The sequence below is a fragment of the Capricornis sumatraensis genome, chromosome 20 (assembly GCF_032405125.1).
Source record: "Capricornis sumatraensis isolate serow.1 chromosome 20, serow.2, whole genome shotgun sequence".
Classification (NCBI taxonomy): Eukaryota; Metazoa; Chordata; class Mammalia; order Artiodactyla; family Bovidae; genus Capricornis; species Capricornis sumatraensis.
The window spans coordinates 60,689,938-60,821,305 of record NC_091088.1 but is presented as its reverse complement, the minus strand read 5'-3'; the positions used below and the strand labels follow the sequence as shown (position 1 = coordinate 60,821,305).

The 131,368-nt window shown below is 49.3% G+C and overlaps 7 protein-coding genes across 10 annotated transcripts in view; 4 read left to right on the top strand and 3 right to left on the bottom strand.

Annotated features, from left to right (window-relative positions):
• Positions 1-8,282, bottom strand: part of DHDH (dihydrodiol dehydrogenase) — a 10,613-nt gene extending 2,331 nt beyond the window's left edge. The window contains exons 1-4 of the mRNA XM_068993107.1: positions 8,170-8,282; positions 7,626-7,737; positions 5,512-5,675; positions 2,559-2,811 (exon numbers count right to left, since the gene is read on the bottom strand). Coding sequence (XP_068849208.1) covers positions 2,559-2,811; positions 5,512-5,675; positions 7,626-7,737; positions 8,170-8,259 — 619 coding nt within the window. The 5' untranslated portion in view covers positions 8,260-8,282. The remainder of the gene's footprint in view (positions 1-2,558; positions 2,812-5,511; positions 5,676-7,625; positions 7,738-8,169) is intronic.
• Positions 8,283-18,574: 10,292 nt separating this feature from the next.
• NUCB1 (nucleobindin 1) lies at positions 18,575-34,508 on the bottom strand. Its single transcript, XM_068991987.1, has 13 exons — positions 34,416-34,508; positions 33,895-34,031; positions 30,656-30,763; positions 29,335-29,467; positions 28,087-28,190; positions 25,552-25,737; positions 25,196-25,286; positions 21,327-21,385; positions 20,946-21,038; positions 20,762-20,854; positions 20,318-20,488; positions 19,777-19,873; positions 18,575-19,662 (listed from the first exon to the last, which is right to left on the bottom strand). The coding sequence occupies exons 2-13, from the start codon at positions 34,018-34,020 to the stop codon at positions 19,550-19,552; spliced, it is 1,374 nt and encodes a 457-aa protein (XP_068848088.1). The 5' UTR covers positions 34,021-34,031; positions 34,416-34,508; the 3' UTR covers positions 18,575-19,549.
• A 1,017-nt stretch (positions 34,509-35,525) lies between these two features.
• Positions 35,526-43,128, top strand: TULP2 (TUB like protein 2). The gene is made up of 12 exons (XM_068992751.1): positions 35,526-35,557; positions 35,995-36,046; positions 36,458-36,584; positions 37,237-37,374; positions 37,619-37,741; positions 38,546-38,667; positions 39,339-39,641; positions 41,227-41,339; positions 41,830-41,944; positions 42,029-42,127; positions 42,363-42,534; positions 42,995-43,128. The coding sequence occupies exons 1-12, from the start codon at positions 35,526-35,528 to the stop codon at positions 43,126-43,128; spliced, it is 1,530 nt and encodes a 509-aa protein (XP_068848852.1).
• Positions 43,129-44,272: 1,144 nt separating this feature from the next.
• PPP1R15A (protein phosphatase 1 regulatory subunit 15A) lies at positions 44,273-47,835 on the bottom strand. The gene is made up of 4 exons (XM_068991859.1): positions 47,641-47,835; positions 45,717-46,962; positions 45,037-45,614; positions 44,273-44,617 (listed from the first exon to the last, which is right to left on the bottom strand). Exons 2-4 carry the CDS (start codon positions 46,951-46,953, stop codon positions 44,273-44,275), a joined length of 2,160 nt encoding a protein of 719 aa, XP_068847960.1. The 5' UTR covers positions 46,954-46,962; positions 47,641-47,835.
• A 1,945-nt stretch (positions 47,836-49,780) lies between these two features.
• PLEKHA4 (pleckstrin homology domain containing A4) lies at positions 49,781-73,620 on the top strand. 3 transcript variants are annotated; one of them, XM_068992187.1, is made up of 20 exons: positions 49,781-50,043; positions 50,518-50,607; positions 51,709-51,816; positions 53,585-53,657; positions 53,773-53,873; positions 54,028-54,137; positions 55,664-55,882; positions 56,235-56,514; positions 57,144-57,218; positions 58,439-58,486; positions 58,616-58,696; positions 58,860-59,009; positions 59,914-60,012; positions 61,566-61,706; positions 63,119-63,218; positions 63,301-63,377; positions 70,296-70,457; positions 72,350-72,408; positions 72,804-72,916; positions 73,243-73,620. In XM_068992187.1, the coding sequence occupies exons 2-20, from the start codon at positions 50,524-50,526 to the stop codon at positions 73,503-73,505; spliced, it is 2,343 nt and encodes a 780-aa protein (XP_068848288.1). In that variant the 5' UTR covers positions 49,781-50,043; positions 50,518-50,523; the 3' UTR covers positions 73,506-73,620. The 3 variants fall into 3 exon arrangements, with proteins under 3 accessions (XP_068848288.1, XP_068848289.1, XP_068848290.1); XM_068992188.1 differs by lacking the exon at positions 72,350-72,408 and having other exon boundaries at positions 73,243-73,366; XM_068992189.1 differs by lacking the exons at positions 70,296-70,457; positions 72,350-72,408; positions 72,804-72,916; positions 73,243-73,620 and adding an exon at positions 63,611-63,677.
• An 82-nt stretch (positions 73,621-73,702) lies between these two features.
• Positions 73,703-92,893, top strand: HSD17B14 (hydroxysteroid 17-beta dehydrogenase 14). Its single transcript, XM_068992680.1, has 10 exons — positions 73,703-73,783; positions 74,085-74,220; positions 74,723-74,761; positions 74,951-75,033; positions 75,524-75,590; positions 79,732-79,823; positions 91,559-91,663; positions 92,033-92,100; positions 92,199-92,295; positions 92,386-92,893. The coding sequence occupies exons 2-10, from the start codon at positions 74,133-74,135 to the stop codon at positions 92,557-92,559; spliced, it is 813 nt and encodes a 270-aa protein (XP_068848781.1). The 5' UTR covers positions 73,703-73,783; positions 74,085-74,132; the 3' UTR covers positions 92,560-92,893.
• A 1,740-nt stretch (positions 92,894-94,633) lies between these two features.
• On the top strand, positions 94,634-107,985 carry BCAT2 (branched chain amino acid transaminase 2). 2 transcript variants are annotated; one of them, XM_068992678.1, is made up of 11 exons: positions 94,634-94,747; positions 98,020-98,094; positions 98,415-98,618; positions 102,695-102,805; positions 102,903-103,022; positions 103,170-103,333; positions 105,720-105,862; positions 106,026-106,111; positions 106,277-106,417; positions 106,494-106,568; positions 107,613-107,985. In XM_068992678.1, exons 1-11 carry the CDS (start codon positions 94,724-94,726, stop codon positions 107,649-107,651), a joined length of 1,182 nt encoding a protein of 393 aa, XP_068848779.1. In that variant the 5' UTR covers positions 94,634-94,723; the 3' UTR covers positions 107,652-107,985. The 2 variants fall into 2 exon arrangements, with proteins under 2 accessions (XP_068848779.1, XP_068848780.1); XM_068992679.1 differs by lacking the exons at positions 98,020-98,094; positions 98,415-98,618 and having other exon boundaries at positions 94,724-94,747.
• The last annotated feature ends 23,383 nt before the right edge of the window (positions 107,986-131,368 follow it).

The following is a 131,368-nucleotide window of genomic DNA, read 5'->3' as shown; positions in this document are numbered from 1 at the left end:
GGGAAAATTGGTGAGGTTTGTTGTTTTTTTGAGCAATGAAAATATTCTGGAATTGATTACAGTGCAGGAGAGATAAATTGGGAGAGATTGGGATTGACATATACACACTATATAAAATAGATAACTAATATGAACCTACTATATAGCACAGGGAACTCCACTCAATACTCTGCAATAACCTATATGGGAAAAGAATCTACAAAGAGTGGCTACAGTATATGCACAACTGAATCACTGCTATATACCTGAAACTAACACAATATTGTAAATCAACTGTGTGTCCATGCTACATTTGCTGTATGAGGCATGCATGTGTGTGCTAAGTTGCTTTGATCGTGTCCAACTCTTTGTGACTGTAGTCTGCCTGGCTTGTCTGTCCATGGGATTCTCTAGGCAAGAATACTGCAGTGGATTGCCATGCCCTCCCCCAGGGGCTCTTCCTGGCCCAGGGGTCGAACCCTGTCTCCTGCACTGGCAGACAGGTTCTTTACCACTAGTGCCACCTGGAAAATCCCATAAAATCAACTATACTTCAATAAAAATTAATTTAAAAATTGATTATAGTGATAAATGCACAACTCTGTGACTATACTAAAGCCACAAAATTATATACTTTCAATAAATAAATCGTATGGTATGTGAGTTATATCACAGTAAAGATGTAACCTAAATAAATAAAGAAAATATGCTAAAAAAGTAAAGAGAGAGAGACTTCACCTCTCTAAGCCTCAGTTTCCTTCTCTGTAAATACCTGTTGTATACGTTTGTGAGAATCAGTTACCTGATCTCTGAAATGGGGATAATAAGAGAATTTGCTTCATAAGGCCATTTCAGGTATTACATTAAGTGCTATAAAATGCACAATGTACTTAGAAGACTATTTAGATGATAATAAGTGATATATAAGCATTAGTTAAAAATTAAATACAGCAGGTAAAGTACTAGCCTGGTTCCACATCAGGCAGGCCACAGATGGAGGAGTCTACTGACTCAGCCCTCTCTCTTTTTGGAACTTGGGATCCTAGTTCCACCATGGGGGCCTGGGGGAGCCTAATTATCTGACCAGGAATCAAACCTGTAGCCCCTGCAGTGGAAATGCAGAGTCCCAACTGCTGGACTGCCAGGCAAGTCCCCTGACTCAGCTCTCTTTTAAGCCCAAGTTCTTATCCCAGGTCTGCTGTGTGACCCTGGATAAGTCACTACCCCTCTCTGTACTTCAGTTTCCTAATCTGTAAAATGGGGACAACTTTAATACATCAGAAAGGTCATATCTATAATAACCCTAAAGTTATAATCTATAATAACCTTAATATCTATTAAGGTAGCACTTAATAAACGGGATCTGCTTTTATAACTACTATTTAGCCTAGGAACTGGCCAGATGGTAGACGGAGACAGTTTTTCTAAAGAGTGACCTTCATCTCATGTACTATTTTCCTGGCTATTCATTGCTTTCTGCGGTTTGCAGAGATGGCTACAGCAATTCCTCTTGTTCCTCTGTGAGTGCCTCTTTGCAGTAGCTTCTTCCACCAAGAGGTAAAGTCTATTTGCCCACCTCTGAAATCTGAGCTGATGTTGGGCCATGGAACAGTGGCAAATATGGTAGAAGCAAAGGTCTGAAAAGTGTTTGCATGCTGAGGTCCACCTTCCTGTTGCTCCACCTGGAACTCTGAGACCACCATACGAATGAACCTGAGTTAGCCAGCAGGAGAGGCCATGTGAAGGAGAACCAAGGCTCCCCACAGAATAACCAACACCTGCAAGACATAGTGAGGCCACCCTAGAGCATCCAGCTCCAGTGGGCCAGCCAGCCAACTGCAGCTACATGACTAAGACCAGCAGAAGAACCACTCAAGCTGAGCCCAGCCCAAATTGCCAACCCACAGGATCACAAGCTAATAAATGATTGTTTTTTAAGGTCACTAAGTTCTAGGGTAGTTCGTTATGTAGCAAAGGCTAACCGAGACAAATATACAAAATAATAATTGTTTATATTCAATAACTGCTTACCATTTGCTTCAAAAGTTACTTCATTAACTCCTTATGATAACTGTATTATTGATATTTTACCTAATTAAAACTAATTAGGTAACTAGTTGGTAACTGATTAAGACTCAGAAATGTGTCCCTTGGCCAACATCACACAGCAAAGTCCCAGCACAGACCCTACTCACACTCTCAACTCTGAGCCCAGGCTGGGGGTAGCTTGGGTGGCTTCATATGGGAAGTTTCTCTAGCTGCCTAACCTGATACTCATCACGGAGGAGACTTATCCCCAGCTCACTGCTCCCAGTAAGAGAGGAGCCACTCCTATTAGTCCAGGATATTCCCTGGTGGCTCAGTGGTAAAGAACCCGCCTGCCAATGCAGGAGACGCAGGTTCGATCCTTGGTCTGGGAAGATCCCCTGAAGAAGGAAATGGCAATCCACTCCAGTATTCCTTGCCTGGAAAACTCCATAGACAGAGGAACCTGGCATGTTACGGTCCATGGGCTTGCTAAGTTGGACACAACTTAGTGACTTGACCAGCCAACCAACCAAGTCCAGGATAGACCATACCTGTTTCATGGCGCCTTCCCACAGCTGAAATCTTCTCCGGCTTCTGCCCACCGAAGACCATGGAGATGAACTGGAGGCAGTAGATGCCAAGGTCTAACAAGCCACCTCCCGCCTGGGCCCAGTCTGTGGCCCGGTGTACGTGGGTGAGATTCTTCCCAAATTCTGCCCGAACCACCCGAAGGTCCCCCAGAGTTCCCTGGGCCAGGACAGACCTCAGAGCCTCTACAGCAGGGAAGAACCGGGTCCAGATAGCCTGCAGACCACAGAGGGAAGAAAGCAGGATGCAGGAAGAGAAGGAAAGTGATCAGGACCCAAAAGTTAACCAACCAGTTTTTCTCTCTTCAAGGACTCAATCTTGAGTGGGTACCCACCGCTCCCCAATCAAGGCCCCTGTCTTCCTTCCACAGCCTGGCAGTGCCCAAGCTGTGTCTAGTCTGACCCTCTCTGCCACCTTCTCTCCTCTCCAGTCCTGCAGCCCCAAGGCCGGCCTTGTCCTTCCTCATCTGAACCATTACACCAGTCCCCCAATGTTACGGGCTGAATTGTCTCCCCACCAGATTCATGTTGAGGCCCAACCCCTCCCCAGAACCTCCTAATGTGAGCGTATTTGGAGAGTGTGTGTGTGTGTGTGTGTGTGTGTGTGTGTGTGTGTGTTGCCACATCTCGTGGCATGTGGGATCTTATTTCCTTGACCAGGGATTAAACACGTGCCCCCTACATTGGAAGCATGGTGTCTTGATCACAGGACTGCCAGGGAAGTTCCCGGAGGTGGGTTTTTTTAAGGAGGTAACTAAGTTAAAATGAGGTCATTAAGGTGGGCCCTCATCCAATAGGACTGGTGTCCTTAAAAGAAAAGGAAGTTAGGACACAACTCTGCCCAGAGGGAAGACCATGTGTAGACACAGGGAGGAGGCTGCCATCTGCAAGTCAAAGAGAGAGAGGCTTCAGGAGGAGCCAGCCCTGCTGACACCTTGACTTCTGTAGCCTCCAGAGTGTGAGAAAATGTTTATTTTAAAAAAACTTTATTTTTAACTTCTAAAAAATTTTATTATTTTTTGGGGGGCTTCACCATGAGGCTTGCAGGATCGCAGTTTTAAACCCAGGCCACTGTAGTGAAAGCCCAGAATCCTAACCACTAGGCCACCAAAGAACTCCCCAGAAATATGGGAAAATAAATCTCTGTTGTTTTAGTCACCTGGTCCGTTGCTGCTGCTGCTGCTAAGTCGCATCAGTCGTGTCTGACTCTGTGTGACCCCATTGACTGCAGCCTACCAGGCTCCCCCGTCCTTGGGATTCTCCAGGCAAGAACACTGGAGTGGGTTGCCGTTTCCTTCTCCAATGCGTGAAAGTGAAAAGTGAAAGTGAAGTCGTTAGTCATGACTGACTCTTAGCGACCCCATGGATTGCAGCCTACCAGGCTCCTCCGTCCATGGGATTTTCCAGGCAAGGGTACTAGAGTCAGGTGCCATTGCCTCCTCTGCCTGGTCCGTTAGTGGCACTTTATTATAGCAGTCCTGGCTAACTAACACGCCCAGTCTCTCCCCTCCAGTCCCATCCCCACATGGCCCAGAGGGATCTTTCCTTCTCTAAGAGCTGACCCTGTCTCACCCCTGCCCAGGCCCCTTGTGTTGCTCCCCATTGCCTAACATCAGCTTGCATTTATTGGGTATATATTATGAGCAAGACAATATGTACATGCAGTGCCTAATGAGTTCTCCCAACATCTCTGCCTGATGGCTATCATTATGTCCATTTTTTAAATCAGAAAACTAAGGCTCAGTTGAATCAAATTATTTGCCCAGGGTCACAGAGCTTGGAACTGGGCAACTGGAGTCTAGAGTTCTCTGACTCTAAAGCCAGAAATCTTGACCTGTCCAAGATAAATTTCATATTAATGAAATGAAATCTGTCAATTCTTGTTTTAAGCCTTAACTCTGTTTTTCCTCTCTGGCCTATTTACCTATGCAGTTTACTTTTCCGAAAAGCCAGCCTCTACCCACAAGAAACCTCCTTGATCATCACCCAAGCTGGGACAGGGTGTCTGTGCTCCATAAACTGCTCAATCTTATGTCCACAAAAGCCCATGCCCATGGACATTGGGGTTACCCATTTCCATGACCGAAAGTGATCTTGAGCTCCTTGAAAACTGAGCCTCTGTCTTGTATGTTATGAATCCCCAGTTCCTAAGATTGAATCTGGTATACATTAGGTGCCAATAAAAATGAAGAAATAATAAATTCACAGAATTTTGGCACTGATATCTTGACTACTCCTTGGGCACATAGAACTTTGCAGACTAGGAGGCTCAGCAATACTGAGCATATGATAACTAGATAGAACATGGGGAAGTAAGAGCATTGTGACTACTGGCAGAACCTATAGCAAAATGTTTAAAAACCATAATACTCAGACTTCCCTGGTGGTGGTCCAGCAGTGCTTCCGAAGGGGGCACAGGTTCCATCCCTGTTCAGGAAAATTCCACATGCCTCTTGGTGTGGCCAAAAAGAAAAAAGAACCCTACTACTCCTTAACATGAAAATAGCTTGGGGTGATGGTGTCATTTGGTGGCCATCTTAACTTCTGGCGTTAGTCATTGCTGCTGGTGGCCATTTTAATTACTGGCAATTTGCAAGATGCCAAAGGCCCCTATAGGTAGCCAAGTCTGATAAGGGTAAAAACAAAGGCAATTTGACATTGAGGTTTGGTAGGAGGTTCCTTGGTACTTCGGATCTCTAACTTTGTAAATCCACCCAATCTAAGACCATGTTGCTAGTAGATTACCTGACATAGCTCAATGGCATCCCGACAAACGCAAGGACCCTGGTTCATTTTGTGGTCATCTTAACTCTTGGCAATCCACCCTTATGTTCCTCCAAAACTGTCGACTGACAACCACGTTTAGCCATGGCAAGTAGCTCTAACGTGGGACGTTGGAAGGGCCCTCCACCCTCACCTCCATGAAGAAGAGGCCTCGGGATCGGGCCTCAGCAACCATTTCGCGCACTTCCGCAGCGTTTACACCCATGGGCTTCTCGCACAACACAGCCTTGCCCGCTGTCAGGCAGAGTAACACTGCGGCCTTGTGCTGGGGGTGCTGGGTGCCAATGTAGGCCACCTCTATGGCGGGAGGAAAAAGGTAGAGATCAATAGCCCCACCCACTGAGACCTCCGGCACCGCCCACCACTTAGAGGCCCCGCCCCCAAGTTTCCAAGAGCCTGAGTTCCTCCAAGCAGGTAGGAAGTCCTACCGCAGTGGTCAAACTCTAGCCTCTCATTTGGATGGAGCTAAGGGCTTCTGCTTTATTGACTAAGCCAAAGCCTTTGTATGGATCACAACAAACTATGGAAAATTCTTAAAGAGATGGGAATACCAGACCACCTGACCTGCCTCTTGAGAAATGTGTATGCAGGTCAAGAAGTAACAGTTAGAACTGGACATGGAACAATAGACTGGTTCCAAATCGGGAAAGGAGTACGTCAAGGCTGTATATTGTCACCCTGCTTATTTAAATTCTATGCAGAGTACATCATGAGAAATTCTGGACTGGATGAAGCACAAGCTGGAATCAAGATTGCAGGGAGAAATATCAATAACCTCAGATATGCAGATGACACCACCCTTATGGCAGAAAGTGAAGAAGAACTAAAGAGCCTCTTAATGAAAGAGGAGAGTGAAAAAGTTGGCTTAAAACTCAACATTCAGAAAACTAAAATCAGGGCATCTGGTCCCATCAGTTCATGGAAAATGGGGAAACACTGGAAATAGTGACAGACTTTATTTTGGGGGACTCCAAAATCACTGCAGATGTTGACTGCAGCCATGAAATTAAAAGACGCTTGCTCCTTGGAAGAAAAGTTATGACCAACCTAGACAGAATATTAAAAAGCCGAGACATTACTTCACCAACAAAGGTCCACCTAGTCAAAGCTATGGTTTTTCCAGTAGTCATGTATGGATGTGAGAGTAGGACTATAAAGAAAGCTGAGTCCCAGAGAATTGATGCTTTTGAACTGCAGTGTTGGAGAAGACTCTTGAGAGTCCCTTGGACAGCAAGGAGATCCAACCAGTCCATCCTAAAGGAAATCAGTCCTGAATATTCATTGGAAGGACTGATGCTGAAGCTGAAACTCCAATACTTTGGCCACCTGATGCAAAGAACTGACTCATTGGAAAAGACCCTGATGCTGATTGAAAGATTGAAGGCGGGGGGAGAAGGGGACCACAGAGGATGAGGTGGTTGGATGGCATCAACTCAATGGACACGAGTTTGAGTAAGCTCTGGGAGTTGGTGATGGACAGAGACGCCTGGTGTACTGCAGTCCATGGACTCACAGAGTTGGACACGACTGAGTGACTGAACTGAATTGAAGGGCCTCCCTGACGCCTGCCAATGCAGGCAACTCAGGTTCGATCCTGGGTCAGGAAGAGCTCCTGGAGAAGGAATGGCAACCCACTCCAGTATTCTTTCCTGGAGAGTCCCATGGACAGTGGAGCCTGCCAAAAGGGTTGGTCACTACTTGGCGACTAAACAACAACAAAACCGTTCTCTACTATCTCTCTATTTCCTGAAGATTATTTTCAGTCTTCTGAAATTATGGTATTCACTCACTTAGTCCTCACAACACCACCAAGAAGTAAGATTATTATTTTGCCCGTTTCAGAAATGGGGAACCTGAGAAGGGCAAGCAGAAGAGGGGAAAATGCCCACTCAGCCAGTCTGACTCCAGAGCCAGGCTGTTGTCCAACCACGCTGTCCTGCCTCTCCATCCAGGCTCCTCTGGAACGCAGAAGCCCGAGACACACGGGTCGTATTTAAAACCTGAAAGGCCTCGCTCAGAAATTCAAGCCCTGCCTTTACCGCGGAGGTGTGGCCCCTACTCGTTATTTCTTGCTGGACAGATAATTTTAGACGAAACCGGTTCCTATCGTCCCGCCTCCCAGCCCAGAGTCCTTTCGGCAGCCCAGAGGGATTGGCTCATCGCGCAGAGCCTCGCTTCTACGGAGCAGCCTGAAGGCAGCACCCCCGGTGACGCCCCCCCTCCCCCGCCACCGCCCGGGCCACTCACCCACGTCTGGGTCCTTGGCCAGTTCCTCATAGGATCCATAGGCCTTGGGGATGTCGTGTTTCTTAGCAAACTCCTTCGCCCGGCTCAGGTCACGGGCCGCTACCGCCACTACCTAGAGGGACGCCTGAGTCAGGCTGGAGAGGCTGGGGCAGGTAAGGAAGACGGGTGGATGGGAGGGAGGTGATGGAGAAGGCCTCGGTGGGGGAGGGAGAAATTGACAACTCCCAAAATCGGGCAGGGGGGATGTGGTCCTGGGGGATGAGGTGACACCTGGGTTTGGGGAAAAGAGATCTGAGGCAGACGATTATTCAACCCCGATTATCAAACTCCCTAATATTTAAATTTCTTCCTTACACAACAAATCAGATGAAGACTCTCCCAAACCTCGCGTAATTCGTGTTAAAAAGACTGAGGGCAGAAAAGAGCGATACGGATTTTGAGATTGTTTCACGGCCTTGTGGGGCTCGGAAGTCTAGAAGCCTAGTTCCCTCCTCCCTCAGACCCCCCGCCCACTCTTCCCCAGGTCTCTGGAGAGAGGGAGGACCTGGTGCTCAGAGCGAGGCAGCATCCGCAGCATCGTCGTGAAGTCGCTGGAGATAAGGCCAGCCGACACGATACCCCAGCGAAGCGCCATCGCCGCAACCCGGAGTCCCAAGTGTGTCTACCTTTTCTCGGCGAGAGTTAAGGACCTGATGCCCGGCGCTCCGGGGGGGCGTGGCCCTTGTCCCCGCCCCCATTGCTCCTACGCCGCTCCTCATTGGCCACGGCGCCTGTGCGCCCTGCCAGTCCCAAGGCAAAGAGGACGGATATTTAATTCTAGCATCCCCATTGGAAGAACGCACCGAAGGCTCCGCCTAACAGGGATGGACCAAAAACACCGAGAGTCTTCTTCCCTAGAGACTAGCCATGTGACACAAGGGGAGGCGCTTTCTTTTCCATTCAACTTCGAGCCTTTGAACTTACCTCTCTTTTGTTCAGAAAGCCGCATACCCTTAGAACTGTCCAGAGGGAGAGAGAGGATAATAGTAGCAAAGGTAATATAGTCACTGATTTTTACTAATATTTCTTAACTATTAATATTTATAGAACGCCCGTGGAAGTCCAAGGCCCCTAGCTCCGTGCTTTCCTTTCCCCATCCCTGATTTCTCACCACAAACCTGCGAGTGAGATTCTATTGTGCCCTATTTACAGAAGCAGAAACAGACCCAGAAAACCAAGATCATTTTTAGCTAGGAACGCGAGCAATAAATAAAAAGACTGGCCAACTTCACCCACAACAAATTTGTCAATTTTCCTTATAGACATTTAATCTGCTGTCGCCTCCTTCCCCTCCTGCCCTTAGTCTTTCCCAGCATCAGAGTCTTTTCCAATGAGTCGGCTCTCCACATCAAGTGGCCAAGTACTGGGGCTTCAGCTTCAGCATCAGGCTTTCCAGTGAATATTCAGATTCGATTTCCTGTAGGATTGACTTGTTTGATCTCCTTGCAATCCAAGGGACTCTCAACAATCATCTCCGGCACCACCATTCAAAAGCATCAGTTCTCTAACGCTCAGCCTTCTTTGTGGTCCAACTCCCACATCCATACACGACTACTGGAAAAACCATAGCTTTGACTATACGGACTTTTGTCAGCAAAGTGATGTTGACCGTGGCCGAGAGGAGCCACCCCGAGCCCGAGGCCAGGGGCGGGGCCGGGAGGAGCAACCCCACGTCCAAGGAGCGGTGGCTGGGCAGGCGCAGGAGGGCCTAGAGGAGCCATCCCACGTTGAAGATCAGGAAGGGCGGTGGTGAGGAGATACCCCTCATCCAAGGTAAGGAGCAGCGGCTGCGCTTTGCTGGAGCAGCTGTGAAGAGATACCCCACACCCAATGTAAGAGAAACCCAAGTAAGATGGTAGGTGTTGCAAGAGGGCATCAGAGGGCAGACACACTGAAACCATTCTCACAGAAAACTAGTCAGTCTAATCACACTAGGACCACAATCTTGTCTAACTCAATGAAACTAAGCCATGCCCGCGGGGCAACCCAAGATAGGCAGGTCATGGTGGAGAGGTCTGACAGAATGTGGTCCACTGGAGAAGGGAATGGCAAACCACTTCAGTATTCTTGCCTTGAGAACCCCATGAACAGTATGAAAAGGAAAAATGATAGGATACTGAAAGAGGAACTCCACAGGTCAGTAGGTGCCCAATATGCTACTGGAGATCAGTGGAGAAATAATTCCAGAAAGAATGAAGGGATGGAGCCAAAGCAAAAACAATACCCAGCTGTGGATGTTACTGGTGATAGAATCAAGGTCTGATGCTGTAAAGAGCAATATTGTATAGGAACCTGGAATGTCAGGTCCATGAATCAAGGCAAATTGGTAGTGGTCAAACGAGATGGCAAGAGTGAACGTCGACATTCTAGGAATCAGGGAACTAAAATGGACTGGAGTGGCTGAATTTAACTCAGATGACTATTATATCTACTACTGCGGGCAGGAATCCCTCAGAAGAAATGGAGTAGCCATCATGGTCAACAAAAGAGTCCAAAATGCAGTACTTGGATGCAATCTCAAAAATAACAGAATGATCTCTGTTCCTCTCCAAGGCAAACCATTCAATATCACGGTAATCCAAGTCTATGCCCCAACCAGTAATGCTGAAGAAGCTGAAGTTGAATGGTTCTATGAAGACCTACAAGACCTTTTAGAACTAACACCTAAAAAAGATGTCCTTTTCTTTATAGGGGACTGGAATGCAAAAGTAGGAAGTCAAGAAACACCTGGAGTAACAGGCAAATTTGGCCTTGGAATGCAGAATGAAGCAGGGCAAAGACTAATAGAGTTTTGCCAAGAAAATGCACTGGTCATAGCAAACACCCTCTTCCAACAACACAAGAGAAGAGTCTACACATGGACATCACCAGATAGTCAACACCGAAATCAGATTGATTATATTCTTTGCAGCCAGAGATGGAGAAGCTCTATACAGTCAACAAAAACAAGACCAGGAGCTGACTGTGGCTCAGATCATGAACTCCTTATTACCAAATTCAGACTTAAATTGAAGAAAGTCAGGAAAACTGCTAGACCATTCAGGTATGACCTAAATCAAATCCCTTATGATTATACAGTGGAAGTGAGAAATAGATTTAAGGGCCTAGATCTAATAGATAGAGTGCCTGATGAACTATGGAATGAGGTTCGTGACATTGTACAGGAGACAGGGATCAAGACCATCCCCATGGAAAAGAAATGCAAACAAGCAAAATGGCTGTCTGGGGAGGCCTTACAAATAGCTGTGAAAAGAAGAGAGGCGAAAAGCAAAGGAGAAAAGGAAAGATATAAGCATTTGAATGCAGAGTTCCAAAGAATAGCAAGAAGAGATAAGAAGGCCTTCTTCAGCGATCAATGCAAAGAAATAGAGGAAAAGAACAGAATGGGAAAGACTAGAGATCTCTTTAAGAAAATTAGAGATACCAAGGGAACATTTCATGCAAAGATGGGCTCGATAAAGGACAGAAATGGTATGGACCTAACAGAAGCAAAAGATATTAAGAAGAGATGGCAAGAATACACAGAAGAACTGTACAAAAAAGATCTTCACGACCCGGATAATCACGATGGTGTGATCACTCATCTAGAGCCAGACATCCTGGAATGTGAAGTCAAGTGGGCCTTAGAAAGCATCACTACGAACAAAGCTAGTGGAGGTGATGGAATTCCAGTTGAGCTGTTTCAAATCCTGAAAGATGATGCTATGAAAGTGCTGCACTCAATATGCCAGCAATTTTGGAAAACTCAGCAGTGGCCACAGGACTGGAAAAGGTCAGTTTTCATTCCAATCCCAAAGAAAGGCAATGCCAAAGAATGCTCAAACTACTGCACAATTGCACTCATCTCACATGCTAGTAAAGTAATGCTCAAAATTCTCCAAGCCAGACTTCAGCAATACATAAACCGTGAACTTCCTGATGTTCAAGCTGGTTTTAGAAAAGGCAGAGGAACCAGAGATCAAATTGCCAACATCCACTGGATCATGCAAAAAGCAAGAGAGTTCCAGAAAAACATCTATTTCTGCTTTATTGACTATGCCAAAGCCTTTGACTGTGTGGATCACAATAAACTGTGGAAAATTCTGAAAGAGATGGGAATACCAGACCACCTGACCTGCCTCTTGAGAAATCTGTATGCAGATCAGGAAGCAACAGTTAGAACTGGACATGGAACAACAGACTGGTTCCAAATAGGGAAAGGAGTACGTCAAGGCTGTATATTGTCACCCTGCTTATTTAACTTCTATGCAGAGTACATCATGAGAAACGCTGGACTGGAGGAAACACAAGCTGGAATCAAGATTGCAGGGAGAAATATCAATAACCTCAGATATGCAGATGACACCACCCTTATGGCCGAAAGTGAAGAGGAACTCAAAAGCCTCTTGATGAAAGTGAAAGTGGAGCGTGAAAAAGTTGGTCTAAAGCTCAACATTCAGAAAACGAAGATCATGGCATTCGGTCCCATCACTCCATGGGAAATAGATGGGGAAACAGTGGAAACAGTGTCAGACTTTATTTTTCTGGGCTCCAAAATCACTGCAGATTGTGACTGCAGCCATGAAATTAAAAGACGCTTGCTCCTTGGAAGAAAAGTTATGACCTACCTAGATAGCATATTGAAAAGCAGAGACATTACTTTGCCGACTAAGGTCTGTCTAGTCGAGGCTATGGTTTTTCCTGTGGTCATGTATGGATGCCAGAGTTGTACGGTGAAGAAAGCTGAGCGCCAAAGAATTGATGCTTTTGAACTGTGGTGTTGGAGAAGACTCTTGAGAGTCCCTTGGACTGCAAGGAGATCCAACCAGTCCATTCTGAAGGAGATCAACCCTGGGATTTCTTTGGAAGGAATGATGCTAAAGCTGAAACTCCAGTACTTTGGCCACCTCATGCGAAGAGTTGACTCATTGGAAAAGATTCTGATGCTGAGAGGGATTGGGGGCAGGAGGAGAAGGGGACGACAGAGGATGAGATGGCTGGATGGCATCACTGACTCAATGGACATGAGTCTGAGTGAACTCCGGGAGTTGGTGATGGACAGGGAGTCCTGCGATTCATGGGGTCGCAGAGTCGGACACGACTGAGCGACTGAACTGAACTGAATACAGTCAAAGGCTTTAGTATAGTCAATGAAGCAGGTGTTGTGTTTTTTTTTTTAATTCTCTTGCTTTTTCTATAATCCAGTGGATGTTGGCAATTTGATTTCTGATTCCTCTGTCTTTTCTAACTCCAGCTTGTACATATGGAAGGTCTCAGTTCACATACTGTTGAAGCCTAACTTGAAGGATTTTGAGCATTAACTTGCTAGCATGTGAAATGAGCACAATTGTACAGTATTTTGAACATTCTTTGGCATTGCCTTTCTTTGGAATTGGAATGAAAGCGAACCTTTTACTGTTTGTGGCCACAGCTGAATTTTCCATATTTGTTGACATATTGAGTGTAGGACTTTAAGAGCATTATCCTTTAGTATTTGAAATAGCTCAGCTGGAATTCCATCACCTCCACTAGCTTTGTTTGTAGTAATGGTTCCTAAGGCCCACTTGACTTCACATTACAGGCTGTCTGGCTCTAGGTGAGTGACCACCCCATCATATTTATCTGAGTCCTTAAGACTTTCTTGTTTAGTTCTTCTGTGTATTCTTGCCACCTCTTCTTAATATCTTCTGCTTCTGTTAGGTCCATACCATTTCTGTCCTTTATTGTGCCCATCTTTGCATGAAATGTTCCCTTGGTATCTCGAATTTTCTTGAAGAGGTCTCTAGTCTTTTCCATTCTATTGTTTTCCTCTATTTCCTTGCATTGTTCACTTAAGAAAGCTTTCTTATCTGTCATATTTCTCTGGAACTCTGCATTCATTTGGGTATATCTTTCCCTTTCTCCTCTGCCTTTTGCTTCTCTTTATTTTCTCAGCTATTTGTAAGGCCTCCTCAGACAACCACTTTTGCTTTTTTGCATATCTTGGATGATACATGTCGTAATGGTGGAAACACTGGGCAGTATAGAGGCTGAGGTTGGGGGCACTCGTAGCCCAAGCTGAAGACCAGGAAAGCCTGGGCAGATGAGGGCATGATTGAAATGCAATTTAAAAGATGTTTTTTGAAAAGACTGGATTTATTTATTTACGTATTTCTGGCTGTGCTGGGACTTCATTGCTGCACGCAGGCTTTCTCGAGTTGCAGAGACTGAGGGCTGCTGTGTAGTTGTGGTTCACGGGCTTCTCATTGCAGCGGCTTCTCTTGTTGCAGAGTACAGGCTCTAGGTGCGCAGGCTTCAGTAGTTGCAGCACAGAGGCTCGTTAGCTGTGGCTCTCAGGCCCTGGAGCATGCAGGCTTTAGCAGTTGTGGCGTGTGGGCTTACGTGCTCCACAGCATGTGAAATCCTCCCAGAGCAGGGATCGAACCAGTGACCGCTGCATTGGCAGTGGACTCTCATCGACCGCACCACCTGGGAAGTCCTGCATTTTGCAAGATGTTGATGTAGGTTTTCCTGGTATAGAAACAGAGATGGCCTTCCAGACAGAAGAAACAACCCATACAGTAAAAAAGCTGAATCCAGTTAGAACTGAGAGCTTGGAGCACAGGGGATGCATGAAAAATTCATTTATAGACAATAATTGGGCCATTTGTGAAGGGTCAAAGAGCTCACCCTGTAGGTGGTGAAGTGTGAAGGAGAGGGGAAAGGAGATGATGACGTGCGTCATATTCAAATGTTAGAAAAAAACCTGTGAAATTAAAGGTCACACAGAAACTGTCAGCCAGGCAATGACTGGGTGGGTGGTGTGCTAGGAAGAGACCAATAGCATTTATACGTTAACTCTTTTGTTCATCGGAATTTTTTTGAGTGTACATGCTGTGCCAACCCCCAACCCTCCACCCAAACCAACCCCTCATCATTCTTCAGAGACTGAACTTTGGATCCAGCCTGCTGGGGTTCCAGTCCCCACTCTGCCACTTACTAGCTGTGAGACATCAGGCAAGTGTCTTGCCTCATCTGTAAAATGGGAGTGACAAATGTTACCTCCCAGGGCTTTTGTGAGGATGAAATGAATTTTATTTATAATATATAATGTGTTTGGGACAGCACCTGCTACATTCTAAGTGTTGTGGGACTGTTAACTACTGTGTATTTGTTTCTGTCTGTTGCTATAAGAAATTAGCCAGCATCAGTGGTAATATTAGGGTTTATACTATGAGAGTTCTGGTGGCTGCTCAGAGCTCACGAAAAAGGTGAGGAGGTACATGATGAAGAGTTTAGACTGTGTTTTGTTTTGTTTTTTCATAACAGCTTTTTTTGAAGTCTAGTGGGTTTACAATGTTATTTTCTTTTTTTTTTACAATGTTATTTTCAAGTGTGCCACAAAATGAATCACATATATATGTGTATGTGAATATATATTTATGTGTGTGTATATATACATATATATATATATATAATTTTCTGTTACAGGTTATTATGAGGGGCTTCCGTGATAACTCAGTTGGTAAAGAACCCGCCTGCAGTGCAGGAGACCCCGGTTCAATTCCTGAGTCAGGAAGATCCACTGGAGAAGGTATAGGCTACCCACTCTAGTATTTTGGGGGTTCTCTTGTGGCTCAGCTGGTAAAGAATCTGCCTGCAATGCGGGCGACCAGGGTTCGATCCCGGGGTTGGAAGATCCCCTGGAAAAGGGAACAGCTACCCACTGCAGTGTTCTGGTCTAGAGAATTCCATGGACTGTATAGTCCATAGCAACTTTCACTGCGCTTCACTTCATGAGACACTGAACATAGCTCCCTGTAGACAGTAGGTCCTTGTTGCTTGCGCTCAGTCGCTCAGTCGTGTTCAACTCTTTGTGGACCCATGGACTTTAACCTGCCAGGTTCCTTTGTCCATGGGATTCTCCAGGCAAGAATTGAACTCGAGTCTCCTGCCTCTCCTGCATTGGCAGGTAGATTCTTTACCACTGGCTCCACCAGGGAAGCCAAAAAATATTTAAAAGGAAACCACCATAAAACAAGAGGAGGGGACATGCCATGCTACAAAGGGCCACGTGAGGAAGTACCAGGGTTGGTCAGGAGACAGGGAATGAGGAAGCAATGTGGGCAAGAGCTTTTGTGGTTTCTGTGGGAAGGAATGGGCACTTCAGGATAAGCAGGTTTAGGACTGGCAAGCTGGAATAATTTCAGCAGACTCTGCAGTGGAGGAGCTGTCTGAATTGTCTGGGACCTGGTCCTGGCATGACCACGGCAGGGAACTGTTGTCCCAGACTCTGAGGACTGTAGAAGCTCCCTAAAGCAGGTGGCTGGGGTCTGGGTTGATCTGCATAGGAAATGTACAGTCATTCGCAGCTGAGTGGTTTATGATCTCTAGCAACTACCTAACTCTGAGAGGGGCAGTCCCTCCAGAGTCTGCAAGACCCCAGATGTCAAAACATCAGAATCACATGGTTACTACAAAGCGAGGGCAGAGACCGAAATATGAGGTGAAGGCACAGTTGGAATCCCTAGCTCCTCATTTTTGTCTCTCCCCTGAGATTCCCAAATCCTCTCTCAATCCACTCCGAGTCCTGTCTACAGCACGAACTGCAGCTCCTATGCAAAAGAACATTCCAAAGAAACGGTCATCACTGTAAAACCTTTGCACACACGGATCAAAAAGATCCTTTTCAGATTACACACGGAGGGCCAAGATAACTGTTGATTTAGGGCTAGGATGAAAGTTCAGACAGGAGACAGAGATGGGTGGTGTTGGTCCAGGGCAGAGGTGACTCCATTCTTGACCATGTATGCAGGGGACTCTGTGTATGAGACAATGAATTTGATGCTCCTTTTGGAATTTAGATCCATTGGAGGAGACAGAGTTTAAACAAATGGATACACTTGCAGGTAAAGAATGACCAAATGTAGAAGGTACCCTGGGTGACTAGAATGGGTTTCCTTAGATATGGGAGACAGAGACTGGCTCCCAGAGACCCTAGTTATATGTGTACTCAGTTCAGTTCAGTCACTCAGTCGTGTCCGACTCTTTGCGACCCCATGAATTGCAGCACGCCACGCCTCCCTGTCCATCACCAACTCCCGGAGTTCACTCAGACTCACGTCCATCGAGTCGGTGATGCCATCCAGCCATCTCATCCTCTGTTGTCTCCTTCTCCTGCCCCCAATCCCTCCCAGCATCAGAGTCTTTTCCAATGAGTCAGCTCTTCACATGAGGTGGCCAAAGTACTGGAGTTTCAGCTTCAGCATCATTCCTTCCAAAGAACACCCAGGACTGATCTCCTTTAGAATGGACTAGTTGGATCTCCTTGCAGTCCAAGGGACTCTCAAGAGTCTTCTCCAATGCACAGTTCAAAAGCATCAATTCTTCGGTGCTCAGCTTTCTTCACAGTCCAACTCTCACATCCATACATGATCACTTGATAAACCATAGCCTTGACTAGACGGACCTTTGTCGGCAAAGTAATGTCTCTGCTTTTCAATATGCTATCTAGGTTGGTCATAACTTTTCTTCCAAGGAGTAAGTGTCTTTTAATTTCATGGCTGCAATCACCATCTGCAGTAATTTTGGTGCCCCCCAAAATAAAATGACACTGTTTCCACTGTTTCCCCATCTATTTCCCATGAAGTGATGGGACCAGATGCCATGATCTTCGTTTTCTGAATGTTGAGCTTTAAGCCAACTTTTTCACTCTCCTCTTTCACTTTCAACTCTCTGCAGCCCCGTGGACTGTAGTCTGCCAGGCTTCTCTGTCCATGGGATTCTCCAGGCAAGAACACGGGAGTGGGTAGGATTTCCTCCTCCAGGGGATCTTTCTGACCCAGGGATTGAACTTGATTCTCCTGCATTGGCAGGTGGATTCTTTACCACTAGCACCACCTGGGAAGCCCTGGTTGTATAAACATGTCCACTCAATACCAATAACAGCTATTACTTGCTAACCTTGTATTTCAGGCCAGAAGAGATGCCACTCATGTATATGCTTATTACATCCTCTAAAGAATGCTGGAAAGTGGCTACCATTTTAAGCCCAGTTTCCAGACTGGGTCACTGAGGCCCAGCTTCCAGTTTTCCAAGAGAAGCAGGGAGGCTGTGGCTGAAGTTTGTGAAGGTCATTGTTGAGGTTCCTAAGGGAAGTGTGGGTGCGGCACATCTATCTTCCCAGTAAACTTCCTTGAACATTCCAGAATCTGGGAATGTGTGCTGCTTTTTTGTTTTTAAATTATTCTGCTTGTCCTGGGTCCTCATTGCTGTGTGGGCCTTTCTTTAGCAGCAGCGATCGGGGGCTCCTCTTTGTTGCGGTGCGAGGCCTCATCATTGCTGTGGCTTCTCTTCTTGTGGAGTATGGGCTGTAGAGCACACAGGTTTCAGTAGCTGCAGCACACAGGCCCTAGAGCACAGGCTCAGTAGCTGTGGTACTCGGGCTTGGCTGCTCTGCAGCATGTGAAATCTTCCCAGACCAGGGATCAAACGCGAGTCCCCTGCATCGGCAGGCAGATTCTTATCAACCGGGCCACCAGAGAAATCCTGAGAATACATATTGTTAATGACCCTCACAGATAATTTCTATCACTGGGGCCTCCTTTACATTTCTTCCCTTTTGTGGATGCTAAACTAGAGCTGTCTCATTCTCAGTAACATGCTGGTAAACAGGCTCTGGGTGCGCTCAGGAGGCTGATTTTTAGCCTCTGCCAATTTCCTGTCAGTTGTTAGTGCAGACAGGTGTGACATCCAGAGCAGCTGCAGCCACTTTGGTACAAGAGGAGTATAGGTTTCCCCACCTTTCGCCCCCTTTCCATGCACACCTATCAGAGCAGGGCTAGCAGATAGGAGAACCTAGTTCCCTGAAGGCTTTGGAGTCACTTTACTTTGAGACTTCTTGTTTGGGGCGATAATACACTTTTCTTTATTGTGTAAGCCTAGGTTTGGGTTTTCTGTCCTTGTGGCTGAAGGGATTCTACTGAAGGTATGCATATGTGTGTAGGTAGCAGACCCATCAGGACAGGACAAAGATGCCACGATGGAGCCTCTTAGAAATGATGCTTGAATTGATTCTTAATGAAGAAGGCTTTGGCAGGTGAAGCACAGGTGGAGTTTCAGAAGAAACAGGGTTTCCAAAGAAACAGAGGCATGGATCTGTTCCAGAAAGTGTATTTGGATGGAACCAGCGTACAGAGCAGGACAGGGAGCCTTGTGAGATAAGGCCAGAAAGGCTGAGGGGCTGGAACCTAATTCTGGGGTGGGGTCAGGTCTGTGATCCTTCTGAGGCTGTGGAAGGAAGGGGCTCAGAGCCATGACAGCAGGCAGGGGGCTGAGATGGCTGGAAACCAGGGGTCAGGAGAGTCAGGGCTCCTGGGGTCAGAGCTCATCAGCGATGCAGAGGACTCTTTGGCCCAGCTGTGGGGGAGACACTGTCTTTGAGGCATCGCCAGTCCCACAAAAGGTAGAGAAAGCTGTTGAGGGGCCACTGAAGCCCCACAGACCAGCGGAAGCTGGGCCCAGAGCAGCAGGCAGGATTCCAGCAGCTGTGGGGATGCGGGATGCTGGAGTGGCCACAACCTGGGGGTCAAGGCCAAACCAACTAGAAAGGCAGGTGTGAGCAGACCCTCCCTGGAGGGAGGGGGCTTCCCTAAGTGAAGCTGAGGCCAGTGAGCACTCAACTGGATACGAGAAGGCAAGTCCCTTGGAGGGGAACAGAAAGAGGGGACCACAGACTGGAAGACTGTGGCGGCTGAGGCGGCAGATACGGGGCCGGGCAGCAGTATGAGAAGGAAACAGCCAGCCTGTTCCCCCTCCCCCAGGAGGCCACAGGTGTGGCGGGGTCCCCAGAGGAGGTTGATTGTGACACTCCACCCCCACTCCCATCAGCCTTGGGAGGAACCCTGAGTGCTGGGATCCTGGAATGATCACAGGTGCTGTGAATCCAGCTGCGGAGGCTCAGGGGTGTGTTCTGGGACCTTCTTTTCTGAAGCAACCACATCCTTCTGGTCACCGGCTGGAGCTGGGACGGGTGCATCATCTGAAAACGGAGGGAGAACATGGCAGGGCTAGACATAGCAGTCCCTCCTCCCTCAGACCCGGAAGTCTGGGCCCCCAGCTCCCTCCCTGGGCCCTGGGCCCAAGGGGCCAGCACCTGTGTCCGGGTGGAACTTGAGCTGTCCCTCGGGGCCGGGGGCTGGGTTGTTGTGGCTTTGCTGCTGCTGTTTCCTCTGTTCCATTTGCAGAACAGCCTGCAGGGGTGGGGGAGATCACAGAGGCAAGATGGTAGGATGCTGAGTCTCCATGGCAACCTGCTGTGTGGTCATGGACCAGTCCTTTCTCAGGGCCCTCAGTTTTTCTCTTTCATTGAGAGTTGGGCTTAATACTAGTTAAAGATCCAGTTCTCCCTCACCTGTCATGGCTTGAGTCACACCTTTGGACAGGGAAGCCTCCTCCTCCCTCTTTGGCCTTCCCCTCCTTTCCTGCTTACAACCTCACTGCCCTTATCCAACATGGCAGCTGCACAGCAGCCAGGGATAAGAACAATGTCTGCCCTCACTCAAGATGGTGGCAACTGCCACCCATGGATCTACCGGTGATTAACATAGTGGCTGCAGGCCTTCCCCACTTGTGGACACACTAGGACAAAGGCCACCAGGGAATTAGAGGATGGATCCATTTCCCTGGCCAGTCACCTGCTGCAGCTCTCTCTTCTGGGCCTCCAGGCGGCCCTGGGAACGCCCCAGAGCCTCGGTTTCCTGGCTGAGGCGCTGAGCCTTGGCATTGAGCTCTGCCTCCCGGGCAGCCAGCTCCTCCTCAAAACGCCTCAGCTCCTCCTCCGTGTAGGCAGGGTGCATCTCAACCGTCTGTAGGGTGAGAACAGGGGCCATCGGCAGGGGGACTCCAGGCTCGGCCCTGCTGATGGAGGTTCAGAGAAGGTGGGGAGGCCTGGACCAGGCGTGTGGATGGAGAGACCTAAGCTGGAACTAGGGAAAGGGGATAAAGGCCAGAGTTGGGGGGGAGAGAAGTTCCAGGGGGGTGGGGGGACAGAGAGAAAGAGAAGTGGCCAGAGACCCTGAAGGAAGGGTTAGGTCTGTGAGAGAGGGATAGTCAGGACCCAGAGTCACCCGTGTCCTCACCTCCCAGCCCTCCCCGGTGTCCCCGAACTCCTTCCTCTGCGTGGATGCGAGGAACTCCTCCAGGGTCACGAGGCGGTCCTGGTTGGTGTCCACCTGGGGAGCCAGGTAAGGGTAAGCAACGGAGCAGGACCTCCTTCCACCTACTTATCTCACCCCCACCCACTGCCCGGGTCCCTCCACTCACATTCTTCATCACATGCTCGCGCATGCGCAGCCGCTCTTCCTCCATCTCCCGCATGTCATCGTCCTCATTCTTTGGGTCGTACACCTTCTCCAGCTGCAAGGGTCAGTGAAAGGCAGGATGTACTGAGAGGTCCAGGGTATGCTCCTTCCCAGGCTAACCTAACCCCGACCCACACACACAGACACAGAAAACTTCAACTCCCATCAGTCTTTGGGATATCCTGCCACTCCTGGCAGCCTCTTTTTACCCCAAGGACTGCTGGGAGTTGTAGTTTTCCCCCTGAATCCACATCCACGGGGACCTGAGGGGACCCTGAGGATCCTAAGGGGACATGTGGTTGATATAGGCATCCTTTTCACCCACGGCCTCCAAGACACTCACCTCCTTGGTGAAGAGGGCCTCCAGCTCCTGCTCATCCAGGACACCATCGCTGTTGATATCTGAAGAAGAGACAACAGGGGTTCTGGGGGGACTGAGCACAGAGTGGGTGAAGTCCCTAAGTGATCTGCTAGAGAAGATCTGGCTGATGCGAGGTCTGTTCTCAGAGGACGGGCAACAGCAGGGTGGTTGTTAGGATGGTGGCCTTCAGGCTTCAGTGCCCCCATAGACCTGATGCTAGGACACCCCTTTCCCAACCAGGATCTCAAGAATGAAACAGATGAAGGTCAGGCTCCATTGGGACCATTCGTGGGCCCACTGTCTTGCAGAGTAACTTGATCTCTAGCTACCAGTGATCTGGCCACAGGATCAGCCCCTTTGCCCAGGATCCAGGGGTGTCAGCGGCACCTCCCCGAGAACCACCCCAGGGCTGACTCCCATCGCCAGAGAAGCTTCTCCCTGCCAATGTGCCGTATGTGCCTTGCTCACTGCCCCGACAGAGGTGGCCAGGAACCCTGACCTTGCAAATCCAATGGTTAGTCTTTAGCCTGCACCTTAACTTGACTTTCTGCCTTTGGCTCCCAGAACATCATTCTCTCCTCTCCAGCTGCCCTTATTTTCCTTAGCCAGCCCTGCCCTCTCCCTGACCTCTACACTTTTGGTGTACCCCAGGGGTCAGGATCGTCTTTCCTATCAAATATTCAGATTTGTCTATTACGGTTGCCACTAAACAGATGGGCTGTTTAAATTTAAATCAGTATCAAATAAGATTAAAATTTCAGTTTATCAGTCCCACTTGCTACATGGCAAGTACTCAATACCCATAAATGGCCAGTGGCTGCCATATTGGGCAGCACAGAACATTAGCCATCATAAGGAGAGTTCAATTGGCCCAGACTTCCTTAGATGGGTTTCCCTCACTTTTAATGCCATCCACAAGTTGCCTCCACACTTGAATACCCCACTGCCGACTCTCCATCACCACCTAAATGTCTAACAGACATCTCTTAACTTGATGTGAACAGACCCAGCTCCCAATCTTGTTTGCTTTTCTCTCCCATTCCTTCCAGTTGCTCAGGCCAAAAACCTCAGTCGCCCTTGACTCTCTTGTTCCACTGCAGTTCTCATCCAGTCCATCTCTGAGTCCTACCAGCTTGACCTTCAAGATGAATCCAGAATCCTATCACTCTTTCCTGCTTCCATCAGCATCTCATGACTTCTGACTTGGATCCTGGTTTTGACCCTCGACCCCTACAGCCTGTCCTTGACACAGCACCCAGCACTCAGATGAATCCTGTTACCACTTGACAGGTGGGGTCAGTTCCTCTGCTCAAAATCCTTTTTCAGTGTCTCACTCAAGATAAAATAAAATCCAGCTTTCTCACTCTGACTGTAGAACTGCTCTTATCTCCCCAACAGTCTTTCCTATCATTCTTTTCTTTTGGTTGAGCCACGCAGCAGGTGGGATCTTAGTTCCCCGACTAGGGGTTGAACCCGTGCCTTCAGCAGTAAAAGCTCGGAGTCCTAACCCCTGGATTGCCAGGGAATTCCGTTTCTCATCATTCTTCTCTTCCAGCATTCTGTTTCAGTGACCTTGGAAAACCCACCAAGTTCATTCTCCCCTGCCTGTGTTTGCTGTGTCCCCAATTTAGACACGTATCTGTGAGACTCAACCCCTCACTTCACTGAGGTCTTGGTTCAAATGTCATCTCTCTTGAGCTGTGCTGTGCCATCCAGTGGCTGCTAGCTACACAGGGCAAATGAAATTTAAATGAGCAACAATCACATGCAATGAAAAATTCATTTCCTTGACATTACGCTAAGTGAAAGAAGCCAGTCACAAAGAAGACAAATACTGTACAATTCCACTTCTATGAAGTAGTTAATAAAAGAGTCAAAAATCATAGAGAAAAGAAAACAGAAGTAACTAGGGGCTGGGGGAAAAGGTCATGCGGAACTGATGATTAACATAGAGCTTCAGTTTTTGCAAGGATGAAAACACTTGCATAACAATGTGAGTGTACTTAACCCTACTGAAATGTACATTTAAAAATGGCTAACTAAGATGGTAGATTTTATGTCAAGTGTATTTTACTACAATTACAAAATTTTAAAAATTTAACTTAACTGCCCCCCCCCAACCACCACTATCCTGTTTCTTAGTTGTAAAACCCACATTTCAAGTCCTTAATTAATAGACATGGGAACTAATGGAACACATGGGAACTAATAAGAACCTATTGTACGGCACAGGGAACTCTACTCAATACTCTGTAACGATCTACGTGGGAAAAGTAGCTTAAAAAAATAAGCTTAAAAAAAAAGGCTAAAACTGAGTCACTTTGCTGTACAGCAGAAATTAGCACAACACTGTAAATCAACTACGCTCCAATAAAAATTAATTTAAAAAAAAAGAACAAAGGATGCTGGGTTAATAAACTTCGTCATTCATTAAAAAAAGAAAAATGACTTCGCTGGTGATCCAGTGGTTAAGACTCTGTGCTTCTACTGCAGGGGGCACAGGTTCAGTCTCTGGTTGGGGAACTAAGATCCCGTACTCTGTGTGTTTATGGCAAAAAAAAAAAAGCAACATGGGGCTGGTGGCTGCTGTATTGGACAACAGGCATGGAACATTTCCATCAGCATAGAAAGTTCTGCTGGACAATGCTGATGTAGCAAACACCTTTCCAGACCAAGCTATCTAAAAATCATCACTGCAGACCCTAAATTCCGCCATCCTTGTTTGCATGGTACATGTGACTCTCTGATCATCTCCTAGAGAACCAACTTCACCAATTCTAAAAATGTACTTTTTTTGCTCCCCATATTTTATTATCCGTGAAATTGGGAGGAATCTTATCACTGAGGGTGTATCAGTTTAAAGGGCAGTTTGTATAAAATTCAAGTGTGTCTTACACTCCAAGGTCACTTTGATTCACTGAAATAGAGTATTTGCCTGGTCACAGGCTCTGTGATGGCAGGGAGACTTTCTTTTGTTCACATCTGTATCCACAGGGTCTTCATGAAGCTCAGTCCTTAAGAGGTCACTTGGCAAACATTTGTTGAATAAATGAATCAGACCCTGCTAAGCTCTGGTGACAGGCTATAGCTTTTGTGTTGGGATCCTGGGCACACCTGATGGGGCCCGGCAAGAACTGACATCAGGGGGATTCCCTGGTCATCCTGTGGTTAGGACTCTGCGCTTTCACTCCCAACGGCCCCTGGTTCAATCCCTGGTCAGGGAACTAAGATTCTGCAGGCCTCAAGGCACAGTCCAAAAAAAAAAAAAAAAAAAATGACATCAGGATATAAGACCCAGCACAGGCCAGATTCAGAGTCAAACACCTGGCATTTGGAGGTTTTGGAATTTGAGGCTGGACACAGAGGTGATGTTTCCAGACAGGAGGAGAATGAAGGGGAATGTGCCCCTGAATTAGCATGCAGAAGGGGCTTCCTGGCTCCCTGGAGGCCTGGTGACTAGAGTTTAGCACCCCCTGCCCCCGACACCCCGCCTTAGTGATAGGACCCCAGGGGGGACCAGGGCTTCTGTACCGCCATGAAGTAGAGGGGGGCGGTCCACACCTAGCCAGGCCTGGTTTGCTCTGTTAGGGATACTGATCAGTCCTTACAACCCAGAAGTCTGGTGTACCCCAGAAGAAAGGACCAGCTCTTGTATGCAGGATCTTGGCCCCAACAACAGGGAGTGACAGGGTCTTTCTGACCACCAGGGGAGAGGGGTTCAGCATTCTTTGGCCTTCTTAAGCCCCATGACATAAGGGAGACAGACCCCTTTCCAGCATTCAGGCCCCAGACAGCCCAGACAGGTCAGACCTCAGCGTTAGCCTGGGTCCTGGACTCCCTCTCCACCTTACCATGCAGTATGAAGAAGGTCTTGGGGTTAAACCTGTTGGGGTCCAATCCATCCAGTTCCTCCCACACCTCCTTCAGCTGGGCTTGGCTGCCCTGTGGAAGGGAGAGCCAGGGGCTCATGAGCAAGAAGGCTGGGTCCCACAGGATGAAGCTAGAGAGAACCCTTTACCCCCATCCCTCGAATGGCTTACCCCCAAACAAAAAAACTACAACTCCCAGCAGTCCCTGGAGGTAGCTAGGCACACTAAAAGGGAGCTCTGCCTCAAGGTCTGCTGGGAGTTATAGTTTTTCAGCTGCTTTCTTGTGGAGCTTGGAAAGTTGGACGTGGTGGGGGCTGGGCATGAACCGGGGTCCTCACAGGCACATTAACTTTGGGGTGTTCTCGGTGCCGGCGCTGTTGCTCTTCCAGCTTCCTCTCCGCCTCCTTCCGCTGCTCCTCCCCCAGGGACTCCAGATAACGGCGTCTCTCATGTTCCTTGAGCATTTCGTAGCGTTTGAACTCTTCATGATGGGCTGCGTCGTACTGGGCCAGGTCCCGAGTGGCCTGGGGAAAGGCAGCTGGTCATTCCCACCTCACCTCTACACCCAGTTCCTAATTCCAGCCTCTGAATGCCAGGCCTTTGGCTCTGAATCTGGCCCCTACTTCCACCTGTGCTGGGTCTTAGGTCCTGACGTCACTTCTTGCCCCACAACACAGAGCCTCCCTTCTTTGCTCAAAAAAAGATGAGGATGGTCCTCATCTTTCAAGTCCTCCACAATCTCAAGATCTTGGAGGAATAAATAATAAGGAATAGCTCATGATGTGGCTTACTCTGGAAAGCACTACAGTTAAGAGGGTAAAGAACCTGAGGGTTCTAATTATTCTGTCCAGGGTTCAAATCTAGGCTCTGTTATGTGAGCAAGTCCCAGTCGCTGTATGACCTCGGGCAAGTCACTCATTCTCTCTGTGCCTCTGTTTCTGCCTCTGGAAACTGGAGATAACAATACATAGTGGGTGGTACAGGGTCCCCCCCATCCCACCCCCCCCACCTCAGAATTCATGTGAACAGAACTGCAGAATGTGACTTTTCTTTGAAATAGGATCTTTGCAGATCTAATTAGGGAAGATGAGGTCCTGCTGGATGAGGGTGGGCCCTAATTCTAAGGACTAGTGTCTACAGAGAAGACACAGAGAGAGACAGAGAGAACGCCATGTGATGGTAGGAGTAGAGACTGGAGTGAGGTGTCTGCAAGCCAAGGAATGCTGGCAACCCCCAGCAGCTAGAAGTACAAAGGAGCAGATGCCTCTAAAGAAACTTTGGTTTTGGCCCAGTGATACTGATTTTGGACTTCCGTCCTCCAGAACTGTGAGAGAACCTTTGTGTTGTTTTAAGCCATGAGTCTGTGGTAATTTGTTATATGGAAGCAGTAGAAAGCCAATACAGCTGTTGTGTGGGGAGCAGACAGAGGTTCTCAACCTGGGCTGACTGCGGTCCCCAGGGGACAGCTGTCAGTGTCTGCAGATATTGTTGGTCATAGCTGGGGGAGGTCTATTGGCATCTAGTGGGTAGAGGCCAGGGATGCTGCTAAACACCACACAATGCACAAACAGCCCCACAACAAATTATTCAGCCCCAAATGCCAAAAGTGCCGAGAAACCCTGCTGGCATGCGTGAAAGGCAGAAGCAAGCCTATTTCTCAGTATGATAGGGGTTGAGACCAGGAGAATGACAGTGGGGCTGGAGGAAAGCAGAGAGTTTCCAGAATGTTTTGGAAAAGAAGTGGCAGAAACATCCCTCAGGGACAGAGGTCAGGCATGGACCCAATCAAATGACTGCTATTATCTTTATAGCCACTAGATGGCGCTCCAGTCAGCCAGGAAAGCAGGCTCAGGTTCAGGCTAGGAGGAAGGGAGTGGGTTCTGTCCAGGGGGTGCTGGGCAGCTACACCAGGGCTGTGAGCCAGGGAGAGGCAGAGGCGGAGGCAGGCCTGAGTATCCCTGGCCACTCCCCAGCCCCACACTTGGCTTTGCACACGAGGCACGGGTGTGGATCCCACTTCTCACATGAGGACTATTTAGTTGCTGGGCTGGTCTAACAAATGACCGTCAATTTTGTGGCTTAAAAAACACACACTTATCATCTTACAGTATGGAGGCTGGAGTCTGAAATTAGTTCAGTGGGCTGCAATTACAGTGCTGGCAAAGCCGTGCTCCCTCCGGAGATTCAAGGAGAGAATCCTCTTTGCCCTTTCCAGCTTTTACAAAGACTTTTTTTTCTTGGCTGCCGTATCAGGGAAATGAACCTGTACCCTCAGCCGCGAAAGCTCAGAATCCTAACCACTGGACCCCCAGGGAACATCCAGAAGTAAATTCAATTTCTTTTTTTCTTTGCCACGCAACACACTTGGCAGGATCTCAGTTCCCTGACCGGGAATGAAACCTGGGCCATTACAGTGAAAGCCTGGAATCCTAACACTACGGTGCCAGAGAACCCTATAAGGACCCTTTTGATGACACTAAGGGCCCAATGGGATAACTCAGGCTCATCCCCCATCTCAAGATCCTCAACTTAATCACATATGCACAGGCCACTTTGCCACATTAGGTCATATAGTGAACAGGTACCGTCTTTCAAGGGGCCGTTATTTTGCCTCCAATAAGGACACAGAGGTGATCCCAGCCCCCCAGTCATAGGGGAGAGATCTGAATCCAGGTGTGAGTGAGGCCAACTCCCCCCACCCCCCAACTCTGCTTTCCTATAGAGAATCTGGGGAAGGCGTTTAGGCACAACCAGCTCTCTGCAGCCTGCTGGCCTGAGAGAACACCAGACAGGGGTGAGCAGGCTCAGTCCTGGGCTCCATCCCCTTCTCCCTCTGAGGGCAGTCCTCTGCCTTCAGGTCCCCTGCAAGTTACCGTCTGGATCAACAGCTCTAGGTCCCGGGCCTCGAATGTGTGCTGATTCTGAGGGTCCAGGTGTTCAAACTGCTTCAGGAGGTTCAAGTGATCCAACTGTATGTCTGGATGAGAGGGAAGATGAGGGGGAAAAGCATGAACTCATGGAATGTTCCTTCTTCCAAAATCCCTATCCTGGACTGGATGGGCTGGATGTGCTGTAAAGGAGGTCACAGAGGGCATGGAAGGATGTCACAGAGGACAGCATGAATGGGCCTGGAGCAATCAGGGAGGACTTCCTGGGGGAGGCAATGAACACAACTGAGTCTGATGCTGAAAATGATAATAACCAACATGTGTCAAATACATACTATATGCCAGGCCTTGCTCCCTAAACACATTAAATATATGAATGCATTTACTTTTCACAAAAGTCTCACATAGGTTCTGCAATTATCTCACTTTATGGTTGTGGAAACAGGCTCAGAGAGGGGAAGGAACATCTAAGTCACCATTTAAGAAGAGGCAGAATGAAGATTAGTTGGGCTTCAGAGCACATGATACTCAACCTCCTTATGGGTTGAACTGTCTTGCCCCCACATTCACACAGAGGTTGATGTCCTGACCCCCAGTATCACAGAACTTATTTGGAGACAGGGTTTTACAGAGGTGATCAAGTTAAAATGAGGTCATGAGGGTGAGACCTAATCCCATATGACAGGAATCCTTATAAAAATGGAAAATCTGGGGGACTCCCTGGTGGTTCAGTGGTGAAGGATATGCCTGCTAATGCAGGAGACACAGGTTCAATCCCCGGTCTGGGAAGATCTCGCATGCCTTGGAGCAACTGAGCCTGACTGCTGCCAACTATCTAGCCTGTGTTCTAGAGCCGGGGAGCCTCAACTACAGAAGCCCACTGCGCCTGGAGCCCGTGCTCCACCACAAGAGAAGCCTCTGCACGGCAACCAAAGAGTAGCCCTTGCTCTTTCATTGGTGGTCTGCCCAGCAAAGAAGACCCAGCACAGCCAAATAAATAAATTTAAAAAAAGATTTTTTTAGTACATTGTGCTAGGAAGAAAATTTTATCAATCTTCTACACAGATTTTACAAAGGTGGTGAGAAGGTGGCCCCGGAGGCGCCCCCTGCCCAAATCACCTAGATACCGGGGAGAGAGGCCGCCGGCCCCGCCCACCGCCCCTCGGACCCCGCCCACCGCCCCTCGGACCCCGCCCACCGCCCCTCGGACCCCGCCCACCGTCCCGTGCTCACTGGGCTCCTGCTGGGCGTCCATCTTGGCCTTGAGCAGCATCCTCAGCCTAGACACCTCCTGCCGCTTGAGCTCGTCCAGCTTGGTACGGACGTGGTGGCTGACGAAGTCCAGCTCCCGGCTCAGCTTCCCACTCTGCCCAGGAGAGAGGGGACACCTGTCAAGCCGCCTTCTCTGGAGCCTTCTGCAAGCTTTCTGATGCCTTCCTGGGGTGCCCCAGAGCCCCCAAGACAGGATCGACATTTAGCGAAGGCTGATTCACACGACAACCCCCACTCCCGCCCCTGAAACAGAGAAAGTGCTGCGTGAGTCTGTCTTTTTCGGCGGGGGGGGGGGGGGGGGGGCGGAGGGGAAGGCACAGAGGGGTGCGTACACTTGCTCAGAAGAGCGTGAGGGGAGGGGCTGGGATTGGAACCCAGCACCATACCACTCCAGAACCCGCCTGCCTACGTGGCCGCGTTTCTGACGTTATTTCCCACTTGTATGACCTTGAACAGGCTCTACGGCTGCTGTTTCTCTGGCTAGGCAGCGGGACGGGCTGGGCTCATTGATCTCTGGTTCCACCCATCCATTGTTGGGGGGTCCAGGTGAGTGGGGACAGATGAGAACCCCAGGAATGCTGGGAGGTTTGCGGGGAGCAGGGCTGCCCTCCTCATCAGTCCTGGGTCAAGGAGTTTGAGGTAGGGCAGAGGAGCGAGGCAGGCAGTCGTGTGTGTGTGTGAGTGTGTGTGTGTGTGAATGAGCATTCTTCTCAAGAGACTCTGCTTAGGGGATGGGGCAGGATATGGGCTCAGGGCTCAGTCAGTCCAGGGGTTGAGACCCAGGCCTCCTGGAAGGACGAACACTTCTACCAGGACCTCAGGGTCCGCCTCTGTAAAATGGGGAGAATCCCAGCTCCTCTGGAGGCTTAAGGTGAGAGTTAGAGGAGATGTGTGTGATGACAGCATCTCCTGTGTTTTGAATTCTTCCTGTGTGGACAGCACTTTGCTGAGAACTCACAGAACCAGCCCTTGCAGGGTGCAGACTGACAGCCACTGTGCAGGTCCACATCCTTTACATGTCAGACAGTCCTATCATCGCTCCACTTTACAGATGGGAAAACTGAGGCACAGCGCAGGGAGGCCACACAGCTGGTAGAGCTGATACTAGAAGCCATGGGCCACCCATATCCACGCTTAACCACACATTCTGTCTCCCCCGCCCCCGATCCTTTCTCAGCTGTGCAACCTGGAGAAGTGACTTCTTCCCCAGGCTCAGACTCTGCCCTCTGAGCACGCATCTCCTCATCCGCGCCCAGCGCGCTCGCACCCAGCCACAGCGCACCTTGATGTCCTCGGCATTGGCGGCCTGCAGCTTTTCCCGGAAGTGCCCATCAGTCTCCAGCACATTGATGACTTCCTGGAGGTACCGGTGATAGTACAGGCCTGTGTCCTGGGGCAACAAAGATGAACATGGCAGTGCCAGCCCTGGTCCCCCTGCAGATAGGACCCAGAGACCAGCCCACAACCCTGAGCAGGAGATCTACCCCATGCGACACAGGCGCTGGAGCCAGTGACCTCGGTTGCTCTGTAATCCCCGACAAATTACCCGATACTATGGGCCTCAGCTCTCACCTCCTCTTAGGTCTGTCTGTGCTGGAGATGAAATTAAAATCACATGGGTAAACACCAAGCCCCAAACTGCCCCCAGAGTGGACATACTGCAATTTATTGGCAAGCAGTGAAACATTCATTCAATAACCATTCACCCAGCCCCTACCATTTCCCAGGCACTGTTCAAGAGAACACAGCCAGTGAACAAGACAGACAAAAATCAGAACTTCCCTCATGGTCCAGTGGTTAAGACTTTGCACTTTCAACGCAGGACGCGCAGGCTCAGTCCTTGGTCGGGGAACTAAGATCCCACATGCCTCATGGCAAGGCCAAAAAAAAAAGACTGACAAAAATTCCCGAGCTCCTAGTCTTAGCTCAGTCCCTTTTCTTTTCCAGGGTCTCATTCTTCCACAGACAATAAAATTCCCTACTTCTCAGAACTGTGGTGAAAAGTGATGAGATAAAAAGCCTGACACATAGTAGGGCTTTAGAAGACACTCAGTCTACCATAGCAATCATTACACGTGTTGAGGAAAATAAATGGGAAGAGATTGCCCAGCTATGGGTGTAATAGCTTCCTATTGCTGCTCTAACAAATATCACAAACTAAGCGACTTAGAGCTGTAAAAATTTATTCCCTTACAGAGTTCTGGAAGTCACAAGTCCAAACTGGTTCAGCAGGACTGGGGTTATTCTGAAGACTTGAGGGAACACTCTGCTTCCTCGCTTTTTCCAGCGTCTAGAGGCTGCCTATATTCCTTGGCTTATGGCCTTGCCTCACTCTGACCTCTGCTTACATCATCACATCGTCTCTGACACTGACCTTTTTGCCTCACTCTTCTAGGGGACCCTTGTGGTTACACTGGGCCCATCTGAACAGTACAGGACATAGAGAAGGAAATAGCCAACCCACTCCAGTATCCTTGCCTGGGAAATCCCACAGACAGAAGAGCCTGGCGGGCTCCAGTCTGTGGGGTCTCAAGGAGTCGGACAGGACTTAGCGACTCAACAACAAAATACTACAGTATACAGAACTGTGAAAAAGAAAGTGAAAAGTGTCAAGGAGAAAAACAAAGTTTGCAGCATGGGATGTTTTTGCAACTCTTTTTGCACACGGATACACCCCTGTGTATGCCAGCAACTAGACATATATTCAGATGCAAGGGTTTTTTTTTTGTTTCATAAAAGTAAAGTCATACTCTGTAAACAAAACAAACAATACAGGATTACTTCTCCACCTAACTCAATCACACCTCCAAACACTCTTCTGCCATATATCGACAGATTCTGGGCACGGACATCTTTGGGGGCCATCATTCAACCAAACAGAGTAGGCTAAATCCCGAATCTGCCAATGACTAGCTATGTAATGACTAGCAGGACTGGTAGGATACCTACTTAAATTTCAGTTTCAGCTAAAACAACAAATAACTTTCAGAATATGGTTACTGCATGGAGGACGTTTATATTAAGAATTATTCATTGTGTATCTGAAATTCAGTTTTAACTGAGCATCCTTTATTTGCCAAGTCTTGCAACCTTAGTTCTTGGTCAAGATACTTAACTCTGTGGCTCAGTTTCCTCACCTGTAAAGTAAGGTTAAGGAATACCTACCTCATAGGGGCTGTTATGAGGATTAGAGGAGTTAATATTGCTAAATATTTAACTCAGAGCTTATCTGTTGCTCAGTTGCTCAGTCCTGTCTGACTCTTTGCGATCCCATGGACTGCAGCATGCCAGGCTTCTCTGTCCTTCACTATCTCCTGGAGTTTGCTCAAACTCATGTTCGTTGAGTCAGTGATGCTATCTAATCATCTCATCCTCTGCTGCCCCCTTCTCTTTTTGCCTTCAGCACTTAGCAGGAGCTGTCAGTGCTATTATGGCTGATGTCACTGCCATTTATAACCTTCTATTCACCTCAGAATAAAGTCTCCACCATGGTCCACAAGGCCCCGTGTGATTAGCTCCAGCCCGTCTCTGACTTCGTCTCCCCTTCTCTCACTCTGTCTCAAGCCACACTGGCCTCCTCTATGTCCTTCTACTCTCTGCTCTCCTCCACCATACAGCCGTTGCCCTGGCTGTTCATTCTGCCTGGGATATTCTTCCTGGCACTCCAGATCTCAGTTCAAATGATCCCTCCTTCCTCTTTGACCATCACTGCTGGTGGTCCACTCTTAGCAGCCCCAGCCTTTTCTAGTGAGCTAGGCTGGTCTTCGAGGGCAGGGGGCTTGCTCTAAATGAACTAAGGGAAAGGGAACTCAAGCTGCACTTCTGTGTCTGCAGAGAATTCATGGGGCAAAGGTCTCAGCTGCTGGGTGGGGACCTGCCACACCACACACAGGAACTCGGAATGATCTGTTCCAGAGACAGCAACATGTCCATTCCTAGTGAAAGCTGTAGGATTCGGGCCATGAATCAGGGCACTTGAGGATCTTTTAAAATTCCAAATTCCCTAAGACCATAGGTTTCATAGTGTTTGATAGACACACACTGGAATAAATGAGCATTTTCCATGCCCCATGCCCATCATACTTTAAACTACAACTCCCATGAGCTCCCTGAAGTGAGAACACCCTAGTTAGCTAACATCACCAGCTCAGCGTGCTACTGGGAAATGTAGTTTTTTGTCCCCCCCCCCCCCAGCTTCCTTCTTGAGGGGAGGGCGTCTTAAAGGAGCAAAGAGATTTAGGTGTGTGTGGGGTGGGGGGCAGGGGCCCGGGGGCGGGATGCAGATTTTCTATCTAAAATCTGACCTGATTCCCCATACCTTATAGTCAGAGAGAGACTTAAAATCTGACAGACACACACACACACACGCCCTCAAGTTTTTCACCACGTCAAAGCCCTGGGACTGCAAAGAATGGCAGGCAAACTCCAAGCCACATCCGTAGCCACCCAGCGGCAACGGGGGAGCGGGAACTGTAGTGCCACTGCAAACACATGGCTGGCAAGCAGGGCAGGGCCACTCACAGGGCTCTCGGTCGCGGGATTCTCCTCCTTGGGCGTCCCCCGCTCCAGGGGCACGGCCAGAACAGCGCGCAGCAGCAGTAGAGATGGCAGGAGGAAGAGGGCTGCACGGGGCCCAGAGGGAGGCATGGCGGCGTGGTCTGTTGGGGGCGGAGAGGTGGAATATGTCTGTCCCAAGACTCCTCCTCCCCCTGGACCCAGGAGTCTGGACTTCCAGCGCCGCTCCCCGCCCCCTTCCAAGAATCAAGATTCAAAGCGTTTAGTTATCCGGACCTAGGAGTCTGAGCCTTTCCTTCCTCAGACCCAGGAGTCCTGGCTTCCAGCATCCTCTTCGCTTACACTCGGGAATCCAGGGTCTCGACCCCCTCTTTCCCTAAACCCAAAGGTCGAGGCCCCAAGCCTCCTTTTCTCCCAGGACCTAGAGGTACCGGGGTCCTCCCCCGAGATCGAGTTTTCCAGCCCTCCGGTCCCCCGCCTCCCTTCTTCCCAGGACCGAAGAGTCTAGGACCCCTCCAGCCCCTTACCTCTCCTTCACCGCAGAGGGCGTCTTCCTGGCATAGGACCTCCGGAGCTTTCTTGGTGTTTTCCCCCCTAGGCCACGCCCACTTCCCCGCAGAGGATCCGATCTCAGCAGCCTGATTGGTCCACGCTGGCTCCAGGTTCCTCGGGACTCTGTCCAGCGGCTCCGCCCCTTGTCGAAGTCGCTGGCCTTTTCTCGAAAGCCTAGCCTCCTTTTTTGGAAGCCCTACCTTTTGACGCCACATAGCCTGCTTTTTAGGAGAAAGAACGGAGACTTTCAAAGAGAACTACAACTCCCTTTCGGACCGGGGAAAAATGAGTCTACTTCCGCGGGCATCTTGGCCTCTTTGGCTCATGGGAGTTGTAGTTTTCTCATTTATTTTCTCGCCTAGACGTGGCTGTAAATTACAGATCGATAGTAGTTGGCACAGGTCACATTATAAGTTTCTTATGTAACAAAGAAAAGAGCTTGCGACGAGGCCCCTCGCAGGTCCCTTTAAGGAACACTTGCACGTTCTTTCTATTTAGAACCCCTGGAGCAGGGTTGCCTGGCTGCAGCAGAGGCCAAAGGTCATTGCTTTGTTGGAAGTAGAGCGCGGGGTGGAGTCAGAAGGGAGGGGGATTAGGGCAGGTTCCAAGGGAATCCCCCGCACTCCCTCTGAGCCCTCTTTTCTCCCCTGCTTACTTCCCAGAGACCCAGAGATTATCGAGGTGGTCAGTTATGTTTAGAAATTGGCCAGACAGGAAAGGAATTGAGGTGTGATTGTGAAAAGCCTCTCTAGGCAGGAGAAGAGGAGAGGTCTCCAGGATCTCAGGCAGGTAGGTACTGGGGGTCTGGGATCACTGGGGATGAGGTGTTTGGGGTCCAGAGTCTTGAGTTCTCATGTCTGGGTGAAGGAGAGAGTTAGATATTGGGGGAAGAGCAAGCTGGACTCCTGGGCTCCTGATAGTTGTGAAAGCTGGAAACAGGCTTCAGGGACCCTAACAAGTATTGGCACTGGAACTTGGGTTGCCTGGGTCCAGGAGAAAATCCCAAGCTTAAGATCAGGTGTTGGAGGGCAGAGCCTATTGGGATGTTGGGTCTGGTTCCTGACTCTTTGTTTTGCTTCTCCAGAATGTCTTGGGAAAGTGATACATGGAAGAAAGAGTAAGTGGGGGAAATGGGATGGGCAAGGGTAGAGATGGAGGGGGCAAGGGGGCGCTTTGATTATACCAACACCTGCTCAGCAGCTCTGGTCTCCTATTGATGTGTGCCTTGCAGGGAGGGGCTGGGGGCTTGGACTAATGGGTCCTACCTACCTAACAGGAGGGAGCTACAGATGAGGACCACTGGGTCTGAAAGAGGAAGGGCTGGGGGCTTTGAGTCCTGAGATAGGAGGGGCTTGAGATCTCTGACCCCCGGACTCTAGATTGGCCAGTGCAGGGAGAAAGAACTTCAGCACTGGCGGAGCAGACTCAGGTTCTATCTCTTCTGTGACCTCACAAGTGTTCAGAACCCTAAGTTGGGCAGTGGGAAGAAGGGGAAGGGCTCTTGGGCAACGGGGGTGCCCGCTTGCTGTCACTATGAGCCTGCACCTCTCTCAGGGCCCTGGGAGATGAGCTTGCCGCTATGAGACTGCAGAAGCTGGAACAGCAGGTACTGTGCCCAGGAATCCTGCCAACCCTCCCCTATCTTCCATACCCTCTCAGGAGTCCCACCCCCAGGACTTGATCTGAGAGTGGTCCTCACTGGCTCTCTCGGAGTCTCAAGTTTTGCAATTGGGAAACGAGAAAACAGGAATTTGGAATCCTCAGGAAGTAAATCTTGGTGACGAGACTCCGAAATTTCTAAGGAGCAAGGGTTCTGGGTCCTTAGGATTCCTAGGTCCTTCGGGAGGAGGGGCCTGGATGCCAGGACTCAGGGTTCTATGGAAGGAGTTGCTGACAGACGGGAGGCCTGGAACTCTCCCGCCTATGCAAGGACCCCCCCTTGCCCCAGGCCCCCTTTCACCCTTGTCTTCCAGTTCGGTTCCTAGACCCCCACCCCACCTCTTTTCCGCTCCCGCAGTGGCGTCTGTTTGAGAAGAAGCAGCGACGGAAGCGCCAAGAGCCCCTCATGGTTCAGGCCAATCCTGACGCTTCAGTGCGGCCGCGGAGAGCGAGGCGCCGGGAGAAGCGCTTCTCGGCTGACAGCGGTGAGGAAAGGTGTCCCGAGTCCGGCAGGCGCACAGGCTGCAGGGAGGGGCCTGTGGGAGTGTGGTGGGGGCCGGGGCTAAAGGGCCCAGAGGGGAGGGGCCTGGTGGAGCTCGCGGAGGGTGGGGGCGCTTTGATAGATCTTTGGGCGGGGCCTGTGAGAGTTCGGGGACGTGGCCAGAGAGATCGACAGTGCGGCGTATGGTGCATGTAGAGGTGGGCCCCGAAAGAATTCTGTGATTCGGCTAGGGTGGAGCCTGGGAGAGCCGGGGACCGCCCGGAGAGTACGGGGACGGGGTCTAAGGAGTCGTGGAACTCGTGGGCTTGGGAGAGTTGGGGGAGGTGCCTGGAAAAGCAACGGGACGCACCTCCTGAGAAACCGGAGGGCTGAAGTAGGCAAAGCCCCGGGGCCAGGCCTGGGTAATTTAAAGCCGATTTACTGGAGAGCCCGCGTGGGACTGTTTACACACGGAATCGCGACAGTTTAGTGCTAGGGCTGTGCTTGTTTGAGTCTTGAGGTTCGGGTTCTGAGTGGGTCTCGGGGGGTTGGGTAGTCAGTCAGGGGCGAGGTTTGGGAGACCAGCGAGGAGGCGGATCTTCTCAGAGGACCAAGATTTTATGCTTCGTGTTAATGGGCCTCGCCACACCTCCCAGGCCCCAGGAACCCTTTCCTTCAGGAGAATGTGCCAGAGGCGCATTTGTGCCCTGGATCCCACGGTATCCTGGGCATCGTGAGCTGCGGTGGAGATGGCAGTGGCGAGCGTGATCCTCTGCTGCCGCCGACAGAAGCAGGTAATCTCAAATCCTTGGGCCGTTGATACCCCAGAACTCCACTCGCCCTAGAACCCAGGAGTCCAGAACCACTCAGTCCTTGCTGTCTCCAAAGGACCCCCGCGGCCCGGATATACTTCACCGCAAGGAGTCCAGGTCATGAACCTTCTCCTCCAATCCCCAGGAATCTGCATCTCCAGCCCTCTTCCTTCCCTGGTATTCAGAAATCCCAGTCTCCAGTTCTCCTCCCTTTCTTGACTACCAGGCAGTTCTGATCTGGAGTTGGAGGAAATCTCCGTGGAGGATGTTCCTGCCTCGCCATCTCCTTGTGAAGAGCCTCTGGGGACTCTTTTGCAACGCAAAGGCTGGCTAGCCTGCCAACGATCTGGTAATTTCTGTGACACTGGATGAAGTCTGGTCCCCTGGTCCATGTGGCACTTCCTCCCCCTTTTTTCTAATAGCTCTGTTGAGATATATTTCACATATTATACAAATTCACTCATTTAAAATTGTACAGTTCCATGGTTTTCAGTGTATTTACTGAGATGTGCAACACACACCACAGTGAATTCTAGATTATTAATTATCATTACCCACGAAAGAAAACCCTATATATTTTATCAGTCACTGCCCCACCCGACCCCCATTTCTCCCAGACCTAAGTAACTACTAATTTAATTTCTGTGTCTTTAGACACTTCATATATAGAATAATACAGTATATAATTTCTTGAGATTGGCTTCTTTTGCAGCATGTTTTCAGTGTTCATCTCTTTTATAGCATTATCAGCATTTCATTCCTTTTTCTTAATAACATTCAATGGTAGGGACATTTCCTTTTATGCTCATGACTTGACCAGTGATTCCAATAACAGGACTCTGGGTTATAACACCAGACTTGCTCCCTCCTCCCATTTTAGTTCCCCGGTCTCGCGGGTGCTCTCTCTGGGACAAAGGAAAGAGAGGACTCTAACCCCTCCCTGTCCTTAGATCCAGGGCAGTCACAGACTTCTCAACTTGTGCACATAGGGGAGGAGGAGGATCTGGCAAGTGAGGTTGATGATAAATAAGTAGGAGTCGGAAACCTAGGAGTTCTGACCTTCTCCAGCTAGCACTGATGACCTTGTCCCAAGCTCTTGGGACCCACGTGTCCTGAGCTCAGTCTTTTCAGGGCTTTTTTTTCTACCCCTTAGGCACCAGTGCTGAGGACAAGAGCGAATTACAAGATGTTGGAAATGAATACGAAGTGCCCAGTGCCAGATCAAGCCCTGGAATGGGTGGTGACGGTGGCCTTGGAGACTTGGCCTCCAACAAGGTGGGAGGTGGCACAGCCAATAAGGATATAGGAGGAGGAGGGCTAGTCTCAGGCTCGCAGGGCGCTAAAATTCTGCAGCCCAATCAAGGGCCCTTTTTACTGGTGGGTGGAACCTGTTATGTTTGGGCTACCAGAAGTTCTTTGTGTGCACCATTTATTTTCAACCTAGAGGATCGGAATTGATGTGAGCATATACTTTAAAACCCAGCCCACCAAAAGGCGGTGAGCTTTGGAGAGGGTGAAATAGTGATAGGAAAGGACCAGATAGCACTCATTTTGGTATGAATGAAAGCGAGATAGTTTCAGTTGAGAAGATCTGGGCGGTATTATATGTTGTTAATATATAGACCCGGTGACCACGGGTATTAAAGGAATGGGCAATACTTTCAAGAGGATTCTCCAATTGGTAGGTGAAATGGGTGTGGCCAGTTGGGTTACTGGCCAATCAATAAATGAAGCGATCTTGGGGTTTGAGCTTGGGAATTGAATGTACTGGCCAAACAGCAGGCAGCTGAGATATTTGACCAATAGACAGAAACTGGTCTAGACGACGGAACCCTGAGCTGGGATGGCCAAGCACTGGTTGGCAAAGCGGGGAGCAGGGGAGGGTGAGCGGGCTGAGGAGGGCAAGCCTCGGCTGTCTCTCAACTTGAATTTGGTGCGTGGGCCAGGGTGAAGACCTGGAAGAGAAGAAAGAGGAGCCGGAGTTTACCATGAGGAAATCCCCAGGGATGGCCGATGAAGTGGTGTCCGAGGGCGCGCGCAGCTCAGGCAGCGGCGATGTGGGGAGCTCGCCCTGCAAGCCACCCTGCGCTCCAGGCCCTCGGCTGGGCGAGGACATGAAAGCCTATGTGCTGCAGCCAGCGATGCGCGGTCACACGGTGCAGTGTCGCATCAGCCGCAACAAGGGCGGGGTAGACAAGGGCATGTTCCCTTTCTACTACCTCTACCTGGAGGCAACCCACGGCCGGAAGGTGTGGTCTGGCAGCTTGGAAACAAGTCCCACCTCGCAGGGTTTTGAGTGAGATCAAGACTTACTTAGGCGAATGGAAGCCTTGCTCTTCACTGAGCTAGGACTAATCAGCTCCAACGTCAGGCCCTGCCCTTCAGAGAACTGGGCTCCTTTATTCTCAAAGCCCAGTGGCATAGGCCCTCCCCATCCCATAACCCAGGCTTGTCCACTTTCGAATTGAGCTGGCCTTTCTCACAGCTAGGCCACGCCTCCTCAGAGTCCCAAACGCCACCCCTCACAGACCCTCCAGGTATTTGCCACCTTTTGTTGGGGCTTCCCTAGTAGCTCAGCTGGTAAAGAATCTGCCTGCAATGCAGGAGACCCCGGTTGGATTCCTGGGTCGGAAAGATCTCCTGGAGAAGGGAACAGCTACCCACTCCTGGATATTCTGGCCTGGAGAATTCCATGGACTTTGTGGTCCATGGGGTTGCAAAGAGTTGGACACGGCTGAGCGACTTTCACTTCTCACTTGGTCCAAATCTAGACCCTAGTCCCACCCAATCCTGAGACAGGTCCCGGCCCCTCTCAGAAGCTAAGCTATTCCACTGATAGCCAAGCTAAGCCCCTCTCAGTCAGGTCATTTTTCTCTCACGTGTGACTGCCTCTCAATTATTCATTCTCCCCCAGAAAGAGGCTTTTCCCCTACTCAGTGCCAGATAGGGTTTTCACAGATGAAACACTGAAGTCCTGCTGTAATGTTCCAAGTGAAGCCCTTCCCTATTCTAAAACCAGGCCCTGCCTGCCAGGCAAGTTCGCCCCTGCCTTGGCTTTCCCTCAGCCCTGGGCCCAATATCCGAAGGAGTAAGGGGAGATATTAAGATGTGAAATGAAGCTCCCCTTTCGGGACCCAGGTGACGCCCTGCATCTACCAGCAAGCCTCAGTTCAGTTGCTCAGTCATTTTCAACTCTGTGACCCCATGGAGTGCAGCACGGCAGACTTTCCTGTCCATCACCAACTCCCAGAGCTTACTCAGACTCATGTCCATGAGTCATGATGCCATGCATCCATCTCATCCTCTGTCATCCCCTTCTCCTGCCTTCAGTCTTTCCAAGCATCCAGGGTCTTTTCCAATGAAGAAGACCTTTGCATTAGGTGGTCAAAGTATTGGAGTTTCAGCTTCAGCATCAGTCCTTTAAATGAATATTCAGGACTGATTCCCTTTCCTTTCCAGCAAGCTTTAGGACACTTACTGCTCCATTACCCTTTCCTCTGTCTTGGGATACGGTATTTCCTTGTTTTTGGACCCCTGTGTGCACACTAAGTCACTTCAGTCCTTTTCAACTCTGTGACCCTATGGACAGTAGCCCACCAGGGTCCTCTGTCCATGGGATTCTCCAGGCAAGAATATTGGAGTGGGTTGCCATACCTCCTCCAGGGGATCTTCCTGACCTAGGGTTCGAACCTACATCTCTAAGGTCTCCTGCATTGGCAGGTTGCTTCTTTACCACTAGCGCCACCACCACCAGGGAAGCCTGGGTCTTTCGGACCCCTAGCTCTAGCCAAATATCAGAAGTCGATTCTAATGGGCTATTTATCACATCCACAGCACTTCCTTCTGGCGGGACGCAAGAGAAAATGGAGCAAAACCTCTAATTACCTCATCTCCTTGGACCCTACAGACCTGTCTCGGGATGGAGACAATTTTATGGGCAAAGTCAGGTGGGCAGAGTTCTGATGTGTGTGCTAAACAGGTGGCAAGGGGTGGGAGGAAGGGGACAGTTGAACTACATTTCCCAGCAGTCCAGGGGTACAAATTCCACCTGCTCTAGAACTTTTTCTCTTAGGGACTGATGGGTTATGTAGTCCTTCAAGTTGTAACTCCAGGGTGGTTGGGAATAGAACTGAAGACGTTGGAGGTAAGCCTGGCATTAAAGACATTTGACTTCTTGAGCGGCAGGGAGCTGGGACTTCTAAGTTCCTGTGACAGAAGAGGGCTCATATATGTGAGTTCTGTCTTAGAGGAAGAGCGTTCCTAAAGGCCCAAGGCAGGAGCCTAAAAATCCTTCTCCGCAAAGGAAGAGAGGGACCTGGGACTGGTAGATGGAACATGAGTCTTATGTAGAGGATGGATTGAAAGACTTGATGAGATGACATGGGAAAGCAAAACAGAAATATTGTTTTTATTCTGACCATTTCCCTCCTGGAGCAGATCTAATGCCTTGGGCACCAAGTTCAGCATCTTCGACAATGGGGTGAATCCGGAAAGGAAACATTTTTTTCCGGAGACAGCTCAGATCAGGGAGGAGCTAGGAGCTGTATGTTATGTGAGTGTCTGGGGGGATGAGCGAGAGGAGTAGAACGGTGGGGAGGGAGAAAGAAGCAGGTCAAATGGAGCATACCACCCTCAGGAGACCAACGTCTTGGGATTCCGAGGGCCCCGGAAAATGAATGTTATTATTCCGGAAATCAACGCCCAGAACCAGAGAATCTGTGTCCAGCCAAAAAATGTGAGTCCACCAAACTTGAGAATCTCTGGGTCAGTGGAGGAGGAAGGTCTGGGGGACCGGCCATAGATGCTAAGAGGAGAGGGGGCCGATGGATTGCATAAGGTCACATAAGCCGGGAGGCTTTTGTCAGACTTATATGTCTTAGGAAGAGAAAACTAGGGACTCACAATTCTGCTTTCGGAGGGAAAAAGTTGGTTGGTAGTTGGCTAACCACGCCCCCTACTTTACCCTTAAGGAACAAGAATCGCTCCTGAGTCGCCTCAAACGAGGGGCCAGCCAGGGCCTGGTCCTGATGCAAAATAAAGCCCCATCGTGGAACGACCAGAGCGGCGCCTACGTGCTCAATTTTCATGGTCGGGTCACACGGGCCTCGGTCAAGAACTTCCAGATCGTGCATCCGGATAACCGTGAGCTCCTAGGAACCGATTTACCTTGGCAAGGGGGCTGGAGGAAAAGTACTTCTCCCATTAGCACTTGAGCGATTTTGCAGGGAGGGTCGACTCCACGCTATTGCAAAGCCTATAGGGAAGTGTAGTGTACACGGCTGAAAGTGAAGTCGCTCAGTCGTGTCCGACTCTTTGCGAGTCTGTCCATGGGATTTCCCAGGCAAGAATACTGGAGTGGGTTGCCATTTCCTCTTCCAGGGGATTTTCCCGACCCAGGGATCGAACCTGAGCCTCCGGCATTGCGGGCAGACGCTTTACCGTCTGAGCCACCAGGGAACACGGCTAAGGGCCATGTAAACACTCTTCCGGGATTCTGGGCGGAATAAGGGCGCCGCACAGCCTCTCGGGAGTCGTAGTTCTCGCGGCTCAGAGGCCCGCGGCAGGGAACTAACACACCCTCAGTTCCTGACTTCCTCTTCAGCGGACCACTTCGTGCTCCAGTTTGGTCGTATAGCCCCAGACGCGTTCATCATGGACTTCCGCTTCCCACTTTGCCCTCTCCAAGCCTTTGCCATCTGCTTGTCCAGTTTCGATGGGAAGCTGGCATGTGAGTAAATTCAATAAATAACTCATCAGCTTCTGTGCCTGCTGATTTAAAGAAAGGGCCTCAGCATGCCTTCTTTTACGTGAGTTTACTAATAACCAATACTTACTAGATGGCGCCTGGGCGCCCCGTTCTGTGCTCTAGCGAGTGGGCTTATGGGCAACACTTGTTCTCCTGAAATCACAGTCCGATCATGGGGGATGGGTCTTAACAAAACTTCAAAATGCTCGCCTGCTATAAAGGAGGAAAATACAAGATGGCTGGGTCAGAGCAAGGCATCTCTAAAATATATATACTTTCATGCTACATCTGAATAACCACAAGGAACTAGCTGGGCCAGAGAGGTCAGGGACGGGCACGTCAGGCAGCAGCTCATACAAAGGTGGAAGGGGGGTTGGTGGTTTTCGGAATGAAAGGGTGGTGCAGCATCAGCCTGCTGGGGAACCAGTGGGGAGGGGCAGCGTATGAGGCTGGACCGGGTGCAGGATATTTGGAGCACTCTTGTTTGAACTGCTGAGATTTTTTAAGTTGGAGCAGTAAGTAGGATGGGTAATTGAAGACATGCATGTGTGGATGAAAGAATAATCCCACTAGTAGCAACACTAACGCGTTATCCAACAAACACCGTTTTAATTATGACTTATTTTGGGGTCTTACAGACTCTTAAGGTATGTGCAGTTGTTAGCCGCATTTTACAGAAAACGAAAGTTTATGGACATAGGATTTATAAATGTGAAATCAGGTACATTTATAAGTGTAAAAGCCTTGGGGAACTCACATCTGCCAGTAGAGAGTATAAGTCTTTGTATTTCAGGAGCACCAGCTCCCAGACCCTTTGGGGAGATAACTGTCCTAGGTTTAATAAAATGTAGGAAGAAGCAAAAAAAAAAAAAACCGACAAAACCCACCAGTCCTTAGTTCAAAGAAGCCTCTGGATTGGAAGAGGCAGATTCAAGGGATGATGGGAAATGTAGTTTATCTTCCATGGAAGTGCGGGCCTTTATGTATTCCCCTCTCAACTATCTTGGGGACTCAGGAGTAGTGAATGCTGTCAGCTCAGACACACACGGAGACGCTGCTTATTACAAAAAGCTTTATTCATTATATAAACCAACAGTCAAATAAATAAATAGTTAACACAAGAACTACTTCACATTAGCCACGCCTCCCACTGAGGTCTAGGCAAGGAGACAAACAGGGAGGGGAGGGAGAAGCCAGAGCACGGCTTAAGGGTGTGGCCTGGAGGGGGGACATCGGTGAGGTCCGGGAAGGGACAGGGACGGTGGCCAGGGAAGTGGGAGGGTTCCCGAGACGTGCCCAGGCCCTGGCCCGGGCAGTAGGGGTGAGGTAGGGACCCAGCTCCTCTTGGACCTGGGCGATGCGTCGGGCGAAGCGGCTTCGATCCCGGGCAAACTGCTCCCAGGGGCCTCTGCGGGCGGCCTGGGCTGGTCCTGCCCAGACAACCAGGGGATGGACGGAGACCTTCTCAGAGAAGCGCACCTGGAGATGGATGGGCACAGACACGGGGAGACACACACACACACACAAGATAAAAGGGCCGCAGGTGGGGAGGTGGGGAGAAAGAGAAACAACAAAAAGAAATGAGTTGCACAACAATGCTTGTCATCTGGCTTGTTATCTCGCCTGCCAAGTGATTCCTCAGCTGACTCACTGAAGGTAGAGGTGGGGCCCTGGGGTTGACATGAGCTCAGAGGCTCCTTCCTCCCACAGGGGCCAGCCTCTTGCAAAGGATTGCATTAACGTGAACACAACCCTCCCAATGGAGCTCACATGCAACCCTCTGCAATATGGGGAAGCCAGGAGTCGGGGCCTCCAGTCCTTTGGTCCCCAGGTCCAGAAGTGCTGGCTCCCAGCCCTCTCCTCCCTCACCTCAAGAATCTAAGTTCTCAGTTACCTACCTTTCTGGTCTTCGGGAGAGGTTCAAAGTCCAGATGCCTGGTGGGGGTTTGTGCAGACTTGAGCCGTCTTTGCAGTCGGAGGGGCAGCCGAGGAGGAGCCCAGGGAGGTGGGGGCTTCTCTCCAGGTAGATAGATGGCCACTCGGAAGGGGCAGGGCTCAGCTTCTCCCCACTTCTCAGGAGTTTCCCCTCCATCTGTTTTCTCTTCAGGCTGATAAATCTGGTCCCTGAGGAGGGCACTCTGGGTCTGAAGGGAGGGGCTGGGTCCCAAGTCAGCTGCTCCTGATTCATCATCTTCGTCCTCATACTCATCTTCCTCCTCCGTGTCTTCTCCTGGTCGATACACCCAGGTGCTCAGGAAGGCACTTGTGGGTGGGATGGCAGAGGAAACCCCGGCTTCTCCCTCATCTTCAGTTGCTTCTGAATCACAGTCCTCCTCCTCCTCCGTGTCTTCTCCTGGTTGATACACCCAGGCGCTCAAGAAGGAACTTTTCAGAGAGATGGCAGAGGAGACCTCGGCTTCTCCCTCATCTTCAGTTGCTTCTGAATCACAGTCCTCCTCCTCCTCCTCCTCCGTGTCTTCTTCTGGTCGATACACCCAGGCGCTCAGGAAGGAACTTTTCAGAGAGATGGCAGAGGAGACCTCGGCTTCTCCCTCATCTTCAGTTGCTTCTGAATCACAGTCCTCCTCTTCCTCCGTGTCTTCTCCTGGTCGATACACCCAGGCGCTCAGGAAGGCACTTGTGGGTGGGATGGCAGAGGAGACCTCGGCTTCTCCCTCATCTTCAGTTGCTTCTGAATCACAGTCCTCCTCCTCCTCCGTGTCTTCTTCTGGTCGATACACCCAGGCGCTCAGGAAGGCACTTGTGGGTGGGATGGCAGAGGAGACCTCGGCTTCTCCCTCATCTTCAGTTGCTTCTGAATCACAGTCCTCCTCCTCCTCCGTGTCTTCTTCTGGTCGATACACCCAGGCGCTCAGGAAGGCACTTGTGGGTGGGACGGAAGAGGAAGCCCCCATTTCCTCTGAATCACAGTCCTCCTTCTCCTCCTCCTCTGTGATCGCACTGGATGGATGCTGCCAGGTCCTGAGGGAGGGCCTCTGGGCTAGACTTGTGGAGTGTGGCCCTGGGTCAGCATCTCCTTTCCCAGCCTGTTTGTCCTTCTCCTCCTCCTCCTCAGGCTCCTCTCCCAAACAACATTCCCAGGCCCTGAGGTGGGAGCCTACAGATGAGGGGTACATGGAGGTCTTCGTGGCTGCTTCAGTCTCTGTTCTTTCTTCTGTGGCTCCATTCACCGGGCCGCACACCCTAAGAGCTTCTCCATCCTCCTCCTCCTCCTCTTCCTCCTCCCCTGGGCAACACTCCCAGTGTGACAGAGGAAAAGAGAACCGGGTCACTTCGTTACCTCCAGTAACCGCTTCTTCCTTAGATTCCTTCTCCCCAGGAAGGTCTGGTAGAGATCTTATCAGAAGGCTGAGGGGCAGGGGAGCAGGCTGGCCATCCATAAATTCTTCCTGCTCTCTAGGGACACCAGTTGCTTCTTCCCCACTGTACTTTTCATCATCATCATCGGAAAGTCCCCAGACTTCGGGAAGAGAATGCTTGGCTTCCAGGTCAGGGCAGGCCCCCGGGGAGGCTTCTCTGTCCTCCTCAGCTGCTCCACTGTCTTCGGTCTCCTCTTGAGGGTGCCTACCCCAGGGGGCATGGTAGGTGGCCAGAGAAGCCTTTGCTTCATCCTCCAGGCCAGCTCCTCCCTGATCTGCTTCGATTACTGCTTCTACTAGCCAGGGCTCTGGAGGTCCTGGGCCCCTCAGGAGGCTCCAGGCCCGGTTGAGAAGGCCCATCAGTGGGGACAGGAGGAAGAAGGGGTGGGTACCACTCCAGGGGGCAGGTTGATGGGGTATTCGCCCTGGAGCCATCTGTCTGGGCTGGGGAAAGAGGAGGGGAAAAGGGGGGTCAGGTTTAGAAGCCATTTAGGGAATGGCATCAGAGGATGACCTTGAGTCATAGCAACGGAAATAGTAACACAAACAGCAATGTAAGAGTTCCTGCCCCACATTCCTTTCTGATCCTAGCCACTCCCATCTCTGACCTTTGTTTCCCCACCTCTTCTCTCAAAACCCAGGAGTCCCCAGTTTCTCCTTCCCTGAGTCCAACAAGCCCCTAGCCCCATCTGCTCTCAAACCCGAAAATCCTGGTCCCAGGAAGCCAAAACGCAGGTCCTCTACTTACTTCTCTTGGGGACAGAGTCCTAGTCCTTGCTTCTCTCAACTCCTGAGGACTGACAAATTAGCTCCCATCACCCACCCCCGCCTTGGAAACTCAAAAATTCCGATCCCTGGATGGTTACTTCTCTGGGGACCCAAGAGTCTGGCTCCCGGACCCCTCCTCTGTCTGCTTCAGGACTCTCAAGTTCCCAATTCTTTCTGGTTCCTAAGTCGGAGCCCTGGGGTTCCTCCCACCCCTCCAGAACCCCTCAGGTTTCCAGGCCTTCCTTAGAACCCACCGGAATTCAGAAGTCTGAGCTCCCAACTCCTAACTGGCCAGGAGTCCGGTCCCAGCCCCCAACCCCTGGGGACCTAGGTGTTCCGATCCCCTCAACTCACCAGCTCTGGACTGCGCGTCAACCCGGAGGCAGGAGCGCCGGCTGAGGTTGCCACAAGCGTTCGCAGGTTCGGACGGCTCGGGAGGTCAGCGCGTTCATCTCGCCCTCCGGCGTCGGGCTCGAGGACTCAAGTTGTCACCGGCTGCTACAAGCGCTGTCGCGACAAAGAGGCATACGATCGTCCACGGAAACATACAAATACATCCAGGCCGGAAACTTCGCGAAAAGGTGACGCTACCGTCAGCACTTTTATAGATCAAGGCAGCCGGACGTGCTGACGTCAGAAGGGAGGCGGGGTTTCGAAACGTAAACGTGAGGGAAGGGAACGGAAAACAAGGTTGGACTTCTCGCGGAGATTCCGCGCTTTGTGACATCACGCGGCGGCGGTGTTTCCAAGCGTGGCCACGCCCCAAGCGAGCGAGCTGTCACTCAAGCGCGTGAACTGCTCAAGCAGAAAGCGAGCTCGTTTAACCCTTGTTCCAACCAAATGCCCCGCCTCTAACTTAAAACCAGGCCCCAGTCTAGAGTCTCCTACTTTCCATCTGTTCGACTTCCTACCTGGTGTGGGAGAGTATTATTGTTCCCATATCATAGATGGGGAAACTGAGGCTTGGGAATGAAATCACTTGCCCAAGGCGGTCACAGCAGAGTCTAGATTCATTGCCAAAGAGACAGAATGTGTAAGCCCCCTGAAGGCAGGCACTTTGCTTTGCTCACTGCATGGCACATAGTAAGTACTCAACAAATACGTGGTGAAAGTGAAGGTGTTAGTCGCTGAGTTGTGCCCAATTCTTTGCGACCCCATGGACTAGCCTGCCAGGCTCCTCTATCCCTGGAATTCTCCAGGCAAGAATACTGGAGTGGATAGCCATTCCCTTCTCCAGGGGATTTTCCTGACCCAGGGATCGAACTCAGGTCTCCTGCATTGCAGGCAGATTCTTTATCGTGGTGAGGGGATACTTAACCAAAAATTCACACGCCTTCCCTGTCTCGGGCGCAAGTCTCCACTCGTAGGTTTCACCTGCTTCAAATTTATCAAAACAAAACAAAAAACCTCTGCTTACACAAACTGAAATTCTGGCTGTGTAGCACCAACGGAACCTCATGGGAGTGGGGGGGGGGGGGTCTTCTGCCACAAATTCCAGGCCCAGGAACACAGTCCCAGTCCTCCCCTGCACCGCCTCCCTGCTACTCACCCCCATCCCTCCCGCCCTACCCAGTAATCCTGTTCTTCAAAATATGCCCGGGACTCAAGTCTCCCTCCTGAAGGGGTCATCCTCATTCTAGAACGGAATTCTCGCGTGAATCCGAGGTGGACATTGACCCTGGCCACTTGACCCTGCTCGTTCAGGAATCTGGGCCATTCCTCGTCACTGGCACACTTGGACCCGTCCACTTAAAGCCACTCTTCCAGATCCCAGCTCCATTCACAGCCCAGCAGTCCTGAATCCTAGCTCACACCTTTCCAGGTGTCCAGGAGTCTGAGCCCCCGCCCCTTCCAAGATCCTAGTGATCTCCACTCAGGGTGCGCTAGTGAACCCCCGGCCCCTGACAGCGACCAATCCACTGAGGCCCTGGAGTCCAGGCCCAATTCCAACTCGCCAAATATTTAGGAATCCTAGCTTCAGCTTTTATGGGACCCCGGTGGCCCAGGCTCCAGTGCAGCAGGGATCCAGCGGTCGGGGAGGGGGCTGGACGTCGCCCCCAACCCCTCCCCTCGGCTGCGGGGGCAGCTGAGCCAGAGGTCAGGCTGCGGTGGGGAGGCCAAGAGGGGCGGGGTCAGCTGGGATTGGGAGGGGAGACAGACGCGTGGGCGGCTGGCAGAGGGAGGGAAGGACCCGCAGAGAGGAAAGAGAAACTGGGCGAGCGAGGAAGAGAGAAAGTGAGAAGGGGAATCCGGGAGAGGAGGAAACAGCGGTCGTGGAGGGCCACGGAGAGAAAGAGAGATTGTAAGGGAGAGGGAGAGACGGGGCGAGACAGGGAGGGAGAGAGAGAGAGAGAAAAGGGGATGGAGACTTAAAGACGAGAACTCCGTGAGTCCCAGAGAAAGAACTGGACAGAAACAAGAAAGACTGGGAGAGAAAGTGGTATGCGGGGTGGGGGTGCTGCAGAGGAGAGAAGGAGTGAAGGAGAGAGGGGAGAGACGAGAGATTCGAGAGCCAGAGACGCGGAGACAGAAGGTGAGACTGGAGAGAGAGAGAGAGACAGGGTAAGAGGAAGAGAGATCGTCTGAGGAAGAGACACCATCAGAGACAAAGAGACAAAAAGGGTGTGGATGAGCAGGTGAGAGCGGAGGGCTATGAGAGGCCGCCCCTGAGAGGCGGCCGAGGAGGGGGACTGGGGCTGGGTGTCCCAGCACCCACCCTGCCCTCGTGTGCTCTCTGCCCTCCGGACCCCAGAGCTGGTAAGTCCCCTGGCTGGGCTGCGAGGAGCTGCCAGAGTGCACATTCCTGGTGTCCTGGGACTTGGCAAGGATGTTTTAGGGGTGCATGTGGGAGGAAGGGCAGGAGACAGGTAGCTGCGGGGGCGGGGGTAGCCCCGGAAAGAGTCAGGGAATGAAGGGTTCCTGAGCACAGAGAGGGTCAAATTCCTGGCCAGAGGGCAGGGGGGCAAGAATAAAGGGGCCCCTATTCTCTGTCCCGGGCTACAGATGACTCCCCCCCGCCCTCCCCACAGCTGCCAGGGCCGCCCACCTCTCTTGGCATCACTCTTGGTATGCGGTCCCAGGCCAGGGCCGCCCCCAGCACCCCCAGGCTTCAAACAACAGGCTCTTTCTCCCCAGCCTCCTCCGACCTGCAAGCCCCTGACCCTGTCTCTGTCCCCACCCGGGTCATCTGCAGAGAGAGGCTCACACAGCTCCCTTTTTTCTCTCCCCAAGCCCCCAATGGAGGACGGTAGACCTCGGAGCAGCCTCAGCCTAGCCAGCAGCGCCTCGACCATCTCCTCGCTCGGCGGCCTGAGCACCAAGGTTCGACTTCTTGGTGGGGCTGGGGAGGAGCCGGGGGTGCTCTGGGCTCCCCGATCTTCCTGTTTCCAAGCCCTGCTTTTGGCACCACCCAAGGGACTCCGGTTGTCAAGAGCAAGGATCTTTAGCAGTGGGGTCTGCCAGACCTAGCAAAGTCCCAAATTGCCCACCCGCCAAAGCTAGGAATTCAGAGGCACTCCCAGCTGTCCCCACCCCGTGGTATTTTCCTAATTTGAAGCCAGACTAACAACCCTGCTTGACTCTGGTTGCTAGGATAAGGCCACTCCCCAGCCGTGACCTCCCCCCTCCCCAGCCAGGAGCTCAGTGTCTACTCTTATTAGGGACTAAGAAATCCTGTCTCTAGCCATGCCATCTCCCCGGTTCTGAAATCTGATAAAGGAAAGACCTTTCTCTGAGGCCTCATGCGGCCCAAGATACTTGCTGCCCAAATCGTCTTCCCAGACCAAAGTTCAGCAGTGACATTCATTTTCTTGTCCTCCAGCCCCTCCCTTCACTCATTTCCAGCTTCCCAAGTTCAGATTCTGTAGATTTGATTCTGACCTTCGTCAGTGCCATTGCCAAGGAAGGGCATCCTTTGGGAATCTGGCCTGGGATATCCGTGGGGACGAGGTTGGGGGGGTGGCATCTATCGAATGGAGGGATTTGGAGTTTGCACCACCACCCTGGATGTGGTCACTATGGAATTCCATTCTCTGGCAAATCAAAGGTGTCCTTTGATTCCAGCTGACCCATCACCAGGGACCCAGCCATGTTGCTGGTTCAGATCCCAAAGGCTTCGGATCTCCATCTCTGGCTTTGGTGGCTAAGGGCAGGCTCTCCTTGGCAATGGATCCTTTATTCCCAAAGTCCCTCCCTAGTGGTCAATGGCCTTTTCCTTGACTCCAGACACCTCTCTCCACCCATGGAAAGTGTCTCTTAACTCTGCACTGTGCACATACAATTCTAATGCCCAAACTCAGCTCCCTTCTTGACCAGGTTTCTAAAGACAGCTGAGCGAGGGCCTTGGGTTGCCTGGGTCCCACCGCATGCCTTCCCAAGCCCATCCCAAGTCCGCGTTCACTTCTGTCCTCCTTGTCTCCTCAGAAGTCCACCCGGGCAGTGAGCAAGGTGCACGCCTTCGGCAAGCGGGGCAATGCGCTCAGAAGGGACCCCAACCTCCCTGTGCACATCCGAGGCTGGCTTCATAAACAGGTAGAGTGAGTGAAAGAAGGGAAAGGACCCTCAAAGTGATGTCAGAGGCTGTGCCTTTGGCTGTCCACCATTTCTCTCCTTCCAAGTCTCCAAATATGTTTTTTCCTGATCCCTGCTACCTCCCTTATTCTGTCAACTCATTCATTCCTGCCATAACTACTTCTTGAACGTTTACCCTGTGCCAAGCCCTGGGGCACATATCATGTAAATAAAACAAACAAGTATCTAGCTACATCCAAGATGGCGGGGATGAATAATAAATTAATGTATATAAAAATGGATTCGATGATTTCAGATGGTGGGAAATGAAGCACTGTGAAGAAATAACACAGGCTTCCCCAGTGGCTCAGTGGTAAAGAACCCGCCTGCCAATGCAGGAGATGCAGGTTTGATCCCTAGGTTGGGAAGATCCCCGGAGAAGGAAATGGCAACCTACTCCAGGATTCTTACCTGGGAAATCCCGTGGTCAGAGGAGCCTGGTGGACCACAGTCCATGGGGTTGCAAAGAGTCGGACACGACCTAGTGACTGAGCAGGAGGAAATAACATAGGAAAATGTGCTGGAAGGTGGCTGAAGGATGAGAGCTACATTTGACTGTTGGTCAGGGAAGGTGTCTCTGGAGAGATGACATTTGAGCTGAGAATTATATGTCAAGAAGAATCCCACTGTGTTAAGATCTGGGGAACAGAGGGAATCTGAAAGCAGCAGGCAAAAATTTGGTGTTTGGTGGGAGCTAAGGTGAGAGAAGGAGGAGCGACAGGTGGCAAGGAAGGATTCTCTAAGAGTGGTCCCAGACCAGCAGTATCAGCATCACCTGGGAACTTTCTAGAAATGCAAATTGTCAGCTCCCACCCCAGATCTACTGAGTGGAGAACGCCAGGGGAGGGAACCAGGGGTCTGTGTTTTAGTAAGCCCTGCTGCTGATTCTTATGTGTTCCGGAGTTGGTGATACCTTGTAAGGCACCAAGTTAGGGTAAGGAATTTGAGATGTATTCTAAGTGTGACAGTCATCTCTGTTTTGAGCAGGGACTCACATGATCTGATTAATAATTTTAAGAAATCATGAGTGGGGACTTGCCCGGTGGTCCAGTGGCTAAGACTCCTCATTCCCAATTTGGGGGCCCAGGTTCCATCCCTGAACTGAGAACTAGATCCTACACCCCACAACTAAAAATCCCACATGCCAGGATGAAGATCAAGAATGTTGCAGTTAAGACCTGGCACAACCAAATAAATAAGTAAAAATAAATACTTTTTAAAAAGATCATGCTGCTCCTGTGGGAAGGGACGGAAGAGAAGAGGAGCACGGAGGTTGGAGATGGATTAGTTCTGGCAGAGGAAATGGGGAAACGCAGGGTATGGCTCAGCATCACCTTCCTGACCTCTCTGTGTCTCACATGCCATATTAAATGCGCCAAGTTATCCTACAGAAAGCTGCTGCCAGTGTGTGGTGAAGTATCTTTCTGTCCCAGTCTTCCTGTAATTTCTCAATCCCCGAATGACAGATGAGAAACCATGAGGTTCCTAGTGGAGAAATGACTTGCTTAAGGGCACAGTGTGAAAGTGCTGGGGTTAGGAGTCATACTCAGGTCCCGCTGTGTCTAAAATCTATGTCCCCTCAGCTGCAACGCACTGGTTTCCAGTTCTCCACCTGAATCTGTTACATCTAATGTCTCTCTTCTCCTCCCCTTTCTGTGGGTCTTTGCTTCCAAGTGTCGCTATCTCCATCTTTTTCCCGCCCCTCTCTACTTCCACTCTGTCTCCCCAGGACAGCTCCGGGCTCCGGCTCTGGAAACGCCGCTGGTTCGTCCTCTCTGGCCATTGCCTCTTCTATTACAAGGGTCAGTGCCCCAGCTGGCATGGGTGGGCGGGGGCCCCCCTCCCCGTCTCCCTTTCCTCGAGTCTCTGGGCCTCCAGGTCTCTGTGTGATCCATCATCCCAGCCTCTCTTTTGCAGACAGCCGCGAGGAGAGCGTCCTGGGAAGCGTCCTGCTGCCCAGCTACAGTATCAGGCCAGATGGGCCAGGAGCTCCCCGAGGACGGCGCTTCACCTTCACCGTGAGTCCCTGCCCCAGTGGGAACTAAGGCACTGGGCAGTGGGGGCAGGCATGCAGCATCCAGTATTGGAGATAAAAGACTTTTGCCAGGGTCCATGGCATCCTTCTTTTTAGAGGGCCCGATGTCCCAGTCCCCCAGCTCTCTCTTCTCGCAGGCAGAGCACCCGGGCATGAGGACCTACGTTCTGGCTGCTGACACGCTAGAGGACCTGCGGGGCTGGTTACGCGCGCTGGGACGGGCCTCTCGCGCGGAGGGGGATGATTGGTGAGTGTAAGTCTAGGCCACGCCCCTGATCCTATACCTCCAATGGGCTAATCATCCCAAGCTCCTCCCCTTGAGACCCTGACACCTTCAGTGTCCAATCACTAGTCTTCTAGCTAAGACGACTCCGCCCTTCAGGTCCCACCTCCAGGAGACCATCTCCAATCGGCAAAAAGTATCTCTCTGTAAGCTCCGCCGACCACTTTGTCCATCAATATTCAGTTCAGATCAGTTTAGTCGCTCAGTCCTGTCCCACTTTTTGCGACCCCATGGACTGCAGCACGCCAGGGTTCCCTGTCCATCACCAACTCCCGAAGCTTGCTCACACTCATGTCCATGGAGTCGGTGATGCCATCCAACCATCTCATCCTCTGTCGTCCCCTTCTCCCGCCTTCAATCTCTCCCAGCATCAGGGTCTTTTCCAGTGAGTCAGTTCTCATCAGGTGGCCAAAGTATAGGACTTTTAGCTTCAGCATCAGTCCTTCCAATGAATATTCAGGACTGATTTTCTTTGGATTGACTGGTTCGATCTCCTTGCAGTCCAAGGGACTCTCAAGAGTCTTCTCCAACAGCACAGTTCAAAAGCAACAATTCTTTGGTTCTCAGCTTTCTTTATGGTCCAGCTCTCACATCCATACATGACTACTGGAAAAACTACAGCTTTGACTAGATGGATCTTTGTCGGCAAAGTAATGTCTCTGCTCTTTAATATGCTGTCTAAGTTGGTCATAGCTTTTCTTCCAAGGAGCAAGTGTCTTTTAATTTCATGGCTGCAGTCAACATCTGCAGTGATTTTGGAGCCCCCCAAAATAAAGTCTCTCACTGTTTCCATTGTTTCCCCATCTATTTGCCATGAACTGATGGGACCAGATGCCATGATCTTAGTTTTTTGAATGTTGAGTTTTAAGCCAACTTTTTCACTCTCCTCTTTCACTTTCATCCAGAGGCTCTTTAGTTCTTCTTCACTTTCTGTCACAAGGGTGGGGTCATCTGTGTATCTGAGGTTATTGATATTTCTCCTGGCAATCTTGATTCCAGCTTGTGCTTCATCCAGCCTGGCATTCCGAAGCATGATGTACTCTGCAATATAAGTTAAATAAGCAGGCGGACAATATACACAGCCTTGACGTATCCTTTCTCAGTTTGGAAGCAGTCCTGTTGTTCCATGTCCGGTTCTATTCCATGTCCATCAATACTGCTCCCCCAGAAATCTCCACCCCGTGAGGCTGCCACCTAAACAATGTCAGATTAAAAAAAGGAAAGGCTCTAGGCTGTCTCTGTCTACTTGCCCCATAGTTCCGTCTGGAGATGCATAGTTTGGTCCCAGCGACCTGGATGGACCTTGTGGCGTTGCACGAGATACTACTCAGGCCTCAGTTTCCGCATCTGCAAAATGGGGACAACGGTTGATAGTGCACTACCTCCCTTTTTTTTCTTTGTAGATTCCTGTGTCCTTGTCGGTGAAATGAGAATAAGGGCTGTTATAAGATTCAAAGGAGTGATGTCTTTTTTCTGTGTCCATTCGTTAGTGGGCAGCCGAGGTCATCTGCACGGCCCCAGACTGGGGAGGGCCCAGGCGGCCCCGGTGGTCCTCCAGAAGTGAACAGGGGCGTGGAAGAGGGGCGCGGCTCAGAATCACCAGAGGTGGCGCGGCTCTCCAGAGGTCGTGGCCGACCCGGGCTGCTCACTCCCAGCCCCACGGCTGACCTGCAGTCTGGACCCCGAATTCGGAGGACGAGGAGCCCAGAGTGAGTTGGACGAGGGAGTCTGGGATGAGAAGGTTCTATAGGGCTGAGCTTCCGAGGGCATTCTGAGGGCGCGGTGAAGGGCAGGGCTGGGACTGGTTAGGGGCGTGGCTTCGCGCTTTCTCGAAGGTGTGTGTGATTTGCTGGACGCTTGCGGGGTCAGAGTCTGCTGAGAAGTCCTAAGGAGGGGATGTCACAAAGAGGGAAATTATTCGGGATCGGGCTACGAGAGGAGGGTTCTGCTCCAGAGGGACAATGAGACACACTGAAGGGAGACACGTCTTTGAGGCTGACTCGATGTATGGAGGGATGAGGGAGCTCTTGACGCAGTTTGCCTTTTCTCTCCTCTCCACAGCCTTTTCACACCCCTCTCTCGTCCTCCCTCGCCTCTGAGCCTCCCCCGGCCCCGTTCTGCTCCTGCACGCAGACCTCCGCCCTCCTCTGGAGACGCAGCACCTTCTGCCAGACCCCATACCCCCCTGAGTCGCATCGATGTCCGGCCTCCCCTGGATTGGGGCCTCCAGCGCCAGACGCTCTCTAGGCCTCCCACTCCCCGCCGAGGACCCTCTTCTGAGGCTAGAGGAGGAAGGCCCCCCAGGAGTCCTCAGCACTGGAGTCAAGAGGCCAGAACACCGGTGAGCAGAGATGGCAGGGAGAGGGACTACAGCGCCCATGTGGCCAGGGGACTGCCTTTCCAGGCCAGTCTCTAAGCCATTGGCCCCTGGGTATCATGGAGATTGTAGTTCAGCATAATCGCAGCGGGGTTCAGATGTGAAAGGGAGAGTGAACTTTATCGCCTGTCAGTTCTCAGGGCTGTCTTCAGGCTGGTCTTTGGCAGTTATTACCCCTTAAACATTATAGAATAGTCCAGAATATGCTCCTCTGATACAATACTGTGAGAGCAGTGTGCATTGCCTCTGCCTCGTGTGTCCAGTTTTCTCTTTCCAAGTTGGCCACCTGCTGTTTCCTCTGAGCATCACGGGATTGCAGCCCAGAAAACCCACAGCTAACCACAAATGTGAGAGTAAGAGTAGACTGCAACTTTCATTGGTTCCTGGGACTGTTTTGCAGGCTGTTCATTTATTATCATCCTGCATGTCCCCACGGTGGCACACAGCTGGAGAAAAGATAGTTGAAGTTCTGGGGACCCAGTTCTGAACCTCAGAGAGTCTCCTATGGCACTTCAATGCCAGACACATCCTTTCTATATCTGTTATTAAGACATGCCAATTTCTAAACATCTCTATTTGAATATTCCTCCCAGGCCCACTCTGGAACCTCCACATATCTCCAGCTCCCTCCAAGGCCTCCTGGGACCCGGGCTTCCATGGTTTTATTGGTAGGTATCCTGGGGCACCTTGAATCTGCCAGAGCCCCCTCCCATGCTTTCTTTGCTATAGTGAATGTCATCTCATTGACTAGTGTGCTTAGTGAAGGCTGGGCATTTCAAGGTGCCTGCATAGATGCTATGTTAGTTTCCTAGGGCTCCTGAAAACTCAGTGGCATATGTATACAGAATATCTCTCCACCATTCACACAGTCTTCTTGTTGTTCTGTCGCTCAGACGTGTCCAACTCTTTGTGGCCCCATGGACTGCAGCACGCCAGACTTCCCTGTCTTTCAACTCCCGGAGTTTGCTCATACTCATGTCTATTGAGTCAGTGGTGCCATCCAACCATCTCATCCTCTGTCATCCCCTTCTCCTCCCGCCTTCACGTCTCTCCCAGCATCAGGGTCTTTTCTAATGAGTCGGCTCTTCACATCAGGTGGCCAAAATATTGGAGCTTCAGCTTCAGTATCAGTCCTTTCAATGAATATCCAGGATCGAGTTCCTTTAGGACTGACTGGTTTGATCTCCTTGCAGTCCAAGGGACTCTCAAGCATCTTCTTCATCTTTCATTTGAATCTTAAAGTTTTCCCATAGAGATTTTGTGTGCTGTTAGTTAAGATAAGGCTGATAGTTTTCATAGTTATTTGAATGGTGTATTCTTATTTTTTTTTAATTATTTTCTATTAATAGTTATTGATGATGTAGAGATAATGTTTGTAACTTCCTTTTACATCAGGCATCCTTGCTGAATTCTCTTATTTGCTCTAATAATTTTTAAAGTTTTTTTTTTCTTTTAATAATCTTTTCATTCTGTTGATTTTCAGGGCAGATGAGTGCATCATCTGTAAATAATGATGGTTTTATCATTCTCCTTCCTACCCTTACACTTTTCTTTTTCTTAAGCTACAGCATCTCTCAAGATCTCTAATACTGGTAAACTGTCACAGTGGCAGTGAGCATCCTTGTTTTATTCTCAATCACAAAGGAACTGTCTAAATTTTCTCCGTCAGTTATTGTATTTGTATAGTTATTTGGTAGCAAAGCCCACTAGATCTTCCTAAAGCCAAAAATCTGGCAATTAGTCTACTGAGGTTTGCTTTGCTAAAGCTTGGAACAAAGCTAATAAGGACAAGGGGTGCCAGCCAGTAGAAATAGGGCTCAGCTCAGCACTGAGCTACAATGAGGACTTGTTTGGGCATGTGACCCCCAACTTTTCTCTTTCTCCTCAGCCAGGACCCCCTCTAGACTCAACCTTCCATCAAAGCTTGGAGACAGATGTAAGCACTCCTGATGCAACCCTTGTTGAATTCGCAGAATTGAGGATAGAATGTTTTGGAAGGTGGGAGGGTGGGCGGGGCGAAGAGCCATGTCTGGTCCACAAACAGCTCCTGTCCTCCTTTCTCCAGACTCTGTTGACCAAGTTGTGCGGGCAGGACCGGCTCCTGAGGAGGCTGCAGGGGGAGATAGATCAGAGGCAGGAGGAGAAGGTACAGGACTCTGGGACAGGGGAGGGAGGGACACTTGGCCTCTCCACCTGCCCTTAGCCCATCCTGACCCCCAGGATACGAGAGGATACCAGAAGCCAGCTTTTCTCTTGCCCTGAGCCTGGGTATGCTTTCAGAAGTCTAACCGTCTTCTCCCTTGGTGCAGGAGCAATTAGAAGCAGCTCTGGAGTTGACCCGACAGCAGCTGGGCCAAACAACCAGGGAAGCTGCAGCTCCTGGGAGGGCTTGGGGACACCAGCGCCTCCTGCAGGACCGATTAGTCAGTGTGAGGGCGACTCTCTGTCACCTGACCCAGGTGAGCATCTGAGAAGGGGCATACCCCAGGACTCTCCAAGTTGTTACTAAAGGGAACTTTCCCCCAAAGACTCTTGGGAGGGTAGTTCTTGAGACTCCCCCTCCGTCTGAAACCAATGATCTTGACAGTCCTAGAGGGTGAGGCGCAAGCAGCCAAGAAACAACAGTATTTAATTTAGCCATTTAAGGGGAGTGATTTTGATATGGACTTCCTGGCTTTGAATCTCAGCTCCCACTCACAGCTGCTGTGTGACCTTAGAAAAGTTACTTAACCTCTCTGGACCTTAGATGCCTCTTCTGTAAACTTGAGATGATAAAAGTCATATTTACTTCTTACGGCCATTGTGAAGATTTCATAAGTATATGTAAACGAATCACAGAATTTTTAACTTATGCACCTAGTATATGGTAAGCATTACTTGTGTTAGCTGTAATTATTGTTACTGTAAGATGGAGACATGGATAGTACCTACCTCACAAGAATTAAGTGAGAGCTAAGAACAGTGTCAAGTAAATGTGCCAAATAGTGTTAAGTAAGTGCTGAATAAATGTTAGCTACTCTTGTTATTATTGGTACTGGCAAAGAAGTTTCTGCTGCCCAGTGGGGCATAATGTGGCTTTGTCTGTTCCAAGGATTCATTAGATCTGTGGACTCTGTCGCCCTAGAGGAGTGCAGAGGTAATACAGAAGATTCAGGAAAAGCTGTTCTGTCTGCGCTAGCTGTTCACTGGAATGGCAGGTTCCACACAGATGCTGGGGTTCCCAGTAGTCTGAGCAAAGAGGCCCTTGGGATTGTAGTCCATATAGCCCCAGGGGACACTTCCTCAGCTAGGAAAAGATAGAATGGGGAAAGATATGGTGGGTGGGCATGCTAACTGTGTGTCTCTCTTTTTCTGGAACCTGAGGAGCGAGAGCGTGTTTGGGACACGTACAGCGGCCTGGAGCGGGAGCTGGGCACCTTGAGAGAGACCCTTGAGTACCTGCTGCACCTCGGGTCCCCCCAGGTACACCCCAGCCCCAAGCCCCCAAGCCCCGCCTTACTCTCCCAAGTTCACTCGGTCATCTCAATAAATGCAGGAAAAACAGTTATAAAATGTAATATCCTTTCAGGGACTTCCCTCACAGCTCAGTTGGTAAAGAATCCGCCTGCAATGCAGGAGACCCCGGTTTGATACCTGGGTTGGGAAGATCCCCTGGAGAAGGGAAAGGCTACCCACTCCAGTATTCTGGCCTGGAGAATTCCATGGGATTGCAAAGAGTCGAACACAGCTGAGCCACCTTCACTTGCATTTTCACTTTCAATATCCTTTCATGATAAAATCTCTCAGCAAAGTAGGAATAGAAACTACTTCTTTAACCTGATTAGGCATTGATAACAAACCTACAACAAAGCATTGTTGTCGACAGTGAAATACTGAAGTCTTTCCCCCAGTATTCAGAATAAGGCCAGGATGTATGTTATTGCGAGTTCCAGTTAGTGTTGTAGCAAGGATCCTAAACAGTACAAGTGAGTCTAACAAATAAGTCAAAGGTATAAAGACCAAAGAGGAAAAAGTAAAGCTGTTTTTACTTACAGATGACAAAATTGTGTATGTAGAAAATCCAAAATAATCTCCAGATAAACTGTTAGCATAAGCAAATCCAGCAAGGTAACTGAATGCAAGAATAATATATAAAAATCATCTTCCTGTATGCTACTCCAGTACTCTTTCCTGGAAAATCCCATGGGCGGAGGAGCCTGGTAGGCTGCAGTCCATGGCGTCGCTAAGAGTCGGACACGGCTGAGCGACTTCACTTTCACTTTTCACTTTCATGCATTGGAGAAGGAAATGGCAACCCACTCCAATACTCTTGCCTGGAGAATCCCAGGGATGGGGGAGCCTGGTTGGCTATCTATGGGGTCGCACAGAGTCGGACACGACTGAAGCGACTTAGCAGGAGCAACAGCAATGTTTACAATTAACATAAATTAACTATCTGAAAGAAGTCTAATGAAAGATATGCAAGACATCTACTCTGAAAGCCACAAAATGTCATTGAGAGAAATTAAAGAAGGCCTATATAAATGGAGAGATGGACCATGTGCATGGATAGGAAATATACTAGTATAAAGATGTGGTCTCCGCAGATTGACTTCCCCAGCGGGGATCTGCTGGCCCAATACAACATGTGGAGATTGACAAGCTGACTTTAAATCGTATCTGGAAGTGCAGAAGGCCGAGAGTAAGCCAAGGCAGCCTCCAAGAACAAAGCCCGAGGACAAACACAACTGGATAGTGTCTGACTTTAAAGCTACAGTTAACAAGAAGGCAGTGTAGTACTGACACAAATTTACACAAACAGACTAAATGGATAGAATATTCAGAAACAGATTCATATTTACTTATATGATCGCCTGTTTACAACAGAGGTAACAGTGCAGAAAAAGACAATATTTATGATAAACGGTAATGGGTCAGTAAAATGGGGAAATTTCAGACCCTTTCCATGGCTTCTCGACTTTAACCCTCCTTGCATTTTCCCACCTTTGAGTAACAAATTCCTTTCCTCTCTCCAGGACAGAGCATCTGCTCAGCAGCAACTGTGGATGGTGGAAGACACACTGGCAGGTCTGGGGGGCCCCCAGAAGCCACTTTCCAACACTGAGCCTGACTCCCCATCCCCCGCTCTCCAAGGCGAGGAGTCCTCAGAGAGGGAGGTGAGGCCACGCACATCTTTCCCACCTCCAGTTTCCTGTCCTGTCTGCCCCTGGCCTAACCCGCTACCCACTCACCTCTTTCACCCTTGGTCGGCTGGCCAACCTCAGGTACCTGTCCTCTGTTTCCTTATTTGGTATTGTGGTCATAGTCCAGAGGTGTGCTGGACCCACAACACAACAACTTGGTGAGTTGCCAACAGCTCACAAGGTCCGATTGCCTGCATCTCAGCTCCACAGTGATGACATGTCGGTAGCTTGAAATTGACTGTGGTGGGAGGATTTACACTATGGAAACTGGCAAGCTGCTGCAAAGGAGGGCTCTTTTCTTCCAGAGGGCATTTGTTAAACATTTACCAGATAGCACTGATCTTAATCCCTCCCTTGCAGGGTTAATTTAAATATTTGCTTGCAGTTTATTTTGGTTTTTCTAAATAGACATTCACATCTGTAAACAATAGGATTTTGGTTTCAGCTCCAACCCCCAATTCCTTACAACCTGTTATTCTCACACATTGGCTAGAATTGCCATTTGTCGTTGTTTAGTTGCTAAGCCGTGTCCAGCCCTTTTGTGACTCCATGGACCGTACGTAGCACACCAGACTCCCTGTGGGATTTCCCGAGCGAGGATACTGGAGTGGGTTGCCATTTCCTTCTCCTGCAGGGCTCTTTAGAAAGAAGACATTGTGACTAGAAAGTGCCTGACATAGAGTAAGCCCTCAGGAACCAGGAGCCATTGCGGTCATAGCTGAGTCGAACAGAGGGGATTCAATGAGAGAATTCTGGTAAAGTAGTTAACACCATGCCAGATGCATAATCATTATAAAACCTCACACGTGGACCAGTGTGGGAATCCCTGGTGGTCCAGTGGTTGGGAATTCACCTGGCAGTGCAGGGGACATGGGTTCTATCTCTGGTTCGGGAGGATTCCACATGCTTTTGGGTGACTAAGCCCAAGTACTCCAACTACTAAAGTCCGTGCCATCTAGAGCCTGTGCTCTGCAACAAGAGAAGCCACGAGAAGCCCATGCACGGCAACTAGAGAGTAGCCCCCACTCGCTGCAACTAGAGAAAGTCTAGGCAAAGCCACAAAGGTCCAGAAAAAACAAAATTAATTCATTAATTAAAAAAACCCCCTCACAGGTTATAAAGACTTGTTATGTGCCAGGCACTGTTCTAAGCGCCTTCCTTGTATCCATTCGGTCCTCATATCAAAAGGGTGAAATGTGGCACAGAGAGGGAAAGTAACTTGCCCAAGGTCACACAGCAAGCAAAATGGCAGAGCTGAGGTCTGAAAACAAGGTCTGGCTCCCGGTTTTCAGTCTTAATACTACTACTTATGTAGTCTCTGTACTGCTACGTGCTTGAAAACTGTAATCCTAGTGATCTATTATCCCCTTTCTTGACCTCCCCAGAGCCTGACGGAGTCCTTGGAACTGAGCTCATCCCGGTCCCCTGAGGCTGATTGGGGGAGGCCCCCAGGGGGAGACAGAGAGCTCTCCAGCCCTCGCTCAGGTGAGCATATGCGGTTGGGAGGGACTCACTCGGCATTCCACATGCTCCCCACATCCTCACCCATCCCGTTCTGCTCCTCCAGGAATTGGATCTCCAAGGGTCTCCCGGGCTTCCAGCCCCGAGGGTCGCCGCCCCACTTCCCCTCAGCCAGGAACCAAGGTAGGCAGTCCATCCAATCTCCTTGGTCCATTGTAACCCTTTGCCCACCACAAATCCCCTACTTTTGGGGAAACATGTGGGAGAGGAGCATTCTAAGCCACACCCAAGAGCAGAGAGAGTGAGATTTGCGAAGAGCACTGGGATTGAATTTTGTCTCTGCCACTTCTAACCTGTGTGACTTTGGGTTGGTTAAGAAACCTCTCTGCCTCCATTTTCCCATCTGCAAAATGGAGCTGATAGCAGTGTCTACCACCCAGAGCTGATGTGGAGAGTCCAACTAGATGAATGCCCCTGAAGTTTGGAAGCCGTGACTTCGAGCAAGCACTTCATTCATTCATTCATCCATAATTCATTCAACAGATATTTATTAAATGCCCTCTTTGCTATCTAATAAGGTAGCCAGTAGCAACATGAGGCTATTTAAGTTTAAATGAATTTAAATGAAATAAAATAAAAAATCACCTTCATTTGAGGAGTTCAGGTATACAGGAGATACACGTGGCCAGCTGCTACCCTGTTGAATAGTGAAAATATAGAATATTTTCATCATTCAGGAAAGTTCACTCAGGACCCAAATGTGAGCAAGATGAGAAAAATCATCCTTCTCTCATGAATCTGACATTCTAGTGGGAAGAGGCAGATGATAAATAATTGTGAATTATTTTATGTAAGTGCTAAATAAATAAAAACAGCCTGGGGAGGGGATTTGGAATATTGGCGAAGGGATGGAGTTGTGAATGTTTTGGTCTGGGAAGGCTTCTGTCAGGGAAGGAGCCCTGGGGATGTCCGGTGGAAGAGCGTTAGAGGCAAAGGGGAGAGTATTTGCAAAGGTTCTGAAGAGTCTGGTGTGTTGGAGGAGCAGCTAGAAAATCAGTGTGGTTGGAACCGAGTAACCGAGTAAGGGGAAGTGGTTGCTGATGAGGACAGAGAGGCAATAGGGGCAGACGGGCCGGGCCTTGTGGTCCAACATGAGGACTTTGACACGGGGTAAGCCGGAGCCATGCAGAGTTCTGAGGAGAGGAACGGGAGTTTCCATAAATGGAGACTGGCGCCCTCTGGCGGCCACCTGGGGGAGTGGACTGTGTGGATACCGCCTGAGTCATGGTTGAGGGGGCCGGTGGGATGTTTGAGGGAGACTGATAACAGTTGTTTGCACTTAGAAGTGGCGACATCAAGAGGCAGTCAGATTCTAGATATATTGGGTTTTCAAACTTAGACGCCATTTTCGTTTTTGTTTTGGCCGCCCTCCACCAGCTTGTCTGTTCTTAGTTCCAGGACCAGGGTTGGAACCCCAGTCCCAGGCGGCGAGAGCGCCAAGTCCTAACCACTGAGCTGCCAGAGGTTTAAAATACAAAATTTTGCAGATTCTAGGCTGGTAATTTGGTGCTTATACTGTGTACTGTGTGTGTCTGGAGCAGCATGTGTGTGTGTGCTAAGTCGCTTCAGTCGTTTCCAATTCTGTGTGACCCCATGGACTGCAGCTCGCCAGGCTCCTCTGTCCACGAGATTCTCCAGGCTAAAATACTGGAGTGGGTTGCCATGCCCTACTCTGTCTGGAGCACATGCTTCATCAAATACATTACCATTTCTCTAATAAAATGTATGAATCTGCATATGAAATGGGATAAAGGCTATAAATAATATCGCCATTTAAATGTCAAGCTAAAAGCAGAGCAGTAAATTACTTAAGTGAAGGAGTCAGTGGAATAAAAATAAATGATAATATCAGCCGCTTTTTTATTTCTCAGGAAAAGGTTTAGTAAACATGTCACACATCCAAGTACAAAGGAAGCCAAGAACCTAACTGTTCACACGCAGTGAATGCACATGCCATCTGGTGGCTTGAGGACTCTGGGGACAAAGGTCACTGGTCGGGCCAGCAGTACCATCATCAAGTTGGACATAAGAAGCAGGACCAGGGGTGGGATGAGGACCAGAGGATGAAGCAGGTGACCTCTGTAGACTTTCTGGCTGTGTCATCTGTTGTTTTTTTTTTTTCCCCCAAGCTGCTTACTTCCCCAAACGGAACGGAAAGTGCCAAGTCCTAACCACTGGGAATTCCCTTGTCAGCTCCCTAATAAAGGGTCTTGTCTGGGCCCTGTCCTTTTAATTGAGTACACTGGTTAGAGTCTCTTGGTTGCTCATAAACACAAAGCCCTGAAGGTCAGCAATGAACTGACTGCTCATTTCATCATTTTGTCTGTGGGGAGTTTCCACTCTGTAGCCCCAAGGTCATCAAGAGCATTGCTGTAATCTTCTCCCATTTCAGAATCTCAAGCCACAGCCTCAGTTTCTTTGTCTCCCAGCCAGTGCCCACCAGGCAAGTCATTGCTGGGACCAGTGGGAGCTTCCAGTTTTACCTGATCACCTTGGGTAAAAAGAGCAAGGATCAGGAACTTCCCTGGTGGTCCAGTGGCTAAGAGTCGTGCTCCCAATGCAGGGGGCCCAGGTTCCATCCCTGGCCAGGGAACTAGGTCCCGCACGCCACAGCCAAGAGTTTGCATGCCCAGACTAGGAGACGTCCCATGCTGCAACTAAAGTTTCCATGTGACACAGTGAAGATCGAAAGTCTTGCAAGCACAAATCATTGGGGAATTCAGGGGATAGCTCCCAGGCAACCTGGGCGTGTTGGGGATGGTTTCCTGGAGGCACACAGACCTTGAAGAAGGAATCCATGGCAAAGAATTTATCCATGGCAAAGCAGGACAACAGCTGGTGTAAATGTGTAGACTGAAGTGGGGATTTAGGAAGCCAGGGCTTCTATTAGCCTACAGGATACCTTTTTGTGAATTAGAGACTAGCGCCCCCTTCTACGTGAGCAGAACCTGGAGCCATCAATGGAGGGCTCAGCCCTTGGGCAATGAGCAACCCATACAACTGCACATGGCCTCTTGGGAGCACAGAGCTCTGACCTCGGAATGCCATCCCCCAACTGAAGGGTAGTTCAGTTCAAGTGAATGAATTTCTCAGACCCTTCCTGACTGCCAGGCCCTACCAGGCAAGATTCCCCAGACCACGTCCTGTTTTCAAGGATCTACATTTCTGAGTTTGCCAGTGTAGTGAATCTCTGCATCACAATCTCTAGTTGTTTTTTTTTTTAAAAACTCTGTTGTTGCTGTTATTTTTTTTGGCTGTGCCACGTTGCATGTGGGATCTTAGTTCTCCAACTAGAGATTGAACTGGCACCCCCTGCATTGAAAGCACACTGTTTTCCTGTGGCTTCCCGCATCCTGAAGCTGGCAAACAGATCCTGCAGGAAAAGTATGGCTGCTGGACTTGGCAGGACCATTCTGATGCCCACTGAACCATCAGCAGATGACCAATCCAAGTACAGTGTCAAGAGGAGTTGCTGTTTCTCCCTTTCTCCCTAAACTTTGATGAGTGCAGGAAGAAATCCCAAATTCTCTTATTTGTTCAAGATTCTGATCTTCTAGAGGCCAGCCCTGGTGGAAGGTGTTGGGGGACCTGCCAGGAATTATTCCTGCTGCTGGAGTCTGATGGGAGAGAGGCATAAATGCAATCCTTACACGCATCTAACAGAGTTACGCTGTTTCCTAGGGGTCTCAGCATTGGGAAGCCTTTCAAAGGTCAGGTAAGCAAAAGAGTTGGACATGACTTAGCGGCTAAACGAGGACAACAATAAGCTGTCTGGATGAATGAAAAAACTCTGGCTGTGTAGGAAACAGTACTCCAAAGGGGAACAGGCTATGCATGCAAAGGCATGGAGGGGATAAAGGAAAAAGCAGCTGCTTTGTATAGGAAACAAAGCTGCGTTTATTGCCTAGTGGCTCAGACGGTAAAGAAGCAGCCTGCAATGCAGGAGACCTGGGTTCTATCCCTGGGTTGGGAAGATCCCTTGGAGGAGGGCATGGCAACCCACTCCAGTATTCTTGCCTGGAGAATCCCATGGACAGAGGAGCCTGACGGGCTACAGTCGCAGAGTTGGATACGACTGAGCAACTTAGCACAGCACAAGCAAGACAGACCTCTTGTAAGATAGAGCCGATCTGAGCAAAGCGAAGAGTTGATGTCATATGGCGTAGAGTGGGGGCACGGGTGGGCTTGTGGAGCCTGGAGTGTTGTTTTACGATAAAAGGGGGAAGCTTTGTGTCTGTTGCTGATTGGCTGATTTTCGGAAACGCAGGGCCGGCGCTGATTGGCTGGCTTTTAGGGCGATGGAATGCCAGTTAAGATTGCTTATTCGAATAGGTTTAAAAGCTTTTCTGTTGCTTCCTTACTATCAGGTGGAAACCAAATACTCAATCTGGCCTTTCTTAGGAAGAGAAGAACTATTTTCAGTGGTGTGTGTTAAGGATTGCTGAGAAGTGTTTGTCGTTCAGTCGTGTCCGACTCTTTGCGAGCCAGGCTCCTCTGTCCATGGAATTTTCCAGGCAAGAAAACTGGAGTGGGCAACCATTCCCTTCTCCAGGGGATATTCCATACCCAGGAATCGAACCTGCATCTCCTGCATTGCGGGCAGATTCTTTGCCATTTGAGCCATTAGGTTGGGGCTGCACCAAATAACATCTTGGGGGACTTCCCTGGTGAAAGTCCAGTGGTGAAGATCCGGCGTTTCCAATCCAGGGGGTGCAGGTTCAATCCCTGGTCCGGGAACTAAGACCTCACATGCGATGTCGCTCGTCCAAAAAAAACCAAACAAACAGGGAATGTCTCCTCCCTCAACCCTGTGGGCAGCTTACATACAGGAGTGGTGCAAGCGGGAGCCAGGAATTTCAGAACTGATCAAGGAAAAAGATATGACCACTAGGTGGCAGTAGCACAAAGAGTTTCAGTTGGTCCACGGCTGACCGGTTTGCTTGTGGAATAAATCCCTCACAGCAAGGGACCCTCCAGAGGTTACTGCGTGGGGGCCACGGCCCAGGAGGAGAGGGACCGGGGACAAGGGACTCCCAGGAGAGAAGAGATTGGAGAAAGGACTTAAGGATCTAGGTGATGTGCTTAGCAGCAGAGGGGAGTTTCCTAAGGGCAGCAGCCTGTTGAGGGCGTGGGTGGGGCTTTTATAGCTACAAGTTAATCCTGCTTAGGGCTAGCAGATGCTGGTTACAACTTCAGGAAGAATTTAAAGCAGGCAGGCTTCAAATGGCTAAAAATATCCGCCCATGTGGGCTGTCTTTGAAGCAAGTGGATGTGTAAAAGTTTCAGTTTGGCCCTGGCGGAGACTTTCCGGTCAGCGTCTAGCCTGTTGTGAAGAAGTAGGTGATACAGGGCCAGGGAACTCCCTGGCGGCCCTGTGTTTAACATTCTGGGCTTTCACTGCAGAGGCGCAAATTTGATCCTTGGGAACAGAGATCCCACAAGCCCTATGGCTCAACAGGAAAAAAACAAAAACATAGGGCCAATTTCCAGGGGGGCATGTGACCCAGGATCGATCAAATCAAAGCAAGTAAACTGCAGTGATTGGTCCTGCAATAAGCAACAGATCCAAGCTGTCTGCCTAGAATTTTCTAACTGGAGACTGCAGTCAAGAGTTCTCTCCCCACCCCCCTTCCCTTTGTTTTTTGCTTAAACAATAAATGTATTGTCTTGCAGTTCTGTAGGCTAGAAGCCTGAAATCTAGGTGTCCACAGGGCCACGCGCCGTCTGGAGGCTCTAGGGAAGGATCACTTCCTCAGCTTGTGGCATCATGACTTCGCCTGTCACGTGGCATTCTCCCTGCGTGCATGTCTGTGCCCAAATTACCCCCTTCCCTGAAGGGTAACACACGTTTCCTGCTCTGTTGGCCCCTTTTCTGCTCAGGGCATCCCAGATGTCCAACAGCCTTCCTTCATTTTATCCCATCTCTGTCTCCTTTGTTTTGACTGGGCAGCTTTTCTGCTGAGCTGGTTTACTGGACTCACATACCACATGCCTGATCTCTTACCAAATGGTTTTCCAGCCACACCCTTGGCATTCTCTTCAGAGCAAGCTTCCTTGCAAAGGAGATAGATGGAGAACATTCCAGATTTCAAGTTCTCCTTCCATTCATCCCCATCCTCTTGCGTTTTGAGTTCCTAAGGCTCTAAGCCCAAGATCAAGGTGTCATCAGTATCATACTTCTGGAAGCTTCAGACAAAGTTCCCTGGCTTGTGGCCGATAACCACAATTATCACAGGACACTCTCCCTGTGTGTCTCTTCCCTCTGGTTTTGAGGGCACTAGAAAACTTGTCGAGTCCTCCTTCAGGCAAACCCAAAGTGATCTTCTTAATGATCTTAGTTACACAATAAATCTCATCCTTCATATTAATGTTTTCAAAGCTGATTGAAACCAGACTTATTATTATTTTTTAAAAATCATGAGCAAACCAGCGTCCCAACTACTACTTCCAAGAGACTTGTTATGTCCAGAGAAGAGTGGGTGTTGATCAGGCTGGCACTACAGGTTCCAATAGGGCAGCTGATGGGCTTGAGGCCAGACAGATGGGTAGCAACCAGTCAAACAGGAACTGTAACACCTTTGTCCTGAGAGCCTTGTGGGATATGGAAGGACTTGAGCATATCCAGCAGAGGGACAGCCTGGGCTCCAGGTGTAGAAGTAAGTCCTTGAGATCCAGGGCTGAACTTATTGGGAAGGGCAAGACACAGGAATTCTCCAGGCCAGAATACTGGAGTGGGTAGCCTTTCCCTTCTCCAGGAGATCTTCCCAACCCAGAGATCGAACCCAGGTCTCCCCGCATTGCAGGTGGATTCTTTACCAGCTGAGCCACAAAGGAAGCCCAAGAATACTGGAGTGGGTTGCCTATCTCTTCTCCAGGGGATCTTCCCGACCCAGGAATCGAACCAGGGTCTCCTGCATTGCAGGCGGATTCTTTACCAACTGAGCTTTGAGGGAAGCCCAAGACAGAGAAGACTGAGAGGTTCAGGGAAGAGAGAAAAGAGAGGCCATGGTTAGAATCTCTAGATGTTTCTCATCTCCCCAGGTCCCCCTGGCCCGGCCCCGGATGAGTGCTCAGGAGCAGTTGGAGAGAATCCGAAGAAATCAAGAATATGGACGGCCTCTCCCTCGCCCAGCCTCCCCCCGGCTCCTCACCCTGGGGAGGACGCTGTCCCCAACCAGACGCCAGCCTGATGCGGAACAAAAAGTGAGGGAAACAGGGGTGGGTCAGTGAGGCGGCAGTGGGTTCTCAGTTCCTGGTTGGAGCCTCAGTTTTCCTCTCTGTAAAATGGGGATTTTTTTCCTTCCTCTGTATCAGGTTTACTTGTACCTGTTTTCAATTCAGCATCCTGTCTCCCTTATCAGTGGAGAACAGGATGGGCCAGAGGCAACATCTCCATCCTCACCAGCATTCTCACTCCTCTGGGAGGAGTGGGTTTTAGAGCTGGACTGGAAGCCAAGTTTTCCTGTTCAGTTACTACGCTGTCAAAGGCAAAGAAAAAAAATGTATTTACTCTATTGCCATGGAGATCACACTGCCAATCTGAAGATCAGAGTGTCTGGGCAGGATGGTTTTTTCGCTTGCTTTTATGTTTTGGGCTGTGCCACTGCGCAGCCTGTGGGATTTTAGGGCTTGGGTTCAGTCCATGTTTGAGGACTTGGCCGTGGGAGTGCAGAGCCCTGCCTGCTGGACCACCAGGGAATTTCCCATGGATAGTTTCATCTTAAGACTCTTCTAGGAAGGAATTAAGACAAGTGGGGTGATTTTGGGGTTGTGATTGTTTTTGTAAATGGGGGGCATCTCAAGTCTGCTGAATATCAAACATTGATCTCTATGTCTAGCTAGTTTTTCGGGGGCAACAAGTTCATTAATCATTTATGACAAAGGGAATGTGAATTTGGAGGGTCTGTTTCTGGCGTCGTCACAGGGGGCTCATCTGTGAATCTTGTCGATGAAAATTCTATTAAAATCAAGTTAACAAGAAAAAAGGGGACTTTTATTTGAGCCAAACAGAATTAGAACTTGGGAGACAGACTCTCAGAAAGTTCTGAGAACTGTTTCACCACCTGTTAGAAGTCAAGAGGCACACTCGTGTCTGTTTTCCAGACAAAAGATCGAACATCAAAATGACATACTGACAGGACTTTCTTGGCAGTCCAGTGGTTAAGAATTTGCCTTGCAATGCAGCGGACTAGGGTTTGATACCTGGTCTGGGAACTAAGATCCCACATGTCTCTGGGCAACTAAGCCTGTGCGCCACAACTACACAATCTGCTGTTGTTTAGTTGCTGAGTCATGTACGACTCTTTTGCAACCCCATGGACTATAGCCTTCCAGGCAATCTTCCTGACCCAGGGATGGAACCCACATCTCTGTTGAGCAAGTAAGTCTCCTGCGTTGGCAGGTAGATTCTTACCACTGAGCCTTCAGGGAAGCCCCATGCACTGTGACAAAAGATCCCACGTGATGCAACTAAGATCCCAAGTGCCACAACTAAGACTTGATGCAGCCAGATAAGTTAAAACAAACAAAGAACCAAAATAACATAGTGATATTTTACCTAAGCTTCACCAAGGATACATAGTCTAGGGAAGCACATGCAAAGCCAGCAGCAAGTTACTATGATCCCTTGCAGAACTGTGAACGAAGCTATTCTTTTAAGAAGTTACACTGGTAGTGTCAGAAGAAAGGGAAAAAAGAAATGATCTTCAGAACAGAGCAAGCACCGCCAACTCTGAGGAGCTCTGGCTAATGTGTAATCCTGGTGCACACTGCACATTAGGGATGGAGGAGCCCCAAACAAGCGCACAGAGAGACTGTGATCTTTAATTTTCCTGTCCTGTCTTAAAATATCAATTTCACATCATTCAGGCTTATCTAAGTCATATGAAGAAGCTGTTTACCAGAATGGGGAAGTGGTTGGGGGGGGGGTGGTGGTGGTGATTTTCCAAACTCTTCCCTCTTTCCCAGGAGTTCAGGTAAAGTTAAGAATTAGCAGTGTCTTTGGGGAAATTTTATCCTCTGAGCCTCTTCACCCTCCAAATGAGAACATGGGAACTTCCAGGGTGAGGAATTCTAATGCCCCCATTCCTTTGCAGCCTGTCCTGGGACACTCAGGAGCCCAGAAATGGCTCCGAAGTTCGGGGTCCTGGAGCAGGTAAGGAATTGCAGATCGAGGCAACAACGAAGGGAAATAAAAAAGAGAAGGGGAGTAGTATTACTGTTAATGTCTTTTGAGTACTAAAGTACAGATCGCAGAATCTTTTAGAGTCGCTTGAGTTCTTGGGAAATCAGAAAACTCTAGTTCGCGGGGAGAACTGCAATTCCTTGTTCTATATCAAACTCCGCCCCGCTGTCAGGAAATCGGAGTTTTCGGGCAACTGAACTACAAATCCCACAATGCACGCGGGCTTCTAAAAAAGAGGGTCGCTCCACGTTTAAAATCCTTTAGAGACACGTGCTAGGGACTACAACTCCCAGAAGGACACGCGCGGCACTGTGGCCTCTACTGTACTGGCTAATTGAAGTTTCGCCCAAACTCTTTTTTTCTAGTCCAAGGAACACCACTCCTTATTTGCTGACATCCGAAGGGCACCGGGAGCGAGTCCTCAGCCTCTCTCAAGCCCTGGCCGCTGAGGCATCGCAGTGGCGCGGAATGATGACAGGTGAGAATGAGCTGGGGACTTAGGACTCCTAGGTTTTAGGGATGAGGAGGCGGGGGTCGGAGGTCTGGAATCTCAGGTCGTGATGGGGAGGGGTCTGAGGGCCCCTGGGAATCCTTTGTCTTGATGAGGGAAGACCTGGACAGGGCTTGGGAGTGCTAGATTCCAGGCAGGAGGGGGCTAAGGTGCAAAAGTGCTGAGTTCGGGAGAGCAGGGGGCAGGGAGGCCGGACTCCTAGGTTTGAGAGGAGAGGCCTGGGGGCGGAGGGCGGTGTCTGGACTTCAGGATTCCTGAGTTTGCCGTTCTCATTCCCCATCCGTCCTCTCCAGGTGGAAATTTGGACTCTCGAGGGGACCCTCTTCCCCCTGCGCCGCCACCTCCGTTAGATCCCACGCCCCAGGCGTCCTCACGCCGAAGATCTCCTCCAACAGCCAATTCCTGCTCCACGGGTTTCTCCCCCAGAGGTAGTGGGCGCGGCGCAGGCCCCGCCTCCTGGGAAGAGACCTGGGATTCCGGGCCGGCCCCTCCCGCCCTGACCCCCGACGAGGGGGCGTGGCCTCTGAGGGTCACCCTGCTGCAGTCCAGCTTCTGACCCGCCCAGACGTGGCAACCAATCAGAGCGTGAGGGCGTGGCCTGGAGGGACCACCTGAAGATCTGCAGCCTCTCTTTTCCCGTGACCTAGAAATGGTTTCTGTGGCCAAAGTTTGCTTTTCCCGACACTTGTCCAAATTTAGATTAAAACTTTGAACTTTTTAGTCAATAACTTTTTGTCTGTTTGAGGTTGTGACTCTGGTGTCTCTGAGTGGGGGTAGAGCTGGGGTCGTGGATTTCTGGGTCGCAAAGGAGGAGGGGACCGGGACCTTGGACTTGTAGGTCTGAGGAAGGAGGAAATCTCAGGGTCCGGAGTACTGGGTCTGAGGGAAGAGGGGGATGGGGACCTGGATTCTTCCGTCTGACCGGGACATTTAGGTCCGAGGGCAGAGGGCGGCGGGATGCCAGGAATCCTGAATTTGAGGGAAGAAGGTCTGGGCATCCAGACTCTTGGATCTGAGGGAGGGACCAGGCTTCTGGCTTTCCTGGCAACGCCCCCCACCCCCACCCTCAGGGCCGGGCTTCCAGGATCCGGCCCCTGTTTACGATTTGACCCCACTACCTCACCCGATTTTGGAGGTGGACAGAAGCCCGGAGTGAGTGAGAGGAGAGGCGGTGTCCGGCAGAATGGCAATGGGAACGCGCTATGCTGGGAAGGTGGTCATCGTGACCGGCGGCGGTCGCGGCATAGGAGCCGGGATCGTTCGAGCTTTCGGTGAGTGGGGTCTGGCTGGCTCTAAATATTGGGAATCTGGGAGAGGAGGGACCTCCGAGGGCTAATTAATGGGTGTGAGAAAAAGTAGGTCCTATACTGGAGTCTAGATTCTTTTCTTATAAGATCCGATTTGCAAAGTGAACGAAAATGTAGGCAGTAGTTGCCTAGGGCCTGAGATTTTGGCAGATTTCCAAACGCCGTTTCTGTGGTCTCAGCTGTCTCTGCAAAACAGGCAGTTTGGGGGACGATGTCTCTTGCAGATTTCGGGTTTACTCTGGAACCCAGGAAGGCAGGCTCAGGAGCCCCAGCAGGCACCTAGAATAACCCAGAAGAGTATCTGTCAAAACTTCTGCCCTCTGTCCTAGGGAGTCATCATGAGACTTTGGGGTCACGAGGGGAGCAGAGTGGGAGACGGGCCCAACCCGCTGTAAGTGGCCACTAGAGGGCAGCAGAGGCCTTCGCCAAGGTCGGCTGGGGGTAACCTCTTCTTTCCTATTCTCAGTGGAAAGCGGTGCCCAGGTGGTTATCTGTGACAAAGATGGTGAGTGAGGGTCCCTCAGTCCTCATCCTCAACCCTCCAGGAGGAGTCCAGGCCCCCAGACCCCTCCTCTGGTAGACCCAGGAGTCCAAACCCCTGGCTCCCTCCTCCCTCAGACCCAGGATTTGGCCTCCCAGCCCCCTCCTCCCTCAGACTCTGAAGTCCAGACCCCCAGCCCTTCTCTTCGTACAGAGGCCAGGGGCAGGGCGGTGGAGCGAGAGCTTCCTGGCACTGTCTTTCTGCTCTGTGACGTGACTCGGGAGGAAGATGTGAGGGTGAGTGTATTTTCTGTCTCTACTACCCGCCATGTCCAGTTGGTTCTCTCTCCCCACCGACCCCCTCCCCTGGCCGCCCCGAAGGCTTTTGCACATGCGGTTCCCTCTGCCTTTCCCTGTTCAGCTCAGTATCACTTCAAGGCTTTCCCTAACTGTACTGACCAGGTCTTGTGTCTCCTGGGAGGATTTGCTTTTACCTCCCACTCTTTCAAGGCTCTGTCACAGCTGTCACGGGGATTGGGGACAAATACATTCCTCACAGGGGGTCTGATTCTTGCAGGATTCTTTTCTCTTTCCTCACTTTCCATTCCTTCCATCTAGTCAGTATATCTGACATCTGTCTCCAGTCCCGGGTCTCTAGGGTAGTGTCCGCAGTGTGGGCTCCGGCCCCTCAGCTGTGACTCCTGTCCCCACCTTGCCTTTGGGACCCCTGGCTCTATAAGACCTGATGCCAGCACCACTCACTCACAAGACCTCTCTCTCTCCCCAGACCCTCGTTTCTGAGACCATCCGCCGATTTGGCCACCTGGATTGCATAGTCAACAATGCTGGCTACCGTGAGTCGTGAGGCCTGAGGGCCGTTCCCCCATGGTGTCAACCCACCTCCTGGCTTCTCACCCCAAGCCTGGCTCTACCCCTGCTGTGTGCTCCCCAGCCTGTGCCCTTAGTCCTATCTGCATCCATTTCTACATTTCTAAAATGAAAATGACCATTCTCATCATCGTTATAGGGTCGTTGTGCTGAACAGTGTAACTGCTCAGCCTCATAATTACGGGAACTGTCTTGGACGAATAACTTCCATCTTGTAGCCTGTTTCTTATCTAGGAAGCAAGGCTGATGGCCCTTCTCTTTTTCCAATACTGGGAAGATGTATTCTCCACACATGGTTTATAGGGCTTGGTGTGGAGGCTTTGAAGAGAAATTGCCATCCACTTAATGACTACCCTTTATAACAATGCCTCATATTGCTAAACTGAGACTCAGAGAGGTGAACTGATTGGACTGGGATCACACACTGTGGTAGGAAGAAGCCTTTCTTCTTGGCTGGGCAACGTTGAGCAATTGACTTCCTCTTTCTGGGCCGCACTGTCCTCTTGTAAGGATTTAAAGATATACTCCTCCTTTCTCTCCGTGTGCTTGATCCATTCGGCAGATATTTCTTGAGATCTACTGCACTCCACCTTCTGCCCTAGGGACTGGAGATTTAGCAGTGAGCAAAATCCACCAAGCTTTCCTGTCTTCATAGCTCAGTTGGTAAAGAATCTGCCTGCAATGCAAGAGACCTGGGTTTGATCCCTGTGTTGGGAAGATTCCCCTGGAGAAGGGAAAGGGTACCCACTCCAGTATTCTGGCCTGGAGAATTCCATGGACTCTATAGTCCATGGGGTCACAAAGAGTCGGACACCACTGAGCGACTTTCACTTCCTGTCCTCATGGGATTCACATTGTAAAGTAAGGAAATAGACAATAAGAGGCAGATATAGTTAATACTCATTTATTCACAGATTTTGTATTTGTGAACTCACCTACTTGGTGGGGGTGTGGGTTGTAACCTCAGAATCCCACTGCGCTTTCTGGGTGTTTGTGGACAAGTTCAGAGCGGCAAAAGTTTGAGTCACCAGCAGCACATGTTCCCAGCTAAGGTCAAACAAAGTGATGCTCTGCCCTCTGAGTTCAGCTTTCAAACAAAGAGATGCCCGGAGGTGGAGACAGAAGAGGGCAGTGTCTTGTAGGCCTCCCTGGGGCTAGTTGGACAGGCCTGAAGCCTAACTCTGGTACCTGGAGTGGGGCAGCCTCAGGCAAGTCAGCTACACTCTGGAATCTCCATTGCTTTATTTGCAAAATAAATGAGTCCACCAGTGCGCATTATTTTGAGGATTTAAGATTATAATCTATGTTAGAGAAACATATAGTTGTAAACATATACATATGTGCATATATGGTCTTCCCCTGTAGCTCAGCTGTAATGCTGGGCAGGAGACGGGAGAGACTCAGGTTCAACCTTGGGTCCGGAAGATCCCCTGGAGGAAGGCATGGCAACCCACTCCAGTGAGAATCCCATGAGCAGAGGAGCTGGTGGGCTACAGTCCATGGGATCCCAAAGAGTTGGACACGACTGATGCGACTGAGCAGGAGCACGCTATTCATTATACACATAACACATATATGTCCTGTCTTAGTCTGCTCATGCCGCTATAATAGAAATACCATGGACAGATTGACTTAAACAATGAGCATTTATTTCTGGAGGCTGGGACATCCAAGATCAAGTCAGAGGCAAATTTGGTGTCTTGTGAGGCCCCGCTTAAGGTGGAAGGAATGAAGGGCCTCACTGGGGTCTTTTTTATGAGGACACTAATCCCATTCAAGAGGGCTCCATCCTCATGACTTAACTCCCACAGACCCCCACCTCCAAATACCATCTTATTGAAAGTTAGGGTTCTTTTCTTATAACAGTTTATATATATATATATAGGCTGTGCTGGGTCTTTGTTGATGCATGGATTTTTCTCTAGTTTCAGAGGCTGGGGGCTACTTTCTGGGTGCAGTGCTCAAGCTTCTCGTTGTGGTGCCTTCTCTTGTTGTGAAGCACAGGCTCTAGAGCGAGTGGGCTTCAGTAGTCGTGGCTCCCGGGCTCTAGAGCGCAGGCTCAGGGGTGGGGCTGCTACGTGTGGGATCTTCCCGGATCAGGGATCAAACCCATGTCCCCTGCATTGGCAGGTGGATTCTTCACCACTGAGCCACCAGGGAAGCCCTGAAGTTAGGAGTTGAATGTATGAAATCTGGGGGAGGACACAAGCATTCAGTCCATAGTATGTATATGTTATCATGTAATATTATATATACATATTTCCCCTTAGGAGCAGTGGGGTCACTATTCACTGCTTCAGTGTTCGCTGTGACTTTGTGGACTGTAATTGCCTCGAAGAACGAGAATTGGTTGTGTATATTAGCATGTCCCGTAGTGATAATGGATAAAGCGGATTGAGGGCTTAGAGAATGGTAGGGGTGGTTTTGGATATGGGATCTGGGATAGATTCTCTGAAGCTGAACTGTTTTCTGAAAGAAACAAAGCCAGAAGCCCTGGGTCTCTGGGAGGAATGCCCAACATTTCCTTAATTATCCATCATCTTGTTTCCCATCTCTCTTTCCTTTCATCCACTTTTATAATATATTTATTTATTTGGCTGTGCTAGGTCTTAGCTGCCACACGTGGGATCCAGTTCCCTGACTAGGGATCGAGCCCTAGCATTGGGAGTGTGGGATCTTTAGTCACTGGACCTCCCAGGAAGACCCTCTTCATCCACTTTGACTCCTAAAGCCTTTGGAAGGTTTGGGGTCCATTTTTCCTGTTTTGTTTTTTTTTTAATTTTCCTGTTCTTGTACCTATATTTCCTGCCTCTTTTCTTCTGAATGTTGATTTTTCTGTCCCTCTACTATCTACCCAGTTCTGTTTACTTAACAAACACATTTATTGTACTCGGTGTCAGGCAGAAATATTGACTTGTGAAATTTCTGAGCTCGAGAACAAGGTGTTATCCTCATTTTGCACATGAGCAAACTGGCACAGAGAAGCAAAGTGACTTGCCTAAGGTCACACAGCTAAGAAATGGCAGGGTTGAGGTTTGAATCCAGGTTTTCTGGCCCTGTGACTGCTTTCAAGGTGTTTTCTTTTTTCTCTTTTGTTGCTTCTTTTAAATTTTTTAATTGATGTATAGTTGATTTACAGTATTAGGTTTGCAGCATAGTGATTCAATGTTTTTACAGACTATGCTCCATCGTGAGTTATTTCAAGATAATGGCTATAATTCCCTGTACTATAGAGTATATCCTTGTTGCTTATCTATTTTATACATAGTAGTTTATATCTGGAGGAGTTTGCACACCACTAGCCTCCTGTTTTTGTTTTTTCATCTTGTATACCCCTAATTTGTCCCTCCCTCCTTCCTTCACCCCTTTGGTAACCACAAGTTTGTTTTCTATATCTGAGTCTGTTTCCATTTTGCATATATTATTTGTTAGATTCCACATACAAGTGATGTCATACGGCATTTGTCTTTCTCCATCTGACTCATTTCACTAAGCATGATATTCTCTAGGTTGCGGCAAACGGCAGCATTTCCTTTTGAAGGCTGAGTAATATTCCATTTGTACACATCAACCACATCTTAAATATTCCTTTTTATTATTTTTTGTTGGCAGTGCTGTGTCTTTGTTGCTGCGCAAGGGCTTTCTCCAGTTTCAGAAAGCAGGGGGCTATTCTCTAGGTGAGGGGCTCGCAACTCGTGAGGTGGTGGCTTCCTTTGTGAGGCACAGGCTCTAGGCACAGGGCCTTCAGCAGTTGCAGCCGGGGCTCATTAGCTGCAGCCTGTGGGCTTGGTTGCCCCAAGGCATGTGGAATCTTCCTGGGCCAGGGATCGAACCCATGTCCTCTGCACTGGCAGGTGGATTCTTAGCCACCGGCCCACCAGGGAAATCCTAAACTCCATCTTCTTAACCCAGCTGGACTGCCCATTTTTTTAGTAGCCATTATGCAGCCTCCTTTCCTCTTCAGGACCCCTGACCCTCTCGTCTGCCACCTCCCACGCTCTGCCCCCTCACCAGCCCCCCGCCCCCCATGCCTGTTTCTCTTTCCTGTTCCCCTGTCTTCACGGTGCCCTCATCCTCTTGTCCGTCTCTCTCTCACCCGACCCTTAGACCCACCCCCACAGTGGCCCGAGGAGACCTCCGCCCAGGGCTTTCGCCAGCTGCTGGAGCTGAACCTGCTGGGGACATACACCCTGACCAAGGTGAGGCTGGGGTCCCCGCCACCAGGCCTGGGTGACCTCCTGACCCTGAGCTTGTCAGACTCATTTTATCTAAGAGCCAAATATTTTCTGTGCCTTGCTTTGATCTTATTCCGGAAGGGCTCCATTCTTTGTAGAAAAGAAATGCCCGCAGATCCCGATATCCAGCCAAAGCTACCCGTGTTGGCTACATAGCCTCATCTTCTTAGGAACCTTCCAGAACCTTCCAGCATGGTGTGGTGAGGGATGTTAAGGATATGGAGGGAGGCGTTGGGACAAAGAGTCAGTAATAGACAGATACAGCTTTACCATCCAACGAATAGCTATTAGGAGGAAAGAGCATCCCCCCTCTACCTGTATGCCTTTGCTCTGAAGCTTGCTATAACCGCCTCCTATTTGCCGTCTCAGTTCAAATACCACATCTTCAGAAAGGCCCTTCCCAATCATCCTTGCTAATGTGGCAGCTATGCCTATATGGGGCTTTACTGGTAGCTCAGCTGGGACAGAATCCACCTGCAATTCAAGAGACCCCGGTTCGATTCCTGGGTTGGGAAGATCCCCTTGAGAAGAGAAAGGCTACCCACTCCAGTATTCTGGCCTGGAGAATCCCATGGACTGTAGAGTCCACGGGGTTGCAAAGAGTCGGACGCAACTCAGTGACTTTCACTTTCACACCTATATGTTCATTCTCTATGATAACAGCTTATTTTCATCAAAGTATTTTTTAAGATTATAGTTTACTCTCCTTTTTGCTAAGGCTTTTTTTTTTTTTTGATGTAGACCATTTAAAAAGTCTTCATTGAATTTGGTGCAGTATTGCTTCTGCTTTATGTTTGTTTTTTTTGGCCAAACATAGGCATGTGGGATCTTAGCTCTCTGACCGAGGTCAAACCCTCACCTTCTGCATTGGAAGGTGAACCACTGGACTTCCAAGGAAGCCCCATCATTAGTAAATAAAATAAATAAAATTTAATTAATTTATTACATCTATTTTTTATCATAATACATTTTTTTTGGGGGGGGGCTACTTAGCAGCTTGCAGGATCTTATTTTCCCAACCAGAGATTGAACCCATGCCCCCTGCCGTGGAAACTTGGAGTCCTAACCACTGGACCACCAGAGAATTCCCCATCATAATACTTCTGTATTCACTCACTCAACAAACATTTATTTAGCACCAGACACATGCTAAGCACTGGCCGTGCAGCGAAACAGACAAAGAGCTGTGACCCTGGGGAGCCAACATTCTCATGGGGGAGACAGACAGTAAGCCAGGAAATATGATATAACGTCAGGGAGTGATAAGTGCTGTGCCAAAAAGTGAAGGGAGGTAAGGGGATCAAGAAGTACAGGCAAGTGTAAATGCTATGTTATAAAACTTTTTCTTGTGGCATTTTACAAGCACACATGGAAACAGAATCGTATTAATATTACTGAACCCACATACCCATCACCCAGCGCTAACAGCCAGTATTCTACCATTCTTGCTTCTTGTCTTGCCTCACTTGTTTCTTTTATCTTTTCTGGAGTGAAAAGTGAAAGTGTTAGTGGCTCAGTTGTGTCCGACTCTTTGCAACCCTATGGACTGTAGCCCGGCCAGGCTCCTTTGTCTATAGAATTCTCCAGGCAGGAATACTGGATTGCCATTTCCTTTTCCAGGGAATCTTCCCAGCTCAAGGACAGAACTCAGATCTCTTGCATTACAGGCAGATTCTTTGCCATCTGAACCACTACGGAAGTAAATCTCAGATATCGTATTTCACCTGTAAACAATTCAGTATAATCTTTACCAGATAAGGTTTTGTTCGTTTTTTGTTCGTGCGTGTGTATCTGTGTGCTCTTTTAGACAGGGTAGGTAGTCAGAAGGCTTCTCTAAGAGGTGACACTTGAGTCAAGCCCCCAAGGAGGTGTGTGAGCAATTGCAATCTAGCACAGGAACAGCCAGTGCAAAGGCCCCGGGGTGGGAATCTACAGTGAGAAGGGAGTTGGACGACACAGGCGAAGCAGGGAGAGGACAGAAGTTGACCACAGATCATGCTGGGGCTTGGGAAACCACAGAGGGGACTTGGCTTTGACACTGACCAAGCCAGGAGCCATTTATTTTCTTGGGCTCCAAAATCATTGCAGATGGTGACTGCAGCCATGAAATTAAAAGATGCTTGCTCCTTGGAAGAAAAGCTGTGACCAACCTAGACAGCATATTAAAAAGCAGAGACATTACTTTGCTGACATAGATCCATACAGTCAAAGCTATGGTTTTTCCAGTAGTCATGTATGGTTGTGATAGTTGGACCATAAAGAAAGCTGAGCGCCAAAGAATTGATGCTTTTGAACTGTGGTGTTGGAGAAGACTCTTGAGAATCCCTTGGACTGCAAGGAGATCAAACCAGTCAGTCCTAAAGGAAATCAATCCTGAATAGTCACCGGAAGGACTGATGCTGAAGCTGAAGCTCCAGTACTTTGGCCACCTGATGCGAAGAACTGACTCACTGGAAAAGACCCTGACAGTGGGAAAGATTGAAGGCAGGAGGAGAAGGGGATGGCAGAGGATGACATGGTAGGATGACATCACTAACTCGATGGAAAGGATTTTGAGCAAGCTCCAGGAGTTGGTGATGGACAGGGAAGCATGGCGTGCTGCAGCCCATGGGGTGGCAAAGAGTCGGACACGACTGAGTGACTGAACTGAACTGAGCCAGGAGCCATAGAGTGTTCAGGGCAGAGGAACTCGAACTGCTGTAAGTGGGATATTGTGCCATCTGGCAGCCATGTGGGGAACAGAGTGGGGCGCGAGGGCAGAGGCCTCGAAGCCAGTGAGCAGGTGATGATGGGGTGGTCCAGGCCCGAGGAGGTGATGTTGGAGGCCACCAGCCTGGTAGATTTGGTGAGAAACGGTCCGATTCTGTATGCAGTATCATGGTGGACTTGTAAAGATTTCCTCATAGTAGACTAGGTGTGGGGGCAGATTTGCCAAAGAAAGGGGCGGAGGAGTTTGTTTCTGATTCATTTGTTTCCCTCACCCCCCATCCCCAGCAACTGGCAGAAGTGTGTGGCCATCCACTGCCCTGGGAAAGCCGGGGGAGAAGTACACAGCCTGGGGACTGTTGAATGAGAAATGCTAACCAGATGCCCACGTGGGAGCCCTGCACCTAGGGCAGGGGTTGAGGCTTGAAGACATCAGTTTGGAGCCCGCTAGCCCAAGGCTAAAGGAGCTCAGAAAAAAACAAAAACAAAAACAAAACCTGTAAACTGGAACTTCCCTGGTGGTCCAGGGGCTAAGACTCCACACCTCCAATATAGGTGGCCCACATCCCATCCTTCATCAGGGAACTAGATCCCACAGGCCCCAACTAAAATATCCCGTGTGATGCAACTAAGACCCAGCACAGCCAAATAAGTAAATATTAAAAAAAAAAACACACACAAAATAATCAGAGGGCATGGGCCCACTCTGTGGGCCAGGGGTCACCTGTGTGGGGATGCTCAGGTGCTCCCCAGATCCTGTCGGAGATACAGGTGAAATAGCCCCAGGGGAAACTGGACAATCTGTTGCTCAACCAGTCAGCCTTGGCTCCTGTCCCCAATTTCTGTTCAGGTTCTAAGATTGGTGCCTAGCTCAGCTGGTGAAGAATCCGCCTGAAATGCAGGAGACACTGGTTTGATTCCTGGGTCGAGAAGATCCCCTGGAGAAGGGATAGGCTACCCACCCCAGTATTCTTGGGCTTCCCTGGTAGTTTAGACCAGTAAAGAAACTGCCTGCAACGCAGGAGACCTGGGTTCGATCCCTGGGTTGGAAAGATTCCCTGAAGGAGGGCATGGCAACCCACTCCAGTATTCTTGCCTGAAGAATCCCCATGGACAGAGGAGCCTGGCAGGCTACAGTCCATGGGGTCACAGAGAGTCGGACATGACTGAGTGACTAAGCACAGCCAGAGTTCCCTGACGGTCCAGTGGTTAGGACTCTGTGATTTCATTGTCGAGGGTGTGGGGTTAATCCTTGGTCTGGGAACTAAGACCCTGAAAGCTGTGGGGCATGGCATAATAATAATAGTAATAAGAGGAAGATTAGTACCTCTGTACAGTAAGACAGCCATAAATCACAGCCCATAAAGGATATGTGTGTGCATATATACATATTTTTTAATTTAATTAAATTTTTTTGGCTGTGCTCAGGCTTTTCTTTAGTGGTGGAGAGTGGGGACTACTGTGTAGCGGTTGTGAGCAGGGCCTCTCACTGCAGTGGCTTCTGGTGCTGAGCGCGGGCTCTAGGTTCCTCAGGCTTCAGTAGTTGCAGCGTGAAGGCTTAATTGCTCCACAGCATGGGGGATCTTCCCGGACCAGGGACTGAACCTGTGTTTTCTGCATCGGCAGGTGGATTCTTTACCACTGAGCCCCACCGGGGAAGCCCTATATATATTTTTTTCTTTCTCTCCCTCCCTCCTTAGCTATCAGCATTTTAAAAACGGAGAGAGAGAAATTTCTCATAAATAACCGGTTTTCTGGTTTCTCCTGGAAATTTGGCCAGCTGGGCCCACCGGGAGGGCAACAGTCTGCCAGATGCTCAGGTGCTCCCCAGCATGGCTCTACCAGTCCCAAGCTCTCCCTCTTGGGTCTCCTTCTCCTGACTCACCTGTGACAGGCTGGTGCGGAGACCGCTGAGGGTCTAGATCTGGCGTCTGCCTGCCCGGGGTTCGCTCTCACTTCTTGCTTGTAACACTGGGCAAGTTACTCGGTCTCTCTGCATCTAGGTTTTCTCATCTGGAGTAGGAAGCTAAATAGCATTAGCTAATTCACAGGGTTGTCCTGAGGATTGAATGTGATTAAATTAATACCCACAAAACCCTTAGAACATGCCTGGCACCCAGGTTACTCTCTGTAAGGTATCATTGTTACTGTGAACCTTGCTCCATTTCTGTTTCTTGTGGCTCCTCCGTCTGTGGTCTCTGGTACACAAATTGGGCAAATGAAGCCTGGGAGGAGTAGAAGGGAAAGGTTAACGTTTGAGCTGAACTTTGAATGGAAGCGAAGGAAGTAGAGAAATAGGATGTTTTGCTTGCCAAAAGCGTAGCAAAAGCCCTGGGCAGAAACCACACAGGTGGATTTTCACACCAGGAAATTCTCCATTTGCCTTTAGCAATTATAAATATTTGGCAAGGTAAATGTATTTTATTGATTTTTGGCCACATTGTGTAACATGTGAAACTTCCCTGACCAGGAAGTCTTAACTACTGATCTTCAAGGAAGTCCAAATATATTAGAAACATTTTGTTAAGCTTGTTGCATCCATTGCCTTCTACCGTGCCCTACTGGGACATCATATAATTTCATTAGTAAGAATTTCATGAATACTACCAATGTATTAGAACATTTAGTTTTATTTTGACATAACTTAAGACTTACAGAATATTTCCCGGATAGTACAGAGAATTCCTGTATATCCAGACTCCCCGTTGTTAACACTTTTTTTTTTTTAATCACATTTGCTATATCCTTCTATCTCTGTATTTGGGAATAAGTTGCAATCTATTTTGAGGGCTTCCCAGTGGGGCAAGTGTTAAAGAATCCGTTTGCCAATGCAGGAGCTACAAGAGACTTGGGTTCTACCTCTGGGTTGGGAAAATTCCCTGAAGGAAATGGTACTCCAGTAGTCTTGCCTGGAGAATTCCATGGACAGAAGAGCCTGGCGAGCTACAGTCCATGGGGTCGCAAAGACATAACTGAGCCCGCATGTATACATATGATGCCTCTTTACCCATAGTGCTTTGGAGGGTATTTCCTAAAATCAAAAGAACATTCTTTTATGAAATCACAGTAAGACTAACATTGATACCATGGTCTTAGCTAATCTTGAAACTTTCTTATTCAGATTTTTAGAATTCTTATCATCACCTGTGTTAGCTGGGGTTCCCCTAGAAGCAGAGCCTAGGTGGGGATTGAAGGGCAGGGTGGATGGAAAGCAATCCCTTGAATCGCTGTCTTCAGCCTGGGGAGTAGTTGTCAGGGAGCCAATGAAGGGTATCACCATGCAAGTTACCACTAGGGCAAGTGGGGGCCGCTCCCTGGGGACACTCTGGGAGTCACAGCGAAACATAAACCCAAGAGTTACCCCCCACTCCCAAGAGGCAAAGGAAAGCCAAATATTGTTTTAATTTAAAAATACATTTAGAGAATTCCCTGGTGGTGCAGTGGTTAGGACTCAGTGCTTTCACTGACAAGAGCCCAGGTTCCATCCCTGGTCAGGGAACTAAAACTCCCACAAGTGGCTTAGGGTGGCAAAAAAAAAAAAAAGAAAGAAAGAAAGCAAGACTAACAATGAAAAATTTGACTTCATGTTAAAAATTAAGACTTTTTTACATGACCAAATTACTATTAGATCTCCTAAGAACATGAACAGTAATTTCTTAATACCATTGAATGCCCAAGCCCTACTTAAATTCACCTAGATGTTTCCAAATGTCTTATTATTAATAACAGTTGACTTGTTCACACCAAGCTCCAAAGTCTGCCCATTGCATCTGGTTTTTCAGAGGGCAGAGACTTTTGTCTGCTTGTTCTTGCCTCTATCCCCGTGCCTATTGCAAAGAAACATGCATAAGTTGCTGCCCTTGCCGCCACTGTCATTATAACCATCACCACCACGACTGCCATCGCCATCTTCATCATCATTAACCTCATCATAGCCATCGTCACCATGATGACCACCATCACCACCATCATCATCATTTACCATCATTAGCATGACCACCTTCATCATCATTGCCATCATCCTCCCACCATCATCATTATTACCTTCATCACCATCATCATCATCACCACCAGCATCCCTTGCAAGCCCTTTATTTATTTTTTAAAATATTTATCTGTTTATTTGGCAGTGCTGAGTCTTAGTCGTGGCATGAGGGATCTAGCTCCCTGACCAGGGATCGAACCCATGCCCCCTGCATGAGAAGCTTGGAGTCTTAGCCACTGGACCACCAGGGAAGCGCCTCCTTGCAAGCTCTATAAATATTGATTCTTGGGACCCCAGCCCAGGCCTCCTGAGTCAGAATCTCTGGGTTTTTGACCTCCCTGGTGAATTCTGACGCAAAGTTAGCCATTCCCCAGGTTAGAGAAAATGCCAGAGGAGGTTGGGATATTTATATAGTTAAGGAAAGGGAATCTTGTCAGGAGGGCATTCACTGAAGGCATTTGAGCACTGGAGTGTCCATCGTAAGTGCTCAAAGAGCCGGATTGGTTCTTAGAGACCCATCCATTCACTTATCTATTTACTCATCAAAGACTGAGCAAGCGTTTGTAGGTGCTGGCGGTGAACCACGTGGTGTTTGCCCTTGTGGAGTTTATAGTCACAGGGCAGCCAAGTGTTACCAAATAAACAAGAGACGAGTTTATATGAGTGAGTGTGTTCTGGAAGTCATGGTAGGCTTCCTGGAGGAAATGAAAGATGAGAGATGTTAACCCAAGGAGAGGTGGGGGAGACTGGTGTCTGCAGGGGAGGGAGTCGGGCTGTTAAGAGTCCGGTGAGTCCTTAATGGAGGTACACAGAGGTGCAGATGTTCCCGGAAGGGAACAGGCTGTGCAGAGGCCTGGCCCTGAGAGAGAATTAGGAGCCCAAACACGCTATGGAACATTCCACAGCGCACTTGCATTTGCTTCTGGCTGCCTCCCCACGCAACTGGAACTCCTTGAGGGCAGAAATCTCTCCCAGTCTTGTTTCCTGCAGTATCCCCAGCTTTTACCCTGTTATCTGGCACATAGTAGGTCCTCATGAAATGTTGGTTGAATGAATTAATGAGCAAGGGAATCGTAGAGATTCAAGAGTGCCTTGGTCTGTTGAGGACCCAAGACTGAGGGAAGGGGTTAGTGCAGGAAGGGGTTGAGGAGCACATACATGGGGCCTGGAGGGCCCTGCTGAGGCATCTGGTCTTTTTTTTTTTTAATTTTTCAGCCATGCTGAGTGGCACGTGAGATCTTAGTTTCTTGACCAAGGATAGAACCCGTGCTTCCTGCATTTGGAAGCATGGAGATTTAACCACTGAACCACCAGGGAAATCCCTGAGGCATCCGGTCTTGATGAGCATCCTCCTCAAGAGCAGCAGGGAGGCATCGAAAGCATTTGAGCAAGAAGGTGGTGTGCACGCCACGTCGCTTCAGTCCTGTCCAGCTCTGTGTGACCCTATGGACTGTAGCCTGCCAGGCTCCTCTGTCCATGGGGACTCTCCAGGCAAGAACCCTGGAGTGGGTTGCCAGGCCCTCCTCCACGGGATCTTCCCGACCCAGGGATCAGATCCGTGTCTCTCGCGACTCCTGCATTGGCAGGCAGGCTGTTTACTACTGGTGCCAGCCAGGACGATGATGTTAGCCCAGGAATACTAAGTCGTTACTAATAACAGACCTCTCTGGGTCTTGTATGAGGAAGAAATCAGAGGGCAGAGTGGGGTAGGAACTGACATCAGGAGGCGGTTGTGTTTGCACACATGCATTTCAAGGCCTCCTGCAATCTGACCCCTATCACTCCTCTGACCTCACTTCCCTCCACAGTGGCCTCGTTGTTGCCAAACACGCTCCACCTGATCCTGCCTCAGGGCCTCTGCACCCTGTGTTCCTGTTGCCTGGTCTGGTTTTCTCTAAGAGATGCCTACAGCTCACGCCTGGACTCAAAATGCTCAAATCTGGGATTTCCCTGGCCATCCAGTGGATAGAGCTCCGTGCTTCCACTGCAGGGGGCACAGGTTCGATCCCTGAGTCAGGAAAATGCCCTGGAGAAGGGAATGGCAACCCACTCCAGGATTCTTGCTTGGAGAATCCCATGGACAGACGCGACTGGAGGCTTACAGTCCATGGGGTCTCAAAGAGTTGGACACGACTGAAATGACTGCGCATACACGTGCTTTCCCAAAGCCTTCCCTCAGGCACCCTGTTTGAAACTACACCCAGCCCAGTACTCCCATTCTTCCTTATCTTGCTCTCCTTCTGGTTCTGTGTCCCCAGTCACACTCTTTATTTGTTGTTTGGTCGCTAAATTGTGTCCAACTCTTTGCAACCCCATGGACTGTAGCCCACCAGGCTCCTCTGTCCAGGGGATTTCCCAGGCAAGAATACTGGAGTGGGTTGCCATTTCCTTCTCCAGGGGATCTTCCCAACCCAGGGATCAAACCCAAGTCTTCTGCTTTGGCAGGCAGATTCTTTACCACTGAGCCACCTGGGAAGCCCAAACTCACTCTAGAACATTCCACAGTGCACTTGGATTTGCTTCTGGCTGCCTCCCCACACAACTTGAGCTCCATGCGGGCAGAAATCTCTCCCAGGCTTGTTTCCTGCAGTATCCCCAGCTTTTACCCCGTTACCTGGCACATAGTAGGTCCTCACGATATGTTGGTTGAATGAACTAGTGAGCGAGGGAATTGTAGAGATTTAAGAGCACCTTGGTGATGGGTCTGTTGAGGACCCAAGGGGGAGTCTCCTGAAGCCCCACCCCCCAGATCTCCTGAGACTCTGGTTTAAGAGGCTGAGTGGGAGTGGACCCCACGTCAGAGTCTGGGGGTCAGGGATGGGGGCAGGTTTGGGAGGATCCAACACTTAAGTTTTGCCCTTGAGACACAGAGATGGAAATTCCTGCAGGTGGCAGGTCAGGAGCTCCACAAGGGGGCTCTGAGGGAGACTTAGGAGGTGCCCATGGAAACCCAGGAAAGTGGGCCTCCCATGGCAGAGCAGGGAGGACAAGAAGCGGACCCAGGAACCCCAACATTTAGGAAAAATGGAGTCAGGCCAGGGTGAGGCTACAGTGTGTCTGCTTGAGTGAGCCAGGCTCTCTCAGGTCGAGTTGTCCAAGGGAGGGAGGCGCAGAGGTCAGGCTGATAAGAGACCAGCAGGTCCTTGATGTAGCCACACAGAGGCATAGGTGACCTTGGTGGGGGGGTGGGGGGGAGCCAGCACATGGGGGGGGAGCCAGCATGTGGGGGCGAGGGGGGGAGAGTGCATGTGAGGGTTGGACAGGGGCCACAGGAGTGTAGGACAAATATTTATTGAACACTAGCTGTGTGCCCAGTGCTGAGATGAGGTGGCGAATAAGCCTGGCTCAGCCCCCACGGGCCTCACCTTGCCAGGGTTGGGGAGAGGAGGGAGTTAAATGGCTGGGGACCCAGGGATAGGCAGGTTGCAGTTTTAAATAGAATGGTAGGGACTTCCCTGGTGGTGCAGTGGTTAAGACTCCGTGCTTCCTCTGTAGGGGTGTGGGTTCAATCCCTGGTCAGGGAACTAAGATCTGAGGTGCTGCCAAAAAAGAAAGTCACAGTGTGTTGGATGTATGTGTGAATGGCCACTTGGGATTAATAAGCCAAATCCCTACAGAGCTGGACACCTGGCCATCCTTTAAAAAAATATGATGTTTTAAACAGAATGGTCAGGGCAACCTCACTGAGGAGGTGACATTTGCACTGAAGTTGCTGAGGGGATAGGACTGTCCCCTTTCAGCCCTGAACTGAATGTCCCGTGTCCTCAGAAACCCTTCAGTCCTGGACAAACAGGGGAGAGTTGGTCACCCTAGGAGTAAGTCACGTGCTATATCAGGAAAAACATTCCAGGCAGCGAGAATAGCAAGTACAAAGGCCCTGAGGTTGGAACACATGGGGGAATATCTGAAGATACGGCACTGAGGTTGGAGCAGAGGCTGTTTTGTGAGGGACTGGAAGTCTGCAAGAGCTGGTGGGGTGATCCGGAGAGGGAGCTAGATCAGCTTTCCATTCTGAGTATTCCTTGGGGGGAGCCACCTTGTACCCATTAATCAATCTTTAGTGATAGGAATGGGCCTTGCCCAAGGCAAGCAAGGGGAGGGATAGAATTGGAATTTACTCAAGGTCATGCATGACTGAAGAGCATAGAGACAGACTGGGGTGAAGAGAAAAGGAAAGGGAGACAGAGTTGAGAGTTAGTTTAAGGACCTCCGGGTGGCCAGGGGGTTGCAGGGTTGGCAGAGTAGGGAGTTCATTTCATGAAGGTCTCCCATGTCACGTTTTGACCACAGCGTTTTCCCTGAAACTCAGAGAAATTATCTTCCCCTTCATGTATAAAAGAGACTCCTCCCTTTTTTTTTTTTGGTAACATATGCAGCCATCTTGGTCTATCTTTCATTTTCCTATCTTGTGATGGACAGGAGTTTGAGTAATATACAAAGAGCTAGAGAGAGAGGCACAGGGACCCTGAGAGAGGGGGTCAGGGACACAGAAGGGGGAGGCAGAGACAGAGAGAGGCAGAGAGAGAGAGAGAAAGGCAGGCAGTAGAAGAGACAGAAGGATCCTTTCCAGGACTTCCCTGGTAGTCCAGTGGTTCAGAATCTGCCTGCCAATGCAGGGGACACACGTTTGAACCCTGGTCCAGGAAGATCCCACATGCCTCAGGGCAGCTAAGCCTGTGTACCACAAGAGAAGCCCTGTAGAGAGTAGAGGGTAGCCCCCACTCTCCTCAGCTGGAGAAAGCCTGCCTGCGGCAACGAAGGCACAGTGCAGCCAAAGAAAGAGAATAAGAAAGAGAAATTCCTTTTAGACCAAGATAGACTCCTCAAGGGCTGATATTCAGAGACCATGGGGCAAACCACAGAAGGTGCCCTGGAGCCCTGGCTGCTGTCCGTACAAGGCACCCAGATCCACTAGTGAGCACATCAGGGAGATGGCCAGGAGGCATTTCAACGGGGCTGGGGGAGACCCAGGGGCTTGGGCGGCTTACTCCGCTTTCTGTCTCCCCAGCTCGCCCTCCCTCACCTGCGCAAGAGTCGGGGAAACGTCATCAACATCTCCAGCCTGGTCGGGGCGATTGGCCAGTCCCAAGCCGTTCCCTACGTGGCCACCAAGGTACACTGCCGAGACACCCTGCCTTCAGGTGTCTCAGCCCTGAGGTGTGGCCCGAGGCATGGCCACCTGGCCTTCCAGGAAACAGAGCCTAGTGCAGCAGGATGCAACCTGCAGGGAGAGCCTGACTTCCCTCTTCCGATGCCCCTGCTTGACGCCCCCTGGTTGGGTGCATGTGTGCCAGGTCGCTCAGTTGTGTCCGACTCTTTGGGGCCCCGTAGACAATAGCCCGCCAGGCTCCTCTGTCCATGGGATCCTCCAGGCAAGAATACTGGAGTGGGTTGCCATGGCTTCCTTCAGGGATGGGAGGAGACGGCAGAAGGAGCCTCCTCTCCTCTGGTCTGAACTTTCTCCGCGCCCCATCTTCTGCAGGGGGCAGTGACAGCAATGACTAAAGCCTTGGCCCTGGATGAGAGTCAGTATGGCGTCCGTGTCAACTGGTGAGCCGCCGCACAGGGGTTGAGAGCCTCTTGGGGGAGTGAGCCCAAGGGGCAGTGTGTGCACTGGCTTCCCTGACCCCTCTCCTCCCCCACCCCAGCATCTCCCCCGGAAACATCTGGACCCCTCTGTGGGAAGAGCTGGCGGCCTCAACCCCTGACCCCACTGCTACAATCCTAGAGGGCACTCTGGCCCAGGTAGGAGTGGGGGCCGGATCGAGGTGGTGTCGGGGTGGAGGTCAGGCGGGGGCTCCTCGTGACTCTCCTTTCCCCCTTGTCTCTCCCCAGCCCCTGGGCCGCATGGGCCAGCCAGCTGAGGTGGCGGCTGCTGCTGTGTTCTTGGCCTCCGAAGCCACCTTCTGCACGGGGACTGAGCTGCTCGTGACCGGGGGTGCGGAGCTGGGGTATGGGCGCAAGGCAGGCCAGGCCGCCCCAGCGGAGGCCCCCACCAGCCCTTCCTGATCTCCCACACTTCCACCTGGGCCTTCCTGACGAGGGTGCTCCCACTCCAAACTCAAGTCTCCCAAACTCCAGTTTCCACCCTCTGCCTCTCAGGTGCAGCACCCCACCCACCCCAGCCCCGGCTGTAGATATTCAGACCACTCACCAATGTGCCAAACCACCCCACAGTTTCCCATAAAAGCACTTTGCAATCAGGAGGAGGAGGGCATCATTGCATTTATTCCCGGCCCTTTACGAGTCCTACGACGCCAGGACCGGGTCCCCCGCCCCCGCCCCATCCAGCTCCCACGCATTCCCACGGGTGGCTTAGACCCGAGGGACTACAACTCCCGGCAGGCCTTGCGTTAGGAGACTGCCGTCCAGGGCTCCTGGGAAAAGTATTGCAGGTCGGCTTCACCGGCGAGCTAATTAAAAAGGCCCGCAAGGGAGAGTCAATTAAGCTCTAATTAGGAGATAATGGAGGGGGTTAAGCAAACAGGCCTCCACTTTATTCTAGGCCCTTAGGGAAAAGGAGGCTTGACCTCGCTTGCAGCGGAGTAGGAGGCTGCCCAGAACCAAAAATAATGAGGGAAGGGGAAGCTAGGGGGTTGACACTCCCGGGTCAGAGGTAGAAAGGGCTGGGATCTGGACTCCAGGGTTTGAGGAGGAGGGAACTAGCCGGTGTGGACTCCCCGGCTGGGAGGGAGCGGAGTCTGGCCGCCCCCCCACCAAAAAAGGGCGAGGGGCCCTATCGGGGGTAGGTCCCCCGGGTGCGGAGGTGGGGCTGCATTGCTGCTGCGGGATTGGCCGAGGCGGGGGTGTGTGCGGCAATCCCTGATTGGCCGCGGCGGAGGCGGGGAGCCGCCTGGGCGTCGCACCCTTGCGGCTCCAGCCTAGGTGGTAGGGGAGGAGGACTGGGCAGGTGGGAAGGAAAACAAGGAGACACCCTGTGGGGAAGGACTCAGAATTTGACTGCCCGGGCCTGTGGCTTTTCGTACAGGGGTACCAGAATTTGGGAACAAAATGTCTCAGAGTAGAATTACGCAGACCCAGTGACCTCAGGAGCGGAGTTTGAGGATACAACAGGAACAACAGTTTGGTGTCACAGTAACCTGGATGCAGGAGATGGGGGAACTTTGACCACGGAAGATTTTTTTGGGGGGAGGGGGATGCGCACGGTGACCTCGGGGCACGATATAGGGAACACTGAAACAGGTTTGACTTGCTCGCGATTAGAGAGTTCCTGAGGGGCTGCAGGGCTTCCCAAGTGGCTCAGTGGGTAAATAATCCGCCTGCAATGCAGGAGAAGCGGGTTCGATCCCTGCTGAATCGGGAAGGAGGAGGGCGTGGCAACCCACTCCAGTATTCTTGCCAGGAAATTCCCATGGACACAGTCGGACACAAATGAAGCAACTGAGCATGCACGCACTTAGCAGGGACTGTAGTCGACTGTCTGCCTCTGGGGGTCATGAAACTGGGGAGACAGTCTAGAAGGGGCGTAACCAGGGAATCCTGCCTAGAGGCTGCTCACTGAAGCTAATTGATGAACTGGGAAACTGAACAATTTCAGGCGTCCCTGATGAAAAGGGCTGGAAGGAGGCCTGGTGAACCCTGCGTGTTTATCTCTTTAAAAAGTTACAAAGAGTACACGTATATCTTCTCGTTGGAAAGGAAATCTATATTCAAACAGGGAAGTATCCGGACAGAGTCAAGCTCCCCCTTCATCCCTATCTGCCATCCTCTTCGGAGTCCTTTCCCTTCAAAAGTGTACTTTTACATAACATCTGCGCCCACCGACCTTAATTGCGTGGTTTTTCTTTTCACCAAGAATTGCGATATGTGAAGATTTCTGCTCCCCACCCCTCCCTTCTTTTCCCTTTAGCTCTCCACCACGGTACTGTACCTATTAAAATGCATTTCTGAAAACCGCTGAATGCACACTCAGGCGTCGGGGCTGGAAGGAGGATGTGTTTCAAGTTACTCCCTTCTGCTCGCGGGGTCTAGCGCATGCGCTCTGCGGTAGGGCCCTGCTCCCCGCGGGCGCCCTGCAACTGGGAAGGCCAGGCCCGCCTAGGGTGCTAGGCTGACAAACCATCCCACAGGAGGAGGCGTGAGCGGGGCGGGGCCGGAACGTCTTTATCCCGGGCCGCTCCCTGGGCGGGCACAGATACCAGCCACACAGACCATGGCTGCAGCGGCATTGAGGCAGGTGGGTTCGCGGCCCAGTGCCGGGGTCTGGGGAGCTCTTAGGGGAGGCGCACTTCCGGGTGGACCACTCGCCGGTGGCCCATCCGGTGGGGCGCAGGTACTCCCGCACTCAGGTTCCGCTGCAGGGAGCCAAGGAGGAGGGAGCCCCTTAGAAAGGAGCACGAGGCTTTAATGGGGATGAAGGGAGAGAAGTAATCGGTGGGAAGGGGGACCCAGATGGGACTTCTAGGGATGGATATATAGAAGAGGAGACGGCAGTGGGAGAAGCATGGGACTGGGGTGACGGGATGGATTAGGAGGGAAGAGACCCTTTGAGGGCTCCAGAATAAGATTCCCAGACCCTCTAGGTAAGTGGGAAAAGGATGAAGGCAGAGTTCAGTTTCAGATCTGGACTGGGACTAGGACCCAAGGCCCTATTTTCTTGGCACTAAAGATAGAGGTAGAATGTTGTGTCCCGGAAACCCCTTATCTGAAACTCTGCGCCAGGGTTGAAAATAGAGTTAATACCTCGTTGTCAGCGACAGAGATTCTCCTGCTGAGAGTGGGACCCTCCATTCTTACTGATACATGTCAACAGGCAGAGCTTCGGAGAGCCTGTGATTTGAGAGAACAGGGTTTCTCAGTGAGGAAGGAAACAATAACAACTCGAAGAAGGGAGTCTTTATAACCCTTGACAGCTGCAGCTTAACGTTGGGAAAAAGGGTTCCTGTTAACTTTGTACCTGACTTTATATGGGACTCTTAGCTTGATGGATAGCAGGACAGATGTTTCCTTTCTGAGTTGAGACGGAGACCAGCCTGGGCTGTGCCTGGGGCAATCTTGACTTTACGAAGACACTCCTGGGCCTTGGTGGTAGGACACCCTTGGGCTGTGAGTGCTGGGGTCAGTGGAGATTCCATCATATTATAGAGCCTTGCTCTGTGCATACCCTACCCCAACTCCAACTATTTCTCATTTCCTAATTCAGCCCCAGAGCTTTTTACAACTATTTCCCAAAAGCTCAGCGCTCATCTGAGATCTCCTTGGGGCCCAATCCCCCAATAGTTTGGGGTATCAGGTGGTGGAGCACCTTCCCTGAGGAAGGGTGAGACCCCTGCCCCCAGAAAAATATCCTGGGAGGGTGAAGGCAGCTTCTCCCAGTGTGACAGTGTCTCTATGGCCAGTACAGATTTATAATCTCCTGGAAACAGTGCCCAGCACCTCTTCTCTGCCTTGTGGGTGTGTTTTCCTGCTCCTCCTCTCTGTCTCTCCTGGATATCTGTGTCTCCAAGCATCGCTGAGGCAGCTTCTCTCCAGGTGTTGGCATCGCCCTGTCTCTGCTAGTCTCTCCTCGTTTCCTAGGCCTCCCTTTCACTCTGTGCTGTCCCCCAACGTTGGGTCTTGATCTATGACTCTCCTTTCTCCTGTTCTCTCTTTCTTATGGCTTCAGTTCATCTTGCCCTCAGTATTTTTTTTTTCTTGATTTCTCCAGGCTTTGCCATGCCTGAATTTCCCTCCCTCGTGTGTCTTGTTTCAGTCTCTCTCTCTATATGGTGGTGGTGGTGGTGGTGGTTTAGTCACTAAGTTGTGTCCAACTTTTGCAACCCCATGGACTGTAACCTGCCAGGCTTGTCTGTCCAAGGGATGTCCCAGGCAAGAATACTGGAGTGGGTTGCCATTTCCTCCTCCAGGGGATTTTCCCCTCTCTCTGTATGAAAGTGAAAGTGTTAGTTGCTCAGTCGTGTCTGATTCTTTTTAGCCCCCTGGACTGTAGCCCGCCAGGCTCCTCTGTCCGTGGGATTCTCCAGGCAAGAATACTGGAGTGGGTTGCCATTCCCTTCTCCGGGGGATCTTCTCGACTCAGGGATTGAACCCAGGTCTCCTGTATTGACAGGCAGATTCTTTATTGCTGAGCCCCTCTATGAACATATCTCATCTGACTTCTCTTGGCCTTGGATTCCTGTTCCTTAATGTCCATGTCTTTTACTTCCTTGTCTCTTATTTTTTCTCATTCTTCTTCTTCTCTACTTTTTTCCTTTCTGCCTTCCTCTGAGGGCTGCTTTCCTGTCCACCTGCTGCCTGCCACCGCCCTGCCAGTTGGTGTTATCTCTATGCCAGGGGTGTCTTGTCCCCCTCCTGGCCAGTAACCCGCCCCTGGCTTGGGCAAGCCACAGAGCGCCACCTAGAGGCCATGCCCAGGACCCACACTGCGATCATCCCAGTAGCTCTCCACTCATAACATCCAGGACCATTCCTCAGACTTCATGGCCTAGACTTTGGGAATTCCAAACCCACAGCACCCGTCTCCCCATGACTCACCTACTGGCCAGTGACTTCAGCCATTCACATCTGTTCTCAGTTCCCTCAGCTCACAGGGCAGGAGCAGGCTAGGCTGTTCTGTCGGCCAAACCTCATCACAGCTGTCTTTCCACCGGGCTGAGGAAAGAGGTATCGTGAGGTCAGAGACTGTGGGGGAGAGGCCATCCTGCTAGACACAGACAGACCTTCTCTCCCCCGCTGGCCTTTGGCCGGACCACAGGGGAAGCGTTCATCCGAGCAATGTCTCTTGATGACTGGGGTGGTCCCCAAGTGTATGTGGCTGCCCCTCAGTTCCCTACAGCCCTGGGAACCATAGGGAATTGGAATTGCTGGTGTCCAGGGTGTGGGACTGGGGCCTCGATTAAGCTGAGCCCAGTTGATCTAATGCCCCCAAAGGGAAGGACTTGCAATTCTGGGTCTGAGGGTGGAGGGGGCTGGGTGTCTGGATCCTGAGGTGGGGGCCTGGAATCCAGGGTCTGTAATAGCAGAGGCTGGGGCCCTGGGTCCTGGGTCCTGGGGGAGCATGACCTATGGGCCCTCTGCTTTTCTAGCTCATTTCAGGATTTGAGTTCCCCGGGGAGGCCTTCACTTACCTGCACACCTGTTGTCGTCCTCTGTCTGATCTGGGCTCAGGCAGGGCTGGGGCCAAAGTTCCCTGGGGTAGGAGGCGCCTGTATTTGACTTTGCCCCAGCTTGGAGGAAGGGATGGGAGCCGATTCAGCTCTTTATTGAGATGGCCCTTGTGGGGGCAGGGAGCGGACTTGGCCTCCTTGTGAACCTCCTGCTCCATGCTGATGAGGACAGGGGAACGGACCTGGCCAGGGCCGTGTGCTCTGTCTGGAAGCACTGGGCCTGAGACAGAGCATGCCCAAGGAACATCCCGAGTGCAGGTTGTGGAAAAGATGGGTGCAAGGACCCCCTGCTCTCTCTGTCTCCTGGTCTCATCACCTCTCTTACTTCTGTCCCCACCCTCAGATTTGGATCCCCAGATTTCTCCCTGTTCCTTGGTTTCTGTGTGGTCCCAGAAGATATGCCTCATCCAGCTTCAAGGTGACAGTGGGGATTAGGGTTTGGATCTCAAGGAATAGGGGCTGGGGGCCTGGACCAGTGGGTCTGAGGGAGGCAAGGGCTGGGAGCTAGTTTTAGTCATCTCCAAAAGATCCAGGGTCCGAAGGTGAAGGTGGGTGGCAATGGGTTAGCCTAATTGCATGCCATCAGGCCATGGGAAAGTGATGAAACTGCATGTCCCAGAAGCCTCTGGGACTACAGATCCCTCTTCTCTCTGGTTCTCAGCCCCAGGGCTTTCTGGGAGTTGTAGTCTTTCAGATTGGAAGCTGTGGTCGGACTCCAGGACGCCTGTCTTTTCTCAGGCTGCTGACCTGCAGCTGGAAATGACACAGGAGCCTCATAAGAAGCCTGACCCCAGCCAGCCCCTGCTGTTCGGGAAGACATTCACCGACCACATGCTGATGGTGGAATGGAGCCAGGAGAAGGGCTGGGGCCAGCCCCGAATCCAGCCCTTCCAGAACCTCACGCTGCACCCGGCCTGCTCCGCTCTGCACTACTCCCTTCAGGTGGCAGGGCGGCGGCCCTCTCTCCCCTGTCTCTCCCTGCGTCTCTTCCATCTTGCTGGGTCTCTTGCTGGGTCTACCCTCCCTGGGTTTGCTTTATGTGTATTTCTCATTTCCACGCCCTCCTCATCCATTTTTCTGAGGCTTGTCATGTTCCAAGTCCCATGTTGGGTGATGCCGGGTCCCCAGAGATGAGCAGACCCAGTTCCTTCTCTTGAAAACCCCCACGCTTTGGTGCCCACCCAGGGGGATCTGGCCTCTGATGGAGGCAGCTGAGGTATTATGGGAGGCCAGAAGAGGAACGCCCACCCTACCTCTGATTCAACCGAAAGTGGAGTCTTTCCTGGCAAAGAGGGGAGCCGAGGCTCTTAGAGGGAGAGGCGACATCAGTATAAAGACACAGTCCAAAGAAGAGCCTGGTATATTTGGGAGGGAAGTGTGGGGTTGGAGACTACAGGGAGGCTGAGGATGTCATCAGAACCCCAGAGAAGCTGGGACCTTGCCAAGGGCACTGGGAGCCCCGAGGGCTCTGAGCAGGCATACAGCAGGTAGAGTAAGACCCTTCTCAGGCCATGTGAAGGGTGAGCTGAGGTCAGAGCCAGGGGGATCGCCAGGACGGGAGGGGGCAGAGAGATTCAGGGATACCAGGGATGGACCAGCGGGGCTAGGGAAGGGCAGGCAGGACTGAGTACTGTGCCCAGGGCTTTAGCCGGGTGACTGTGTAGACCACGGGACCATGCTGATATGGGGACATAGGAGGAGGAGGATTGGCGTTGTGGGACTTGGTGAGGGTCCACGAGGAGAGAGACGCAGGAGACATTTGACCCAGTTACCAGCTTCAAGCTATGGCTGAAAGCAAAGTCTTTTCCAAAGAAGCTTTACTTGTTGCCAAATTTCGGAGGGACACACTGCAGTTCTAGTAGCTGGTTGGCACTTTGACTGATTTTTGTCCCTTACAGAGTGGTTCTCCAACGTTAGGCATGTTCCCCACCCCCCCAGCCCCCCACCCCCCCCACGGCCCGCCTTTTTTTTTTTTTTCTCTCTCTTTCTTTTCTTTTCAGAATTATGATGGTTTTCCTTCCCACCTACTCTGGACATTTGATTCGAATGGATCAGTTCTGTGCAGAGGAGACCCAGCGTGGGGAACAGATACAAAGGACAGATGGTCAAGACGTGTCTACAGAGTCCCCCCCGCCCCCAGGAAGGTGGCTTTTGGAGATCACCATTTATTTGGCTCTCCTTTCAGCCCAGCATGACACGATGTCCTCCAACAGTACTTTTGGAGGGCAAAAGTACTTTTGGGGACCCAGTACTTTTTCTTTAGTGGAGTGAGTGAAGATGAAGGGGTTGAGCATCCAAAAAACATGTCTTTCATGATAGCTCTCACATAGCGCTCCCCAGGTGGCACAGTGGTAAAGCATCCGCCTGCCAACGCAGGAAACGCAAGAGATGTGGGTTCGATCCCTGGGTTGGGAAGATCCGCTGGAGGAGAAAATGGCAACCCACTCCAGTATTCTTGCCTGGAGAATCCCATGGACAGAGGAGGCTGGTGGGCTACAGTCCGTGGGGTCACAGAGTCGGACACAACCGAGTGATGGACACTTTCGTTTTCCCTTCTTTTAATGTAGCCTAGAGATTCTTGGGCAGCCCTTGAAGAGCTTTGTCCTCCTTTTCTGCTGCTCTGTAGTATTCCATCCTAAAAATGCCTCCTTTAGGCGATCACCTGTTGCTGGACACTTAGGTTGTTCCCAGGCTTGTGCTATTATAAACAGCACTGCAACAAACCGCAAACACTTCACTTCCTTTAAGAGCAAATGTGTCTCTCCTTTCAGTTTCTGGAACTGTTGGCTCAAAGGGTGTATGTGCTTGTAATTGCTGACAGACAGATGTTGAGTCATCAATATCTTCTGTGACAGATGTGACAGAGCTGTGTCAATTTCCACACTTACCAGCCAGGCCTGTTTTCCCTGTACCCTGGATGACCCTTGTGAAACTTTTAGATGTCTTGTAACCTCCTAAGTGTTTTTAAAGGTACTTCAAAGTAATTTTAATTTGCCTTTTCCTCCCGATTATGAACGGAGTTGACCATCTTTTCACAATGGAAGAGCCATTTTTACTTCCTTCCTGTGAACTGTCCATTTTCTTGGCTGATTTTTCTATTAGAGTGGGTTTCTGTATTTATTTGTAGGAGTACTTTGTGTATTAAAGATAAATCATTTGTGATGTGAGTTGAAAGTTTCTACCCAGTTTGTTTATTTTTATTTATTTATTTATATTTTTATGCAGTCTTTTCTTTTTGATTTCTGTGATTTTTCACATTTAGAACACCAGCCCCAATTCAAAATATAAAATGGTCCTTTTGTGTTTTCCTTTATTGCTTATGGAAGAAATTTCATTTAAACCTGAAAATTTTCCTGATGTGAGGTATGAGGTAGCTGCTGCTGCTGCTGCTGCTAAGTCACTTCAGTCGTGTCCGACGCTGTGCGACCCCATAGACAGCAGCCCACCAGGCTCCCCCGTCCCTGGGATTCTCCAGGCAAGAACACTGGAGTGGGTTGCCATTTCCTTCTCCAGTTCATGAAAGTGAAAAGTGAAACTGAAGTCGCTCAGTCGTGTCCGACTCTTTGCGACCCCATGGACTGCTGCCCACCAGGCTCCTCTGTCCATGGGATTTTCCAGGCAAGAGTACTGGAGTGGGTTGCCATTGCCTTCTCCAGTATGAGGTAGGGATGCAACTTAATTTCCGCCCCCCCCCCCCCGAAATGGATATTTGGTTGTTCAACACCATTTAACTGAATTGATCTTTTTCTGTTTTTTTTCTTAACAATTTTTACTGAAATACAGTTGGGTTACAATATTGTGGTGGTTTCAGGTATACAGCAAAGTGATTCAGTTATACGATAATCCACTTTCTAGTCTCTTGCGTTGTTTGACCTGTCAGTTCATTTGTCAATGTCACTTTAAGTGTAGATTTATAATCTGTTTTCATATGTGATAAGGCAGCTTCCCACTCTTAACCTCTTGCCCTTTATTTTTACATTTTTTCCCAAAATACTCCAATTATTTTTATTTTGCATTCTTCATTCATTTATTCATTTATCCAGTCAATAGAAACCTACTATTCACCAAGAACTTACCTGGGCTTAGTGGGAGTAGGGGGGTGGTTCTTTAGTGATATCTTTATTTATGTATTTGTTGATGAACATTAAAATTGTTCCATCTTAGTTATTATAAATAGCACTGCTATGAACACAGGGGTGCAGGCATCTTTTTGAATTAGTTTTGTCTGATATATGCCCACAAGTGGGGTTGTTGAATCATACAGCACCTCTATTTTTAACTTTTTTTTTTTTAGGAACCTCCATACTGTATTCCATAATGGTTGCACCAATTTATATTCCCACCAACAGTGTAGGAGGGGTCCCTTTCTCTACACCCTCTCCAGCATTGGTTATTTGTAGATATTTGAATGATGGCCATATTGACCTATGAAGTGGTACCTCTCTGTAGTTTTGATTTGCACTTTTCTAATAATTAGCGATATTGAGCATCTTTTCCCTATTGGCCATCTGGGTGAACATTGGATGATTTCATCCATGGCTATTAAAGTATTTCTCTAAAACACAAAAAGGCTATTTAAAAAGATAACCTCTGGGAATTCCCTGGTGCTCCAGTGGTTAAGACTTTGAGCTCTCACTGCCGAATGACCTGGGTTCAATCCCTAGTCGGGGAACTAAGATCCCACAAAGCATGTGGTGTGGCCAAATAAATAAACAGGTAACTTCCATGTCATCCTCATTCCTGAGAAATGGTCCCAGTAACATGGAAAGGGTTTAAGCAAAGCGCGCTCCTTGCTCTGGGTCTCTCTGTTCTGCTTTCTCTGGCTTCTGTCCTTTGCTGTCTCCTCTCCTGGTCTGTCTGGATCTTTCCTTTCCTCCTCTGTGTGCTCAGTGGGTTAATCTCTTCCCTGCTTGCTGTATTTTTCTGTGTCAGTATCCCTGTGTATCAGCCTGTGTCTCTCCAAGGCTGGGTGAGCTGTCTCCCTGAACCCTGACCTTCCGCCCTGCCTGTCCCTGCAGCTCTTTGAAGGCATGAAGGCGTTCAAAGGCGGGGACCAGCGCGTGCGCCTCTTCCGACCTTGGCTCAACATGGAACGGATGCTGCGCTCGGCCCTCCGCCTCTGCCTGCCGGTGAGGGGCCCCCGGCCTCCCAAGGAGGGTGGGGCAGGGGGGCATGGGTGGGGGCCAGGGTCGTGAGGGTCCCCTGACTCATCTTCATCCCACCCAGAGTTTTGACAAAATTGAGTTGCTGGAGTGCATCCGCCGGCTGGTGGAAGTGGACCAGGACTGGGTCCCTGGCAGCGTGGGCACTAGCCTCTACGTGCGGCCCGTGTTGATCGGGAACGAGGTGGGCTGGCTCCGGAGGCTGCGGAGCCACACTTGAGGGGCGGGTTGCCTTCCTGAAGGAGAAGGGCCGGGGACCCAGGCATGGGTCAGGGAAGGGGCTGGGGGCCTGGACTCCTGGGTCCCTGATGCCCCCTTCCGCCCATCGCAGCCCTCGCTAGGTGTCGGCCACCCTACTCGAGCCCTCCTGTTCGTCATTCTCAGCCCGGTGGGCGCCTACTTCCCTGGAGATGCCTTGAAACCTGTCTCCCTCCTGGCAGATCCATCATTCATCCGGGCCTGGGTGGGTGGGGTCGGCGACTACAAGCTGGGAGGGTAAGTAGTTCTTTGCCCACCCCTTGGGTCTGGTGCACTGGGTGTCAGAGACACTGGGTGTGTTTTTGGATGGCCAGTGGAGAGACTCAGATTGGTTCCCAGGGAAGTCTTTAGAAATGAATTCACACTTAGCTCACTGGTCTCTCCTCCAGGTAGCCTCCCCTGAAAACCCAACCTCCCTCAGCTCCTATAGTACCCAGGGGCTCTGGCATCCACCACCCTGCCTGTGGACTTCCTGTGAATTTATCTGTCTTGCCAGGGGCCTCGGCTCAGCAGGGCAAGGAGGGTTAGGATGGGGATAAGGCAGAGGGCGGGCTTAGGGTGTGTTGGGACAGCAAGTGTGGCCCAGCTGGGAGTTCATTCAGGTCCTTTCAAAACATCTCGTTGAGGTTTCCTGAGGGCCAACGTGAACTTCTCGATGATCAAGCTGGTTTTAGAAAAGGCAGAGGAACGAGAGATCAAATTGCCAACATCTGCTGGATCATCTAAAAAGCAGGAGAGTTTCAGAAAAACATCTATTCCTTCTTTACTGGCTATGCCAAAGCCTTTGACTGTGTAGATCACAATAAGCTGTGGAAAATTCTGAACAAGATGGGAATACCAGACCACCTGACCTGCATCTTGAGAAATCTGTATGCAGGTCAGGAAGCAACAGAACTGGACATGGAACAACAGACTGGTTCCAAATAGGAAAAGGAGTACGACAAGGCTGTATATTGTCACCCTGCTTATTTAACTTACATACAGAGTACATCATGAGAAACGCTGGGCTGGAAGAAACACAAGCTGGAATCACGATTGCCAGGAGAAATATCAATAACTTCAGATGTGCAGATGACACCACCCTTATGGCAGAAAGCAAAGAACTAAAGAGCCTCTTGATGAAAATGAAAGAGGAGAGTGAAAAAGTTGGCTTAAAGTTCAACATTCAGAAAACTAAGATCATGTCATCTGGCCTCATCACTTCATGGCAAATAGATGGGGAAACATTGGCAGACTTTATTTTCTTGGGCTCCAAAATCACTGCAGATAGTGATTGCAGCCATGAAATTAAAAGATGCTTACTCTTTGGAAGAAAAGTTATGACCAGCCTAGAGAGCATATTAAAAAGCAGAGATATTACTTTGCCAACAAAGGTCGGTCTAGTCAAGGCTATGGTTTTTCCTGTGGTCATGTATGGATGTGAGAGTTGGACTATAAAGAAAGCTGAGCACCGAAGAAGTGATGCTTTTGAACTGTGGTGTTGGAGAAGACTCTTGAGAGTCCCTTGGACTGCAAGGAGATTCAACCAGTCCATCCTAAAGGAGATCAGTCCTGAGTGTTCCTTGGAAGGACTGATGCTGAAGCTGAAACTCCAGTACTTTGGCCACCTCATGCGAAGAGTTGACTCATTTGAAAAGACCCTGATGCTGGGAGGGATTGAAGGCGGGAGAAGAAGGGGACGATAGAGGATGAGATGGTTGGATGGCATCACCGACTCAATGGACATGAGTTTGAGTAAACTCCAGGAGTTGGTGATGGACAGGGAGGCCTGGCGTGGTGCAGTCCATGGGGTTGCAAAGAGTCAGACACGACTGAGCAACTGAACCAAACTGAACTGGGTGAAGCTGGGGACACAGATGAGTCTGATCTGGGCCCTGCCCTCCAGGGGCTCCCAGGCTGGTGGGAGCCCCGGTATCCAGGGCAGCACGTGCTCTGATGGAGATGAACGGAACATGGGAAAGTCTTCACAAAGGAGGTCCGATGGGTAGGGTGGAGGTGGTTTCCTGGATACAAAAGTGGTATGTATGTGAGTCACTCAGTTGTGTCTGACTCTTCACCACCCCATGGACTGTGGCTTGCCAGGTTCCTCCGTCCATGGAATTCTCTAGGCAAGAATACTGGAATGGGTCACTTTCAAATCCTGGGAACGCACCAGTGGAGGCATCAGGGAGGGGCAGAGTCACCGAAGTTGTCAGAGAAGAAAAATAAGTCTGGCTTTTGCAAAAGGCTTAACAGGTAGTCCCAGACCAGGCCCAGCCCTGAATACTGGCCTGAAGGGCTGGGATCTTGTTCCAGAGACAGTGGGGAGCCCTGGGAGGCTTGTGAGCAGACGGGGAGCGAGGTCAGCTCTGGGTGAGAGACAATGTGTTAAATCAGGGCAAAACGGGAAAGCATCACGGTGGCCAGTTGATCGCAAGAGCCCAAAGGAGGCTTGAAACCCAGCTTGGAGGTTCAGTAAGCCTCTCAGAGGGGGTGACGTCACAGGTGGTTTTGAAGGACCTCACAGCTGTTTGTGAGTGGGGCGGGAGCAGGATGAGTGCTGGTCTGGAAAGACTCACATCGGGCCACGTCGGGGGAAGGCTGGGGGTCCCTTGACCTGTTCCACCATGTTGCTGTCCACCAGGAATTACGGGCCCACCGTGTTAGTGCAGCAGGAGGCACAAAAGAAGGGCTGCGAGCAGGTCCTCTGGCTGTATGGGCCTGATCACGAGCTCACCGAGGTGGGCACCATGAACATCTTCGTCTTCTGGACCTATGAGGACGGGGGTGAGCCCACCCATGACCAACCCCAGGCCGGGTGGAAGTGGGCGGGAGCAGAAACTCTTAGTGGCTGCAGGTCTTGGGGCTTGGCTGTGAGTGGGTGGCACCTAAGAGGATGGGATGGTGTAAGGTAACACGCCCCCTCCCCTTTCTCTTCCACCTGACCCAGCGCTGGAACTGGTGACCCCCCCGCTGGACGGCATCATCCTACCTGGAGTAGTCCGACAGAGTCTGCTGGACCTGGCCCGGACCTGGGTGAGAGCATGCCACAGTGATGGGGGTATTGCTGTGTTGCAGGACAGCAGTATTGGGGGTGGTGGAGGGGACTGGGCACAATGGCATGTCTCTTTTTCACCATCCACACGGAGGGAGCAGCAGGGCAGCCCCCCGGGCTCAGAGGTTATTTGTCTCACCCCGCAGGGTGAATTCCGAGTGGTAGAGCGTAAGATAACCATGAAGGAGTTCCTGCGGGCGCTGGAGGACGGCCGGGTCCGAGAAGTCTTCGGTTCAGGCACCGCTTGCCAGGTCTGCCCCGTGCACCAAATCCTGTACCAAGGCAAGGTGAGGAAGGGCCAGCTTGGACTGTGAGGGAGAAGAAATGGGTGGGGGCCCGTCCTTACCACCCTTTCTTCCCCAGCATTTCCACATTCCCACCATGGAAAACGGGCCCCAGCTTATCCTCCGCTTCCACAAGGAACTGAAGGCGATCCAGGTGAGGTGCACCTGCTGGGAGCTGGGCTGGATGCTTGGTTGCCCAAGAGAAGTTCACAACCCGGAGGCTCTGAACTGAGGCTTCCTGTGCCCCACCCCCATCGCCCGCCATAGTCCCACCAGCTGAAAATGGCGCCGTCCATCGGCCTCTGGGCCTCTGGGCCTCCGATTGAGTTTGCTTTCCTCAAGGCCCTGTGGCCTAGAACACTTCTTGGGACTAAATGGTGCTTCTCTGTGAGCCTCTGGAGCTCTGACTTGAGAAATTCCCTTCCCATGAGCCTCCGGGACCCGAAGCCAACCTTCTGGCCAATGAGTTCCGAGCCCCAGGGATCCCCAGGCGCCCAGGGCTATTCCGCTGGCTTGAGAAATCTTGCTCCTACCAGCCTCTGCACTCTGCCCCGACTCTGTGGCCTAAGTGAAAGTGAAAGTGAAAGTGAAGTCGCTCAGTCCTGTCCAACTCTTTGCGACCCCATGGACTGTAACCTACCAGGCTCCTCCATCCATGGGATTCTCCAGGCAAGAATACTGGAGTGGGTTGCCATTTCCTTCTCCAGGGGATCTTCCCGACCCAGGGATTGAACCCCGGTCTCCTGCCTTACAGGCAGATGCTTTAACCTCTGAGCCACCAGGGAAACCCCCTGCAGCTAAGAACGTTTCCTATCATAGGCCCGTGGAGGTACTTTCATAACGTCTGAACCGAGCTATCTTGCCTTTCCTGGCACTGGAACTGGAGCTCCTTTTCTGTGAGCTTCTGTAAATTCCAGAGTATCCGGACCGAGAACTACACCTCCTGCCTATCCAGGTTTTCTCAGCTGAAGAACTTTTCCCCCGAGCCTTCAGGGCCTCACAACTCCTCTTCGCAGAACTACAACTCCTTTGGGCCTCTGCGCCGCCTTTGCCACGTTCGTTGGGCTTCCGGGAAGTGGACTACATTTCCCATGAGGCCCTGGGGCGTAACTTTGCCGGCCCTCAGGCTAGGATGCCCCAGGGCCTGCTGGGAGTTGTAGTGTGATTTCCTCTCACCTCCGCCTGTGTTATTCTATAGTACGGATCAAAAGCCCATGAATGGATGCTCCCGGTGTAATGCTCTGGGCTTCGCTGGACCACTCCACGGACCACCTCCGTGTAGCATCCAGCCCCTGTTGGACCATCACCTCCGTACCAATGACTCACCTGAAGTGCAATATGAAGTAAGAGACGGGGGAGCCGGGACGCCTGGATCTCCGGTGCTGCCATGTTACACTCCCAAAGCCATAAGGGCCTGACCCAGGCGTCTTGGCCCCTAGCCCCGCCACTCAGGCCTTGGGGACCCGTACTCCCCGCTGCTCCGTGTTGTGGGTCGGGTATATACTTTGACCCCAAATCAGCATCTCCGTTTTCAGGCCGGACCTCCCGGTGCTGCAGTTTTTTTTTTGTTTGTTTTTCCCTAGCTGCGATTTTGAAATAAAATGCCAAAGAACAAGACATTAAGTTTCATCTTCAATGAAGCAATTCAGCAGCTCTAGCGTCTTAACCAGGAACCCACATGTTCAACCCATTTCATTTTCAAGGGCCCAGCAATCCAAACCCTCCAAGTCCTGGTGGTTTCTCAGATGGGGAGATTTTTCCACTTGTCACCAATTGAGCTTAGCATCTTCCCTCACTAAGATGGGACCCACCTCCCCATCTTGCAGGACAGCCCCGCTGTACACTCCAGTCACTCTGCCAGACCCCTCTGCACTGTACTCCCCCCAAAGCCTCTGAGTCCCCAGCCCTGTCCTCTTTCCCCAGACTCTGCCTTCTTGGCTTCAGCTCAGATCTTGTCTCTTGCCTGGACCCTTGTCCTGGGTTCCAATCTGACCTGGAAAGGGTCTTTCTATACTCAGAGCTGCCCTTAACTGGCTACAGATCTGAATTCTGGATTCTAACTTTCTTCTGTTACCTGATCAGTGTATAACCTGGGGTATGCCACCTGAGCTCTGATCCTGGGGAGACCCTGTGGGACTATTGGGTAGACTCTGACTGTGGCCTGTCCAGCAGCCATCAGCTTTGGTGCCAGGATTCTGATCTATTGAGACAGCAGGCAACCATTGCCGCACCCCCCCCTCATTCTCTTTTTCAATGGTTGTTCAAGGGAAGGTCATGGGCCAAGGGGATACAAGAGGAAATTTGCCTGGAGGCCTCTGGGAAAGTTGTCCTTCCTAAATTAAACATTCCAGAAGGGCTACGTCTGCTTTTCTTTCCTCTGTTTTGGCTTAGTTACAAGTGTGATGCTTGGAGCTGCTGCAGCCGTTTCATGGCCAAGAGTGTCAGGCCTACTCTGAATATAACAGAGCACGAAGAGAGGTCCTGGCTCCTCCAACCGGGAAGCCTCTGATTTCTGGATTGTTTTGTTTAAAAAAAAAAAAAAAGTCGGAACAAAAAGCCATTTAAGTCACTTTTGTCAGATGGTTTATCTTTTGTTATTTGTAGTTGTATTATGTGTGTGTGTGTGTGTGTGTGAGAGAGAGAGAGAGACTTACAGTCAAAAACTTCTTTGCTTCCCTGGATCTTCTGTTGGCCAGGGCTGATCACATCAGGAAGAATTCCTGATTCTAGTTGCCAGGTCCCAAATGAGGACCTAGGCCAGATTTTTTTCTTAGATTTGAATCCTGTGGGAATGATCAAGAAAGGGTAAGTAGCTGTCGCTTAAAAAAAAAAAAAACAACTCCGAATTATGCTTTATTTGGTGGACAAAACTGAGGACTTAAGCCAAAGACATGGCATCTCATATAATGAGAGATGCTTCAAAGAAGCAAAGAGTGGGGGAGCCAGGATATATAGGAGTTTTTGCAATGAAAAGTAGGTAGTCAAAACATCAGGAGATTACTGTGAAATATGGTGGTCTAGTGGCTAAGACTCTGCGATCTCAGTGTTGGGGCCCTGGATTGCATCCTTGATCAGAGAACTAGATCCTGCATGCCACAATGAAGATAGAAAATCCTGTGTGCCACAACTAAGACCCAGCACAGTCAAATAAATACATAAAAATAAAAGTTAAAAAACAGTTTGTGTGTGTGCTCAGTCATGTCCAACTCTTTGTGACCCCATAGACTGTAGCCAGCCAGGCTCCTCGGTCCATGGGGTTTCCCAGGCAAAAATACTGGAGTGGGTTGCCACTTCCTTCTCCAGGGGATCTTCCTGAGCCAGGGATCGAACCAAGTCTCCTGCCTCTCCTGCACTGGCAGGCAGATTCTTTCCTACTGAGACGACCCACCTGGGAAGCCAAAAACAGAGATGACTGTCAAAGAAAACCAAATACCTCAAGTTAAGGAATTTAGCCCTTTTCTGTGTATGGTAAGATGCAAGAGTCTGCTCCCTGAAATCATTCGTTTGCTATGCTCCTTAGCTATCTAGGGTCAGTGTCTTATTCTTGTCCATCTTTGGTCTCTGGGTGCACCGTTGGGGAGAAGAGCGGCTGTAGCAGCTGACTGGTGGCAGGCATTCTGTTTCTACCCTGAGTTCCCTCAGGTCTCACTGTCGGGGGGACTGTGACGTGCTGACGTGGTGGCTGCCATATCCTTTGTTTATCGAGGCGCAGGCAACATTTCCAGGGCTTCCCAGGTGGCGCTGCTGGCAAAAAACCCACATGCCAGTGCAGGAGACATAAGAGCCCTGGGTTCAATCCCGGGGTCAGGAGGACAATCCCTGGAGGAGGGCATGGCCACTCCAGGATTCTTGCCTGGAGAATCCCATGGACAGAGGAGCCTGGCGGGTACGGTCCATGGGGTCACAGTGAGTCGGACAAGACTGAGTAACAGCACACATGCACGTGTTTTGTTAGTCTTCTTTAGCCATTATTAGGAGACAAGGCAGAAGCCCCTTGCAGTGGAAGGGCAGAGTATTAACCCCTGGACCACAGCTGTGTGTGTGTGTGCACACGCGTGTGTCTGACTGATTGCCATTTCCTTCTCCAGTGGATCTTCCCAATCAGGGATCAAACCTGTGTCCCTTGCGTCTGCTGCAGTGGCAGGCGGGTCCTTTACCACTGATACCTTTGCTTCCCTGCTGGCTCAGTTGGTAAAGAATCTGCCTGCAATGCAGGAGACCCCGGTTCGATTCCTGGATCAGGAAGATCCCCTGGAGAAGGGATAGGCTACCCACTCCAGTAGTCTGGCCTGGAGAATCCCATGGACTAGTCCATGGGGTCGCGAAGAGTCGGAGGCGACTGAGCGACTCTCACTTTCACATTTACCACTTTACCGCTAGTGCCACCTGGGAAGTTTCTCGACTCACTCATTGAAAGTCACTTGAGACAGTAGCATCTGAGATTAAGCAGAGATATATGTTTGACATGCCATCGGCTAAGGATTGTTATCTTTAAATGAATGAATATTTTGTTCGCCTTCTGTCATAATGTCTAATTCTATAAATATTAATAGATGTAACCCATATGAACTAAAACTCTTAACGGTTCTCAGTGATTTTTAAAAGTGTAAAGTGGCCTCAGGTCCAAAAAGTTTGAGAAATGCTGTCCACGGACAATGCCTGACTCTCAGCAAGCTGATGTGACCATTGGTTAAATAACAAAATAAACAACAAATCTGATCCGGTTGCAGTTTATCACAGAAAAGAACTTTGTTTCTTGTTTTGCATTCGTAGACATTTCCAGAGCCTTTTCTGTCTGAGACAGACATTCTGTAGGAAGATTCCAGTAGGCTTAGTTGGCATTATTGCTTCATTTGGTCACTTTTCACAGTGGGTAAGACACTCAGGTTGCAAATGAGAATTATTAGAGTACACACATTCACATTTCAGATACCCTTCATACTTTGCCTAATTAAAAACCAACTTAAAAAAAAATTCTCTAATAGCTGTGTGATGGGCTTCCTGGGTGGCTCAGTGATAAGCCTGCCAAACATGAGACTTGGGTTTGATTCCTGCATCAGGAAGATCCCCTGGAGTAGGAAATGGCAACCAAACTCCAATATTCTTGCCTGGAGAATCCTCGGAGAGAAGAGCCTGGTGGGCTACAGTCCATGCGGTCGCAAAAAAAGTCGTCAGATATGACTTAGGGACTAAACAGCTACAACAACAAAGCTGTGTGATGTTGGGGAAATGAGTGCACCTCTCTGAGCCTCAGTTTTCTCATTTCAAAAATGAAGATCATAGTACCTACCTATTAAGGCCATGTCGTTGTTGTTTAGCCACTAAGTCGTGTCTGGCTCTTTTGAAATCCAATGGACTGTAGCCCACCAGGCTCCTCCTCTTTGGAAAAGACCCTGATGCTGGGAAAGATTGAGGGCAGAAGAAGAGGGTCACAGAGGATAAGATGGTTGGATGGCATCACTGATGCAAAGGACAAGAACTCGGGCAAATCCCGGGAGACGGTAAGGGTCAGGGAAACCTGGCTGCCACAGCCCATGGGGTCGCAGAATCGGACACGACTTGGTGACTGACCAACAACATAAACAATGTTTCGGGGACTGTAGATCTTAATGGCTTAAAAAATTGTGTGTGTGTGTGTGTTTTCAAAATATTATGTCATCTTCATGCTTAAGGATGTTCTTCATTACAAAATAAAAAATATACACTAAGTGGAGAGAGCAAAATGGGAATTTTCATTTAGTTTATTCAGAATTCTGAAAAGTTCACCAAAACTCCTTGGATTAATATATAATAAAACCATTTCGAACTTCCCTGGTGGTCCAGTGGTTAAGAGTCCATGCTTCCACTGCAGCGGGCGCAGATTCCATCCCGGCTAGGGGGATAAGATCCTACATGCATGGTGTGGCCAAAAAGAAAAAATAAAACACTTTGTAAGTTCGAACGTCTGCAGCTGTAAATACCCGTTTCACTAATCATGTTCAACAATCATGCTTTTGTATACAAATATTTTCATTGGCTTCTAAAAGCAAACAATAAGTTCAAAAAATCAGATTTAGTCTGTGAATGCTAAACTCTAGTTCTAAGTGATGAAAAGATCAGAGAAACTTATAAACATCACTTATGTTCTATGTAGGAATATCCATATAAAAATCGTGATATAAATAAATAAACAAGACAAAATAATGAAGAATAAGATTAAACTGAGGAAAAGAAAAACTGTTTTGAAAGTAAATCTCAGCTAAAGTAACCATCACGGAGCGATCCGGCCTTAGGCGCCGCAGGAAGTGCCTCTGGCGCCATCTGGCGGCCAATGGTGGGATAAAGTCTCAAAGGTGGAAGGAAGAGCAGAGAAAGTCCAAACAAAATGTCAGCAGTTTCCAATATGATTGGTTAAAAACAATTTTATTGCATTATAAAAATTTACAAACATCTGGAGGGACACTGTTTGGGAAGGCTCTTTTTCGGAGATGTGTAGGAAACAGTGGTTTGGGATGGGAACGGAAGGATTAAGAGTTTGGGGTGAGCTATTATACATATGATGGATAGACAACAAGGCCTTACTGTATGGCACAGGGAACTATACTCACGATTCTGTAATAAACCACAATGCGAAAGAATATGAAAAGAATGTATATACGTGTGTAACCAAATCACTGTTCTGTACAGCAGAAATTCACACAACATTATAAATCAACTCTAATAAAATTAACAGCAACAACAAAAAAGAAACACTGGCTTGGGTATTTAAGAAGGACTGTCAGCAAACGTCTTACTAAATGGTGAAAGACTGGAAGTCTTCCTTCTAAGATCAGGACAAGAAACGACGCTGCCTTTGCATCTTTCACTCAAAAATGTAGCCGAAGTTCTATTCAGAGCAGTTAAGCTAGAAAAAAATGAAAGGCAGTTAAGCTGCAAAGTTGTTAGGTTGTCTTTGTTTGCAGATAACATGATCTTATACATAGAAAATGCTAAAGGGGATGCCCTGGTGGGAAGTCTCTGGTTAAGATTTCCCAAACAACAACAGCTAAAGAACCACACTAAAAACCTATTGTGAATGCACTATAGCCTGCCAGACTCCTCTGTCAATGGAATTTTCCAAGCAAGAATACTGGAGTGCGTTGTTATTTCCTACTCCAGGGTATCTTCCCAACCCAGGGATTGAACCAGCATCCCTTGCATCTGCTGCACTGACAGGCAGTTTCTTTACCTTTGCACCACATAATGGGGATATGTCCTGAATTCATGGATTGGAAGGCAGTATTATTAAGATGGCAATACTGAGCCTTCCCTGGTAGCCCAGTGATTAAGACTCCTTGCTTCCAATGCAGGGATGAAGGTTCCATCCCTGGTCAAGGAATTAACATCCCACGTGCTGGATGGCATGAGAAAAAAAGAAAGTCCCCAAAGCAATAACGCAATCTAAGGACCCAATATAATCTCTATCAAAAATACCAAATAAGATGAAACAAAAGCCCAGTCCTTACTTGCAGAATGGAAGACATGACTCTAAACTTCATAGGGAATCACAAGGGACCCCACATACCAAAACAGTCTTGGAAATGAACACGGTTGGAGGATTCACACGTCTCGCTTTCAAAGCTGACTTACAAAGCCACAGTAATCAGAACAATATGGTGCTGCCATAAAACAAGAGTAGATGCAGAGTCCAGAAATAAGCCTATCCATCAATGGCCAGTTGATTTTTGATGAGACAGCCAAGTCCATTCAATGGCAGAAAGAGCTGTCTCTTCAATAAACGGTGCTGGGATGGGCAGCTATCCACTTGCAAAAGTCTGAAGTTGTACCCTTTACATCATACCATATACAAACTTTAAACCATCAAAGTCCTAAGTGTAAGGACTAAAACTAGAAAACTCTTAGAAGAAAATACTGGGCTAGATCGTTATGACTTGATTTGGTGATGAATTCTTAGGACACCAAAAGGACAGGCAACAGAAGAAGAAAACAGGAAAACTGACTTCATCAAAATTAGAGATTCTGTGCATCAAAGGACGCTATCAAGAGAATGAAAAAACCCACAGAATGGGAAAGTATTTGCAAATCATATAACTGACAAGGTCTAGATTCAGAATCTACCAAGACTCCTATAAGCCCGCTGTCCCCAGCAGCGCTCCCACAGCTTGACAGAAAGACAGTCCAAAATAAAGATGGGCACACCTGGAGAAGGAAATGGCAATCCACTCCAGCATTCCTGCCTGGAGAATCCCCAAGGACAGAGGAGCCTGGCAGGCTGCAGTCCACGGAGTCACAAAGAGTCAGACACGACTGAGCAGGCATGGGCACGTCATGTTACATAAAAACGGGGAAGTGCCGCTAGTTAGTGACGCAACTAGGATGCTGGAATACGGGTCCTCTGGTTCCTACACCCAGCACTCTGTCCTGGACGGTTGTACTGAATGTGTTATGTAATGATGAATCCTTAATTAGCAACAAGCAGTTCTTGAAAAAAAATTTTTTTATTCATTTATTTTGTCTGTGCTGAGTCTTTGTTGCTGCACGTGGGATTTTCTCAAGTTGCATGGAGCAGGGGCTACTCTCTAGTTCCCGAGCGCCAGCTTCTCATTGCTGTGGCTTCTCTTGTTTCTGAGCACAAGTTCTAGGCCACACGGGCTTCAGTAGTTGCAGCTACTGGACTCTAGAGCACAGGCTCAATAGTTGTTCAGTTCAGTCGCTCAGTCCTGTCTGACTCTGAGACCCCATGGACTGCACCACGCCAGGCCTCCCTGTCCATCGCCAACTCCCGGGGAGCTTACTCAAACTCATGTCCATGGAGTTGGTCATTCCATCCAACCATCTCATCCTCTGTCGTCCCCTTCTCCTTCCGCCTTCAATCTTTCCCAGCATCAGGGTCTTTTCAAATGAGTCAGCTTTTTACATCAGGTGCCCAAAGTATTGGAGTTTCAGCTTCAGCATCAGTCCTTCCAATGAATATTCCAATAGTTGTTATATATGTTTATATATTAGTAAGCATTTTGGGGAGTAGGCAATGGCGACCCACTCCAGTACTCTTGCCTGGAAAATCCCACGGACGGAGGAGCCTGGTAGGCTGCAGTCCATGGGGTCGCTAAGAGTCGGATACGACTGAGCGTCTTCATTTTCACTTTTCACTTTCGTGCATTGGAGAAGGAAATGGCAACCCACTCCAGTGTTCCTGCCTGGAGAATCCCAGGGACGGGGGAGCCTGGTGTGCCGCAGTCTATGGGGTCGCACAGGGTCGGACACGACTGAGCGACTGAACAACAGCAAGGTTGAGGCCAGAGCCAGGCCTCGACCGTCAGTAAATGGGAACAGCCGCCCTCTGGCGGCCGTGTGCAGGAATCGACAGAGGGCGGTGAGGGCGGTAGCGGGGAGCGTCCCTTGAGGAAGACGGTGAAGAGTCCGGGCGGGGGACTATGGTGACTGCGGTGACTGCAGGACCAGGGTGGTAACTGCGGGAGGGGCCAGAAGTGATCGGATCAGGGTGCCTGTCGAAGATCAGACCATCAGGATTTGCCGAAGTGTTAATTCACACCCCTACCAGCCACATACCGGGGGAGAAAGGGAAATAAAATAGGACTTCCTCAGCTCAACATTGTTTTCTGAGATTTTTTTTTCATGCTGTGTTGTGTTAGTTGGCTCATTGAAAACTTCAACTTGCTGCGTGCTGGCAACTATTAACAGTATTTATGTGATAATTATAACTGTTTACACTGCATTTACATTGAATTAGGTATTATAAGTAATCTAGGGAGGATTTAAAGTAATATGAGAGGTTGAAGTCACGGTGGAAAAAAGTATTGAGGTTTGTCAAAAATTACAAATAGAACTACTCGAGGTTCCACTCCTGGGTATACCCCCCACCACCATACACACACACACAAAGCCCCACTAAGTGGAAAAGATACATTCACCCTGATGTACATAGCAGCATTTTTTTTTTTTTTACAATAGCCAAGATATGGAAGACAGAGGATGAGATACTTGGAATGGCATCACCAACTCAAAAAACATGAATTTGAGCAAGCTCAGGGAGTTGGTGATGGACAGAGAAGCCTGGCATGCTGCAGTCCATGGGGTCGCAAAGAGTCAGACACAACTGAGCGACTGAACTGAACTGAAGATATGGAAACAATTCAAGTGTCCATCAACCAATGAACTTAGTGTTTTCAGCTTTTATTTCCAATTTAGTTTAGTTTAGGAAGTCTTTTGGGAGGGTGTATTTTGTTTTTTTATTTTGTCTTTCCTTTCTGGGGTGCTGAGTTTTTTCTTTGTTTTTTTTTTTTTTTACAGGTCAACTTTTTGATTTGGAATAACTTCGTATTTACAAAGACAATTTGCAAAGCTAATACAGAGTTCCTATACCCTTCAACCCAGCTTCTCTTAATGTAAACATCTTAATAACTATGGTGTATTTGTCAAAACTAAGAAATCAACAGTACTATACTATTAACGAAAAGCAGGCTTTATTTGAATGTCATCAATTTTCCCACAATTGTCCTTTTTCTGTTCTGAGATCCATCCAGAATGCCACATTGCATATAGTCATCCTATGTCCTTAGTTTTCTTCTATTTGTGAGTTTTCTGTTTTCTCTTGTCTTTCCATGACCTTGACAGTTTGGGACGATATTGGTGGAGTATGTTGTGGAATGACCTTCAGCTTCAGTCTTCATGATATTTTCTCATGAAGACTCCACAGCCAGAAATTGGGGGAGAAAATGTTCTATTGCTTAACCTGGGTGGTGGTGGCTAAAGAGTTTGTTTCATACTTATTTCTTAAACAGTACATGGTAGGCTGAAAAATGTCCTAAGTGGGATTCAAGTCTAAGTCCTGGAACCAGCCAATTTACCTTATATAACAAGAACAAAAAAAGATTATTGCAAATCTGATTAAATTAGGCCTTAAGATAGGTGATTATCTGGGAAGATTCTTTTTGTTTTTTAAAGATGTATTTATTTTATATTTTGGCTGGGATGGATCTTCGTTGTTGCACGTCGCTTTCTCTAGTTGTGGCAAGCAGGTGTTGCAGAGCATAAGCTCTGGGTGCAAGGGCCTCGGTAGCGGCAGTGCATAGGCTCAGTAGTTCCGGCTTGCAAGCTCTAAAAAGTGGGCTCCGTAGTTGTGGCACACGGGTTAGCTGCTCCATGGCAGGTGGGATCTTCCCATACCAGGGATAGAACCAATGTTTGCATTGCATTGCAAGGCGATTCTTAACCACTGAACCACCTGGGAAGCCCTGGGCAACAGGCAAGTCCTAAATGCAATCAGGTGTATCCTTTTACAAGAGAAGCAGAGGAATATTTGACACACATGGAACAGAACGTGATGTGAAGATGGAACAGAGAGAGATTTGAAGATGCTGGCTTTGAGCATTGGAGTCATGTGGCCCCAAGCCAAGGATTGCTCATAATTATTGAAAACTGGAGGAGATAAAGAAGAATAGATTCTCCCTTAAGAGCCTCTGGAGGGATCAAAGCCCTGCCCACACTTTGATTTCCTTTTTTTTTTTTAAGTTTTATTTACTTATTTATATTTGGCCACAGCAAGTAGGCTTTTACTTCCCTGACCAGGGATCAAACCCATGCCCTCTGCAGTGGAAACATGGAGTCTTAATCACTAGACAGCCAGGGAAGTCCCTACACCTTGATTCTGACCTGGTGACTCTCACGTTGGACCTCTGGCTTCCAGAACTGTGAGAGAATAATTTCTTTTCATTTTAAGGCAGCCAACTAATAGTAATTTGGTCCAGCAACCAAACATTTCAGTTTTATTCATGTGCTATGTGTTTATGTTATATGTCTGCATGAAAGGTTTAAAAATTAACCTAACAGCTTTCCCTTTTCTTTCACTGACAAGAGTAATGTTGACAATTCTTTGGGGAGGCCTTTCTCAATCCATTAGCCCATACCACCTCCATTTGATAAGGCAAATGGATTTTAACCCCAGTTGAACTTTCTCCTGCTGGATATTTCAAAATAATGATGCTCTAATTTACAGCCCTGTCTGGCATGGTTAAAGCAGCCGCCAACTAGCCTGGATACCTTAAAAGAGCAAAACGAATTGAACAGACAGAGTACCCCAATACACCCTGCACCTCATTGGTCTAAGGGACGTATTTTATTTTTATTTCATTTTATTGCACTGTGTGGCATGTGGGATGTTAGTTCCCCAACCAGGGATCAAGCCCTCACTCCCCTGCATTGAAAGTGCAGAGCTTTAACCATGGGATCACGAGGGAAGGCCTAAGGGGCACATTTTAACATCTCTGAGGTAGAGATGTATCTTATAACCCTTGGGATTGCATAAATTTTTATTGCCTGCATGTGTGTGGACCTCAATGTGCCAGACTTTACAGTACTGGGTGGAGATCAGCAGCCTGGAAAAAAAAAAAAAATCCCAGAAGTGATACTGAAACTCACTTTAGGAAGCAGGGTTGTGGGGAAGGTGAAGATAGCTGGTGAATCAGACGTGTTTCGTGGCAAACCCAACCCTAGTCCCAATTTTATACATTTCAGTGAGAATCTAGTAGAGTGAGAGTTGTTACTGAGAGTGGTATGGGCGAATGGACTGAGAAAGGTCTCCCCAGAAGGGTGACGTTTGAACCAGATCATGATGGAGATGAATCCTCCAGGCAGGGGAATGCTGGTGGCTGAGAAGGGCAGCTGACTACCAAGAATGTGTGTTCCCCTCGCATAGTGCCCACGGAGAGACTACATTTCCCAGCCTTCCTTGCAAGGCGGTTCGGTCATTTGACTAGTTTCTGACCAATGGAATGGAAGCAAGAGCGCTCTGCTCCACTTCAGGTCTGCTTCGTAAAAATGTGTATCCATCTCTCTTCTCCACCTGCTGTTTGGATGTGGGTGCCAGTGCATTAGTTATGCTGTGTAACAAATTACCCCCACCCCAATTCCTCTTAAAATTGGAGCTTTATTTTTAAAATGTCAAATAACAAACATTTGCTACCTCATGTGGTGTCTGAGGGTCAGGAATTCAGAACAGCTTCAGCTGGGTGGTTCTGACTCAGGCTTTCTTATGAGGTTTCAGTCAAACCGCAGTCATCTGAAGGCTCAGTGGGGCTGGAGGAGTCCGTTCCAGGCTCACTCATGGGGCTGTTGGCTACAGGCCTCACTTCTCCGTCTGACGGAGTCTCTATAGGCTATTGGGTGTCCTTGGAACCTAGTGTAAGAGCAAAGAACAAATCTGACTCCATATTGGACTTGTTTCTTTTACTTTAACCTTTGTATTTTTTGCTTTTACTACAAGCTAATCACTAAAGGGATGTTTCCTGTAAGGATAAATTATACAACTCGGGGAACACTTCCTCCCAGGTAATGAGTGTTAAGCTAATATATCTTTAATTATTTTAAAAATATCTCATTGTGATCTACGTTTTTGTTTGACTTATTTATTCAGTAGTTGTGACACGCAGTCTCTAGAGCACTGGGTCAGTGCCTGTGGTGCATACACTTAGTTGCTCCACAGCATGTGGAATCTTCCCAGACCAGGGATCCAACTTGTCAACTGCAAACTGGCGATTCCCACGGGAATTTGTTGTTGTTCACTTGCTGGCCAGTGCTCTTGGCGAATGCCAATTTGTCACTGACACATGTTAAGACGACAGAACTGGGCTTCCTTGGTTGCTTGGTGGTAAAGAATCTGCCTGCCAATGCAAGAGACACGGGTTCGATCCCTGATCTGGGAAGAGCCCACATGCCTCGGAGCAACCCAGTCTGTTGTTCAGTTGCTCAGTTGTGTCTGACTCTTTGCGACCCCATGGACTGTAGCACACCAGGCTTCCCTGCCCTTTACTATCTCCCGGAGTTTGCTCAAACTTATGGCCATCGAGTTGATGATGCCATCCAACCATCTCATCCTCTGTCGCCCCCTTCTCCTCCTGCCTTCAGTCTTTCCCAGCATCAGGGTCTTTTCCAGTGAGTCGGCTCTTTGCATCATGTGGCCAAAGCACTGGAGCTTCAGCTTCAGCATCAGTCCTCCCAGTGAATATTCAGGGTTGATTTCGTTTAGGATTGACTGGTTGGATCTCCTTGCTGTCCAGCTAAATCTGTGCACCACAAGTATTGACCATGTGCTGTAGAGCCTGGAAGCCGAAACTACCGAGGTCCGCGTGCCCTAGGGCCTATGCTCCGCAGCAAGAGAAGCCGTGGCAATGAGAAGCCTAGCACCGCAACTAGAGAGTAGCCCTCGATCGCTGAAGGTAGAGAAAAGTCCGAGCAGCAATGAGGACCTAGCACAGCCAAAATTGAATAAATGAAATCATGTATAAAAAAAAGACAGCACAGCGACCATGAGCCTGCGTCCCTGCCCCTCTTTCTCTCTGATGACTGGACTTCATATGAAAGGAAAATGAAAATCAGTTGCATAAACCAGACATTTCCGAGCTTATCTGCCTCGGTGATTCATATTGCTTTCACTAACTACAGGAATCAGTTGCCAAAGGAACAAGATGTGGAAGTTTAAAGAGAACACAGCACTCTGTGACTTTACCCTGTGCATATATAACTTTGATTAAAAATTAAACATGCAGTTACACGCTAATAAAAAATAAGTATGAAAAAAGGAGAATAAAGACAACCCCACAGGGACTTCCCTGGCAGGCCAGTGGTTCAGTGGAGTGGGTTTGATCTTTGATCAGGCAACTAAGATCTCACATGCCTCTCAGCATAGCCAAAAAGAAAGAAAGAAAACTCCACAAACCCAATAGAAGGGAGGAAGAGAAAAAATAATATTCTGGATAAACTCCAAATGGATCTAAGGTATCAATATAACATATGAAAGCATCAAAGCCTTTATCACCTGAATATGGAGAAAACCTTTGAACTATGACTCAAAATCCAGAAGCCGTGAAAGAAAGCACCGATACATTTAAATGCATGAAACAGGATCAAATGTTCCTCCTCTTCTCTCTTTTTCTTCCTGAACAATACAGCCCTAAGGCCGTTATATGAGGCAGGCAAGGTGGGGTTGAGGACAATGGCCCAGCATAGGGGCCTTGGTGGAGTAAGCAGGGTTATCTATGAGCAACTCAGCCCAGTCAGAGGATCTAAGTGGGAGACGTGCTAGAAGAGGGGGCCCTCTGGCTTGGGGAGTAAAAACCCCAACTGGGTGATAAGGGTAGGGGTGGAAGGGTGAGGGAAAGGACGGGTAAAGTACAGGGGAGTTGATGAAAGAAATAAATTAAGGGGATTTCCCTGGTGGTCCAGTGGTTAGGACTCCACGCTCTCACTGCTGAGGGGCCAGGGGTTCAATCCCTGGTAGGGGAACTAAAGCCCATGAGCCATGAGGCATGGCAAAAAAAAAAAAAAAAAAAAAGTTAAAAACCTGAAAGTCCCATAAGGAGTAGGGTATGCAAATGGCTTCAAAGTATCTCTCTACAGAGTTCTCATTAGTCACAGAGGCAGAAAGAGGAGTAACTTTGCAATTTGTAAGACTGTCAGATGCCACCTTCGAGTGAAGGAAATACCAGGTCTACGCAGAGAAGGAGAAATCGGGAGCCCCTGATGTGCAATGAGAACAGACCACATCAGCAGTTTTGCTGCTGAGAAATTTGATCCGGAGGAAAACATCAGACAAATTCCCAGTGAGGGAGATTACACGAGATAACTGGCTTCCAGTCTTCAAAAATGTCAAGGTCAGGAGACACCAAAGAGCTGTTCTTTGCTGGGAGAGCTGACACCAGCAGCAATGCAGGGTTCTGAGCTTCCCTCTCCTGCCAGAAAGGGTATTATTGGAGCAATTGCGTCCCAGCTGGCTCAGTGATTAAGAATCCACCTGCAAGGCAGGAGACAAGGGTTCAGTCCCTGGCTGGGGAAGATCCCCTGCAGAAGGGCATGGCAACCCACTCCAGTATTCTTGCCTGGAGAATCCCATGGACAGAGGAGCCTGGCGGGCTGCAGTCCATGGGGTTGCAAAAGACTCGGACACGACTGAGCAGCTAAACAACAACACTGGGGCGATTGGCGAGACTTGAATGAGGTCTGAAGACTCCGGGATAGTAAGCTGTTATTCTGTGGTTGCGCTGTGGTTCTTAGGAGAATGACTGTAAGAAATACAAGTTCCGGCCTGTTATTAGCATGATGATGAGACCTCAAGTGACTGAATTACGTGCAAATGGTTGCTTGTAAGAGCTGCTTGTACTGTACTTCCAACATTAGGTGTAAATTTGTGATTGTGTCAAAGTTGAGAAAAATATTGTTTTCTTTTTTTTAAAGAACAAACCTTGTATGGCAAATGAAAACACCTTAAGCGAAACTCAAAAGGTAAATAACAAATGGGGAGATATATTTACAACTCGTATTGATTTCTAATATACAAAGAACTATGGAAATCGTTTCTGCTAAGACTCCACGCTCCCAATGGAGGGGACAGTGTTTGATCCCTGGTCAGGGAACTAGATTCCATTTACTGCAACTAAGAGTTTGCATGCCACAACTAAAGATCTTGCTTGCTACAATTAATACCCGGCACAGCCAAATTAAAAAAAAAAATCATCATGAGAAAGACCAACAACCCATTACAAATACAGGCAAAAGATAAATACACAAAGTTCCCTGAAAAGGAAATTAAAATGGCTTGTAAATCTATGCAAGGATGCTTGACCTCATTGACAAAAAGAGAAATGCAAACAACTAAATACCATTTCTGTGTTTCAGATTGTCAAAAATCCTAAAGTCTGATAACACACTTTATGGGGGAAAAGGAATGCATGGATTATGGGTAAGTATACAAACTCATGCTACTTTTATAGAGGGTAATTTGGCAATATCTGTAATACTACAACTGGATTTATCCTTTGATTTGGTCATCCTGTTTTGGAGGATTTAGCTTACAAGCTGGCTATATGTATATGTGTGTGTGTGTGTGTGTATGTATGTTTTATATAGATATATATCAAATAAAGTTTTTACAAGGTTGTAAATGGTTCCATTCTTTGATGTGGCAGGTGATTAGAAACAGCTCAAGCATCCGTCAAAAGGAAGCAGATTTATGGTACATGTAAGCAGTGCAATTCTATGTGGCTGTATAAAAATGAAAAGCTCTCTAGGTATCCATACAGAAAGAGTTCCAACGTATAGTGATAGGTGAAAAAAAAAATCAGGGGCCAAAAGGGTTCTTAATATTTGGGGTGTTTTATGAGAAAAAGGGACTTCTCAGGTGGCGCTAGTGGTAAAGAACCTGCCTGCCAATGCAGGAAACGTAAGAGACAAGGGTTCAAACCCTGGGTGGGGAAGATCCCCTGGAGAAGGGCATGGCAACCCACTCCAGTATTCTGGCCTGGAGAATCCCATGGACAGAGGAGCCTGGTGGGCTACAGTCCATGAGATGACAAACAGCTGGGCTAAATCACCATGGGAGCTCTGGTCCACATCCTGACGTGTTCAAAAATACTGATCCTTGACGTTACATTGTTAGGCTGGGCATGAAAATGAAGGATCACATTTTATTTCCTTGTGGTCATGACCAGCACTGCCCCACTTGATCTTGAAGTAATACTTGCTGTGTAAAGTCTGAGGCCATGCTTCTTTTAGTTTCTCCTGGTAAGTTACATTTAGTAGGTTTTTTTTTTTTTCTTTTTCAATTTGACTGCCTGGGTTCTGTCTCAGCACATAGTGGTTGTGCACGAAGGATCTTTACGTTGAGACGCACGGACTCTCTTGTGTCTTCAGTCGTTTCAGCACTTGGGCTTAGGTGCATGTGAGATCTTAGTTCTCCCTACCAGGGATCAAACCTACATCGCCTGCAATGAAAGGTTGACTATCTCTAAGCCACCTGGGAAGCCCGCTGCAAGTCCTATTTTTTGTTCTTTTCCAAACCTGCCTGATCTTTTAATAATGCCGTGACTGTCCTCATTTCTGCTCCTTTTTTTTTTTAAAGTCTTTAAACATTTGAACATATTCATTTTGCAGTTGTTTATATTGTCCATCTTAAGCTTTCTTAGAAAGATAAGCTATGACTTCAACATTAACCAAAGGCTTTCAATCAAACTGAAACCCCAGACCAGGTTTCTTGGTCTGCTGAGGAAAACAGAAACCTCTCCAGGTATTTAAAATAAAGGGAATTTATTAAGGGGAATTAGCTACACACGTACTAAGAGGCTGGAAGAACCAGACATGATCCTTGAGGTAATAGGGGCAATAATGACCAGAAGTAGCTCAGATTTCTGGGGCTGTGGGTTCCCCTGTGGCTCAGATGGTAAAGAATCTGCCTGCAATACTGGAGCCCCAGGTTCTGTCCCTGGGTAGGGAAGATCCCCTGGAGGAGGAAATGGCTACCCACTCCAGTATTCTTGCTGGAGAAATTCATGGACAGAGGAGCCTGGCGGGCTACAGTCCATGGGGTCACAAAGAGTCAGACAGGATTGAGGGACCTATATCAACACATCTGCGGCTGTAGGCGCTCAGAGGATAGGTAGAACTGTCTACCAATCCAGGGTAGAACTCAAACCTCTGAGCAGGGGGCTCCAGGCAGCTGATGCTCTGGCCCATGGATGATAATACCTCTGTCCAAAGAAACTGAAAGTCTCCATGCAGCCAGCTGTGGATGGACGTGCCGGAAGTAACCGGTAGCACAAGCCCTTGTTGCCTGTGGCTGCTGGCGAGATGCAGAGTGGAGCTCGGAGCAGGTGAAAGGAAGTTCCTTAGGCTCTCCTCTTGCCTCCTGCTCTCCTGCCAGGTCCTTCCTGCCTCTCTGGTCGGTTGTCTGAAGGGATCACAGAATGAGAAGGTGAGATTCATGCTGCAGAGACCGTGGTACAGCCTCCCCAGAACAAATGGAGGGAAAAGTCTCACCCTGCGTGCAAAACAAAGAGGAAATATTCCACACATTTAATGGGATAGGCTCCAGGACAAACAGCCGCTAAATAATCTTGGCTATTAAACTGACAACAACTCTTGGGACATGTTGTTCGGGCTGTTCTACAAGGCGGTGACACTCTGAACAAACAGTGGTGGGAAGTAAATCAGAATCACCCAAGTCAATTTCCTAATTCTGGCGGTCATGTGGTCACAACAAAGTCTAATTGGCCTGGAACTCAGGCTTGGTGTGAGTCAATTTTGGAAGAGACCCCAGGCCTGAATCTTCAGCCATCAAAACTGTTAACCCAGGTGGTAGACAAGCAAAGCTGAACTTTCTGGTAGGTAAGAAATATCACAGGTAAGTATCAAGACTGTGGAATTAGGACTTCGCTGGTGGTCCAGTGGTTGAGAATCCACCTGCCAATGCGAGGGACGTGGGTTTGATCCCTGGTTGAGAAGCAGATCTCACATGCTCTGGGCAACTAAGCTCCAGTAGCCTGAGGCTACTGAGCCTGAGCTCTGCAACACGGAAAGCCCGAGGGCCTCTGGGAAGACCCAGTAGAGCCCAAATACATAAAATAAATTTTAAAAGGTTGTTGAATCAAAATCTTTGATCAAAATCGAAGCACCGAGGAAACACATGTATATCCATAAGATAGATATGACATAAAAATATTTGCAACCAGTTTTAAAAAATCAATTTCTTTTTGGTTGCTTTGGGTCTCCGTTTCTGAGTGTGTGCTTTGTCTAGCTGCGACCATCAGGGACTCCTCTCTAGTTGTGGTGCTGGGGCTTCTCATTGCAGTGGCTTCTCTTGTTGCAAAGCATGGGCTGAAGAGAGCAGGCTCAGTGGTTGTGACCCATGGGCTTAGTTGGCTTCTGAGATCTTCCTGGACCAGGGATCGAAGTTGAGTCCCCTGTATTGGCGAGCAGATTCTTAACCACTGAAGTTCCCTTAACCACCAGGGAAGTCCTGCAACCAGCTTAATGTAAGCATACTGATGAATGTGATCATCACTGTTCTATTTGTGGGTCTTAAAGGTCCATCTAGTCAAGGCTATGGTTTTTCCTGTGGTCATGTATGGATGTCAGAGTTGGACTGTGAAGAAAGCTGAGCACTGAAGAATTGATGCTTTTGAACGGTAGTGTTGGAGAAGACTCTTGAGAGACCCTTGGACTGCAAGGAGATCCAACCAGTCTATCCTAAAGGAGATCAGTCCTGGATGTTCATTGGAAGGACTGATGCTGAAGCTGAAACTCCAATACTTTGGCCACCTCATGCGAAGAGTTGACTCATTGGAAAAGACCCTGATGCTGGGAGGGATCAGGGGCAGGAGGAGAAGGGGATGACAGAGGATGAGATGGCTGGATGGCATCACTGACATGAGTTTGGGTAAACTCCAGGAGTTGGTGATGGACAGGGAGGCCTGGAGTGCTGCGATTCGTGGGGTCGCAAAGAGTCAGACATGACTGAGCGACTGAACTGAACTGAAGGTATTTACAGTGCTTATGAGAATCTGCTATATTAGACTTGTGGATATATGCTCCAGATGATATTATTCTGGGCTGCTCTTGCCTTCTGAGAGGGACGGCATTCTGCCTATGGAATGTTTCTCTCTTTTGATAAACCTGCTTTCACTTGGAAAAATAGAAAGATTGTATGACTCTTGTGCTTCTCTTCACAGTTCTAGGTTTATTTAAGGGACTCTGAGGTCCCAGATTTGTAAAGTTTGTTTATTAAATTTGCAATCCTTGTTCAAATGTTTTGGGAAGTCTGAAATTGTGAAACTGGCGGCTTGCTATTTTTAGGTTTCAGAGTAGTCAGTGAACATTTAGAGGAAAGTTGATGGTTTGAAAATTAATTAATCATTACCCCAGATCAGATAGTTGTGAATATTTGTGCCCGAATACAAAAATTCTTCTGGCATTAAAAGATATCATCACAATCGTTTCAGCAAACGGTGCTGGGAAAACTGGATGCCCACGTGCAAAAGAATGAAGTTGGACCCTAACCACTGACAAGCGTACAGTTCAGTGGCTGTCCGTGCATTCACACTGTTATGCAACCATCCCCGTCAGCCATCTTCAGAACCTGATTTCATTACTGTAACTCTGAGCCCATGAGACAACTCCCCACCCCTGCTGCCCCTGGCTGCCACCATTCTACTTCCTGGTTCTATGAATCTGGCTATTCCAGGTACCTCTTTATCAGTGCAATCATGCAGTGTGGCTTTTTTCACTTGGTAAAATGTCTTCAAGATCCAGCCGTGTTTGGCATGCTTCAGAATACCCTTCGTTTTCAAGGCTGAATAATATTCCATTGTATGTGGGTTGGTGGGGTTTTACACTTTCAGTCACATTGCATGCCTTTGAGCCTCACCTTGAAAACATGTCCTGTCACGGAATCAGAGAAGCTGGGGGCCCGTGTGGTGGTTCACACTTTCCACTTGGCGTGTCACACCTTTCTTGCGTTTTCTTTTTCCCCTCCTGTCTCTCTTCCTCTTCTTTCACCTCTGCTTTTGCCTCTTTTTCTTTCTTTCTCTCTTTATCTTTCTTTCTTTCTTCTCTCTTCCTTTCTCTCTCCCTCTCCCTCCATCCTTCCCTTCTTTCCTTCCTTCCAATCCTTTCTTTCACAGGTGGGATGGGGAGAAGACCTGAAAATTTCTCTTTCTTCTTAGAAGCGGCATCAAAGGATGTTTGGAAAGAGCCCAGATAGCCGTGGCGGCTATAAATAGCATGGATTTGTTTGGGTTGGGGGGCTGGGAGTAACTTTTACCTGATAGAGTCTTGAACCTATAGAAAGTTTCAAGTTGCAGATAAAGAGCAACATAGGAGCAGGCGATTAAGGGGCACACACTACTGGGAATAAAACAAATAATCTACAAGAAAATACTGGATAACATGGAGAACACAGCCGATATTTTATAACAGGAAATGAAGTCTATCCTTTAAAAATTGTGAATCACTATCTTGCACACTTGAAACTTATATTGTACATCAACTATATCTCAATTAAAAAAAAAGATTTGTACAAAGAACTCATATAATCTTAACTAGGCGCCCCAAATTATCGCTATTCCTGTTCCTTTTTGCTTTTGAGAAAGCAGGCATTTATTCTGTATGTCTATATATTATTATGTGTTTGCCTTTCCAGACATATTTGAGAAAGCACTGGAGATACCATGCCCCTTTGTCCCAAAGTACTTTAGTGTGTATTTGCTAAGAACAAAGACATCCTGTTTAATAACCACAGTACAAAAATCAAAACCAGCAAATGTTAACATGGATAAATGACTACCTTCTAAAGGACAGAACTCATTCAAGTGTTATCAAGAGTCTTGTTAACATCCAGGACAACACCTGGATTGCTCAGCCAAGTGCATTTCCTTGTGCTGACTCTGGTCTCTGTTCATGTAAACAGTTCTCCCACCTTCTTCTTGACCTTGACATTTTCCCAGTGTCAAGGCCAGTTGTTTTAGCTGAAGGTCACCGATTGGAGTTTGTTTGATGTTTCCCCGTGATTAGATTCGGGTTAGAGTTTCTTAATCTTCCCAAATTCCACCCTCCCCCCAGAAAAAACAAACCATGGGAGAGTCAGTAGGAGAACAAAAGCTCACAAACAACACTTTTCACAAAACCAGCAGACAGTGGAGCTCCAGGACCCCCGAAATATGAGGGGGCGGTGGAGCCAAACCAGTGCCAGTACAGGAAGAAAAGCAAAAGTGCTGTGAATTTCCTGGGACTCCCTGGTGGTCCAGTGGTTAAGAATCCAACCTCCAGGACCTCCCTGAGGGTTCAGGGGTTATGAATCCGCCTGCCAGTGCAGAGGACACGAGTCCCATCCCTGGTTCGGGAAGATTTAACCTGCTGTGGGGCAACTGAGCTCACGCGCCATAGAACCTGTGCTGTGCAACAAGAGAAGTCACCAGAATGAGAGGCTCGTGCACCCCAATGATGAGTAGCCCTTGCTCGCTGCAACTAGAGAAAACTTGCACACAGCAATGAAGACCCAACACAACCAAAAATATAAATAAATACAAATTAAAAAAAAAAAGAATCCACATTATTCCAATGCAGGGGATGTAGGTTTAGTTCCTGGTTGGGGAATAAAGACCCTATATGCCGTGGGGCAGTTGAGCCCCCAGGCTGTGACTACTGAGCCCGCCTGCCACAACAGCACTGCCCCTAACAAAAACAAACACACTAGAAACCCCATACAAACAAAACAAAATTGGAAATTTCCCACCAGTCTTCACCCCTAGAGAAGAAGTTGCCCTCTTGGCTGAGAACTTGGTGAGATAATCTGAGAACAGCAGTGTGTGTGTGTGTGTGTGTGTGTGTGTGCACGCACATGCGCAGCTTCACATATTTCAATTAGTAGTTAGATATTGGATGCTATGGGAAGGTTGAAAGATGCTGGGGTGGTCTGGGTCCTCAGAGATCACAGAATTACTCAAGGGAATCTCTTTTGGAAGAACAAAGCTCCATAGTTTAAAATAAAAAATTACGCTTGAAATCTACTGACAGATAACATTGTATAAATTTAAGATATACAATCTGTTAGTTTGATACATTTATATCTTGCAGTATGAGTGCTACTGTAGTGATAATTGCACCTATCATATGACATAGTTTTCTTTTGAGTACTTGGACAAAGCTCCATTCTTGTGAAAACTAATGGAAGCAAAATCCAAATTGATTTTGGCAGGAACTCCAAAGGAGAGAGAAGGTTCAGGTACGGGTGGGGAAGTAAACAGGGGAGGTATAGCTCTCTCTTTGAAATATTGGCGGCGTGGCTGAGCTGAAAGGTTATATTTTTTCATACTCTATGGAAACAGCAAAGAGTGAACTCTGAGAACAGTGAGGCTAGGAAAGTTATCCTGGGCCACCCCACTCCCTACAAAGTGATTTTGTTTTCACTGTTTAAGGAATTTTTATTAGAGCAAGAATTTCATAATCCAAATTATGTTTCCTTGCTCAGTTATCAATTCTGTTATTTAAAACAGAAGTGACATTCTGAGCTATTCCACAGTAAAGAATTACAAAATTAAAGAAAGGAATGCTTTAAATTTTTGTACTTCGCTGAAAATTATTTTTCCCATGGTCTATAAAACATTAATTTATTTTTATATTTTAAAGCAAATTTTTAAATGTGCTTTCATGAGAGGGGCTTTCCTGATGGCTCAGAGTGTAAGGAATCTGTCTGCAATGCAGGAGACACGTGAGATGTAGTTTCAATCCCTGGATCAGGAAGATCCCTTGGAGGAGGAAATGGCAATTCACTCCAGTATTCTTGCCTGGGAAATCCCATAGACAGAGGAGCCTGGGGTGGTGGGGTTGGGGTGGGGGTGAGGGAGGGGTGGGTGGGGCTACAGTCCGTGGGGTTGCAAAGAATCAGACACGACTGCATGACTAACACTTTAATGCTTCAAGACCATAACTCCTGTGAGGCTGCAGTGATCAGTCAGAAACCTGGGACCCCACCAAAGCTGACCCAGCCTTTCTTCACCCCTTCCCCGGCTGACCTTCAGTGTTTGGCTCCACTAAGGCACCCCCAGAGACTCTGGACTATCCTTGCCCTTTGACAGGACAGTATTTGTTATTCTTCCCTCACCCCTCTCCCTGACCCCAAACACGTGTTTGTGTTGTGGAACTATTCCTCTGCGGTAACTCAATAACAGGACATTTTAAAAAATGGCACAAGCGGACCCACACCCTCATGGGAGATGTAGTTTTTGGAGGGTTCATTTAGCACTAGGGATGGTCCTAGGAAGTGTAGTCTAAACTTTTGTCTTCACGTCTTTCCCAACTGGAAAATAGCTTGAAGAGCAATATGGAAATCCAGATGGTGGAAAGGAAGTGGGGATGGGCAACTTGCTCACTGAGATTGGATTCTGGGTCAGTCATTCTTCTCCAAGGTCCATAAAACACCTGGATGGAAGCATTTAGATTCTCAAGTCCTTTTTCTGAGATCCAGGACTCTCAATCTCCAGTCCCTCCTCTCTCAGACCACGATGCCCAGATTCCCCTGCTCTCCTGGGATCCAGGTGTCCAGATGTCCAGCCCTCTGAATCCTCAGGACCCAAAAGGGCCTTCCTAGCAACGATTGTATCTCCAGAATGAAGGAGTCCTTGCCCCAGCCCT

Excerpts from the sequence above, each read along its gene's own strand:
- BCAT2 (XM_068992678.1), top strand. The coding sequence starts at position 94,724 with ATGGCTGCAGCGGCATTGAGGCAG. Across the intron at positions 94,748-98,019 it reads CTGCAGCGGCATTGAGGCAG|ATTTGGATCCCCAGATTTCT; the intron begins GTGGGTTCGCGG and ends CCCCACCCTCAG. Across the intron at positions 98,095-98,414 it reads ATGCCTCATCCAGCTTCAAG|GCTGCTGACCTGCAGCTGGA; the intron begins GTGACAGTGGGG and ends GTCTTTTCTCAG.
- TULP2 (XM_068992751.1), top strand. The coding sequence starts at position 35,526 with ATGTCTTGGGAAAGTGATACATGGAAGAAAGA. Across the intron at positions 37,375-37,618 it reads GCTGCCGCCGACAGAAGCAG|GCAGTTCTGATCTGGAGTTG; the intron begins GTAATCTCAAAT and ends CTTGACTACCAG. Across the intron at positions 39,642-41,226 it reads AGGCAACCCACGGCCGGAAG|CACTTCCTTCTGGCGGGACG; the intron begins GTGTGGTCTGGC and ends TCACATCCACAG.
- PLEKHA4 (XM_068992187.1), top strand. The coding sequence starts at position 50,524 with ATGGAGGACGGTAGACCTCGGAGCAGCCTCAGCCTAGCCAGCAGCGCC. Across the intron at positions 54,138-55,663 it reads CGCGCGGAGGGGGATGATTG|TGGGCAGCCGAGGTCATCTG; the intron begins GTGAGTGTAAGT and ends TCCATTCGTTAG. Across the intron at positions 55,883-56,234 it reads CGGAGGACGAGGAGCCCAGA|CCTTTTCACACCCCTCTCTC; the intron begins GTGAGTTGGACG and ends TCCTCTCCACAG.
- HSD17B14 (XM_068992680.1), top strand. The coding sequence starts at position 74,133 with ATGGCAATGGGAACGCGCTATGCTGGGAAGGTGGTCATCGTGACCGGC. Across the intron at positions 75,034-75,523 it reads CTCGGGAGGAAGATGTGAGG|ACCCTCGTTTCTGAGACCAT; the intron begins GTGAGTGTATTT and ends CTCTCTCCCCAG. Across the intron at positions 92,296-92,385 it reads TAGAGGGCACTCTGGCCCAG|CCCCTGGGCCGCATGGGCCA; the intron begins GTAGGAGTGGGG and ends GTCTCTCCCCAG.
- PPP1R15A (XM_068991859.1), bottom strand. The coding sequence starts at position 46,953 with ATGGCTCCAGGGCGAATACCCCATCAACCTGCCCCCTGGAGTGGTACC. Across the intron at positions 45,615-45,716 it reads CACGGAGGAAGAGGAGGACT|ACACGGAGGAGGAGGAGGAG; the intron begins GTGATTCAGAAG and ends GACCAGAAGAAG. Across the intron at positions 44,618-45,036 it reads CTCTCCCGAAGACCAGAAAG|GTGCGCTTCTCTGAGAAGGT; the intron begins GTAGGTAACTGA and ends ATCCATCTCCAG.
- NUCB1 (XM_068991987.1), bottom strand. The coding sequence starts at position 34,020 with ATGCCTCCCTCTGGGCCCCGTGCAGCCCTCTTCCTCCTGCCATCTCTA. Across the intron at positions 20,855-20,945 it reads GCGAGCATGTGATGAAGAAT|GTGGACACCAACCAGGACCG; the intron begins GTGAGTGGAGGG and ends CTGGCTCCCCAG. Across the intron at positions 19,663-19,776 it reads CAAGTTCCACCCGGACACAG|ATGATGCACCCGTCCCAGCT; the intron begins GTGCTGGCCCCT and ends CTCCGTTTTCAG.